The following is a 144,179-nucleotide window of genomic DNA, read 5'->3' as shown; positions in this document are numbered from 1 at the left end:
TGAGATGACTCATCAGCACTCATCAGGCTCGCAGATGACTCATTACTTACCTGCCTACCCCCCTTAAAAAAGTGCCTATTGAGTGTCTTCGGACCAGGTTTATTGAGATATAACAGATGGAATGTTCAAAGCAGGGCTGTTAAACCAGCAGCCAATCAGGACCTGTGGCCACTCTGTCAGTTCCAACGCAGTGCAGATGGGCTCATTGGTTGCCTATTAGCGAAGTTAGTCAGGGAGCAGATAAGTGGCTGGCCCTAGCTGGTTGTGTCCCTGACACAAAGTGGCCCCACTCCCCACAGTACCTGCAAAGACCATTCTGCTGCCAATACTCCTTCTGATCTGTGAGAAGTCTTCACATCACATTGGTCTGTGTAGGCTACAGCTCTGGGGATAGCTTGAGGGGATGGCTGGACTGAAACAGGACCAGGCTGGAGCTGAGAGTACAACTTCTTCTTTTCTTGTTGTTGTTTGAACAAACGACTGCCAATCTGGAGGCACAGTATGATTTTAAATTTAAATAAATTTAAATAATGGAGATATCCCATCTCCTAGAACTGGAAGGGACCTTGAAAGGTCATCGAGTCCAGCCCCCTGCCTTCACTAGCAGGACCAAGTACTGATTTTGCCCCAGATTCCCAAGTGGCCCCCTCAAGGATTGAACTCACAACCCTGGGTTTAGCAGGCCAGTGCTCAAACCACTGAGCTATCCCTCCCCCAAGGGGGATATACGAGTCCAAACTAGTGAGAGGTTCAACCTGTGCCAATTCATCTTTCATGTTTTTGATCAGACCCAGCTGAAATGGTAAAGCCCTGCTGCCTCGTTCCACACTGTGGGTGACCAGTCACTGAAAATGGGCAGCATGGGCTGAGACAGGCTGACAGCCTTGCTGGAGTAACTGCAGGGTGGCTTTGGCGGTACTAGGGTGACCAGATAGGAAGTGTGAAAAATCGGGACGGGGGTGAGGAATAAGAGCATATATAAGAAAAAGACCCAAAAATCGGGACTGTCCCTATGAAATCGGGACATCTGGTCACCCGAGGCAGTACAGGCATCATTTGGATCATCAGATATTACAGAGAAGGCCTGGATGAACTCGTCAAAGTTACTGAGAATTGGGTGACCCATTCCAGGAGCGGCGAGGCCCAGTTCAGGGCTTTACTGGTCAATTTACTGATAATAAGCCCCACTTTGGTCTGACCATTGGGATACATCGCAGGACTTATCAGGAGTGAAAGGTGACCCTGGTTAAGAAAACCAAAGAACTCCTGGTGATACCCATCAGATCTTTCCAGCAGTGGAGCCTTTGGGCCAGGTTCTAAAGATACCCTGGCTGGCTCTACTGGGATTACCAGGGTGAAGGGAGGGATTCTCCAGATGCAACTTGATCCCGAAGGCTATGGTCCAAATCTGTTATCTCAGTAATGGACATTCCAAGGGTCTCCATCTCAGCTCCTGGAGCAAGGCACAAAAGAAGGCAGTCTGCTCAAACTGTCAGAAACTGAGAAGTGGATTGTCAGGCCTAACGGTTGAAGCAGCTTTGGTCAGGCCAGGGACCACAGCCAAGGGTCAGAGCAGGAATCAGGAACCAAGAGCAGGGTTGGAACAGAGCAGAAGGAAGGAAGGCAGGCAAGCAGAGGCTGGGGCTGCGGCTGGAAAGAAGCAGGAGCAGTTGGGCAGAACCATCAAGTGGCTCCCAGTAAGGTAGCAACCTAGAGTGGACTTCAGTGGCTCTGCTCATTGGAAGTCTAATATCCCTGGCCCTGGGGTCACCTCGTTCACTTGTGGATTGGCTGAACCCTGGCTGATTGACATGAAGCCCTCAGGTAATCAGGCTCAGGGACGACTCATAGGCTCAGGCTGAAGGAATAACTCATTAGACTCAGCAACACTCATCAAGCTCATAAAGCATCTTTCAGGCTCATTGCAATAGGTGATTTAAAGTTTGCTACAGTCGTCAAATGATAATTATTATTAGCTATTAACCTGTGATGCATTTTGCTTAGATAATCATTGCTCAGAGCATAAAAGCAAAGAGGTCGTTTTATCCCTGAACTCAGGTATTCCCTAGCCCTTTTCATGTATGGTTTCTGGGATATTTGCTCGCTTATTTTAATTTCAGAAGAGGAAGCCAATCGACCAAACAGCTTCAAAATCAACGTTTTTTCTGTGTGATATTCTCCTAATTCATCTTGTGGGAAGCTGCTGCTATTGACAGCTTTTGTGCTTATCTCCATAGGATTCCCCCCCAGGTTGTATTTAATTAAACACAATCATGTAATTCAGTGCAGTGTTTTCAAGGTGCGTCAGATCATTTCATTTGGTGGCTAGATCTCAAGGTAGGTGTGCTCAGTTCCACCCATTCCTGGGAAATTAAAACCACCAGCTTCCAGTTTATTGGGAGTGATTAACTCCACTGGGTGAAGTTTTTTTGGTAGTGAAGGAAATAGGAAAATGAAAAAATGGCAAGAGCGAAAAAATGGGGAGGTTGTAATTCAAAATTTAGAGCATATAGGATCAGGTGAGGTCCTGCGTTCCAATGTAAAAAATCTTGTTGTAGTATGCAGTCCAAGGGGTGAAAATTGATACCCTCATGAAGTCCCATTGAAGTCAGTAGGATGCGGTGCTGGTGCTGGGCCCATCTGTTGGGATTTGCAGGATCTCTGCCTGATGTAAGAACAGTTGGAATGAAATGTTTACTAGGATGGAATGGGGAGTGTGATCAAGAAGTGAGAGGCTAGTCTTGGGAGATTTTATCTTTTAATAGCCCAATTTTTTTATGCTGAGCAATTTCCTGTGGTCTGTGATATATTTCCAGACAGCAAACACAAATTCTCTGCTGTACTACCCTCAGTAACTGCCACCAAAAAAGGGGAAAACATCAGCAACTTCTGCTCACTTCAACCTTCCAAAACAATCAAGCTCCATGCAAATCAAATATGCCTCTTAGTCAAAGCTCTCTGTGTGTCTACTGAGCTATAAAATCACTTTCTGTGGTTAGAATAAATACATCTTGTATATTGGTTTCAGTCCAGGATCTGTGGAGAGGTGCTCACATCAAAACAGTATTACCATTTCACACACATTTCATTTAACCCTCTTCTTGATACCTTACAAGCCATTCTCTAGCCAGGAGAAGGAAGGCGTTAGGAAGGCTCTGATTTTGGTATTCAGTGTTATGAAGGGCATAGTGAGAAATGACTAATGCCCTCCTCTTAGATCAAGTCTACACTACAAAATTTTGTCAGTATAGCTACATCGGTCAGGAGCAAGAAAAGATCCACATCTCTGACTGGCCTGGTTATGTTGGCAAAGCCCACTTGCCCCTTCCCACGTGCTTCCCATTTTAAAAGTAAAATGAAAAGACATTTTGAAACAAAAGTTGTTTTGAACTGAAAAATGCTAACCCTGATTAAATCCCTGACTGAAGAAGGCTCAAGGGCCGAGTTAAAACAGAGAAAAGAAAACCACAGAAATAAAGGCACATAAATCTAGGATAATATGGGGAACGCTGTGCACAGTAAGAAACTTGGCTTCACTTTCAGTTTGCATTAACTGTTATTAAATGTCAATGGAGCCATTATGGAAATATGTGTGAGCCACATGAAATACTTATAATGAAAGCTGGTGCAGTAGGTTCCAAATGGGCTCTTAATGAATGGACACCTGTGTGTTACTGAAAATGCTTCTACTGCTCTCCAGGCTCCGTCGGCTTTGTACCCTGTAACATACCAACTGGTTTGGAATGGATCAGATTGGAAAGTAATTTGGAAAACTCTCAGCACGCTAGGCATACAATTTCCATAGTGATTGTTCAGGCACTTTTTGAGGGCGAGGAATTTTGAAACACAAATCTGTAGTAATGTTTTATTTAAACACTTAAAAAAAAAAACAGATTGTTCACCAAGAAAGTTGGACTAAATTAAAAGTCCCAGTTTTAACCACATATGAGGCTAGGCAATTGAAGGCATTCATAGTGCAGCTGGTGCATGCAATAAATATGAAGCAAATATTAAACTGCTATAGGGGGAGGGATAGCTCAGTGGTTTGAGCATTGGCCTGCTAAACCCAGGGTTGTGAGTTCGATCCTTGAGAGAGCTACTTGGGGATCTGGGGCAAAATCAGTACTTGGTCCTGCTAGTGAAGGCAGGGGGCTGGACTTGATGACCTTTCAAGGTCCCTTCCAGTTCTAGGAGATAGGTATATCTCCATTTATTTCTACAAGTGGAGGCAGTTTAGCTTTAGCAGAGCCTTCTTTACAGCCTATGTTACCTTCATGTTATATAACAAACAAGAGGCTCCCCTCACATATGGTAGTGACAGGATCAGGACACCTTACCAGATATACACATTGCAGGCTGCTAGCAGACAGGAAGGGTGGCCAAGTGGTTAGAGCACTACAGTGAGACTCAGGGGAGCTTAGCTTGATTTCTTGTTCCACCACAGACTTTTCATGGGTAAGTCACTTAGCCCTTCTGTGCCTCAAGTCCCCATCTGTAAAATGGGGATAATAGCACTGCCCTGCCTCACTGAAGTGTTGTGAGGATAAATACATTGAAGACTGTGAAAGGCTCCGTTATTATGGCAATGAGGATCATAACAGTACAGCAGATAAAGTAACTGTCCCTTTAAGTCACGGGTAGGCCAATGTAACTGCAGAAAGTGGATTAAAATATAAAGCTGACTTTGGTTAACCTGTGAAATATTAGAAGAGGAAGAATTCAGGTGCATTAATTAATTCTTCCAGCTTAACATTTTGAAGTAGAGGATCTTAAACAAAGTAGCTTCATGAGGCCTAAAAGAATAGGACACAATCACTCCCTAATTCGTCTATCTCTAGATAGCAAACACTATCTGCTCTTCTTTGATGATGTAGGCAAGACAATTATTGCCCAGCTACTATTTGTGATAACAAAGAGTTTGTACTGGCTCTGCCTTCTGACCTGGCGTAGGGCTGGAGATCAGTAAGTACATGAACCTGCTAAAATCCCAAGGGCAATGTCACTGGGGGAAATATTGATAAGCATGTGGCCTTTATCTGGTGAAGGCAAACGTAGGCCACTGTGTTGAGTGCTGTTGTGTACTGTTCCCTTGTTTCCAGGTAACATGAGTTCAATTCTCTGTAAAGTGCCTTCTCTTGATTACCCCACTTGTTTGTCATGTGTTCAAAAAGAAAAATAGAACCAAGGTTCCTTTTTAACTCTCAGTAACACTGGGCCAAGTGAAAATGTTTCTCAAGGGTAAAATATGTGTGGGCAGATTCAAAGGGATTATGGTACAGAGTTTTGGAATCATTCTTTTATTCACATATGGGTATTTCAATATAATAAATACCCATTTTCTTGTATCCCCCACCCAAACAGTTTGTATCCAGGAATGAAAATTACAAAAGTCCTTCCAAGTAATGACCTTAAATAGCAATTAGGAGCATTAACCTGTTGGTGTGAGTGGTTCCACCTGTAAAGGACCCCAATATATAATAATAATATAATATATATTCTTGTACAGTGCTTTACATCAGCAGATCTCAAAGTGCTTTACAAAGGAGGTCAGCATCATTATGCCCATTTCACAAATGAGAAAACTGAGGCACAGAGGTAATATGACCTGTCTAAGCAGAGCAGTGGAAGAACCAGGAATGGAACCCAGCTCTTTTGAGTTCCACACCAGCGATCGCTCCACTAGGCACCACCTCCCCAATGCCATTAGGATGTAAAATTAATTAGACACAGGAAGATGAAAAAGTATAAACTAAGAAAACCTTGTGCCAGATCCTCAGCTGGTATAAATTGGTGTCATGCCATTGAAGTCCATGTATGCAGAGATGGTTCACCATGTGAAATTCAGCTGAGGACTTTCTTAAAGTCCCACGCTGTTTGGATCTGGGGTTTTTGCTTGGACCTCATTACACCTAGAAGCAAAAATGTTAAAATTAAATATAGTATTCAATATTATAACAATATTTTTCTTTACAGTAAGAGACACAGTAAATCATATTTCTGTGTAGTCAGGTCTGTTTTCACTGCCTGACTAATGGTGCAGTTTTATTTAAGCCCTGGGATTGGGAAGAGGGTGAAATTGTTTCTCTTTCCTCAGAGCAATGAAGGACAGAATTTCTCCCCTGAAATTTGGGCCCGGTTTGAGGCACAGCGATGAAGGGAGAGGAATCTTGTTTGTGCAGCCTACCTTATTTCTGTGGCTAGAGTATTCCAGGCTCCTGACTGAAGCTGACTGTCAAAAATTTTAACTGGAAAATGGTGTTTTGATTAAATGGAAATTTGTGGAACACAATTAATCTTTTGTTGTTGAAAATGGTCAGGGGGTTGAGATTTGATGAAAAACCAAACCATTTCAACACAAATTTTGAGAACAACAACAACAACAACAACATCATTTTCCAAATCACTCTAGTCCTGATTCCTTGCACCTGGTGTAGTTATTTACTGCTGTAAAACAAAAATCACCCCTGAGAGTCAGACCCTGGGGGTTTTAATCTGGTACCTTTCATGAGCACTAGATTTAAGGAATTTTAAAGAGAGAAAAATACACTCTCTCCCTGGGTCATAATTTACTGCCCTGGAATTTTATGGGTTGGCCCTTTGTGTCCATCTTATCCAACAGAGCTAGGAGGGGATCATCAGTTTTTACAATCAATGGCCAGCTCCACACTTACGCTTCTCCTTTCTAGAGAATGGCATGGAATATATTATTTAAAAGGAGAGTATTTGAAAGGATCATACAAAACCTTGCCAGTCAGATGCCACTGTGTATTAGAGAAGCAGCTGCAGAAGAGAAAAGCTGCAACAACGATTAGGTTTTGCCATTGACAACTGAACAGCTGATCACTGAAACTAAAACCAAATGAAGTGAATGAAGGTCTGTAGAGGAGTTTCAAATGTTCTTGGTAAGTACACCTTGTGGCATTGCAGTCTCTCTATACCCACAAGAAACAAAAACCCTAATCAAATGCCAAGCAGACTAAACATTCCGTTCCCACTCCCCCCTGCCACACCCTGACATTTTTCCTGCATGAGCACAGATCCTCTGGCCAGACTCCTGAAGTATCTGTTTTCCCACTGTCATGTATTTCTCTGCCCACTACAAAGCCAAATTGTGATCTCACTTACACTCCCTGCAATCCAACGGACTGCAGTGGGATGAGTGGGGTGTAAGTCATGTAGCATTTGGACATTCATATCCATCCTTCATTTCTTTTTGATTTTGAAGAAGTTGTAAATTGCCATTGTCTCAAACTTCTTCTCTTCTTGGCTTCCCTTGTGTTTCAAGATTTTTTTCTTCATCATAGTCTCATTTTCCTGAGAATAAATTTGATACCTTCTTCAAGCCCTGCTGGACACCTGACCCACAGTCAAAGGCAATCAGAAATAACACTGGCAAACAGTCAAACCAGTGGGCATTGTAACTGCTTTGATAATACTCAACCAAAGTTTGTAAAAGGGTTTAACCAAAAGGTCAATGAAAGAGTCTGTGCAGATTGCAAATCCAGTAATCAGGATAAACTTCGTTTGTTTAAACTTAGGCAAGAGCCAAAGTAAACTCTCTAAAGAAATTGGCCATATTTCTGAGGCGAGCAGCCTGGCAATAAAGAATATAAATATGTACATGGTACCTGTTGCGGTAAGAAAACGTAACCTCTGGGTATTGATCTGAGGTGATTCTTGCTTCTGCATGAATATATGCCTGCAAGTGAATTTATTTGTTTTAGAAAAGTTAACTAAATATATATAGGAACTGAGATGAAAGAGTCATCTGGACTACATTAGGGCAATCTGTGATACAAGCAGGGAGAGCATGCACCATTTGATCCAATCTCGCAGAATTGAAATAAAAGAAAATGAACAATTCCTACTAAATAATTGGAAAAAGTTTGTAATGTGTGTCACTAAGAATGATCCCAGAACACTGCGTATTGGGAGAGCTTCTCTACCATATAAACTAGGCATAACATTAATTGAATCTACTTTCTTTTTTAATCGGTCAGTGGGAATTATTGGTGCTCAGCACTTTTTATGATCATAACCAGGCCTGCTGATGGGGAGGGGAGGCCAAAGGGGTCAATTGCCCAGGGGCCCAGGCTATTTAAAAGGGCCTTGGAGCCCACGGTTGCTGCCGTGGTAGCAGGGGCAACAGTGGCTGGGAGCCCTGGACCCTTTTGATTCAGCCGGGCGGGCCGCAGGATTCCTAGGTGTGTGTGACTGCTCTGTGCCCTGCGTTTTGGGGGCCCCCGCGGGCTGGCATGACTAGCCAGCGCAGTCGGTCCCAGAAGTGATAGGTTGGTCCCAGAAATGACGGATTTGTCACTTCCGCCCTGGGTCCTGCACCCCCCGAGGGACAGCCCTGGTCCTGGGGCCTGGAATTGCTGTCAGCGGGCCTGATCACAACCTTAAGAAGAGGCATATAAGCAAATCTGTTCCCTTTTACATCATAATAAGAAGTTCAAAATACCACCATCTCTAGTATGAAACTTATGCTTCTAAGCCAATCCAGAATTTATCTAGGTTGATAATATATCTAGGGCCTTGTATATTTTGCAAATCCATGTTTGTAGAATATGTTTCCTATTGCAGAATTGTGCTCCACAATCTATGCTTTCGTTTCAAAGGAATCACATTTCTAGCCCCCATAGTTGCAAAGTAACCTTAAAAGGGTGAACTGTGGGCTTTCCGACCTGGGAAAATTGACCAGAATAGCTATTCTAGAATAGCTACACATCGGAGACTCTAGTCCAGAATAACAGTGATTTTTTCCCCAAATAATTACTCCACTATGGAGGTGTACTAATCATTCCGGAATAAAGTGATTTTATTTCAGAACAGAGTCCACACGGGGAGCAATTGTGCAATAGCTTATTTCACAATAACTGCTCTGGTCAGTTTCCTCATGTGGCTAAGTCCCAAGTGTAAATGGGTGCAGTGATTGCTGAGTCTGCAGCCACAGATTCAGAGGGGAGAATGGCCCCCTTTCATCCAATGGAATGTTAGCTCTGAAATCTAAAGGTGACAATTTAAATAGTAATAAACTCCTACACTGCCTCCCCAGGTGCCAAAGGCTCCAGCTTCCCTCAGCAGCACTAGGAGGCAGTCATGTGTTGTCAATACTGACACATCAGCTACTGAAAATGTGGGGACAAGGTAAAATAAACTGGAGTTAATAACCAAATAGCCAACAGAGGGGCTGCTGCACTCCATTTCCATTGTTAATTCAGATATCCATTCTTTGAGATTGAAAAGGAAGCTGCCAGAGAATTTCCAGAGCACTGTGGAAAAGGGGGAATCACCTTAGAGTATGCAGGGCCTTGACTAAAGCTAACCATAAAGGTGGCTAGACAGTCAGGTGAGAAAGAAAACAGAGACCATTTTAACTATTTTTAATCCTTAAAGGAAAAGGAAGAGATTTAATCTTATCACCCTGAATCATATAACTCATTAGAAAGAACAGGAGTACTTGTGGCACCTTAGAGACTAACAAATTTATTAGAGCATAAGCTTTCGTGGACTACAGCCCACTTCTTCGGATGCATATAGAGTGATATAGTGTTTCAATATATGTTTCACTCTATATGCATCCGAAGAAGTGGGCTGTAGTCCACGAAAGCTTATGCTCTAATAAATTTGTTAGTCTCTAAGGTGCCACAAGTACTCCTGTTCTTTTTGCGGATACAGACTAACACGGCTGCTACTCTGAAATAACTCATTAGGTTACAAGTAAGAACTTGTCATGGGCTTTTCAGAAGCACCTAAAAGAGTTAGGTGTCTAACTCCCTTTGGCTTTCCAGTTGGGTGTCTGGCTCCTTTAAGCACTTTTGAAAATGTCACCCTTGATTCTGAACACATGCCACTGTCATTGACTCCATGACCCCCACGATTAGGCCCTAAGGCTCTACAGCAGTAGATGAGAAAAATCCCTGTAATCACATTGCTCACCCTAGAGATATGGGTTTGAGCTTGTTTGAGCTTGGAGTGTGCAAAGCTGTCTGGGACAATTTAAGAACATACTCCTAGACTCAGGGCTGGTGTACACTACAGAATTAGGTCGGTTTAACTGCATCACTCAGGGCTGTGAAAAATTTCCCACCCTGTGCAATGTAATTAAGCCGACCTGAGCCCCAGTGTAGATACCATTAGCTCAGTGGACGAATTCTTCCATCTACCCAAATACTGCCTCTCAGAGAGGTGGATTTAATACAGCAACAGAAGAACTCCTTCCTTTGCTGTAGTACATGTCTACACTCCAGTGCTACCATGGCACAGCTGGAGTGCTTGGGCTGTGCTGCTGTAGCGTTTCTAGTGCAGACATACCCTAAGAAACAGCTTCATATGGAGGAAAGAAAGATCTCTGCTGTATCCAAGCAAATAATTTTTCCACATTCCAGTTGATCACTGACCACTTCTTGAATAGCTTTTCCATTGGTCTAGCTTGTTTCTCAGCTTAAACTCTATAGAGTCATTGTGGAGAGTTCTCTGAAAACATCTGCTCAGACTGCAGCAGTGGTCAAAAGGCTAACAGAATATTAGGAACCATTAGGAAAGGGATAGACAATAAGACAGGAAATATCATAATGCCACTATATAAATCTATGGTATGTCCACACCTTGAATACCGTGTGCAGTTCTGGTCACCCCATCTCAAAAAACAAAAACATTAGCAATGGAAAAAGTAGAGTAGGTCTACAAAAATGATTAGGGGCATGGAAAAGCTTCCATATGTGGAGCGATGAAAAAGACTGGGACTGTTCAGCTTGGAAAAGCGACGACTCATAGGGATATGATAGTAGGCTTTGTCTACACTACCACTTTTGTTGGTAAAACTTTTGTCGATCAGGGATGTGAAAAAACACCCCTTGACCGACATAAATGTCACTGGCAAAAGTGCTGGTGTGGACAGGGCTATCTCAGTAGAAAAGACTTTCCTGCTTACGTAACTAATGCCGCTCATTGGGGGGTTTAATTATGCCAGCAGGAGAGCTCAAGTTGCAGTGGGGGAGATCTAGGTTGGATATTAGGAAACACTATTTCACTAGGAGGGTGGTGAAACACTGGAATGTGTTACCTAGGGAGGTGGTGGAGTCTCCTTCCTTGGAGGTTTTTAAGGCCCGGCTTGACAAAGCCCTGGCTGGGATGACTTAGCTGAGAATTGGTCCTGCTTTGAGCAGGGGGTTGGACTAGATGACCTCTTGAGGTCCCTTCCAACTCTGATATTCTATGATTCTCTCTCCTGCCAGCAAAGAGCAGCTACATGGGAGACCATACAGAGGCACAACTGTAGTGGTACAGCTGTCCTGTTTTAAGGTCTGTAGTGTAGATATAGCCAAAGTCTTTAAAATCATGAATGGTGTGGAGAAAGTGAGTAAGGACGTTTTAGTTACTCTTCACATAACACTAGAACTGGGAGTCATCCAATTAAATTAATAGGAGGCAGGGTTAAAACAAAGAAAAGGAAGTACTTCTTCACACAACACACAATCAACTTGTGGAACTCATTGGCAGGGGATGTTGTAAAGGCCACTAATATAACTGGGATAAAAAAAGAATTAGATAAGTTCATGGAGGATAGGTCCATCAGTAGCTATTAGCCAAGATGGTCAGGGACACAAGTCCATGCTCTGGGTTTCCCTAAGCCTCTGACTACCAGAAGGTGGGACTGGATGACAGGGGATGGATCACTTGATAATTGCCCTGTTCTGTTCATTTCCTCTGAAGCAACTGGAACCAATCACTGTCAGAAGACAGGCTACTGGACTAGATGGGCCATTGGTCTGACTCAGTACAGCCATTCTTCTGTTCTTATGATTAAATCCCTGTATTTAACCCAATCAGATGTGGAATTGGTAGCTTGTAAAATCAGCTGTTTTCGCATGGGGAAGAGCAGGTTGAATAATATTCTTTGCAAAAATTATTCAACCTCCATCACAATATTTTTGAATAAATTATTTGCCAGTTTTTAATATTCGTGAATATCAACACATTTTATGACATTTCACCATAAAATAATCATCTACAATGTTTTTCCATTAGTTACCCAGCTCAGATAAAGAGGCTGAAATCAGTCTGTATGACCAGTGTTATTCAGGTCACTTGACTGTTCTTACACAATATGGAAGATGATTCCAGAAAATGGGGATGTAGTGTGGAGTCTCCATATTAAAAATAACTAGACCCCTATGAATTTTTAAAAAATAAATATTTGGGTTTTGTTTTTGTGAATTTCATTTTAGTTTGTTTGATCCCCTCTGGTGGGGGTTGAGTTCTGCCCCCAAGGGCTGGGCGGCCCTGTGCTGCAGGCAGGAGAATGAACCCACCTTGCCCAATCAGGAGGAGAAGCCCCACTGGTGCAAGGCCTGGACAGTGACTCTCCATCCCACACTCATCCTGCAGCGGGAGCTCTGTCCCATGGGGTTGAGCCCAGCTCCCAGCTCAGAATGTTGCAACTTAGTGCGTGGGGTCACAGATACTACTTAGGTTTGGTCCGGCCACCCTTCAGTCGTGAAAAAGAGGGGTATTGCTGGGCCCAACCTCAGCAATGCTGTGGTCCTGTGTGCCAGGGTGCAATGGCCACAGAAGGGAGCTGGCCCCAGCCCTGCAGGCAGGTGCTGTGGAGTGAGCACATTTTATTTTGTTTTGATCAATGGTTTTCATTTTGTTTTGAGTATTCTGGTATTTGTGAGTTTTCATAGATTTTTGGCAACAACTGCAGCAAATTCTAGGATGTTTATAACAATTTAGCTGTTCTATAGGAAACCCAAATGTGTCAGCAACACCACACAACAGAGCAGAGATGGGGTACCCCTTTGGAGTGGCTGCTGGGTGGGTAGAAGTGTTTCAAGCCAGTGATGAATAGCTCTAGACTGAGTAATCAAAACCATGTGTAAGCAGAGACTGAATGAGCTCTCCCCTGACATCTGGTGATGAGCTGTGGAAGAGGACCTCAGGAGCTGATCTCATTTGCATGGACACACCCACCCTGCCTAAGTGCTCAGCATGATGGGATTGCGTGCCCAATGGTCACTTTTGGCTGGTGTTGGATTCCCAGTCTCCTTGTTATTGGGGCAGGAGTAATAAAGTGTTGTTATCCTTGTTGTGTGAATCCAGGGCAGTAGTACTGTACTTGGCAGCTCCCGATTGAGGGACTCACCCTCAACTAAATGGCACTCGCTATGCAGGGGACATGGGTTCCAAAGGCCAATGAGTTGAGAGAGGGTGGGCATTTTGTAAGGGTTCTGGGCAACATTTGATCTGTTCTCTCTATAATGTGTAATAGAGCTAATTTAGACCCAATTGAGAATTTTTGTTATATGCTGCAGAGCTGAAATCACTGATAGTCAAGTTTAAGTATTAGACCTGCTTTGGGACAGTGTCTTTGATGCAAGAGACTGCCTGATGTGCACCAGTAGTGAGGCTCTCCCACTAACAGCTGAAATCACTGAGAGCTGTGTTAAAGGGGTGGCCCCTGAAAACATCTTGGAGCTGGTAGAGAAGTATGGCCAATAGCGTGGCTGGTAGAGAGTGCCAGAGCATAACCCCGCAGAGAGGGGTGGTGGTGAGTGAGTGCTTGAGCAGTGGAGCGAGTAAGGTGCCTCCTTACCCCCCTTCCACCCAGGGTAGGGTGACCAGATGTCCCAATTTTATAGGGACAGTCCCAATATTTGGGGCTTTTCCTTATATAGGCTCCTATTACCCCCACCCCCATCCTGATTTTTCACACTTGCTATTTGGTTACCCTAACGCAGGGTGGGAGGAGAACTCTGCAAATGCACCTCTGAACTCTGGAGTGGGGTGCAGAGAAGGACGGGCATGTTAAAGGAACTTTTGGGTTGCTGGACTTAAGAACCTGCGGGGAAAAGGACACTGCCCACCTTACTTGGTGGTGAGTCTTTTGCTCATGGTTTATGTTTATAAACCCTGTTTGCGGTGTTTCCCTGAATTAATGCCGCATTATTTCCCTCCTTTTATTAAAGATTTGCTACACTCAGACTCTGTGCGTGTGAGAGGGGAAGTATTGCCTCTTAGAGGTGACCGGGGGTGGTGTGTAATTGTCTCCGGTCACTGGGTGGGGGCTCAAGCCAGTTTTGTGTTGTATTATTGAAAAGGAACCCCTCTATCCTGAACCTGGCCCTTGTTGCTGCCAACTCTGACTGTCAGAAGGGTTACACATGTTAGTGGTATTCCAGTATATCGCTTACATTTGGCACCATAGATGATAATCTACTTTTTCTATGCCTACAGAATCTGATTGTTACGTATACATGAGGATTGTGTATTGAACGGAAGTGGAAAGATGAAGTTATGTTCAGAATGAATTACCACTCTACTGCTTTGGTATAATATATGACAAATCTGAGTTTATCGCTATATGTAGTACTATGGGAGGGTTCCGGGTTCTTTTGCAACTACCACATGATAACACAGTAAGTGGAGAAGAGGAAGAGATTTGGGATATAATTTTTTTTAACTGCATAGTGAAGCAATTTATGCAAGTCTTTTTTCAGGAATCTAACTATTGCTAGTGTGTGCTGCTTAGGCTAGAAAAGGGTTAAACCATCGCACTAGAAAGCGGAGGACTTTATCATAGCTAAGTAGGATTAATTCTGGCATAATCCCTGTACAAAAGCTACTTTTCTTCCAACTCCAGTGCACACAAATAAAAAAAGAATTGTCTCAACGATATTATTCTCACCTCTAATTCTAGAACAATAACCATTTTAACTAATTAAAATGTTCACCTTAAAGGTGTCTAAACAAAGACTGATAGAAGATGTCTGATTAGCTACAGTGAGGTGCTAAATTGTTTACTTTAGTTATTTTATTTGCACCCCAGGTGGGATCCTCTAGAATTTTTATATTTGAAAATATTTTGTTGCTGTGTCAGTCACTGCAGGGCACTGGGAGTGGGGCAAAGTGGGCAAGGAAGAAAAAATAGGATCCCTTTTTATTGAGTGAACATACAGTATAGTTTATAACAGGATTTCAGGCAAGAAAGGGGCTTTCTGAAAACACTGGCAGGTTTGTTTTTTTTTTATGAGGATTTTAATTTTCTCAAGAGGATGAGTGAACTTTGTAGACCCATTCTCTAAGAATAGCATTGCTTTATTGTGGTAGAGGCTAGAAGCCTATTGTACTAGGCACTGTAGGGCTATGTAACAAAGACAATCCCCGTTCTGGAGTGCTTACACGCAAAGTACAAAAGGAGAGGCAGCAGGTGGATAAAACAGTCAGGGGAGCATTAGGCCACATTGAGTTAATTTACAATCAATGTATCCCTCCCTATAAGCCTCTCTGGGACATACAGAGGTTTAGAGCATGGCAGCTGCAGGGGACTCTACCTCCTCAAAAATAAATTCTTCGTTGCTTCGGCTTTCCTGGGGGAACAGCGGTCAGGGCCACTGATGAGGCCTCCGCGCTATGGAAAGTATGTGCAGGAACTGATTTTTATTTGCCTTCCCCACTGCTGACTCTTTGCACACACACACACAAATTAGGGGCAGGGACAGAGTAAGAGCACCCTGGGTAATCCCTTTGGCAACCCCTACAAAGGGAATGCCACCTTCATTGGAAGACTTATATGTCATTTAATGAAGAATTGATGTCTTCATTGCTCTTAGACAAGAATCTACCGAAATCCAGTTCCACCTGATCACAAAATAATCAAACTTCTTTTTGACTGTCTCTTAGTTAGAAAAAAAATACACAGTCCTATTCAGCCCTGGTGTTAGGTCACTGCAGTTAATTGAATTAAACCAAGGATGATGTGACCCATTAACTTTAAACTTAATTTGCTCTAACACCAAGGCTTCTTAGGTTAATCATGATTCATTTATACGTTTTATTTTGATTTAAATAACTATCTAAAAAATGCCTACATGGGAGATCCAGGCACCCTGATGCTTACTTGATATTACAGCATAATACGCCCGGCAGCATTAAAACTAACATTCAAGAGGAATGTGGGGGCGGGGGGGAAATCATCTCAGCCAGGCATCCGCTGTAGAAAAACTCCAACCATCCCCACTTTTGCCCTGAGAACATGCCTTCACCCTACTACAAAAATCCAATCAATTAGATGGCCTTTAGTGTGTGCCCAGAAAGCCATTTCAGACCAAGGCAGAGCAAGTATCAGAGCCCAGGTGCACTCAGAGAATTTCTGCTATCAGCTCCCCTCTCTCGTAGAATGAGGTGCTTCAGCAGTATGTGGCGCAGTATATGGCACATTCAGTAGCATAGTCTTACATGTTTTCCTCTAAAGCAGGAGATCTCAAACTGTGTCTTAATGAAGACAGCTTGTCTTGTGGAACCCACACCTTCCCATTCACCTTCTTCAACCCAATCATAATTCATATTAAATAGCGCTTAGAGTTGAAGGCCAGAAGGGACCATTACATAATCTAGTCCGACGTCCTGTGTGTCACAGGCCATTACACTTCACTCAGATCAGATACCCCTATACGAAGTACAAAGACTTTAGTTAGACCAAAGCATTTCGACTTTAGTTAGACCAAAGCATTTCAGTTCTCAGGACACTAAACTGTGCCATAGGTAGAGAACAAGAGGGACCTAAGGTGCCACCAATACCTAAGGCCCCTGCAATGGCAGAGAATTGACAGATGAGATACACCCAAATGATCCCACCCAAATGATCCCAGCAGACAAACCACAGCAGTGCTTCAGAGAACATAAGAATGGCCACACTGGGTCAGACCACTGGTTCACCTAGCCCAGCATCCTGTCTTCTGACAGTGGCTGATGCCAGATGCTTCAGAGGGAATGAATAGAACAGGGCAATTTATCGAGTGATCCACCCCATCATCCAGTCCCAGCTTCTGACAGTGAAAGGGGAAAAAATTGAAAAATTTTTGAGGTCATGGAAGGAAAAAAAATACTCTCAAACTTTTTGACCTTGTAGAGAGTCATTTGTTTTTTCTTTCCCCTCAATTAACCTAGCTGTACTGTTAGGTAAATAGAAGACACCAGGAAAAATCATATGGTGCACATGAGGTCAGATCAACTGATTGTATTTTTTTAAAATCAAAGACAAGAAACATGAAGGGTCTTAAATTATTTGTATTTATGGTGGGGGCAGGACTGTGGCCAGACTGCAGACAGATGCATAGTTTCCTGTAAACAGATACTAGAAGAAAATGTGTGCCCATGCATACAAAGCCAAACATAATTCTGCAAACAAGAGGCATGCCTCTGCAACCCGATGAAGTTAGTTGTAAAAGGGGAATAATTCATGCCATTTTTAAAACGCAATGGCCAGAATCCAGCGTGTCCTCAGCTTTGAAGTCTCAGGTTACAATGGCTGCTGAGGAGTGGCAAAATCAGTTCCAGTGCTCCACATTATTTGTGGGGACTGTATTTACCAAGTTAATAGTTGCTTTGGAAGTGCTGTCGTAACATGGGCCAAGGAGTCATGGTACCACAGCCAAAAAACCCAACAACAAAAACAAACCACAAACCCCAAGAAACATGATGGCAGTGACTGTCTTTTTGTTCTGTTTGTACAGAGCCTAGCACAATGAGGTCCTGGTCTGTGCTTAAGGCTCCTAGGTGCTATGGTAATATGTACTGACTTTGCTAGTGCTTTTAATGTAGCCTGTTGTAACACTAGGCAACTATCTAGACAAGTTGATGTACCCCCTAGAAGACCTGTGTACCCCCAGGGGTATGCATCCCCGTGGTTGAGAACCACTGATTTGTGCAACTGCAAAGCTACCAGCATCATTTTTTGGTCATAACTGCAGTATTTCTATTGCTCCTCAGCTTTTTCCAATCCATTTCCCTGCTACTCTTTAAACTTATTCTAAATGCGGTCAAATGGAATGTGCTGATCCTAGCAAACTTGTGATTCAAATGTGGCAAAACAAGCTGACATGCAGAACTAAATATATATATATATATATAAAAAAAAACATGTAATGGCAACATTGTGTGCTTCGGGACACCTACTGTTCTTCCAGCACATGTAGAGAAAAGAAACCACATCATCTTGACTAATTTAATAAAAGGTATATCAAATTTTGGCAGAGTACGTTTTTGGTTAACAAAAATATACCTTAGTTATTTCCATTACTGTACTGTTTTTCCTCCAGGCAAGAATCAGTGAGAATAAATGCTAAAAGTCAGGTTAAAACAAAAAAGCAACATTGCACATTACCCTCTGTGATGTAGCAATATAGAACAGAGTTAGGGACAATGAGGTTCTGTGTTTCCTTTTCTCAGAACCGTGGGCTGTTGATTCTTCTTTCAACTTATGAAGCACCCGACCATCAATCAATCAGAACTGAAATGGATTTTTTTTTAACAGCTAGGATCTTTTAGACATTAATACGTGGACTTGCCTCAATACTAACTCCTACAAAGCAGCTGTCATTGATAATGACAACCCATGTTGAGGTCTCTATTATAAATAGCATTTTCAAAATCTTTAACACTTCTTGGCTTTTACCAGAAAAAAATAAAAATTATTTAGTAGCGTGAGAAGATCTAAAATTTGCCATGATGTAGTGACTTCTCACCAACCCCAGAGCACATAATAGAAGAAGAAATAATATTTTGTATTTAGTAGTCTCAGGTTCCTCAACAAGACCAGAGATGCGAGAATAAGAGAGTGGGTTTCAAGCAAGCAAGCTTGCAGCCTCTTTACCACAACCAGAGATGCTGGCTCTTGTGAAAGAGCACAAGGCATTGTGGGTCCTGGAATGGCCCACTACTGACAGTATAAGAGTTTTTCTCAGCAAAATTGAACAGCTTTTTCAAACAGCAGTCATCCTCCTAGCTCCACATCCCACCCAATGAGTGTTGGTAATGGGAGGAAAGCCAGAAGGGCCCTGCCCACAGATCCCCTCCCAAAGGACTGTTGGAGAGATCTGTACTCCCTTCCAACAGGAAAGCTATTTGGACAACAAACTGGTGGTTGTGGCTGTGTGCTGGAAACTCAGTAGAAGTCTCTCTCCAAAGACTATTTTTAAGCTGTCAAGGTGAAAGCTACCATTTAACGTTTTAATTAAAACGCTTCCAAAACCTATTCATTTGTGTGTGTTTTGCTTTGGTTATTTTTTTTATAAGTATAACATTCTTTGATAACAGTAATAGTTTGTAGGTTTGTGTGTACAGTACATGTAATTGAAGTCAATGGGTGCTGTAGATTCCTCTGGAACATCAGGCTGGGAGGAAAGAAGTTAGCCTCCCAAAATTACAAAGCAACTTTTGAAAATTCAGGCCTTATTTTGTATTTGTAATAAGGCATCACCTAGAGGCCACACCCAAGACTGGTGCCCACTTGTGCCAGGCACCATACATACCCACAGAAGGGAGACTGTTAATGCCCTGACAAGACAACAATTCAAGCTGCTTTCAAGCATTTTGGTGAAAATATAAACTTGGGATATTTAGATGAAATTATGCAGATTTTGTCAATGTGCATTTTAAAATCATGTCACCGAGCACTTAAAACTTCCCCCCCATCTGATGTAATATCTGTTTACCTAAAGCTCATACTGTAAAGTCCATAAAAGTACTGTGGGTTTGAAAACAAACAGAATACCCACACAAAATAAGTCATCAGGACTTTTCATTTCTATCTGCAACCTTAAAAGTATGAAAAAATACTAAAATTAAATCCATATGTACACTGCAGTATAGTCTGGTGCTTGCATTATTGCTGATTATAGGAACTCAGTGTTTATAATTTGCATTCTTTCCCAGGCTTTTCCTTTATTTTTTTGAAGTGAAAAGCTGAGGTTTATGCTCCTGCCAGGTCATAAATCAGACTCTAGAATAGAGTGGGAGCTTTAAAGACTGCCCCCTTGTGTGAAGTGTCATGTTCCCAAGCTTGAGACCAGGGCTGCAGATTGACAATGGAAACACTAGGATAAGATCCACAGTGGGGAGACAACAGGAGCCTATGACAAAGGGATCTTCAAACACTTTATAAGTCCATAAAACTAACGCAGAGTTCAACATGGAACCACATTGTACTTATTAAAGTATGAGGATATTCAGGATTTATTACACAAATTCTACTGAGGATGAATCCAGTTATCAGTAATGAACCAACATATGAAGAACAGTGAAAATACCAGTGCAATCATGTAAACAAAAAAGAGTTGAGCTCACTACAGCGCACTGCTTTCAAGAAGGGAATAGAATAGGGGTCGGCAACCTTTCAGAAGTGGTGTGCCGAGTCTTCATTTATTCACTCTGAGTTAAGGTTTCACGTGCCAGTAATACATTTTAATGTTTTTAGAAGGTCTCTTTCTATAAATCTATAATATACAACTAAACTATTGTTGTATGTAAAGCAAATAAGGTTTTTAAAATGTTTAAGAAGCTTCATTTAAAATTAAATTAAAATGCAGAGCCCCCCAGACCAGTGGCTAGGACCCAGGCAGTGTGAGTGCCACGGAAAATCAGCTCGCGTGCTGCCTTTGGCACCCTGGAATAGAAGAATCAACTTAAAAATAAAAGTTTCCCCTCCAGTTTCCACTGAATGTGCCTGTAAAATACAGAATCAGTCTTCAGTACAAGCTGTGAAAGTGGAGAGGATAAGCCAAATGTCCATTGCTCCAGAGGTTATTCAATAAGGACCAAATCTTCCCACTGAAGTCAATGGCATCCATTAACCATTTTGCTGTGAATTGAGAGGTTTTATGTTTTGAAATCTTTTGGGGGAGGCGCTCTGAGCCCTTCCTGGCCTGAGATTAACATATCATAAAAGCGTAAGACTATAAGAATGATCCACCTAGCCCAGTATCCTGTCTTCTGATAGTGGCCAATGCCAGGTGCTTCAGAGGGAATGAACAGAACAGGTAATCATCAAGTGATCCATCCTGGCACCCATATCCAGCTTCTGGCAAACAGAGGCTAGGGACACTATCCCTGCCCATCCTAGCTAACAGCCACTGATGGAGCGATCCTCCGTGAATTTATCTAGTTCTTTTTGAACCTTGTTAGTCTTGGCCTTCACAACATCCTCTGGCAAAGAGGATTTTATATATATTGTGACAAAGTTCTTCCTCTGTCTTGGTGGGTCCTGCGCTTATTGGCGGATTTTCTTGCCTCAGAGATTCATCATGTGGGTTGGGGAACAGCCCAGAGACCTTCTCCTCTGGAAGAAACGACAGTCCAGGTCAATTGGGAGGTTTGGGGGGAACCTGGGCCCACCCTCTACTCCGGGTTCCAGCCCAGGGCCCTGTGGACTGCAGCTGTCTGTAGTGCCTCCTGTAACAGCTGCATGACAGCTACAACTCCCTGGGTTACTTCCCCATGGCCTCCTCCAAACACCTTCCTTATTCTCACCACAGGACCTTCCTCCTGGTGTCTGATAATGCTTGTGCTCCTCAGTCCTCCAGCAGCACACCCTCGCCCTCTCAGCTCCTTGCACCTCTTGCTCCCAGCTCCTCACACTCACACCACAAACTGAAGTGAGCTCCTCTTAAAACCCACATGCCCTGATTAGCCTGCCTTAATTGATTCTAGCAGCTTCTTCTTAATTGGCTCCAGGTGTCCTAATTAGCCTGCCTGCCTTAACTGGTTCTAGCAGGTCCCTGATTACTTTAGTGCAGCCCCTGCTCTGGTCACTCAAGGAACAGAAAACTACTCATCCAGTGACCAGTTTGTGTGTGTATATATATACACACATATATATACACACACAAACACACACACCTCTTTTTTTTGCTTTTCTACTTTTCACATTTACTTCTTTTTAGCATTGAAAACCTCTCCTGTTCCTGAGAAAAGATACACACAGTGCTGCACATACTGTTTGCATTCACTATCCAGAGGCAGCAGTGCACATGGCTGGTTGTAAATTACAAGTTCTGTATCTCACATGTAAAACAGGCCATGCTTTTGCAGACAATGAGTATCAGCATTCTGAGTAGGTCTTTCAGAAGCTTCTCATGATAGAATATAGGCCTCAATTTGTGCCTGCAGTGTCTAGACACTGTGCTGCCTGGTGTTTTTAGCATATTTCAATAGCAAATAAAAATCATGTTTAACACTCCGTTTTTATACAGTATAAGAATAGTGCTGCTGCAGCAACTACATTGGCTGTGAAAACTAAGTCTAAGTATTCCTATTATCCAAATGTTGCTATTGTACTTCACTGATGGAGGCATGAGCGTAAACCCACCTGCAGTAACCCGTGTCTTCCTGTTCCTCCATGAGAAACCTTTCTGTTCACCTTAGAAGGTCTGCAATCAAAGCTACTTTGTGACAACTCACTTCTTCCATATCTATGTGGTCTGCAATAATAAAGTAACATATCCAAAATGCAAAATGAATAGCTAGGTTTACTAGAACAGAGGTATTCTGCCTGCTAGACACCTGAGAAGTAGTGTCAGAAACAAGAGAAAGCTGTGATATTACTGATGTATTTTAAAAGTCTGCTCTCCTCTCAAGTAGCAGATTGCAGTGAGACCTCAGAGTGTTATAGCCTCGGTTCTATGATGGAAGTGGATGAATGCGTCAGTCTGCAATTAGTAGTATAAAAATTAACAGCTTCTAACAAGTGATCACCTGCTGTACCCTGTTGTATATAGATGACAAACACATATTGTTGACATGGGTTGTTTTACTGAGTTACTGCAAAATACGATACTTCGCAATCAGTACAGAGCAATTTTATTGAAAACAATGTTAAACACATGGTAATTGGTGTGTCATCTTGTGATAATGTAGTAAATACCAAGGCTTTAATAGATGAAACAGCAAACTATTTTCTTCACAGCCGAGTAACAAAAGAACAACAGAAATCAAGCTCCTCCATGTATTTTATTAGATACTGTGTTTCATGTACACAGCTCTCCATCCAGCTTTAATACTGGCAGCTGATAGTGAGGTTCACTTTTGGTGGCTTCCGGTTCACTGTATACCCTCCCAGCATTCCCCATCCTGAAAACTGTCTATTGCTATTAAATCCACTCAGCGTTGTAAAGTGTTGCCACTATCCTCTGCTTATGCCATGCTGGACTGAATTAGCCCCCCTTCAATGACTAACATTAAGTAACGTCTCTGGAGGGCAAATTCAGTCCTTTCAATGGCAGGGAATAGCTTGTTTTAAAACTGGAGGACGGAATAATAGGAGAGAGAAGAGAATAAAAGGAAGGTAAGATGAGAAGACCTGGAAGGACAAAGAATGGGTAAAAAAGGGACAGTGCATTTGTAACAGTAACAATGACTATTCAAGCAGCAGAATTCTTGATACAAGGAAATTAGTTAATATAACAGCTCAAGTTATTCATCATTCTCACTGGCCATTGCACATGAATTGTATGTGGAGTACAGCGATAAGGGGGGAAATGATAATTACTTCAGATTTACAGCAGTGATCAAAAGCACCATCCTATTTATGCCAATGCAAGGCCCATTGCCATGGAAAATGGAGTGGAAATAGCACTTGTCAGGCAGTGGATGAATTGTCAGAACACTTGTCAATTGCAGCCAGGATTGCTGGTGGAGTGCAGAAAGTGCCATTTTTCAAACTGCCTAAAAGACTCTACTTAACTTCCCCCCTGATTCCCCCACTCTCCCTTTAATTTTCAAAAAAATAAAAACAAAAAAACACTAGGGGAAACACGTGAAAGATGTCTTTTCTGGACATTCCTTTTCCATAGGCATTATGAGTTGAAGGTCCTGACCTATGTTTTACTGGTCTGACCTGTGCTAGTGTAACAGAATTCAAAGAAGTCGGAACCTTCAACAGATGAACCTTCAACTTTCTTCATATTTCCTCTTTTAATTTTTTAGGGTCCAATTCACAAATGTGAGTACCAGTTCTGCACTTGCAAAACATTTGCATATACCCACTGTGTGTGGGAAATGGATAACTGTATACATAAGCCCCAGTTTTCACAAGCCAGGGTGTGTTTTATATGTACAATGCGAGTGTGCACATATTTTGCAAGTACAAAACAGGCTCTCACTTTTGAAAAACTGTGTCCTTTAAAATAAAAATTATACATCTGAAATACAAAATGTAAATATGATGTTAAACTTCAACTTCTTGCTTTGGTATTGAATCAATGGGAAAAACCATTCACAATGCCATCCTCAGTGTTGCAGTGACTGAATTATAAACAAGTGAAATATAAAAGTAACAAATTCGAGTAGCCAAAGAAACTTGCAAATACATTCAACAATAAGCAGCATACCAAGAACAAATGGAGATGCCACAGACTACAGCATTGGTAATATAAATGAAAACAGAATATTTGTAGAAAAATCCAAAAAAGTCTTCTAGACCTTTTTTCCTGTAAAATTCAACATAGTTGCAGAAAAATGATATAGCAGCTTTCAATACAATTTAGTTCTTAAGTTGTACATTTGTGTTGGACTGAAGAAAATTAAAAGGGCTTCCAATGAGTTAGGCAGGAGCATAATAAGTGCATTCAAATTTTTGATAATCCGTGGCACATAGGTCGTCATGGAATACACAGAATGGTTTTCCTATTTACAGTGTCATACACTTGTATGATAAAATCTTTACAGCATTTTATAGTACATAACCTGTGGCAAATCACAGTAACATTTCTCAGAAATTAAATCTTAATTATTACAAGGACTAGTGACTCATGGATGTTATTTATTTGTCTTAACCTGTCTGCTTTGCTGAGCTTTCTAGGGTTATAGGCCCCACAACCCAGTTGGCACCAAAAAAATAAAAATCTGCTAATTTAGTACGGGAACTGACTGATCTCACAGGTTTATTTAAAGAATAATCGTTATGCTAGCTGCAGTTTGAGGGAATCACCCACTTTCAGATCATAATTAGTATGGATGTTTCAAATATGTGGTTTGTTTGCTATTTGATAGCATGTTAGGAAATAGGAAAACACTGTATAAACACAATAATATTGTGTGAACCCTTCTACTCTCAGCAACACAGTGAGTCTTTACGAATGATTGTAAACTTACAAAAAAGTGAGCTACAGTACTTCGTGAAGAAGCTGCCTTATCACCAGATGGGGCAGTACCAAAAGCCTTCAAGCTGCCTTTAACGTGAATCTTATTTAAAACTTGAGGCAAAGCAAAGGGCAAGTATTTTACAAAGTATGACACAACTGAAAGAGTAATACCTACTAGTACTGAACACATAACACTACGTGCAGCTAATACACAGCAGTAAATGGGAATGGGGGGTGGGGGGAAGTAAACTGATCAATACATCATCTGCCCCTGGGGTCAACAGGTATAGCCCTCACTACTGTGTAACAAGTTTCATATATGCATTGGAATTAGGCTTTAACAAATGGGATAGGGAACAGAATCAGAAACGAGGAAACATTTGAAATTAACTCTGCAACCTTTATAAGAAACCTGGACACATTCCCCAGCTGGTAAAATCCTGCCACCGAGTGGAGAGAGTGTCATTAAATAAAAATGAGCAATTGGATAAAAATATGGAATTTTTAAAAAATACTTAAAATAAAAGGAACCATTAGTATGGAAAAGTTTAGTTATCTGATTGGGAATGAAGGGCAGAGCTGCTTTTAATCAAAGATTGCATATGTTTCAAAACAAAAAAACGAATAAAAACAAAGACACAAAAACAACCAACCAATCCCATGGTGTTTCCCTCCCCCAAATCAAACAAAAAACCCCAAAACATCTGGTCATTGTCCATTAGCATTTGGGTTAATGTTCTCAACTAACAAAGATATTAAAAATGCAAATTGGGATACCTGAACATACACCTTCACATACCTGCCAAGAGCAAACTATTTTTCCTTTCAACATACTACTACTTGTTTCTGAATGCCAAGTGCTGAAGAAACTAGATTTAAGTCAGTGAATGGCACATGGCAACAGACAATGATCTGCAATACACTGATGGCTACATTTTAAAAGGTATTAGATCCTTCGGATGCTGCAAACATTTTCCCTCATCTTCCACCTGTTTTCTTATTAACCTTCTAATAGGGAATTCAGAACGAGGTCCAGTTTTCCTTCTCATGTCTAGGCATACTCTGGAACATCTTTAGAGACTGATCTTATTTCTTGCCAATTCCATTGGTTACTTTTGTTTTGGAATGACGATTCCTTCTTCTAGATGAATGGCTCTCAATGGTGCCTGAATGTTTTGGTGGACTATCTTCAGTACCTACAAAGAAATCAAAATCCATTTAAGATTTGGAGCTGACTGTTGAAAACAATTCTTCACTGTTTTAGTTTTTAAGGTTTCCTAGATATGTAAAGTTTAAACTACTGTAATTATTGCAGGCTGAAACTATTTGTTTGATACTAGCACTCCATCTAGTGGCCAAATTAAAACATTTATTCTGTCAGCTTCTGCAAGAAAACCTCTCTCCAGACAACTTCAAAAATTTAACAAATTAAAATGTGATGCTGAAGTGTCCCTCATTTAAACTGATGGCAAATTTGAATGTGGATTAAAATGAGTGACATCTCCCTCATACTGTTGACAATTATTTACATTAGAAATTAAGAACCATGAAAGTGAGGTTGAAGAGAATTATGGAATGAATCCCATCACCAAGTTTCCTGCATGAATAATTGTTTAGTATCTCTCATTTTGCATCTTTGTCACACACATTGGGCCTTTGCAGGTGGAGAGGTCTGATGATGATGAAGAATATACACTGGCATTAACCTCTTGCACACTTTAGCAGAAAATTTGCCTTTGAGCAGATAACTCTGATGAAGTCAGGGGACATTGTTAACGTTTTTAGACCAACAATTAGAGTATTTTCTTTTTCTATGCTTGAAAAATCTATTTTAATGGATGTATTTTTTAAAGAAATCAATCTAATATGCTTCTTTAAATAACAAACCAAAAAGAAATCAATACAGGCAACCTAGGAAATCTGTGCATGCAACTGAAGAAAAACATCTGTAAGTGCTTCAAGTGTCAGGACTCTAGAAAGTTACACTGAAAAGAAAATATTGTTTTAATGATGTAAATACACCTGGAGTGTAACCTCTGAATGGTAGTTTCCAGATGCTAATCTTGTCCTTTTTCCACAGGAAGGTCCTCACTAAAGTGTGAGAAGGAGAAAACAGGCTGCCTACTTGATTTTCATTGCAATAAAAAGTGGCTGACTAACTGTCTGTGTGGACCCTGCTGAACTGCATTAAGCTCGTTAATCAACTAATATACTTTGATCTAGTTCTCTTTGAAACAAAACGCACATCAGTAGGGTCCACATGGACAGCTAGTCTGTGGCAGGCTAGTGCAGGGTAGATTAGCACCCCAACTTGCCATGAACTAAATGTTCGTGTAGTCAAGCCATTAGTAAGTGTCAGTAGGAACATAAGCTCCTGGGCACATTCCTGCCTGCTCACTAACAAGCAGGCATAAAAACACATCTCACATTGTTCACTTGAAGCCATACAGGGGATGTTCAGTGAGAAAACCTGCCCAACCAAGTTGTGAAATTCTCCAATCTCAAACATTGGAACAGAAAGGAATGGAACAGTAACAGGCGGAAGAGCCATTTGTTCCATTAAAAATTAAATCACATTCTAATGAATGGAAAGGAAATCAGTGGGGAAAAATAAAAGTGGCTTTGCAGCTTATTTCTAGATGCACTTGAATTGCGTGGGTCAGAAAGTAGATCAAATAACCTCTACTGTAGGTTTCTCAAAATACATTTGTTAGGACTGAGCTGTATTCCCACTGATACAACACTCAGAACGTGCATGCAAAGCAGCAGTACCTTTAGTGAATTTAGAATGAAGCCATGAGGCATCTGGGCTGTATGGGCTGTCCTCGCTTTCTGACAAGGTCTGTAAAGACAAGGAGGACACACGTCATTTGGAGGCTGAGTCAATCTCCACTTCTCCTTTCCACTACATTTTTGGTTAGGACTTGTAGCATTAAAGCTGCAGGAAGAATTCTGACAAAAATGCTAATGGAAGTAAAGGTCTTTCCCCATCTCATTATCAAGCACAAATAGCTGATACAACAACAGGACCGTAAAATGGCAATAAAGCAACAGCTCCGAGGTGGTCTGTCTTTTAACAAAGCTTTTCTCAATATTTTTCATATTCTTCTTGTCTTTTCATGTAGACAGTGGAGACATTAGTTATTTATTATTCCAGTCTTTGATAAAGTGTTAGCCCTATTTCGTACAGCTAGGATTACAGTGCTCCTTGAAGACAACACCACACTTTGGGCCCACTCCAAAGCCAACTGACTTCAATGGAAGCGTTTCCAACTCACTTCAAAGGACTCTGGATCACACCCTTGATTCCTATGTCAGAATTCTCTTTACAAGAATGTATAACAATGTGGCTGTGTTGCAGCTTAATTTTGGCTTAAAATAAAAATTGAGTCCCCACCAAAGTACCTTTTCTCGGTGGCCAGAGTACTCCGCATACCAAACCATTCCATATAAACACAGGAAAGTTGTAACAGCCTACAAAAGGGTGGAAAAAACAACATAAAAATGTTTACAGAACTTTGGGACAAGATTTCTACTGGTTTAATTGCACTGAGTCAATGCAGCTACTCCATTTGAGAGAGTTTGACCCTTTGTCTCTGAGAATATTAGTAAATCCAATTTGTTTATTAAAGAAAGAGTATTTACAAATTCATTGTACCATTAACAATTTTCAGAGTATTAGGGCTCACATCTGCAACTCTTACTGGGTTAAGAAGTCCTTACTTACTGAATTCAGCAGGAGTTCTTGTATATGTACACACTACTCAGGTACATAAGGTTTGCAGGATCGAGGCCTCAAGGCATTGCTGGGCACTGTGTTTCATGAGCGAGAAGTCTCACTTACCACACAAAGAAGCCAAAACACAACATACAATATTTGTGTTTTGGAGAAGAGCTCTTGACCAAACTTTATGCACACAAAAGCTTCAAGGAAACCAATGACTCTGTGGGTAGAGAAAGAAAAAAGGTGAGGTTATAAACACTGATGAGGTAAAGAGTCTGGACTCTGTCTGCTCTAAATAAGCAGTAGCTTTAACCAGATTTCTGATGAGTACGCCATTCTTTTGCAGCAGTGTTAGTGTAGAGAACATCAAGAATGCTAGGCTGACAGCCCTCAGGGTTGAAATTCTCTGCTTATCCATGATATGGGCACAAAGGGTTCAATGACAGTGAAAGCTTCCCCATACTGTCTGCTAATGTGCCTCCGTCTTCACCTGGAGGGATAAGATGATCATTCCATTTCTATGTCCACTCAACCCACAGGTTCTCTGTTGAGACAGTCAACAATGAGGCAACTGTACTGTGGACACCAGTCTACTTCACGCTGGACTGAACCACCAACTCATTTCATGCAGGCCAAACAGCCCTTAGATGATAGATGGTAGTTACTTTACCACCCTAGAATGGTTTCAGCGGGGGAGCCAGAGGTGAAAAACCATTCCCAATCCTCTGAGCCACCATTCACTCTGGGTGAATCCCCAGGCTGCTGCGCCAGTAGATAGGTTTGATAGACACGTGAAGGTTCTGGTGCCTCCCTCAAATTCTCCACCCAGCGGTAAGATGGGAAGAGTAGAAGGAGGGTAGCAAGAAGAAGGGGTAGACTTGCCTATTATCAGACAGCCAGTTCCCTCTCCTGCTAATATGCACTGAGACATGAGAAGTGGTCACACAAAGCTGAGATTATGCCTTCCTGGCAGAAGGAGAGATTCCAGAATTTTGGTCCCAAGTACACATGAAAGACATTAAAAATGAAGGTCCAGATTCTCAGTAAATCAGTGCAGTTCCACTGCCGTCAAGAGAGCTGCACTCATTTATACCACATGATCTGGTCCTGTAAGTTTGAAAACACAAAGAAACAACCTTCAAATTTATAAAATTAAGAGACTGGCTCCTACATTTATGGTACAACTGACATATCTGACAACATCCCAGGAAACAAAGCTTCCATACTTGCTAAGTAGCAGGTGACAATATCACTGACGTACATGACTAATTCATAGATCAGGCCATAGGTGAGAGAAGATAGGGCAGCTCAGACAGCAGCAAACAAAGTAAATTTGCAGACAGAAAACACGGCTTCAAAAAGGGTAGGTTTTTCTGGTTTGTTCTTTACTGGAAGATACCATGTAGGTGAATATGAAAATTGCAGGACAACAATGCAACATTTAATTTTGCATCTTGGAGTGCAATTATTCTTTTGATGACTCCTATAAAAATTTGTATATATAATTTGCAGCTGATTACACATGTAAAATATTGTTTGATCCAAGTGATACTGAACATTGTACATTCATAAACACAAATCCAATTTAGGCATAGCAATAAACCCAAATACTTTGCTATAAGACAAAGGGTCAAGTACTGATTGCATCAGACATTATTAAACATCCTTTTAAAAGGCTGCAGAAACAAGGGCTTTTTCAGATGCCAATCTTATACCAAAAAAAATATTCTTCACAAAGGCTGTCAATTTAAAATAGGTCACCAGTTATCAAAGACATCGATTTTAGTCAGTTTATAATTAAATCTTCAAAAGCTCATGGGAACTTGGTGAGAAACTACCATAAGGGGTATATACAATTTATAGCTCATGAGACAGCTGGATAGGCACTGGTACCTTAGAATTTCTTATTAACTTGTTGAAACTGAGGTTCTCTCAGAATAATAAAAATAAGTTTTCTCCTCAGAAGTGTGTCCAGAAAGAACTATGAAAAATTAAATGAGACTGATTGGCTTACAATAACAGTATGCTCACTAAGGACTGGAAAGATTACATAGAGATGTTATCAGAATATCGGTGAGGTGTTGGTTGGGGATGAGGGGAGATTTTGTATGATGTCACAACAGTACGAGTGTGTGCATGAAGGGAGGAGGGAGGGAGGAGAATTTATAAATGCCTAAGCAACTACTGGTTTACTGGTCTTCCTAAAGAAACCAACAGAGATGAGAAGGAGTCTAAAGGAGTCTCAGGTTCTCATACAGCGGAGATTCCTAAAGCAGAGGATATGAAAAAGGAAGGACTCTTAGTTCTGGTCATCTACCTCAATCTCCATTGGTTGCAGCTATTTGAGATTCTGTTTGCTCAGCAGAAAAAAAGCATATCTATCCCCTCTTCAAACCTCCCTGAGGAGGATATCAAACACCCTGCTTAATGCAAATCTTTCCGTAATCATGACCTTGAATCACCCTCCCTCATCTAAAACTGATGCTTTAGAAAAGAGGGTGGATAATGTTGAAGATTTCACAAGAGACTGGATGCATGATCAGAGCGAAGTATGAAGTCCGTTAGTGGAGTCCTTATCAATTCATTGTTAAATAGAACTCTATGAAGAATAATTGTGAGAACATCAGAGCTACCAGAAAAAGTTGAAGGACTTGGTGCACATGAAGCACTTGCCTATCGCTATGGAATGTATTTGCGGATACCTTTTTTGCATTAGAAAGAATTGGGTTAGAAGTTTGAAACGCTATTCTGTGTTCTGAAGTTTTTCAGAACGCATTTTAAATAACGCATGGGCCCCTCCATCTGACCCATCCCATCTTTCGAAAACCCGTATTAAGCACAAATTGGAAGGTAACCAATAAGAAAAGGAGCATTAAGGTAATCTGGAGTCATAAAGACACCTTAAAATTATGACAAAATATACAATATTGCAAAGTCTATTCAGATGCACAGTAAATCTTTGACTTGTCAATCAGGATATTTTCTCTTCAGGCAGAAAGGCAATAGTTCTTTTTCTTGTCAAAACTTTCTGTAGTTGATCAGGGAGAGAAACACACATTTTTCATTTTTATGACATACAGCCACTTTTAAGCAATTCAATTGAGAAAAATAATTTGATTGGGCTAAGTAGGGCGATGAACGTGATAAAAAACTATACAGTACGAAAACAGAACTTCTGAAGATTCTCTTTCAGATTCTGTTCTTCCTGAACTTCACTCAGGTTTTGTTTAAATGTTATCTGCATTATCCCCCTTATTTTAGTGAAATTTCTACATACTTTCAAATGATCATTTACATTTTTTTTCTATTTTAAGGATGATTTTTTTCTGACTGCCCAAGGTGATTGGAAGTTTTTTTTAAAAATTTGTTATGAAACTTATTCAAGGAGAGACGAGGCTGTTAAATTCAGTTAGTGGTAAAGAGACCGGTTCTGCTCCTCCTAATTCCGAATGTTCAGATTTATAAGCACAAAAGCACAAACTTCCTAAAATATGTCCCTTTTTGGCAATACATTTTTTTTTAATGATTTGTATTATCTAACTACAGTCTAAACACTTCCATAGTAATTTATTTATTTATTAGACAGCTCTCTTCTTACCTAGGAAACTTCAATTTAAATTTTCTTTAAAACACGTTTTCTTACTGATTGTCAGTCACCCTATTATCTTTTTACAAACCAGATATCAATGACTGAGACTATTAAATTCCCTTCCATGCACACAGCTTCTTTATATCTTTTGATTTATAAAACATACCTAACCTGACACTCCAGATGTACACAGAATGCAGTCTTTAAAAACCCCATACAAAACAAAAGTCAAGTTTCACCTAATCTGAATCTACTCATCCTTACTCAGCCCTGAAAAAAGCGTAGAATAAAGGAACAGGGTTTGCAACATGCTGTGAAGGTCAAAACCTGTATCAGACCAAAAGAGTCTGGGGAATTTCCACTGTGAACTTCATCTTCCCAGCCCCCAAATGATATTTCTAGAGCTTATCATCTTGAGCATGTCATCACAACCTCTGGGTTAAAAACCAAGAGAGGATCTTTCTGAGATACACAGAATACAAACAATAAAGAGAGCTTTATAGATCAATGCTAACACCCTGACTTGCATGAAATGGAAGCCAGTAGAATCTCTGCAGCGCAGGTGTAATGTGCTTCCTGCAGGAAGTACTGGTAAATAGGTGAGGAGCTGCATTCAATACCAGCTGAAATTACCCAACTTGTCTTCATAATTCTGTCAAGGCAACATTACCTTCTTGTAATTTCATAATCTGCCCTAAAATGGTAATGAAAGAACTAGACTTTCCATGCTGAGCTAGATAACCCAACTGTATTGAAGTGTGTTAACACAGGTTTTGAGGCAATAATGAACAGTCTAGCAAACTATGAACTGTAGGGTGCATTTTTGGATTCGTGTACAAAGACTATTCTGTCTATAACAGACACTGTGTTCACTCTTCTCCCAAGAAAGAACAATGAAAGGAATTCACCAATACCACTCCTCAGTTGGCGAGAAGGGCCGCTATTGAGCATGTTTGGTTTTCTCCCTCTGATAGGGGAATGTCTGCACTGGTTGCATAAAGCTTCAAATCTCCAAAAGGCCATGGAGATGGAGAGGTTTTACATCAAGAATGTAAACAGACATTTACTTAATTAAAAGATACAGTAAAACTACATAGAGAAAGGATAGCAAATAGGATACTGTACTTCTTACTTTTTCACAAGACATTTTCCTATAAGAAGCATGCAGAAGCTGTTCTAGCAGTGGTTGAAACTAAATTTTAAAGGCAACTCCCTTTCAAAATAATTAAAAAAAAATCAAATGACCAAAGAGAACAAAAACCAGACCCCCGTCTACATCAGGTAAATCAATTTTTTGGACAAAAGAAACTATTAGACATTTAAGAAGGACCAGAAGTTAAATTGTGGCTCTCTTGAAGTCACTGGTAAACTCTCCTCCACTTCAGTGGGACCAGAATTTCACCCCTGGTCTCTACCTAAAAGCAATTATTCAAGTCCTTACTGGTCCAAATACTTTGATTCCTTTAATAAAGTATTGCTCTAATGGACTATATCCTGCTAAATTCTTCCACTTCACTAAATGAAATAGTGATGCCAAGCAGACTACTGTTCACATTCAATCTCCAAGAGGCACAACATTACCAACTACTCCATAACAGTAAGGAGTTTCTTGGCACCTTTCCCTTTGGTCTGAAATGTACAATTACACTGATTAGTGTGTGCACATTCATGCCACTTCTTGATCCATTCTTTAAGAAGAGAAACCTAATCCATCTTGTGAAAGATTAAACAGCTTTCTCTGCACAGAAGAAAGTCAGTCTATCTTATAAGAATCAATGACATATAGCTAAAAGCTGCCTTTTATCTTCCTATCTTGTTTGGCCACATTTGTTCACATGTAGGACCCACTCAAGAAAAAGAAAACTTGAACTTGTACATTTAGCATCAAGAAGCTCTATCCCTCAAACCTGCAGCCAAAACCTCAGAACCTAAATTAAAGCCTGCACTGCTCTTAAGCACCCTTAAGAAGATATATGAATATAATAAAAAGATTCTTTCATTGAACACATAATAGCTCTTCAGTGAAGACTTTCGCTTAATGCTCTCACCAACTTTCAGGTGCTAGAAATTCATTGCTTAAAAAGGATGTTCATTTGTTCAGATTCTTGTTTAACTTCTTTATTTTACTAGCGCTCGTTATATAAAATATCCACATACAGTTGAAAGTCTGAACCACCCCCAAAGACCTAGCTATATTAGGATTTTATATAATTTACAGGATTGCCAACCACAAGCATACCAATTTTTTATATAAATAAGATTAAAAGAAACCAAACAGCTTTTAGGTTTTTTTTATTTACTTTCCTGTGATTGAGCCTTTAGGGTTCACATTTTCCAGCTTTGTTCTACATTCATGAGGGTTATAAATTTCCTTTTAAATGAAAATTAAGATTCTTACTTAGTCACATGATTCTAGGAGCTGAGGCCATCAGAGAAACACCAAATACCTTATGACTTCTGATAAAATCACAAGAGTTGGCTGCAGTATTAAATGTATATATTTGTGGTACCTAAGCACTGCACAAAATTAAGGAACATAAAAGCCTAGAACAAAATGGTGTTTTAGTAAGCAAAAGTACCCAAGTTCAAAGGGACTGACAGATGAGTGTGTGACTTATTCAGCTCTCTAGAACAGTGGCTCTTGACCAGGAGTCTGGAGCCCCCCTGCAGGGGCCACGAAAGATTTCAGGGGGTCCACCAAAGTAAACCAGAGAGGGACCAGCACTAGACTCGCTGGGGCCAAGGGCAGAAAGCCGAAGCCTGAGCCCCACCATCCTTGGCTGAAGCTGAAGCCTGAGGCACGGGAACCCGGGCAACTGCCCTGTGTGCTACCCCCAAACGTCGGCCCTGGCTTTTAATCTACTGGATATGCAGAAAAACAGTTGTGGCACAGGTGGGCCATGGATTTTTTAATAGCATGTTGGGAAGGCCTCAGAAAGAAAAAGGTTGAGGACCCCTGCTCTAGAATATCTTAAATTGCAGTGTGAAATATGCTGTATACTGTATTTTGATTTTCTTTGATCATTTCTTCCAAAGTTTTGTACTGTGCTAAACAATGTAGTGCTCAAATAAATAGGAAGTGACACTCATTTGGGGAATCTTCTGAAGTTTCAGAGTTTGATACAGGATTATAAATTACTGTCTGGAAATTCCATTCCAAACCAGTACTCTAGAAACTGTAACACTTTCTACTCTGCTGCTTACTATTATGTTGGATCTATACATCCTGGCACTCATTACCTTCCACAGTCAGATCTATATTTGGTCTTCTAGAGATTAAGCTGATGTCCTGCTACATAAAAATACTAGGGCTGTCGATTAATGGCCGTTAACTCACGCAATTAACTCAAAAAAATTAACTGCGATTAATCACACTTTTAATAGAATATCTATTGAAATTTATTAAATATTTTTGGATGTTTTTCTACATTTTCAAATATATTGATTTCTATTACAACACAGAATACAAAGTGTACAGTGCTCACTTTATATTATTATTTTTGGTTACAAATATTTGCACTGTAAAAATGATAAAAGAAATAGTATTTTTCAGTTCACCTCATACAAGTACTGTAGTGCAATCTCTTTATCGTGAAAGTGTAACTTACAAATGTAGATTTTTTTTGTTACATAATAGCATTCAAAAACAAAACAATGTAAAACTTTAAAGCCTACAAGTCTACTCAGTCCTACTTCTTGTTCAGACAATTGCTAAGACAAACAAGTTTGTTTACATTTACAGGAGATCCTCCTGACTGCTTCTTATTTACGTCACCTGAAAGTGAGAACAGGCGTTCGCATGGCACTTTTGAAGCCAGTATTGCAAGGTATTTACGTGCCAGACATGATAAACGTTCATATGCCCCTTCCAGAGGACATGCTTCCAGGCTGATGATGCTTGTTAAAAAAAAAATAATGCATTAATTAAATTTGTGAATGAACTCCTTGGGGGAGAATTGTATGTCTCCTGTTCTATTTTACTGGCATTCTGCCATATATTTCACGTTATAGCAGTCTCGGATGATGACCCAGCACAAATTCATTTTAAGAACACTTTCACAGCAGATTTGACAAAACGCAAAGAACGTACTAATGTGAGATTTCTAAGGATAGCTACAGCACTCGACTCACGGTTTAAGAATCTGAAGTGCCTTCCAAAATCTGAGAGGGACAAGGTGGGGAGAATGCTTTCAGATATCTTAAACGAGCAATACTCTAATGCGGAAACTACAGAACCCGAACCACCAAAAAAGAAAATCAACCTTCTGCTGGTGGCATCTGACTCAGATGATGAAAATGAACATGCGACAGTCCACTCTGTTTTAGATCGTTATCGAGCAGAACCTGTCAACAGCATGGACGCATGTCCTCTGGAATGGTAGTTGAAGCATGAAGGGACATAGGAACATTTAGCGCATCTGGCACGTAAATATCTTGTGATGCCGGCTACAGCCGTGCCATGCGAATGCCTGTTCTCACTTTCAGGTGACATTGTAAACAAGATGTGGGCAGCATTATCTCCTGCAAATTATAACCAAACTTGTTTGTCTGAGCAATTGGCTGAAGTTGGACTGAGTGAACTTGTAGGTTCTAAAGTTTTCCATTGTTTTATTTTTGAACGCAGGTTTTTTTGTACATAATTCTACATTTGTAAGTTCAACTTTCATTATAAAGTTCTTGTATTAGGTGAATTGAAATATACTATTTCTTTTGTTTTTTACAGTGCATATATTTGTAATCAAAAATAAATATAAAGTGAGCACTGTACACTGTATTCTGTGTTGTAATTGAAATCAATATATTTAAAAATGTAGAAAACATCCACAAATATTTAAATAAATTGTATTCTATTATTGTTTAACAGTGCGATCTATCTAATCGCTTGACAGCCCTAAAAAATACCATTAATCTTGCTAACTGCCAGCTCCATAAATGAATTGGCTACACAGCACATCAGCCTGTATGCCATTCCAAAAGCAGACAACTGAATCTGAATGTTCACTGGTTGTTATAATCTCTTGAGATTCAGCAAATGGGCGTGAAATGGATGTCCCCTAAAACCTCAGTGCCAACTGATTCACCTTGGTTGGCTATATTTGCCAAAAGCAAGAAGCAGGAGTAAAAGCATACCTCAGCATGTATCAGCCCTGATGGGACAATATCTACACGAGCAAGCCTTGCTTACATGAACAGCACTGATGTCTGCAACTTCAAGAGGACAGAATGTTCCTTTCAAAAAAAGGACAGATGTTTTAAGACAGATTTGTTCCCTTCACCTTCTATAATGTTTCTATGATCGAGTAGGAAAACAGCAAGTCCTTAAAGGCTTTCTGCAGACTGTAATCCTCTCCCAGCTTTAGAGGACAGGTTTCTATGATTTTTGCCAGCTGTGCTGCTATATTGTCAGAGGCCAGACTCCTACAATATGGATCTTACCCAGGCAGTGACAGACATTTTGCTTTCCAGAACTGTCCATTTTAAAACAATCCTTTCCATATCTCAAAAATGAAAATAAGAAAGAAAAAAGTAGGATAAGACTCTAAAGAGATATAACTTAAAAAAAAAATGTTTTTTCTACTTAATGTCTTTCATTGCAATCACTTGTATTACTTTTAACATGTTAAACTTCAACTATTGTAGAAAAGAACATTTGGGATAACTGGATTGTCTAAAGAAGCGGCGAAACAGTAAATCAAAAAATAAGGAAATTTTAGTACTAAAGGTGTTGCCCTACTACTCCAAGATCAATGGGAATAAAACAGTTACCTACCTACTGTCGTTCTGCAAAACGTGGGTACAGACATATATTCCACTTGGTGTGCATGTGCCCACTGCACTGAAATCAGAGAATTTTGCTTTACATTGCCCATTGGGGTGGTGTTTGTGCCCTCTGGTCCCATAGCCTCTCTCATAGCTATTTAAAGGCAGTGCTGCCTCGACCCCGCTCCATTGCACTGAACATCAATAGTTGAGACTTCAGTGCAGAGGGGACAGAAGCTGGGTTGTGGAATACACATCTGCACCCACATCTAGAAGAACAACAATTGAAGAACAGGTAGGTGACTTTTTTTCTTCTTCAACTGTTTGAAAAGGTGTATTCTACTCAGGTGACTCATAAGCAGTAAACGACGGAGGGGGGGGCTCAGAATCTGCTTAAATAATGACAGCAGAAATGCTCTTCCAAAGTTTGGTTCTGATCTAAATGCCCCACTTTAGACAAGAACTTAAGGTGTGGCCTCAAGGCCACCTTGTTTTTGAAAAACTGAATATAGGGAGAGTCCACCATTAAGGCCTACAAGCTCACTAAATCTCACAGAAGTTAGGACAATAAAAAAAGCTGTCTTTTGGCAAAGAAAAGACAGAGAGCAAGTGGCTAGGACCTCAAATAGAGGACCCTAAATGCAGTGTGCTGAGATCGCACCAGGTAGACCCTCAATGAGCTGAGAGAGACCTGAGGACTTAAGATGCAACAGGTAATCCAAAATGTCTTGAATACATGCTAGCATTGGCTGAATTCCCTGAGTCAAAGACCAAACCAAAAAATACTTCCACCTCGCCAAACAGATATACCTAGTAGAAAGTTTTCTACTATTAAATAGAACTCACTGCACTGCTTGCAAACATTATTCTTCTTTCTAGTCTAACCATGCAGCATCCACGCCATTAGATGCAGACTGCTGGATGCCATACCTGGCCGTGGCGTTGCACTGACAGGTCAGGAATGAGGGGAAGAGAGGTAGGAGGTCAAACAGATGGATTGTGAAGGTCGGAAAACTAACGTTGTCTTGGCCAAGCTGGTGCAATGAGTATCACTTTGGCATGATCCAACTTTAGTTTGAGAAGCACCTGAGGAATGAGTGGGATGGGGGGTGGGGGGCGGAAGCATACATCAGGGTCGATCTCCAATTCAAATAGGTGGTGTCAGTTAACGAGCCCAAACTGAGACCCATGTGCAAGCAAAATATCAACTACATTTTCTGTTGTCTTTCGTTGCAAACAAGTTGATCATCGGAATGCCCCAATCTTTGAAAATGGACCTCAGCATACTGTCCTTCAGAGCCACTCATGACTTTGGAAGAAACTCCAGCTGAGTTGATCAGCCAGCCAGTTCTGAGCACCTGGTAACTGTGCAGCTGTGGGTATGTCTTCCTTGATGCAAAAGTGCCAAAACTTTATTGCTTCCTGACAAAGTTGGTTGGAGGGGGCTCCTCCCTGCTTGTTACATTGTTGTAACTATATGAACCACTGCCCTGATCTGATACCAAAAGGATCGACACGCACCGTAAATGGCTCGAAACTCCAGGATGTTGATATGAAAGGATGCTTCCTGTTCCGACCACAAACCCTGAATTATCAATATTCCTAGATGTGCTCTCCAACCTATTATGGAGGCATCAGTGACTACAGTCCTGGTCAGTGGAGAACAAGCAAAGGGTATACCCTAGCATATTATTGATCTGTTCTGTCCAACACTGTAGAGAGTCCAGGCATTTGGACAAGCCTGTCCAATGATTAACAACTTGAACGATAGACCAACTTCAACCATGATTGAAGAGAACACGATGCAATCTTGCATTCTGGACTAGGTAAATGCATATGGCCTAGTAACTTCAGATATACATGGACCATGGTTGAAGACTGAGATTGGAAGTCCTGACACAGGCATCATATTGCCTAGAATCGCTCATGCGGGAGATAGGTCCTTGAACTCAGAGCCTAGGATGGCAATAATTAACTTGATTTTCTGTTTTGTTTTGACTTTTTTGTTGTTGTTGACAGTCTTCTGATTTTGTTTTGTTCAAAATCAATGCAAGTCAATCAAAGAGATAGAGTGTAATTGAGGACTGATTCTTCAGATCTGCCCCTCACTAACCAATCATCTAGGTATGGGAAGAGATGAGTTCCCCTCCTCTGTAGATAGACTGCTATCACCGACATGCATTTGGTAAATATGGATGGGGCTGATGTCAAGGCAAAGTGGAGAACTGTATACTATTAATGCTGACCTGCAACTAGGAATCTCAGAAACTTCCTGTGGCTTGGGAAAATCAGCAAATGGGAACAGGCATCTTGGAGACTAAGAGCAGCAAACCAGTCGTGATTCCAGCCACAGGAAGAAGGAACAGATAGAAAATGGATGGTATAACCCAATTGCACAGTGTTTAGGATCCACTTGTCTGAGGTTATTGAATCCCAAGCTCTACGGAAGTGGGACAACATGTCCCCAAATGGAGGGGAAATAGCCTTGACCGGTGACTGGTTTGTTGCCCTTGAAGGGAGAGTCAAATTGGCTGCTTGCCATTAGTTGATGGACTATGGGCTGGCTGGCTGAAGATGGAAAAAAGAGGGCCTTCTCCTGTGCAACATGTGTGTCTCCTCTTGGAGAAGTCCTGTTGTCTTGCAGAATAAGCAGGCTGCCTGAAATACTGTTGGGAGTACTATTGGAATTGTTGTTGTTGTAGATCCCCATAATGATGTCTTAACTGTTGAGGTATAAACCCCAAAGGATCATAAAGTGGCCCTGGAGTCCTTAAAAGAATGTAATGTCTCATCAGTCTTTTTAGAAAACAAAGACATAGCCAAGTCTGTAGCCAAGAAGCTCTCCTCACTGTTACAGTTGAAGCCATAATCCTATATGAGGTGTCCGCCATACCGAGTGCTGATTGCAGTGATGTCTTAGACACTAGTGGGCTCTCTGCCAGAAAAGCCTTAAACTCTTCCACAGCATCCTCAGGCAACTCGTCTATAAATCTGGACATTGTGTCCCAATTCACAAAGTCGTATTTAGATAAAAGCACCTGCTGATTAGCAATGTGCATATGTAAGGAAGACATAGAATAAATTTCTCCCCCATTTAATCCAATCTCTTGGCCTTTTTTAGACATTCACTTATATCTGCTCTGTCTCATTCTCTCATTAGTGGCAGCCACTGCAAGCGAATTAGGAAGTGGATGCAAGTAGAAACACTCAAATCCTTGCACAGGGCCTGGACCAATGTGGCCCTTGGTGTTGAAAACAGGATCAGTACTGTTATTTTTTAGCATCTGTTGAAGCACTTTACTAGAGAGTTCCCTTGTGATCCAAAAGAAGGCTTCCTGCAGTGTCAAAGAACGTTTTTAGTGGATAGCTCTATAATCCGGCGGGGGGAGTCCACTAGCCCAGATTGGAAGTTCTGGTTAGCAAAAAGGTCTGTACCATCTCTAACTTCTATGATATGAAGAGGATTTTGTAATTTAAAATTTTATTAAGCCACTGTTCCAGAAGCCAAGTAACTAATAAATGAAGACTAATACAAATGAGCGTGACTGGATTTTTATATTGATCTAAAAATAAAATCTGCTATATGCCATCTATCTGCGGACAATGGTGAAATAATTTACAAAGTGTGCTTAATAAAAATTTGTATAGTGCCCAGCACCATGGGATCCTGGTCCATGACCTGGGCTCCTAGGTGCTACTACAATGAAAAGTTATTATGTATTAAGAGCCTAAAATTCAACTCTCGTAAAGCCAATAATCACTGAAAACAGAAGGCGTTGCGCCCTCATACCTGAAGGCAGAATTTAGCCCTACTTAATTATGCTTCACAATATCCCGGCTAGGCAAGCAATCTGCACAGTTAAAATGGATGCATCAGAGATAAGCTATTTGCTAAGCCACCAAATGCACCACCAACTAAGTGGGGAACAGAATGCAGATGCCCTAACTAATATTTCTTTCTTTAACCAGCTGCACCTATAACTCTCCCTTCCCTTCTCCAGCCTTTCCACCCCACAAATCTAAGATTTTCTTCTCCCATAGGCTTCTCCCAGGGAACCTTTTCAATCTAAAAGACAGGCACAGAAAACAATTTGGGGCAAGGACTGGTTTCATATCAGACCTGGCACCACACTGAGCGCACTGCCAACACTTAAAACAACAAAAACAGAACACAGCCTCGTGTTTGTAAAAATTCCAACAGTCAAGAACACTTACCCGAACACCCAGCACTGAGTTCCTACCCTTTTGCACTGTGTGTCTGTGAGGTAGGCGTAATATTGCCTGGAAACAAAAACAACAAATGAAAATTCTTTAATGAAGCACAAAGCTTCTGAAATACATTTACATTTTTAAAAAATGATTAACATTAATATTCCCTATATCAAAAGTGGAGCACTTAGGGCTTATATCATGCGTTAAGTTAAATTATGATGAAAGCCTACTAGATGGCTTCAGTTTTAGTAGGACGAATCATCAGATGGGGAAAAAAAAAAATCAACCAGAGGCTAACAAGTCTTGGAAGAGCAAATTTGATTAAAAAAATTATCTATGCTCTAAACTTTGAAGTTACTTTTCATTTTAAGTTATTCTAGTTCCTGAGTGCACATGTACGGCTTGGGAGGTAAAGTGTGTCAGTAGAGGGTTAGTCCTGGGGAAAAAACAGTCTAAGGAAACCAAGGATCTGTTTAAAAATTAGATTCATCATTTTAAAAGATGCCTCTTTCCTGTTTTGACATTACTCTGAAAGGCTCCCATTCTGACACTGCGTCTAAGTGGGAATGGAACAGAATTTACATGATTATACTGACAGCTCTGGTGACTGTTATCCTCCATTCACAGAACACACACAGCACAGGCAGCAGCACAATGCAAGGTTTTTCATAATCTGCCAACCTGTATCAGCATTGACCTGGAGAGATCACTGCTAGGGGTGGGGGATAATTCAGTTTCCAAGCCGTTCAATTCATGGTTTTTCTACAGAGACTGCCAATAAAGAATACTACTTGTGACAGTGATTGTATTTTGAGGGTAACAGATTAACGGCTAATTAATGTGAATGGAAGGTAGAGCAATACTTGTGATATGATTATTAGGAAAAATGCCATTTGCCAGCATAGTGGGACACATGATAGCAGAATTGTCTTCTTTTTATCCTTTCACAAATACAGAGGAAATTAAATTCAAAAGTCTTACGTTGCTGTAACGTCAGGGTGAAGAATTTAAACAGAGGAAGCATAATGGGGAAGAATGGTCCAGTGGTTCGGGGTGCTAAGCTGCGACTCTGGAGACCTAGATTCAATTCCCTGCTTTGCTACAGGTTTCCTGTGTGACTTTGGGCAAGTCACTTATCGTATGCTCCAGCCCAAGCAGGAACGTCTACACTGCTATTTTTAACCCACTTGCAGGAGCCCCACAAGACCAAGTCAGTTGACCCGGGCTCTGAGACTCGATGCCATGGGCTTTTTTTTTTTTTTTTGGGCAGTGTAGACATACCCTTTGTTTCTCTGTGCTTCTGTTCCCCATCAGTAAAAGGAGGATAATAGCACTTCCCTACTCACAAGACTGTTATGAGGATAAATACACTAAAGACCGTTAGGCGCTCAGATACTATGGTAATGGGGTCCATATAAGTACCTAAGAGAGACAGAACACACAATATTGAAAAGTTCAGTTCCTATGCAAACAATTTGCACATACATATTAAAATATATATTTACCAGAACCCCACCCAAAAACAACCTCAAGTACAATATATGCTTCATTAGCTGGAATCTTGACTTTTCAATTTGGATGTAAACAGAAGCTGGTTGCTACACAAAATTACTTCATGAAATAATTTTGTGAGGTGACTACGGATTGATTAGTTCTCAAATCCCAATCATGGTTCATATTTTGTAGCTTCACTAAGTATTCAAAACAAGAAACTATCACCTTTCCTTATAAACACATTGTGGTATATTCTATACTCAAGCATAAATAAGTAGCTAGAGGCAGGTATCATGGAAAGACCCACAGGTGTAAATTCCCTAACCTGCATGCTGTCATGATCATATGGCTCTTGTCAACAAAAGAACCTTACATGAAATTATGGATGGCTGTATATGGAGTTAATCCACACAACACAGGCAACTGCTGTGCAATCAGAAGAGAGAATGATGGATTCTTATCAAATGCAGATTTTCACACAAGTCTCACCATTAGTATCATACACTCAGACTGCTGAATTTTATCCTTAGTCTTATACCTAGTACTGCAAAAATAATGATAATTTTTCCCTTTTTGGAGACTTAAATGCATTATTTCTTTTCACATACTGTACTTATTTATAAAGCCTGCACACCTTTTCTTGTGTTCCTAAGGATCAGAACTACTGTATAATTAGAAAAAAATAAAATAAGTTACCTTACAGTGGGTGCTGTGATAATTCCAATGAAGAGAATTCTACCCCAGCTTAAAGGGTGACTTGCTTGGAATACAAAGATATGTTTCAAAAAGAATGTGTTCAACTCAGTCAGCTGGAAATAAAAAAATCAGTTAATAAGGGTCTATTGAACAGACACATGCACATGTAACCCCTTCTCAGAGACTGATACAGAAAATGTTAGGATTAATATCATAATTAAAATACACAAGAGGGAATTATTTATGGTTTACTGCAGCTCAGTAACTAGCTCTGCTGGTTGGATTAAGAACTAAAAGCTCTTAAAATATCATCTTCAGAACAGGCAAAGTTGTATACCAAGTCAACAAACCAAAAAATAAAATTAATAAAAACAACCCCCCCCCCCAAAAAAAAAAAACAACAAAAAAAACCCAGTGCTGAACTACTTTGTATACTTCAGAACCCATCAAGGTTTCAGTTAGTAGTTTGTAGAGTTCCATTTTAGAATAACAGCGTAATTCTTGAACCAGTGCTAGGACACAAATTTAGAAAGAAGAGAAAGTGTTCAAGTCTGTAAAATTCAGAGCTCACTGGACTCTTTACAAACCAAATCCAGCTGAGTTTTTTCTTTTTAAAAGAGTTCCCCATTTATACCTGTTTAGTTTAAAAAGTTGTTTTTTTTTAAATTAAATCCCTTAAAAAGACCTAAAGTTAGTATAAATTATGGGCAAGTGGCTGAAATATGCACAAACATGTTCATAATTTAGTACCAGCATATTTATGCACTCACCCCAACAAAACCACAAATGATCAAACTAGTCCGTCACTTTTAAAAAAACAGCTAAAATTGAATAGGAAAATCTGGAATTGGAGGTGGCAGCTCCAAACAGCTGTAATAAACCACCTGCTCCCTTGAAACAGGTACTCAGGTTTAATTTTACTGAAATTTTTAACCCCTTAAGAATTCTCACAGTAGAAAATCAAGTGAGGATGTGACTGCCCAATGTGATCATTTTTTATTTTAGATAGTGTGTCCTACACTATATTGTACTGAAGTATTTTTGGAGTAAGAATTGTAGGACTGATGTCCCAGTGGGCCTCATCTCAAAACAAGACATCTCTCACAAAGGAAGTCTGTTCCAATTAGCAAAATTGTAAGTAAGTAAATTACATGCTATCTTAGGGGTGAATTTTCTACGATGCTAGAATGATAATATTCAAACATCTCTGTCGACATTTTAGAAATTAGCTTAATTTTTATGGGGAAAGAATTTCTTCTACCTCTCTCCCCCCCTTTACATTCACTGCATTAGTTCCCTTCTTTTTGCATTAACGTAAAAGCCTTTGGCGGCAGCAATATGACTGGGGCCAGACACCAATGACTGTTAATAGTTTGCAGTCGCTCAGTAATGCAGTGCTCTCTTGCTGTATCTCCTTCTGATCAAGAATGGTTTAAATTAAACCAGTGGTTCCTGAGCTTTTAGGGCAAATGTACCAGTTTAACAGAGTTGTATGAGGTAGTGCCTGCCAACTCAGGCAGATTACAGACCACACAACTGAATGAGAGGCAGATAGCAGTAGCACATAAGTGCCCAGAAAACAGGGTCATCACTAAAGGCTATGTTATTAAGGGCTATTATGGGCTTCACTTAAGCAAAACTGCCACTTGTATTAAATGTTGCCTGACTGAACAGAGATTAAGGGCAATGGGATTAGAGTCCTAAAAAAGAGAGCATATCCCTGGGTACCATCACAAATGCTGTAAAGTATTTCAGCAAGTGCCTAATTTTAGGCACATGAATATTCCCATTAAAGTCATATGCACTTAAAGTTAGGCATATGTTGAAGAACCTTGGTGAACTGGGGACTGAATTCAGAATATCATACTGGTGCATGCACCATCAGCTGGGAAAAACCTACCCATTTGTTTCTTCAATTCTTATAACTACCCTTTGCATACAGTAACCCCACAGCCAGTACATCAATCTGCAGCCATTTGTTTCTTTCACAGATACTGTAATTTCACTCCTAAACTGTAGTCCAGATGCATTGGATAGTGTCCAGAATAGTTTGTGGTATCAGTTCATTTAATTATACATTTCAATGATGGACTAAGATAAGAATATAATATCTTCTAACCAAACTCAGCTAGTAAGTAAACTGAGCTGATACTAGTTTTGATTTCACAAAAGTTATTTCTTACCTGCCAGATGATCATGAAAAGGTATATTCCAGCCACTCTTTGAAATGAAGACTTGGGGTCAAACCAGCGAACATAGGTCCAACTAGCTGGAGTGAACTGTAATACAGCTCTTTTGATTTTCCCTGTGGTGGTATGAATGTCCCTGAAAGAAAAGAATGGCTGCAGTAAAGATAAGGAAAAGATAAGGCGGGGGAGGGGGAGGGAGGAGAGGGTAGAGGGGGAGGGGAAGTGATACTGCATTTTAGTATTTCTTCTATAACAAATCATGATGCACTGCTCTTTCCCATAAATCTGTACTTAAGGGCAATGTGTTGTGTGTTACAGCAAGGGTCGCATTAAGAGGCAGAATTTATTGAGTGTTTCAGTGAAGAGGCAAACGGTTATTATGAGAAATAGCCTTCTTATAGCAGAGCTATATACAGACTTCAGTCAGTAGTAAAAAAGCAAAAACTAGAAAACAATGACGTCAAACTCCCAGTGCTATCTAAAGTACAGTTATTCAGTTTGGGTTTCAAAGCATTTTGTTCTTTCCCTGAAGGAAAAAGGACCAAGAGGAATGGTGTTCTGCAAATCTCCCACAGAATCCTGAAGAGAGGTTCCCTCGTTATCTCCCTATTTTACAGCTTCACTGTCCTTACCAACGAGGTGTAGATGGCGATTCCCTTCTATAGATCATCAACACCACTCCTTAAAGGATCAGTCAGATTTCATTATTTAGAAATATGGGATTCCTATTCCACTGGTCTGAGTGTGTTGCTATTGCAGGATTCCCAACCCATGCTAGCTTGATATTGGACCCAACTGGGGTGTCCCACATGGCCATGTACATACAGCACTGTATGTAAGCCATAAGCTTACCTCTGCTTCATAAATTTCACCCCCACGCCCACCCCCCCACCTTGGAAGGAAGGGGAGTCTCTGTCAGATGGGCTGCATTTTGTTTTTAACATCTTTGTTACCCGAACGGTTAACAAAACAAATGGAAGGAAAGCTGTTGGTGGAACCTTCCAACTCTCCTCTCCTCCAGCTGAGGGTTGGAAAAGCGACAAATTAGATTTCAGCCTGTTGTGATGTCACTATCCCACTCTAGGTCTGTGCTCCTCCAGGAGAAACAGGGAAATAGAGATTGACATTTCTGGTATTTGGTTTTTTAAGTGCAGGTTTGGTTTGTTTGTTTATTTTAATCTTCGAACCCACCTTTACATAACAGAAAAGAGCAGTAAAGGACACAAGCAAAACCATTTTTCTCCTTGCAGTTCACCTTTGTAAAATCACCAACCAAGAATTTAAAAATACTAGGAATTCACATGAGCCTCTTAACAGATAATGACAACCACCACCACACCATCCTAAAATAAAAAGCTAGTGGTGAAGACGGTTCCCTCAATGGATATACTATTTGTCTTACTCTTAATCTGCACTGCACTCTCCCACAGACGTGGGACACCAACTCTATGATGCTCCTTGTGTCCCTGCTGGATTGAGAGGCAGGAAATCCTGAATTTAGACCAAAACCCAGGTCTCCCTCATCTTAGCAAACAGCATGTCCAGTTAAGGAAGGTAGTGTGGTTTAGTGTATAGGATACAAGACTGGAAGGCAGGAGATCTGGGCTCTCTTCCTAGCTCTGTCCCTGACTTGTCCAAGGTCACTAACAAGAAGTTACTTATCCTCTTTCAGTTTCAGTTTCGCCATCTGTAAAAGATGGATAATACTGCTTTGCCATCTCAGTAAAACTGTGGATGAAACTAAATCTTTTAACACAAGATGGTGCCCCAACATTAATAATCTCATATATAGCATTGTAAATATACACTGATCACACTCCATTTCTATAGCACATGCATTTTACATACATAAAGACATTTCACGAAGAGCTAATAATTCAGAATTTTACACTGCAATATTTTAAACATGAAGCTTATTGGCTTTTACTTTAGACCTACTTGAAACTCGCCCAATGATAGGTCCTCATCTCCAAGAAACGACAAACTATCATGCCCAACCAGATGCCACCCCCGTTACATAGCAGGATGTCCAAAATGACTTGATCCCACCAGCATTCAGCAAAATTAGGCAGAAGATGCATGAAGAACAGCTAGAGAATACAGCAAAAAAATTCTGGATGAGGAACAACATAGAATTCTTACAAAGATTTTCAACTTTCTTTTCTTTTCTTTTTTAAAAAAGCAAGTGTTGAACAAAAAGTGTCATATTTTATGAGCCTGCTTAAAAGTTCGTTGAAGTCAATGGGCATCTTTCCACTGATTCTAGTAGACTTTGGATCAGGGTCCTAAAAAGGCTTCAGAGGTTTCCCTCCTCTCACCTTTTCCCTCTAGTGCTGTACTATCTATAGGAATCAAGTGCAGAGTTTTGACCCCCTCAGATATAATTCAATGTTATAACACAGAACCCTTGCAGAACAACTGCATTTCTTTCAGAGAAAGGAGTGTGGTTTTGTGCTTGTCTAAAATTAAAAGGCTACATTTTAAAGAGAATCTTCTTTGTTATTTAGTGTTAAACTCTGTTCTCTGAACAGTCAATAACAGAATCAGCAGAACGTGTTTACTTTTTAATCACCAGCATCAATATTGAAGCACGTTGGAATGCATGATTTTTAAGACTTCTAACTGAACACAATTCAGGAACTTAAGTCTTTTTTGTTAATGATTTTTTGGGGAATTTACTGCCTGTAAAAGGTTATAGGGCTGGCAACCCGTATGATGCAATTTTTCTATTCATAGACAGATACAGCAAAGACAGTGGCAGTGCAAGTTTTGCCATGCTGACCTACCAAACTGTCTCATCCTTGACCTGGAGGGGCCTAGGAGCAACAGGATATTTCATTCTCCATGTGCTTTCAATCCCTTGCCTTTCTGCTAACTGCCAATTGAGATAGTGCTGAGATGGTGCTATTAAAAAAAGAAGACTAAGGGTTGGTCTACCCTACCGCTTAAGTCGATGTAACATAAGTCACTCAGGGTGTGAAAATGACAACCCCCTGAGCGATGTAAGTTACACTGACTTAAGGCGCTGTCCACATCGTGCTATGTCGGCAGGACAGTGCCTCCTGCCGACATTACTTCTGCCTCTCACGGGGGTAGAGAAATTATGCCGATAGGAGAGCGCTCTCCTGTCGGCATAGTGTCTCTTCACGAGACACACTACAGCAGTGCAGCTGCATCAGTGCAGACAAGTCCCGGGACCAACTACTTATTTCACATAGGGCAGAACAGACAGTAATGACTTTCAGTCCTCAAGAGCTAGATTCAAACGAGCAATATAGGGGTAAAAGAGCTGTTACAATCTCCCAATATTTCCAGTTTCCTACGAACTTCCTTTGGAGAGAGTAACATCATTCATTTCTAAAGCTCACCGTCTTGTTCCTGTATGACTCATGTTCATATCATGAGCAGCGTATGGCATCGGTCCAGCAATAAGATATACCCTCTGCCCTTCAAGAAGAAGTAACTTTATAATCTTCATTCATAGAGTGAGTGAGGCAGAATGGTGGGACTGAGACATTTTAAGTAAAACACAAACCTGATTCATTCAGGGCTAGAAATGGACTGCTCAGCTTAAGTGAAAACAAGTTTTGATCTCCATTACAGATTATCTCCGCAAACCCCAAAGGCTCGAAACTGGATAACATTTAGTAATTCATCAGAAAATGGGATATGTGCATGTTGAGCAGTCCCTGTGATATGTTCAAGGAGGTGCCAAGCAAAACTGATATTTCCTCATAGTATTCTATATTTTCTTTCATTAAACGCTAACAAAAGTAAAAGGAATTGGCTTGTGTAGTCTCTTGCATGCTACCAGAATTTCACATTAAAACATCTTTCATTGCCAGAAGAATGGAGAAAAAATGTTATGTCAGATATGTGAGGGAGGGGCAAGGAGTGCCTCATGCACAGATCAAGAAATGATGCTGGTCATTATAAAATGAGATACAGTGATCTATCCTGACAGTGATACCTTTCCTCCAGGGTAACTGCAGAAACAGAACTGTTTAATCATCTTTATTTTCCCTGCACTAAAGCTGTGGGCCAGTTTTAACATGAAAAGGAAGAACTTTAAATTATTTTCCAGAATCAAAGATGTACGCGGACTTATACTCTAACAGTGGTTTCAAATCAATCATCTTACTTTGTAAAGTTTTTGGATAAATCTGGCGTGAAATGGGCATTATATCCATTTCTCATATTATGTTTTAACTCTCTTACAGTATTTAATGATCTTATATAATGCATTATTTTTTCCCCAAAGACACTGCAGATTATAGTTGAGGAGGCTGAGTGTAAACAAAGTAACGATATTTGCATAATACCAATATGTGTTGTTGGTGGTACTGAGCATGGAGCATCAAAGGTATGTTTGAATTCCAACTTTAAGAAGATAGTATTCAGCATGTGTGAGTGTCCAGTTTCAATATGGGGATTTAGCCAGCTGTCAGCTATCAATGTTAACAGGAGATGCCCAACAACTAAATCCCTATGCAACTCCCCTGATAACTACGGTAGGTTTCTAATGACTCTTCTGAAATAGTTAAAGCCCTAAAAATCCATTTGAGTGGCAGCATCCTACCTATATGGTAAACTTTTCCCTAAACACATTATCTATTCCAATATTCTGCCCTTCACTAGCAGGGAATACCAATCATATGGGGTCAAGTTGTGGGGGTGGCTTTGTGATGATCTATAGGGGATGATAAGAGTCACTTTAATTTGTGAGCTGAGTCAGGATTTCAACCTGTTCTCTGAAGGTGAAGGTTAGTGCATTAGCTCACTGTGCCACCTACTGCCTTCATGAATTGGAATTCACTTTTAATTTTAAACAATACAGTTCTAAGAGGGGCCTGGAAGAGATAGAACCCATGAATACCTAAGAATAACAGCACACATTAGTAGGAGGAGATGTTAGGGCCAATATTTTCAAACTGAGGGGGACTCACATTAGGTTCCTAAATCCATATTTAGTTTCTAAAACATAAGTCAGTTTATTTTCTGAAGGCTCAAGCACCAACAAACTCCAATGAAATCAATGAGATCTGATGCTTTAAAAATTAGGCCTACTAAGTTGGGTGCCCTAAAAATGGATTTAAGAACCTAAATTTAGACGTCAAAGTTTCAAAATTTTGTTCAAAGTCTTTTTGGCTTGTAAGAACTAGAACCTTCTCTGAAGTGCTTAATAACTGAAAGCAAGTTTCAGAGAGTCTGTCTCATTGCAGCTTCTAGAACATCAATAACTGGCATCCTCCACACCCTGATCATTCAGGTATTACAAAACTGAATTCAACTTTACAGAAATGTGGCCTCAGGAATTAGGTTGGTAACATTCTACTGATTAAATTGTAGGTTAGATAAGATAAAAGTTGGATAAAATTAAGTTATTTAGGATAACGAGTATTCAACTTAATTATCAGAACACATCTAAGAACAACAGGCTACTGCACAGACTGTTGTTTCTACTGGCCAATTCAACATAGATGTCAGCAATTATCAAGCACAAAGAGGGCTTGAGAATGAGAGTCAGCTGCAGAAGAGAGTAATGTGTGTGTGAGCCCACGTATAGAAAGAACTGCTTTCACGTCCTAGCACAGAAATCAGTCAGTAATCCTTACAGTTATACGACAGTGTTTTAAGATAACAGTTCAAAACACTACTGTAGGCTGGGGTCATGTTATGTAGGATACTGTTACATATGGGGGAAAAGTAGGGCTGAGCATTGCAGGGCTAGTCTAACCTAAGGCTTTGTCTGCACTAGGGAATAGCTCCCACTTGACAACTGGTGCCCTAACTCAGCAATTCGTGCTGATCCCTTAGTGTGGACAGGGGCAAGCTAGGGTTTGCACTGATTGAATTAGTCACTAACTATTCCCACTTTCTAATTTTATTTAGTGTAGCCTATTTGGTCTTCACATTTCTTCCTGAAATGATTATAGCATATGCTTTTTGTAATTTACTTTGTACGTATACTGGTATTTAGCTAGTGCTGAAGTAAAATTGCCAATCCTCTTTCCTGTATGATCTGAGTAATATATAGTACCATCAGCCTGCTCATGATTAACATGTTAACCTACCTCAGTGAGCTCCCAGGTGATGCTAATAGTCCAACATAGCCCATAGCTGCGGACCAACAAGGCCTTCATTGCCCAGCCCCAGAAATGCCCAAAAGCAAATATGTCAAAATGGCTGAGGATTCTCTCCCAGGTGATAACGTGGCAGTTCACAGCATATTCCTGTTAACAAAACAGCAACAGATCCTCAGTTAGGATTTACATCTGGAAGCACCAGAACGAAAGGACAATTTTAGCTCAGCATAAACTGAAAGGCTGAAACTAAAGATATTTTGGATTTTGAAATCCATGTTGCTATTCCCACCAACATTAGAAATGCCCTCTTCCACCTCCTCCTAGCCCTGGCAATTAGGTTAGAAAAAGGGTCACTGGGAAACTGAATGGTGAACACTTGAAAACAGAAGGAATTTTGCTCTTTCTGGTGTGCATCTCTATCATTTTTGACTTGTTTAAAGCAGGTGCTGATTGTTATCATTGCTGGTAATTATGTGGCAAATTCTGTCCTCAGTGCATAGCCTCAGGTACGTACACTGTAGGCTGGTTTTTGTGCATGGTGTGGATTGGGAGCAGAACGTCCCTCTTGGGCCTCAGAGCTATACAGAATGGAGTCTCTGTACCCTGCTCCCTGCCTGGATAGAACTGCACCAATGCTGCTGGGATCAGGACCTCACATACCAGTCTCACATGGAGACAAGACTTTACACTATGTACAAGTTTATATTTTGCCACCTCCCTTTTTTTTTAAATTAATCAAACAGCTGGTAAGCAAAGATCATGCTGCGCTCTTCCATAAGCCATAAATCTGAGATGAGGTAGAACAGGGACAGAGAGAAGAAATCCAAAGAAATAGCTATGTGGAATAATGTTGCTCTCCATCCCTCAGTGCTTTTCCTCAATTTGTAGCCAATAAAGCTGCAGTAATCAAGAATAGGATAATACTGATGTCATCATGGTGCAAATGAATCTGAAAGGGGTAGAGATAGTCTTTGGGGTGAATGCTGCACGTGTGACTGAAGGACAGAAATAACAGTAAGGAGAAAGAAATATGAAAAATACACATACAAAACCTCAAGCAATCTGGTCATGGAAAAAAAGGTTATATACAAGTGATCAAGGTTCTCTTGCTTTAATGCTGTCCTTGAAGGTCTGGTTTTCAAGCAACTCAACAGTGGTACATCCTCAGAACAACGCCTGAAGCAGTTCCACAGACAAGCTGCAGATCCAACTCCCACTGACTTCAGCGGAGCCAGGATTTCACCCAAGCTCTCCCCACACAAGGATGGTAAGCGCTGCTCACTGCAACTGCCCTCACATGGGCAGCAGGTATAATAAGCCAGGGCTGTTGCACGATGACACTCCACCCCATGGCCCCACACTCACTCCCCCTTTTCTCCGAAGCTAGGGGGGTTCAGCTCCAGCCAGCGGCCTGGGGGGTCAGGCTGGGGCTCAGGCTGGCCAGTGGCCCAGTGGTCAGGGTGGCCTGCAGCAGCCAGAGCAGCTGGGGTTGGGCCAGGCTCTTCCGGGCACGGGGGAGTGGTGGTGCGGTTCAGGTGCGGCCTTATGCGTAGGGCCCTACCAAATTCACAGTCCATTCTGGTTAATTTCACGGCCGGAGGATTTAAAAATTGGTCAATTTCACAATTTCAGGTGTTTACATCTGAAATTTCACCGTATTGTAAACACAGGGGTCTTGACCCAAAATGGGCTAATTGGCTGGAAGGGGGGATTGCAAAGTTGTTTTAGGGGGGTCTGCAGATTGCCACCTCACTTCTGTGCTCCGGGAGCGCCCCAGCTGGGGGCTCCTGGCTGCTAGTCCATGCCAGAGACAGATTAAGGCAGGGGCCCCCAGCAAAAATGGGTGCCCCACCCCCGGATGAAGCCCCAGGGCAGAAGACCCTATTGGGTCACCCTGAGCAATGGAAGAGCTGCGGGGGAAGAAGCCCTGAGCCCTGTCTGCAGCCGCAACCGAGTCCAGGCTGGAGGGCAGGGGGTGAAAGCCCTGAGCCAGAGCGGCTGAGGGGGAGGGCGGCCCCAAAAAAGCCTGAGCCCAGGCCGGAACAGCTGGGGGGGGGGGGGGGGGCCACAAAGCCCCAAGCCCAGGCCGGGAGGGGCTGGGGGGAGGTGCAGAAGCCCCGAGCCTGGGACAGAGCAGCTGGGGGGTGGGGGGGCACAGAAGCCCCAAGCCCGGGCCGGAGCGGCGTGGGGGCGTAGGGGGGGGAGAGCGTGGAAACCCCAAGCCCAGGCCGGAGCAGTTGTGGGGGCTGGGGAGGGTGCGGAAGCCCCAAGCCCAGGCTGGAGTGGCGGAGGAGACGCAGAAGCCCTGAGCCCAGGCTGGAGCGGCTGGGAAGGCGCGGGGGCAGAAGCAGGGGAGATCAAATTTCATGGACGGTGACATGTTTTTCACACCTATGAAATTGGTAGGGCCCTACTTATGCGGAAGGGACAGGGGCAGGGGGCTAGCCTCCCCAAAGCGGGGGGTTCATGCGCCAACCATGATCACAGGTAAAAGCCACTCTAACAGGGTTGCTGAAAGGGGGGTTATTGCCCTGTCTCCTCCTCTCGCAGGCTAGTGGAGTTGATCGGGCACAGAGAGAAGTGAAAGTATCATCCACTGTAAGGGTGGCAAAGCTGCAGTTGCAGTGCACGTGCCAGGGAGATCCCTCCAGAGGAGTTAGGGGCCCTGGAAGGAAGCCTATTGCAATGTAGTCCCCTCTGCACTCTGTCCAGTGCAAACTATGCATTAAAAGCCACAATCTGGCCCTACATTTTAAAAACCATTACACCATAATTAAAAAATATTTCTGTTCCTAGCAAGTCTCCTAGCTGTAAGGTTTACATTTACTACTACTGGAAAAACCAGTGTAATACCAAAGATAGGATAACATGAGAAAGCTCAGGTCAAGAGCCTATGAAATTACAGAATCTTAATCTAATTATTTAGGTTATTCAGTGCCACATTACAATAATGTAGGGTGCTTTTTTTTTTTTTGGTAAAATGTAAAAGTCCTCTTATTGACAGGCACAGCATTTTGAGCACCAGAGAGAGGGCTCTCATTTTGCCACCAATGCAAACAAAACCATCAGAATATCTACTTAGTTCTTTAATTTCTGACCACAGATGGGCATACATCCTACAGCATACTCTAGACTCTTCCCAGGTCTGGCCACAGAAGACCTGGCAGTATGAACTTCATGGGTTTTGGGGAGAAGGCCAAGGAGGGAGAACACAGTTGCTTTATGCTTTGTTACTTCTTTTCCTGCATACACATATGCAGAAAACAGGGTCCAAATTCAAGCCATAAAGCTATAAAGTTAAATTGAGTTCATCTCCCGGTTTCTATAATGACCCACATGCATATGCAATTTTTTAACTATGTACTCTGTTTTATTTCTTGAACAAAGTGTATTGTTTGCCTGAAGGAGATTGTAAGTTCCTAGATAGGGCAGGGTGCTGCACGTTTGAATATTGTAGACATAATGATAATACGCAAATAAAAAGCATAAGACTTGCAGCAAGATTCCCCAGAAAGAAGTCTAATTATACCTGGAGCTGCAAGTACAGCTCTGACACCCTAGCAGTGGGTGCCACTTGCACCTTCCTTTGTGTCAAGAGGAGACAGGGCCATAACTCTGGATTTAGTTTGTCCACAAATAAGTCATTTATTATAGCTATTTGTAAAGGATATGAGAGAAATTAAGTCTGTGCAAAAGCACAAAAGGAACAAAGTTCCATTGCTTAGTACTGTCAGGAAAAACCCCATATTCCCCATTAAATTTGGTCTGATAGCAATGGTAGACCACCTATTCTGACTTGACTCCAAGCTGCTCAGGTCTGATCCAGATACTACAATGATGGATATCCTTCACCTATCTAGCATCACTTTCATGATTAATATAACCCAGAACCTCAACACAAATATTTCTAACATGAACATGCCCAGTAGATCAGTTTTTACTAATTTGAATCAGAAAGAATAAAAAAAAAAAAATTTAACTGGTTCATTGAAATGTAGAGATCTGACAGTTAATACAAAATAGCTGTAATTTGCGCGAGGATGCTAAGTATACATACCATGATGTCTGCTTCCCTGGTGGCATAACGAAGATTAGGATCTAGCCAATACATCACTGCTTTGACCTGCTCCAAGTTAAGGAAGAGCACGAACACCAGAAACAGGAAATAGAGAACGCTGAGACCTGTCGGAGGTTGAATGTTTATTGAGGAAATTCCATGGGCCAAATAGTCAAAAATTGGTTCCAAAGTGGTGCCCCAAAGCCTGCTTACAGTGGTTAACTGCACACAGAAATGCCAATTTGCACAAATGCAGGTTTTGTTCAGACAATAGCTGCATACAAACATTTTGCAAACACACACCACGTGGCAATCTTTGGGGGGAAAAAACAAAACAAAAAAACCCAGCCTTTTATACCATTGCCTATCGGATATTCTATTACGTAGACTGAGCAAACAGAACCAAAACAAGTCACATCCGAAGAGCAATTTAAACAGAATTTAAGCAGGAGCACAGGGGAAGCTCTAAAAAAGAGACATTGGGACTCAGGGACTGGGCTTTTCCTGTCCCGATTTCATTCTCTCCTGGCCTCACTAACATAGCCTTCTAAACCAATAATTGCACATTAAGGGACAGAGACGCCTGCTTTGAGCTGCTCTGGAAATGCAAATTTAGCTGCAATTTTAGCTTTCCTGGTTAGTAGCTGCTTTGATGTGCTGGAGATTGTCATTAAAAGTTTAATTCCAAAAAAAGGCAAACTTAGAAAATTCAAAAATACAAAACTACATTAAGTTAAGACTGAGCGTACATATCAGTAATTTAAGGTTAAACACACATTACAGGGATGTTTTAATGCTTGATTTTGGGCATAATTACAATTCCAGGAAATTCAATTAAGGTTACACTTAAGAGAAATCTAAACATGTCAACGCAAGAAATGCACAGTTTAAACACTCAAACAACCTTAATTCTGTCCTCTAGCAATACCATGAGGGGGGAAAATATGGGAAAAAAACCATATTTGTCTTTAAAATCAGTTTAATTAAGACAAACACTAATAAGTCTTAATAATAATGAGGTTATTGCATGATGTCACTATCTATTAAGAGTTAAATCCTGTCCAGACGTATGCAGAGAGAATATGAGGGCTAGAGGACTGTGCAGAAAGCTTCCCTCCCCCAGAGGATCTGTACAACATAAAGGTAGGATGGATACCTATCTAGCTACTAGACGAGGTATGGCCTACTGATTAGGAGTTGTGGTGAAATATATGCTTCCCAACTGTGTGCGAGACCAGGGCCAGCGCAACCCATTAGGCGACCTAGGCAGTTGCCTAGGGTGCTACAATTTGGGGGGCGGCGACTGTGACGGTATTTCGGCGGCAGGACCTTCCACCTGCTCTGTGAGGGGCGGCATTTTAGGGCGGGACCTTCTGTCGCCTAGGGTGGCAGAAAAGCTGGCGGTGCTCCTGCATGAGACTTTATCTTGGAGTTGCAGTTAGATGCACCCCTCAGAACCATCCTGCTCTGCATTTACTGAATAGCTGTGACTGACTAGTCATGTCCAGGGAAACACTAGAGCAGGATTTTTCCCTAATTATGCAGGTATACTCTCTCTCTAATAGTACAATAGGCAATTTGGGTGTGTCAACCTTGAGACCATCCTTTTAATTTACAATTACTGTACCCCAAGACTGTACAGCAGAAGGTAGGTTATTAAAGCTTCTCAGTTAGCTGAATTCTCAAACTTGTTATAGCTAATCAGCAGTGACCCTTTAATGTCAACAGATGAGTCATCAGCTACTTTAAGAGGCTAGATATTTTTAGCTACATAAACAATCCCAACAGAGGCATCTTCGATATCTTTTTGAACAGATCTATTCTTCATATCAGACTCAATTCTATAAAAATATTTTCAAAATCTGCTTTATGCCCCATGAACCTCCAAATATTTTGAGGAGAATTTTGCATGTTTTTGCCACGTATTTCAGATAGTTTTAAGAAATAGAATTTCACTGAGTAATTCCTGCAGTGGAGGGAATTTTTCTGCCCTGCTATGTAAGTGAACACTGTGCTGATCAATTTATGTACTCTGGTTAAAAGTTTTGCAATTAGATACCACATTTAGATACCACACTGATGGTCAAAAATACCTACATAGATAAAATTATGCTGGCACACATGGCTCAATGGGACCCAAAAGGTGCTCCCCAATAATGTAAGTGTGAAACATGAGTGACTGTAGCATGGGTTCAACTGCACTCCCAGAAATGATAAAACCCGGGGTGCAAACCCAGGCAAACATACCCTACTCCTGGCCTAGTGCACTGGGGAGGACTGTTGGGTTTGAGAGCAAGACTGCCCTGCATCTATCCCACAGTGGCAGCTCCTGTCCCATGGGTTTGAGCCCAACTGCCTGCTATAGGCATTGCAGCTGGTGTATAGCGTCACAGCACCACTCAGTTCTGTCCTGGCTGCAGATGCTGCAACACCCATGCACCATGTCACAACGCCACTTGATCGAATTTGGTCCAGCAGCCTCTCTGTCACAATGGAGGGGCAGCCAGGGCAACCCCAAGTGATGCTGCGACCCCATGCGCAGGTTGCAATGACTGGAACAGAGAGCAGGGCCCAGCCCCATTGGACAGGAGCCACCCCTGTGGGTGAGCCCAGGGCAGGCCTGCTCTCTAGCCACTTCCCAGCACCCAGGAGTGGCACCAGGGTTCTTGCCACCCTAGGCGGCAGCGCTTCTCCTCTGAGCATTCAGGGGGCCTGGGGTCTTCGGCGGCGGGGGTCCTTCCGCTCCGCGTCTTTGGGGCACTTTGGCGGCGGGTCCCAGAGGGAGTGAAGGACCCGTCGCTGAATTTCCGCCGAAGATCCGGAGCGGAAAGACCCCCCGCTGCCGAATTTCCGCCAAGGGCGGCAAAATGTCGTCCCCCAAATCCTGCCACCCTAGGCAACCGCCTAGGGTCGCCTAGGGGAAGCACCGGCCCTGCCAGCACCCCCCAGGACGGGATTAGGGTTGTGGTGCCTGGGTGGTCAGTGCTCCCTTGGCAGGTCAGTGTAGTGCACCCATTGAATTGGGACGCTACAACCGCCCCGATGTGAAAACAGCAGGAAATTCGTAGTCCACCACAATGGATTGTGAACTTCACATTCTACATACATAAATGTGACATATTACTTAATTAATGGAAAACAGTTTTAAAGATTATGATGAGGCAGCATCCACAGGCAGATTCCAACATTGTAATCTTGTAACTAAATGGGCAACTTTCAAAAGACATGTAACACTTTTGCTACATGTATTACAAAGAGGATGCCCTGTTCTGATTTTTTGTGCTTATTTCTCAGCAAATTAAGATACTTTTAGGAGTAAGCTGTTTAATAAAAATCACAACATTTGAAAACTGCTTTTCTTGAAACACGAAAACATTTCTCTCTCTCTAAGCCCCCATGCTTCCAGAATGAATGTGCAGTGTCTGGGAGAGATCTTAAATGCATCAGCCCTCTCAACAAATGATTCATAAATCTGCAAAGATTTTAAATTCGAGGCTCCTTTCAATGTATATTTATAAAAACCTATTCTCATTTTTTCTGCTTCACTGGAGTGGATCATTTTAAGCAATACTTGAAGCTCTAATTGTAAGACATTTTGGAATACTACAGGTCATCCCTCTATCTGTAGAAACAAAGCAGCATCCCTCCACAGACAGGTTAGAGTACAGGAGCAGTGTCTAATTAAAATATTTGTCAATGAATTAATGAAAAAAAATATACAAAACAGTTTATACCGGGAATAAAACAATTACAGAGACGGCAATTTCCTTAGGGAGGTTATTTAATAGCTTGAAAACGTAATCTAACTCGATCTCCCAGGCTCCTGGCTGCACAGCAATCCCAGAGAGCCTGCATGGATTTCAAGCTCCCGGATCCCTGACAGGGAGATCTATGAAAAGAGGCAGGGAAGTTTTGGAGTGAGTTGAAAGAAGCAATGTAAGAGGCTTCTAGGTTCAGCACATGTGATATCAAGATGGCCATCAATGGAACAGTGGTGGTGACTTGCAATGGATGTACCATGTTTTTGTTCCTGCTTGAAATCCCTTCTGTCTTCATATGCACAAAGTGCGGGTTAGTGGCTGTGCTGGAGGAAAAGATTCTTGCATTGGAGGAGCAAGTAGAGACGTTACTGAGAATCAGAAAAGCTGAGAAGTTCCTAGAGAGCCAGGTTCAGGAAACAGCAGTACCCCAGATTCAAGGAAGAACGGAGCTGGCCACAAATGAATCAGAGAGAGAGGGAGTCAGAGAGGAGGCCTGGCAGTTTGTAACCACCACAGGCAAGAGGTCACAGTGGCATTCTACATGGCTGGAGACAGATGAGGACGGGCAGGCTGTGGCCACCAAAGAGAAGATGACTGTCAGGGATTCCATACATCTAGAAATTTCAAATCAGTACCAGATCCTCAATGTGGAAACTTTGGAAGACACCTTTCAAGATCCAGCAGGTCCAAGGGAAGGGAGACATGTAAGGGACACACATGTGGATAGCCTAACATGTAAGAAAATCAAGCTTGCCCGCAAAGAGTTCTCCAATCATCTAAGGAAGACAGACGATCCTTGTTGGAGATTTAATCCTCAGAAGAATTGAAAGAACATTCTGCAAGGGACAAGCAGACAACAGGATAGCGTGCTGCCTTCCCAGAGCCAAGACTGAATAGGTTTCTGAAGTCGACAGGTGAGGAGACGTTGGTGATGGTTCAGATCGGCACTAATGGAACTGCATTGCAGGATATTTCACAGATATTAGATGACTTCAGGGAACTCAGAAATGCGCTGAAGAAGAATGTCCAAGCAATCTTCTCTGAGATTCTTCTTGTTCCATGAGCTACATAATTCTGCAGCACTTCAATTTGAGTGATATATGTAGGAGATCTCATCCTGCCAATACTAAAACATTTTGGAATTTCTAAACATTATGGATGACAATTTTCTACACAAAAAGTGTTGCAGCCAACATGGGGGAATTCTTTATTAAACCTTGTCCTAACAGATAAAGGGAAACTGACTACAGAAGTAGAAATTAACAGTATCTTAGGTACAAGTGATCATGACTCGATCAAATCTATAGTGTTCAAGCTGAATAAAGTCCAGATCGGTAATATTGGTGTTTTAATAGGGCCAATTTCACAAAGCTAAAAACAATTATGAGCCAAATCAGCTGGGAGGAAGAATTTAATCAGAAAAGAGTGAATCATAATTGGGATTAATTTCAGAACATCTTACTAGATGCCCAAAAAGCTGTAGACCCACAGCTGAGGAAGAAGGCCGTACTGGTAAAAAAATGATCTGGTTTAGAGAGGAAGTGAAGGCAGCTATAAATATATAACAAATGGAAGAAGGGGAAGCTGATAGTAATAAATATAAATCAGAAGTTAGGAACTGTAGAAAATTGATAAGGGAAGCAAGGGAGCGCAGGGAGAAATATATGGTCAGTACACTTAAGGACAATAATGATTTTTTAAAATGTATCAGGAATAAAAAGAATCTTGACAATAATATTCATCCACTAATAGATAGAAATGGTAGACTTATCAATAGTAATGCAAAAAGGCAGAAGTGTTCAATAAATATTTCTGTTGTGTAATTGGGGAAAACAAATGATATAGTCTCATCATATGGTGGCTTTCCATTCTATTAGTACCTCTGGAGGATGTTAAACAGAAGCAATAAAAGTTAGATATTTTAAGATCAGCAGGTTCAAATAACTTGCATTCAAGAGTTTTAAAAGAGCTGCTGAGTTGTTCGCTGGACCATTAATGTTGATTTTCAATAAGTCTTGAAGCACTGGAAAAGTTACAAAAGACGGGAAGAAAGCTAAGGTTGTGCCAATTTTTTAAAAGGGTTAACGGGATGACTCACATAATTATAGGCCTGTCAGCCTGACTTCAATCCCTTTCAAGATAATGGAGCAGCTGATATGGGACTCAATTAATAAAGAATTAGGAGGGTAATGTAATTAATGTTTATGGAAAACAGATCGTATCAAACAAACTTGGTATCTTTTTTTTAATGAGATTACAAGTTAGGTTGATAAAGGTAATAGTGTTGACATAATATACTTAAGACTTCTCTAAGGCTTTTGATTTGGTACCATGCAACATTTTGATTAAGAAACTAGAAAGATATAAAATTAACATGGCACACGTTACATGGATTAAAAACTTGCTAATTGATAGATCTCAAAGCATAACTGTAAACGCGGAATTGTCATTGAGCAGGTCTGTTTCCATCATGGTGCCGCAGGGACTGGTTCTTTGCCCTAAGGTATTTATCATTTTATAAATCACCTGGAAGAAAACTTAAAATCATCACTGACAAAGGTGGCAGATGACACAAAAATAGGGGGAGTGGTAAACAATGAAGAGGACAGGTCATTGATTCAGAGTGATCTGGATTGCCTGATAAACTGGGCGCAAGCAAGCAATATGCATTTTAATACAGCTAAATGTAATTGTGTACATTTGGAACAAAGAATGTAGGCCAGACTTATAGGATGGGGGACTCTATCTAGGAAAGCAGTGACTAAAACAAGATTTGAGGGTCATGGTAGACAATGAACTGAACATGAGCTCCCAGTGTGATGCTGTGGCCAAGACAACTAATGTGATCCTGGGATGCATAAACAGAGTAATCTTGAATACTAGCAGAGAGGTAAAAATAATCTCTGTATTTGGCATCGGTGCAACTACTGCTGGAATACTGTGTCCAGGTCTGGTGCCCATAATTCCAGAAGGATGTTGATCAATTGGAGAGGGTTCAGAGAAGAGCCATGAGTCTGAGTAAAGAATTAGAAAACCTGCCTTATAATGACAGACTCAAGGAGCTCAATCTATTTAGCTTATGGTTAAGGGGCAACTTGATTACAGTGTGTACATACCTATGTGGGGAACAAATATTTAATAATGGGCCCTTTAATCTAGCAAAGAAAGTCATAACATGACCCAGCGGCTGGAAGTTGAAGTTAGACAAATTCAGACTGGAAACAAGGGGTAAATTTCTAAAAGTGAGGGTAATTAACCATTGCAACAATTTACCAAGGGTCATGGTGGATTGGCCATCACTGACAATTTGGATATTAGATGTTTTTCTAAAAGATATGCTCTAGGAATTATTTTGGGAAAGTTCTATATTTATACAGGAATCTCAGTCTAGATGATCACAATGTAAGGTCCTGGAATATACGAACCCTGGCATGGCAGAGCTCTCCGGGAGCTGCGGATCATACAAGCATTGGATCTATGGGCCCATGGCAGACAGCATGGAAGGGCCCATACATGCGATTTGGTGCAAGTTAATCGAACCCTATTCATTTTCTTGAAAAATCTCAGGTTCAACCAACCAGCATTTTCTGATGAAACTAGATAAGATAAAAATAAAGATTTAAAACTTACCAAAAACCATCCGCCATATCGCTGGATGTGGGCGAGTAAAAGGCCCTGTGGAGAGAAATGTTTGTTAGATGACAATGAATTGATTACAAAGAGTAAAACTACAGCATATTATTTTTAAGACTTGGTTCAGGGGGATAGCAGCAAAAGTTAACATGCAAAGATCAGTTTTCCTTCAAGCTTTACGATGTACTTGGTTTGGCTTAGAGCCTCTGCTGTATTTAAGTAAAACAAGTTCATTAGGAATTGATTCTAGGATTTGAAGGTTTTTTGATCATTACTGGGACATGGAAGAAATATGCAACTACTTTTCATTGGCATTCTTTCCCCAGCGGTAAGAAGATGGTATGTGTTTTAGATGCATGTATGCTGAGGTGCCAGCTGCTGGTATTTCTAACAGGTTGATCTCTTGAATTGTTTTCTAGATTACATCTGTTTTGTGGTTTTTTACAGTTGCAGGCATGTTTCATTTTGGGAATGAAAAAGTAATCAAGTACAAGTTTCTGCAGGTTAGCAATGAAATTGGGGACACTGACTCCCAAAAACATTATCAGGCAGGCCACCTAAAACTTCTAATGGATTTAATATCAGATATCGCAAAGAATATCAGGCATCTTACACACAGGGGTTGGATTTGTGTGAAAAAATCAGCTCTTCTGTCTACAAAATTGAAATTGATACCTTTAAAGACACCATTAAGATCAAACACAAATCCTGATTAAACACACAGCTCAAAAGGGTTTAACTTCAAGATATTTTCTCAAGAGCCTGGATTCCTGAGGATGAGTGTCCTCTTATTACAGCTTCTGTTTTAGCTGTATTTATTTTGCCAGAGATTAGATTGACTTCCTTTGTTAAATTAAAAAGGCCAAACTAGTGCAAAAAGAGAAGTGGAGATAAGGGCCACCTTTGTCTGGTAGAGCTGAAAAGTTTCTAAATATAATCCATTCTTCTAGACTGCAGGAAGAGGCTGAAAACATAGATCTTTAATACACATTATGAATTGCTCTTTGAATCCCATATGCAAATAGCTACACCTATTTCACCCTGCAAGGTTTTTTTTCCTAAATCCATAATTGAACGACAGTCACATGCAGATCTTGTGGTTTGGGTCATAACATTATGCAACCTCCTTCGCATATCCAAATTTGTTCTTCCCTATAGGAAATCGGTTTGGTCTGCGTGTGATACATAATTCATTTATGGGGGTAGGGAGATTAGTGATTACCTTGATGAGATTTTATAGAACGTAGCTATGGGACAGGCACACTGGGTTAAACCCTTGCCTTCTTTTGTCAACAGCATGATAGTGGTTGATGTTAATTTGGAAGAACTTATTTTGAAATTACGATTTGTGTGAGTAATCCCTGAATTTGTAAGGAGTTATTTATTTGATCCACAAAGATTTTGGAAAAAATCTACCCAAAACCAATTATGGGCCATGAATCCGAGTTTTCTAAGAGAGTTAATAAAGTTAACAGTCATTTAATCTCCACCTTCCTAGCACCCTAATCTTTCTGTTATCTAAGCATATTTAAAAATACTTAATGTATTTATTGAAAAATTATGGATGGAACTAAGACTATAACTCCCATCAGAAACTCACATCAACAACTTTAAAAAAAATGTGCTAGTTCAAAAAGAATTATTATGGGGAAATTCTATGGGATGTGTTATACAGGAGGTCAGACTAGATGCTCACAGTGGTCTCTTTTTGCCTTGGAATTTATGAAGCTGGATTTTGATAGGCTTTTACATCTGATGAGAGGAGACATGATCTCTAATTTATCCCCTCTGCCCCCTCAGATACTCTTGTGTGATCCTTCAAGATTGAAGTATCAGAGGGGTAGCCGTGTTAGTCTGAATCTGTAAAAAGCAACAGAGGGTCCTGTGGCACCTTAGAGACTAACAGAAGTACTGGGAGCATAAGCTTTCGTGGGTAAGAACCTCACTTCTTCAGATGCAAGTAATGGAAATCTCCAGAGGCAGGTATATATCAGTGTGGAGATAACGAGGTTAGTTCAATCAGGGAGGGTGAGGTGCTCTGCTAGCAGTTGAGGTGTGAACACCAAGGGAGGAGAAATGGTGTTCACACCTCAACTGCTAGCAGAGCACCTCACCCTCCCTGATTGAACTAACCTCGTTATCTCCACACTGATATATACCTGCCTCTGGAGATTTCCATTACTTGCATCTGAAGAAGTGAGGTTCTTACCCACGAAAGCTTATGCTCCCAGTACTTCTGTTAGTCTCTAAGGTGCCACAGGACCCTCTGTTGCTTTTTTCAAGATTGAAGAATCATTTGCTGTTGAAGACAGAGCTGATCACCAGGAGTTTACACAAGCTCTCTTTCGTGCCAGAACAGCCTCATCTAGAATGCACTAATTCATATTGTGCCAATGTGCACTCCAAAATAAAACTTTCATGGCATATATGGGTAATATAACCAGGAATTCAGTTTCTTGCACATAAAACTCTTAATCATAAGACAAAGCTCTAGTGAGTCCTTTTAAAATGTTCCCCTCTAAAGCTGCAAATCTGTCCCGATTGAAACTATTGCTGAACAGAGGCAGCATGGGAATATCTGAAATGGGGGGAAGCAAAACTGACCAACAAATGTATGGTCATAGCCAGTCTACAGCAGCAAACAAAGATCACAATATATGTAACTCAAAACAGGATAACACTTCTCCTGAAGGGTCTCCAGGGTAACTAAAGCGTTATTCTTTTCAACTCCCATCATTAGTAGAACACGGCAATACAAATATTTTGATTTACTTCACAACCACACTCACAATCACTGAAAAATTCTTTCAAGTTTCATTTTCTTAGAGGGTGGAGAGGAAGTAGAGCAACTCTACCGTTGTACATCCGTAACAATAAAGGTTAGATTTAGGTTCTAGTCCTGGCTCTGCAACTAGTCTTTTATATGACCTTCAGCAAGTCACTTTCCCTCCTGGAGCCTCAGTTTTCCCATCTATAAAGTGTGGATAATGATACTGACCTCCCCTTTGCAAAGCACTTTGAGATTTACTGATGTAAAGCACTGTAGAAGAGCCAGGTATTATTATTATTATTCAGAGATTAAATCCCCAAATATGCTGAAAAAGCTGACATTTCCATTTTCAAGGGACTATGGCTCTCTAGCAACACCATGCAAAAGATAAATAACCTGTATTTTGTTGGTATTTCAGCTCAATGCTATTACAACTAATTTATACAGTTGCTTAATTTAATTCAATGTAAAGACAGTGAATAAAATCTATCTAAAAAAAAAAAAACAGTTACTAACCTTTTGTAACTGTTGTGCTTTGAGATGTGTTGCTCATGTCCATTCCATGTTAGGTGAGTGTGCTCGCCACATGCATCGGTGCCAGAAGTTTTTCCTCAGTGGTATCCGTAGGGTACCAAGTCTGGTGCCCTCTGGAGTGACGCACATATGTGCCTCCACCATCCCTCAGGTCCTTCTTGCCGGAACTCCGAAAGTGGAGAAGGAGGGTGGGTCATGGAATGGACATGAGCAACACATCTTGAAGAACAACAATTACTAAAAGTTAGTAACCATTTTTTCTTCTTCAAGTGATTGCTCATGTCCATTCCATGTTAGGTGACTCCCAAGCAGTGCCATCGGAGGTAGGTAAGAGTTCATGGACGTGTTGATTGCAGCAAAGCTCTGCCAAATCCAGCATCATCTCTGGCTTCCTGGGTGATGGCTTAATGAGTGGTAAACATGTGTACTGAAGACCACTTCGCAGCGCTACAGCCCGCGCTAACTCGTAACAAGTGCGGATGCAGTGGTGATCCAGTTTGAAATCCTTTGAGAGGACACTGGAAGGCTCTTCATTCTGTCAGCAGTCGCAACAAAGAGTTGAGTTGATCTGCGGGAGGGATTGTTGCGCTCCAAATAGAAAGCTATGGTGTGCCTGACGTCTAGAGCATGCAGGCATCTCTCACTGGTCTTGTGAAGTTTCAGATAGAACACAGGAAGGACGATATCCTGGTTGATTAGAGGAGCGTGCAAAGTCTAATGTCTCTCCCTCTCTTGGTCCAGAGCTTGAATCCCTTACAAATGCGGCACTTTTTGTGGATATGGGACTCACCCAGACACTTCAAACAGCTTAGGTGTGGATCGCTAATTGGCATTGGCTCCTTAAAGCGATCACATGACTTAAAGCCCGGGGAACAAAGCATGCCCCATCCCTGGTCTAAGTCCCTCAGGGGACTATTCGTTAAGGTCTACTAGCTATTAAGCACTGTTAAGAACTGTAAACTAACTACTAACTAACAATTATTTATACAAAAGTTCAAAGAACCACTGAATAGAAACCGCTTGCTAGAACAAGGGGAGCGTTCCAGCACCGACATTGGCGATAAGAAGGAACTGGAGGGGGAGGCTTATACCAGAGCAAATGCATGCCGCTCCAGAGGGCACCAGAACCGGTCCCCAATGGATACCACTGAGGAAAAACTTCCGGCACTGGTGCATGTGGTGAGCACACTCACCTAACATGGAATGGACATGAGCAATCACTTGAAGAAGAAGCAAGCAATCCTTTCCAGCTCAGAAAGTAAATGGCAACAAGTGAAAAGAAATATGCATATGAAATAAAGATAAAGCATCAATATACTTACCATTTGGAAAAGCTAGAACACTAATGATTAGAAAGAAGAAAACCACAGAGAGGATACCCTTCCAAATATTATCTTCTGGGATAGAATCATTCCTGAAAAGACAGACATCATCAAGTTAGTAACATGACTTTTTTGAAGATAATGACAAAAGGCATTCTAGATACCAGGTTAATGAAATACATTTGGAAATAAGCTTTGAAAATCAATGGCGGTTCACAACCAATAAGAGATGCTAACTTAGTAATGGTTTCACTTGACACCCTTAGGCCTTGTCTACACTACGAGAGTAGTTCGATTTTACTTAAATCGAATATTTGGAATCGATATTGCAAAGTCGAACGTGTGTGTCCACACTAAGGACAGTAATTCGACTTTGTGAGTCCACACTAACGGGGAAAGCGTCGACATTGGAAGCGGTGCACTGTGGGTAGCTATCCCATAGTTCCCGGAGTCCCCGCCGCCCATTGGAATTCTGGGTGGAGCCGCAAATGCCTTCTGGGTAAAAAAAAAAGGGGCCAGGGTGCTTTTGGGTAACTGTCGTCATCCGTCCATCACTCCCGCCCTCCCTCCCTCCCTGAAAGCGCCGGCGGGAAATCATTTCGCGCACTTTTCCAGTCATTGACAGCGCGGACGCCACAGCACTGTGAGCATGGAGCCCGCTGCAACCATCGCTGCAGTTGTGGCCGCTCTCAACGCCTCGCAGCTTATCATACAGGTTGCCCTGAGGCAGATGCAGAAAGTCAGGCGAGGAGGCTACGTCAACGCGGTGATGGCCTGAAGTCTGAGAGTAGCACAGACCTCTCAGAAAGCAGGGGACCCAGCGCCGAGGACATCACGGTGGCAATGGGTCATGTTGATGCTGTGAAACGGCGATTCTGGGCACGGGAAACAAGCACTGAGTGGTGGGACCGCATAGTGCTGCAGGTCTGGGATGAATCACAGTGGCTGCGAAACTTCCGCATGCGGAAGGGAACTTTCCTTGAACTTTGTGAGTTGCTGTCCCCTGCCCTGAAGCGCAATGACACCCGGATGCGAGCAGCCCTGACTGTCCAGAAGCGAGTGGCCATAGCCCTCTGGAAGCTTGCAACGCCTGACAGCTACCGGTCAGTCGCGAGCCAGTTTGGGGTGGGCAAATCTACCGTGGGGGTTGTTGTGATGCAAGTAGCCAAGGCAATCGTTGATGTACTGCTGCCAAAGGTAGTGACCCTGGGAAACTTGGAGGCGATCATAGATGGCTTTGCAGCGATGGGATTCCCAAACTGCGGTGGGGCCATAGATGGAACTCACATCCCTATCCTGGCACCGGACCACCAGGCCAGCCAGTACATTAACAGAAAGGGCTACTTTTCCATGGTGCTGCAAGCACTGGTGGACCACAGGGGACATTTTACCAACATCAATGTCGGATGGCCGGGCAAGGTTCATGACGCTCGTGTTTTCAGGAACTCTGGTCTGTTTAGACGGCTGCAGCAAGGTATTTACTTCCCGGACCACAAAATAACTGTTGGGGATGTGGAGATGCCTATAGTGATCCTCGGGGACCCAGCCTACCCGCTAATGCCCTGGCTCATGAAGCCCTATACAGGTGCCCTGGACACTGAAAAAGAACTCTTCAACTACCGGCTGAGCAAGTGCAGAATGGTGGTGGAGTGTGCTTTTGGACGTCTCAAGGGGAGATGGAGAAGCTTGCTGACTCGCTGTGATCTCAGCGAAACCAATATCCCCATTGTTATAGCAGCTTGCTGTGTGCTCCACAATCTCTGTGAGAGCAAGGGGGAGACCTTTATGGCTGGGTGGGAGGTTGAGGAAATTAGCCTGGCTGCTGATTACTCACAGCCAGACAGCCGGGCGATTAGAAGAGACCAGCGGGAAGCGCTGTGCATCCGGGAGGCTTTGAAAGCAAAGTTCCTGAGTGAGCAGGGTAACCTGTGACTTTCTAATTTTGTGTACAGAGAAGCCTTCACCCCACTTCCAACACACGTTTCAAAATAAAAATAGTTCTACTTTGTTAAAGCACACCGTTTTCTTTAATACTGTTTTCGCGGGAATTTTTTAAAACTGGGACGCAGACTGTGGTGCGGAGCGGGTGTAGTGTAGTCGCGCGAATGCAGCTTCTAAACTCAAGGACTGACAGGCTCCGCTGCGGTGGGATGGTTCTTTCAACGGAGCCTGTCACCCCTCCTGATACGGACTGTGTGTATGGGGGGTCTATGTGAGTTTGTGGCAGGGGGGGGACGGTTACAGATCCCCTGCTGTGTGGCTCTGTGATCCTGCCTAAGGACCGCCGCTTAAGATCTCTAACTGCCCTCCCCTGACACAAAGTCACAGAGCAACCCACCCCCCACCACATAACATGAAAAGAACCTCCCAGACTAACCAGGGTAAGTAGTCACTGCATCACTGCACTATGTATGTGCCCTGCTGCTGTGCCTGCCCCCGACTATGTACCCTGCCAAAGGTGACTGTCCTGTCCAATTACCAACCCCCTTTCCCCCCCCCCCCTCCAAAAGAACATGATGGAAACAGTAGTTAACAGAAACATATTTTTTATTATCAACTACACATGGGACTGGGAAGTGAAACTTGGACGGGGGCTTGTGTCAGGCGGGAAGGAAAGAACTTGTCAAACTTTGGGGAATGAGAGCCTTCTGCTGCTCGAGCTCTCTGCAGGGGTGGAGTGAGAGTTAGCAGGGACTCTGCCGCCTCTCCTTCTGTGCACTTTGGGTGAAGGGAGTATGGGACTTGGTGGCGGGGGAGGGCGGTTAGAGATGGACTGCAGCGGGGCTCTGTCCTCCTGCCTCCGTTCCTGCAGAACATCCACAAGGCGCCGGAGCGTGTCCGTTTGCTCCCTCAGTAGTCCAAGCAGGGTTTGAGTCGCCTGCTGGTCTTCCTGACGCCACCTCTCCTCCCGATCCATGTTGGCTTGGTGCATTTGGGACAAGTTCTCCCGCCACTGGGTCTGCTGTGCTGCCTGGGCTCGGGAGCAGGCTATAAGCTCTGAGAACATGTCCTCCCGTGTCCTCTTCTTCTTATGCCTAATCCTCCCTAGCCTCTGGGAGTGTGATGACAGGCTAGGTTGTGAGACAGTCGCAGATGGGGCTGTGGGAATGGGAAAAAGGGAGTGAATTCCTCAGAAAGATAAATGTAGTTGTGAACAAAGAACATAGTCTTTCTCTGTGAACAGGATCATGCACAGCACCTATCACATGCGCACTCAGCACAAGGTCGAATTCTCGGCCTTCGCATTCAGTGTCTGGGGTTTTGCAGAGCACTTTTGAGAACCCTGTCAGGACAACGGAATTGCTCTTGCACGCAGACATGGTAAGCCGTAGATTCGTGGCAGCTTAAAACTTTAATATTAGCAATGGCCTCATTTCACATTGAAATCAATGTCGGTCCCTGCTGCCAGCAATCCGGCAAGCAGGAAGTCTGCTCCTGTCCCACACCCTCGCGGCTGTCCCCGGGAACGATCCCTTTCGGCTGACCCTCTCCCGCCTCCACCGCGTGGCTGCAAACCAGCGGTTACAGTTCTGTAAAGGAACGGTAAAGCAGTCCCAACACTAACATTCCCCTACCTCATTCAAAGCAGGTCATCATGAGCGACATCACCCTCATGAGGATCTCTGAGAGCGACAGACAGAGAATGCTCCGGGAAAGCCTTCAAAGACCAGGGCCGTATGCCGCCATGCTGTGCCAAGCAATGATTCCGGAGTACTTGCTAGTCTCGTGGCGCGGCAACGTGTCCTACTACGGAGGACCCAATAAGGCCGCTCTCCCCAAGAACCTAATGCAGCGGATTTCAAATTACCTGCAGGAGAGCTTCCTTGAGATGTCCCAGGAGGATTTCTGCTCCATCCCCGGACATATAGACCGCATCTTACTGTAGCTGCAGTAGCAGGGACTAAACAGTAGAGCGGCTTGGGCAGGACAATCATGCAAAACCGGACATTGCTAGATTTTTTTCAAATAGTTGCACTGCCCATGACTGAACCGTTAAGTTAATCAAACTAATCATGAGAAACCCATTTTTTAAATTGTTAATAATCATGTTCTGTTACAAATAAATGTTTAGATGTTTACAACACTTACTGGATGATCCTTCACCAGATTCTGTGTCCGGGGTAACGGCTGGGGAGGGTTGGTAGGGGATCTCTGTAAGGGTGATGAAGAGATCCTGGCTGTCGGGGAAATCAGCGTTGTGAGCGCTGTCGACTGCCTCGTCCTCCTCATCTCCTTCCTCATCTTCCCCGTCCGCTAACATGTCCGAGGATCCGGCCGTGGACACTATCCCATCCTCAGAGTCCACAGTCAGTGGTGGGGTAGTGGTGGTGGCCGCACCGAGGATGGAATGCAGTGCCTCGTAGAAACGGGATGTCTGGGGATGGGATCCGGAGCGTCCGTTTGCCTCTTTGGTCTTCTGGTAGCCTTGCCTCAGCTCCTTGATTTTCACGCGGCACTGCGTTACATCCCGGCTGTATCCTCTCTCTGCCATGTCTTTAGAGATCTTCTCATAGATCTTTGCATTCCGTCTTTTGGATCGCAGCTCGGAAAGCACGGACTCATCGCCCCACACAGCGATGAGATCCAAGACTTCCCGATCAGTCCATGCTGGGGCCCTCTTTCTATTCTGAGATTGCACTGCCATCAGTGCTGGAGAGCTCTGCATCGTTGCCAGTGCTGCTGAGCTCGCCACGATGTCCAGACAGGAAATGAGATTCAAACTGGCCAGACAGGAAAAGGAATTCAAATTCAAATTTTCCCGGGGCTTTTCCTGTGTGGCAGTTCAGAACATCCGAGCTCTTACTGCTGTCCAGAGCGTCAACAGAGTGGTGCACTGTGGGATAGCTCCTGGAGCTATTAGCGTCGATTTCCATCCACACCTAGCCTAATTCGACATGGCCATGTCGAATTTAGCGCTACTCCCCTCGTCGGGGAGGAGTACAGAAGTCGAATTAAAGAGACCTCTATGTCGAACTAAATACCTTCGCGGTGTGGACGGGTGCAGGGTTAATTCGATGTAACGGCGCTAACTTCGACATAAACGCCTAGTGTAGACCAGGCCTTACACATCCATTTATACAAGAACAAAGCTAAACGTAAAATCAATATACACAGACCAGGAGCACAGCTTCTAGCCATTGTCAGAACTGACTGCAAAGTTAAAATAATAAGATTTAAATTATTCCTCTTCTTTTGGAGAAAGGTTGTTGTTATATTATAGCCAAATGATAGACGTAAGCATCCAGTGTGAATATCTTGACAGGAAATCCTGGCAAGCCTGATTTAGCTGTTTTTCCTTCTCAGATAGCTAAGAGTACCATCTAGTTTACATGGGAGATCCACCCATTTCAGAATCGATCTGGCTTTTGCAAACAAATTCTCTCTTCTTCAGTCAGTTCTAGGACCCTTAAATAACAAAATCAGTGAGTGTAACCATTAATTATTAGTAACTCAAATACAAGCATAGTTGATATAGCATGTCTTAAATATTACTATTAAGATTAAAATCTTATTGCTTATAACTAAATATTTTAATGTACTCATCATGAACTTATCTAGATACCAACATACAATGCACAGAAATATATTCCATTATTTCTTCCTTTCCTTTTAGTGTCAAATTTTCTTTCTAGTTTTACAATGGACTAAGCTGTGCATAGTGAAGTAAGGGTATCTTATTTCAGGATGGTTCAAAAATGAATCTGCAGCAGCAGAATTTGCCCCACAATAATTGCCAGGATGGGATCAGTAAGGAAATAGTACTGTATGTTAGAGTTTGCACTAACATTTAGCTTCAGATGCAGGATTATAAATGTGGGCAGAGCTGCCCCGGGGGGGCGGGAGGGGGAGGAGATGGAGCCCGGGGTGGAAGTGACGGATTCGTCTCTTCTGGGACGGACTGTGCCAGCCAATTGCACCAGCTCACAGGGCCCCCCAAAGCGCGGGGCCTGGAGCGGTCGCCCCGATTCGCCCTACCCAAGGGGCGGCTCTGAATGTGTGACATATAATTTTCCCCTCTTCCAAAGTGCTGCATAATCTCCTATTTAGATTGTAAGCTCTTTGGGGCAGGAACAGCTTTGTTTGTTTTGTGTTTGTACAGCCCTTAGCATATTAGGGTCCTGGTCTATGACAACGGTTCCTAAGTATTATGGTAATACAAATAAAAAATAATAATACATTACACCACAACGGAGTGCCATGGCAGCCTTTCTGACCGTGAAACTTCTAAGCCCTGGATAGGTCAGGTCTGCCATGGGAAGGCTGCTGCCATGCGAAGCTCCCACACGGCACATGAACAGGGACCTACCAAATTCATGACTGTGAAAAACACGTCACGGACCGTGAAATCAGATCTCCCCCATGAAATCTAGCTATTGGAGGGCCAGGGCTGGGGACGCCCCAGCCGGGGGCTCCTACTGTTCACCAGGCTCCAGCTGCTGGGGTGGGGTGGGGTGGGACAGGACTTCCTCTTTCCCTGCACAGCTGCTCTCAGGGGGAGATCAGACCCATCTCTGGGTACCTCCCCTAGCTGCAGGAAGCTAATGGCTGCTACTAGCTCTGAAGACTCCCAGCAGCACAGGGGAGATCAGACCCACCTCAACCTCCGGGAATCTCCCCCAGCTGCAGGAAGCTCCACAGCTGCTGCCTTCAGAGCCCAAAACTGAGGGTGGCAATCCCACGACCCCCTACATCAGCTTTGCAACCCCACTACCACTCCCTTTCGGGTCAGGAACCATGTGGTAACACCACCCTGAAATTTCAGATGTAAACATCTGAAAATGTGAAATTGACCAATTTAAAAACCCTCTGGCCCTGAAATTGATCAAACTGGACCATGAATTTGGCAGGGTCCTACATATGACTAAAGCTCTCACCAACAGTTGAGAGCTTTACTCATATTTAATAAAAGGTATTTCCTCACAAACCTCTAAAGCACCTCATGGCAGTGACCTTTTTCTAATCTTCCCCCTGTTCCATCCAGATTTACTAGTGTCCGTTTCCTGCTTGTAGTGCCACCCATGCATGTCTTAGAGTCATTCCATGACTAGCTTAAAAACAGGAATTCTGTCCTAGCACTGGGCTCCCTGTGCTCCTCCAGGAGTTCTGCCTTGATCAGAGCTGCTGCCCTGTCTTCTCCCGCCGACCCACAGATTCACAATGGCTCAGCATACAGAGGTAGTATTCCTCTGCTACAAATTCACGTAGCAGTGTACATTCATTATTTTCACTTAGTAATGCCTGGTAGAATGTTTTCCATAAAAATGAAAGCTACTGAATGATTTAATAATCAAGTAAAATCACTGCATAATTCAGTGCAACCTAGCCACATATGTTAGAGAAGGATGGACTAAGTCACTTAAGTTAAACCTAATGTGGCAGCAAATATATTTGGCTTTGTACAGATCAAGATTTCTGAGCCTTGTAGAGCTTTTTTTTTTTTTTTTGGTCACTACATGAACAGATCAGATCCCCCGCCCCGCCCCCCAAGACCCTGACTATTGTGTTAATCTAACATCTTTCTCTCTGTACATCCTCTTTACTTACTGCTTACTAGATATTCAAAGCCTTAATTAAGAAAGCCAAAAGTTACTGCTTTAGTTAGTTCATTTTGGGATTAATACAGTGACACTTTTTAAAAGGATGTTTATCCTGTCTTCTTGCCAGAGGTAGGTAAGAAAAAATGTGAGTCACGGCTTAGTTACTGCTTCTAAGCTAGAAGATAGACTACAGTGTTTGTTTGGAAGAGGTGTTGCTGGGAATCCCGAGAGGAAGGTGCAGACACAGGGAAACAAAATGACTGTCACAACAAACCATAATTAAGAAAATGTACTCTTGAGGGGCTGTGCCAAAAAAATAAAAATTCTGCACACAATATTTTAAAATTCTGAAAATTTTATTTTTGATAAATAAACGTGGAGGCTCCAGCATGGTAGTGAGGAGCACAGGCCACTGGCTGCATGGAGGTGGGAGATCACCCTAAAGCCCCCACATCCGAGCACACGGACTCGGTGGTTGCACTGTGTCAGGAGCAAGGGCCGGGCCTGCCCAGAAACACCCTGTGGCCCTGCCCCTCCGTGCCAGGCATACCAGGTGGGGGCAAGCACGCTCAGCCCAGCAGGATCCAAGTGTGAAGGGCCTTTGTGTGGGGGGACAGGGTTCTGTGTGGGGCAATCTGGGTGTGGGGGATCTGGATGAACAGGGGCTCACTGGGGGGGTTATGGGTACAGGGGCAATGGGACTCTGCAGGGGGGTCCAGGTGAAGGTGGTTGGGGCTCAGCGGGGAGTGGGGGGCTGGATGCAGGTGGCTTGGTGGGGGGGAGGGGTGTCTAGGTGTTGAGGGAGTGGGGCTTGGTCGGTGAGGGTTCAGGTCCAGCTGGCTGGGGCTCAGTGGGGTGGGGGTCTGGGTGCAACTTAACCCTATACAAAACCAAATCAGAAACCAAGAGGTAGGATAGCCCAGACATGTTGGTTTAATCAGCACTGTTCCAGTGTTTTGAAGGGATGGGAATGCACAGTCCTGCATTCTATTCCTGCTTTAATAAAACACAGCCTGTCACCTCCATTAAAATGCTGCTGTGTGGGCTTCACAAAGGAGTGCCCACCACAGCCATCCCTCAGTTGCCATTTCCCCCTTGTTGATTGCCTCTCAGCTAAATGAAAGCCATATCCTCCTCCCCAGAGGAGGAAAGGGAAACAGTGGGGCACAGTCAATAGGAATCCCAGCTATAGCAACAGATTTGGAGCTGGGAAGCCAGAGACCAGCTTATCCAATAGGAAAAACAAGGCAGGTGCAGCAGTTGCCCTGAATATTTAGGTGACAGATACATTAGACAAGCCTAAGATAGGCAAATTAGGCAATTGAACACACATTCAAATTTACTTTGTTGGCTTTTCCACATGGAAGCAACCCCTCTTTGAAGTCTAGCTCCACACCAGTCTGCCAACTTCAGGACTGTGACCTCTGTCTCCTGAGGTCCTAATGAAGAACCACTACCAGGTTCCCAAAACTAAGGATGGATCTAGCTGCTGCATCCAACAGAAGAGCTTTTCCCAGGTTCATCTGAGATCCTTACATTTCTGGCATAGAAGGAACTGAGGACGAGACAAGAAAGAGGCTTTCCAGGGCTGAGTTAGCCCATCCTTGTCTGATGTTCCTTAAAAATAAACTTGTACTAATAATTATACCACTAAGTGTATAAGACAACATGCCTGAATTTTGGGTTACCTGCCTGCATTGCACATGTGAATTTCTCATGGGTGGGTAATAACTGACTGCAGAAGGAAAGCAGCGGTGAGTCATTTATGTTTAGGTCTAAGAAAACTGGGACACTCTGAAGGGATATTCCAAAGGGGCAGAGGAGTGATTGGGACTGGATGGCCCAAGCATGGGAAATGAGAACATGGTGGGTAGAGGCTCAAACATCATGATGAGGAAAACAGGAAAGACAGACAGTGGGGAATGTAACTGGAAACACATGATGATATACTCTTTTCTTCTCTATGCCTATTCAAACAGCTAGGTACATGTGTTGGGTATTGCCCCAGCAATGGAAGAAGAGGTGGTATGTTCGTATTACTCAGATTGAGGAAGTTTTCATGGCAGTTGGTAGTGACAAGTAAGGAGAAAATGAAGGAAAACATGAGAGCTGTCATCCCCCATCCTTTGAGAAAAAAGAGAGAGAGAAACAAGGACAGATGAAGAGATGTCAACAGGTAGTTGAAATGAACTGGAAATTAAAGGGAGCAGAAGAAAAAAAAAGACAAAAAAAGAAAAAGAAAACCGACAAATCTATCCAAAAGCAAGTATCTGAGCATCTAGTTAATGCTCTGTGTCTTGAGGACAGTAGACCTGAACTGCAGCCCAACCCACCCTTTATTTGGTAAAACATAAGGACTAAGCATTTCTTTTTTCCTCCTGGGTGAATCATCAGTCCCAAGGACCCAGTCTTTCAAGATACGCTCAGCATCTCACGGCATTGTGCCCTAAAAGAATAACCAGTTGGTTTTGTCCAAGGATAGATTTAGGCAATGATAGCAGATATGGAACTATTTATGCAAGAGAATATGGAGATACAGGGTCATAGCCAAGATTTAAAAAAGGGGTCTCTGGGCCATCCTACCCAAGTTACAAATGACAGTAAATGTTGATACTTGATGAGAACAAGGGACGCACTTTATCAAATGTATCTTATTGAGTGCCACACGGGTAGTAATAGGAAAGGGATGCATTTTGTTAGGAGTTTCTAATTAGATTTTTGATTTTCCTCTCTCACACACACCCTTCCCAGTTTTACAAGATTTATTTTGTTACCTTTGTAATTTAACGATTAGCTATATATTTATATTCTCAAAATCAAAGCTATCAAATTACATGTTTTTTTTTTTTAATTTTATCCGCCCTGAGAAAAGTAGTGGTTCTCTCCTCTGTAAATCTCTGTTGGTGTTCAATCAGTAATAAAAAAAGTCTAGTTGTAATCTGTGACCATATACATACAATGTCACCATGATCAACAAGTAAACAGTAAACATGAGTTCAAATCCTGCAAGGCTTTCTTTGGCAAACCCCCCACTGAAATTAGTGTGCTTTGACTAAGGACTGCAGGGTTGCGTCTATAGTGAAGAGAATTCACAAACTCCTGCTCAGGAAATAAAGGTTTCTAGCAATCACCAAGCCAAAGGAGAATCACAAATACATGAGCAAGAATGTGACCCTATTCAGAAGGAGACATTGGCGCATAGACATATGCACATATATACTGGCCCCATTTCTGCAAGGACCTCTGCATGAGTGGACCTCTATAGATTACAAATAAGACCCCAATCCTGCAAACACTTATGCATATGCTTAGCTTTACTTCTGTGAACAGCCCCAGTGACTTCAGTGGGACTACTCACAGAAGTAATGTTAGCACCTGAATAAGTGTTTTCAGGATCAGGGCTTAAGCCTTCACATTACCAGTGGTGTCTCTATAGAAGAAAAAAATTTACAAAAATGATTGCATAAAACAATAGTGTTCAATAAGCAAAAGATGTGATGCTATACAAGAAATGGTGTAGTTGATAAATTTTTTATTTAATAAAATAAGTCCCAGATAACTGCTTGAGAACTATGTTCACTTCAAGGAAGATTTCAACTGATGGTTTACAAAAACATGGTAGGAAACTAAATAACACTGAAAAAATCACACAGAGTTAGACTTTATGGTACTGAGAGCAAGCTTTGTTGTTTGTTAAAAAAAAATTTAAAAAAAGGATATGAATAATTTCTAGTACCTGATACGCTATATCTTGCTAGAGATATAATACTTTTTAAGACACATTGTAATTTGGATTAAGCTCATTGAAAAAGGCCAAAACAAAGTCTTATTTTGATGCCACAGCTATGGTTTGATAAGATCTGTTACAGCTCACTCTCACTAATCCTGAAGAAATTTACCAGTGAGTATGGTAACGAAACAAACAAACCCACCCTCCCCTCCACTGTACACTACCTTCTCCATCAAGAAATAGGAAAAAGAAACGTACAACAGACTTAACAGCATTGTCTTCTGTCATGATAAAAGGGACTAGTATCACTATCACAAGAGATGCCTTGTCTTTATCTACAGTATCAGCACTTAAAATAATCTGAATTTGAGAGGTTCACTCAAAATATGCATTCAGTAATGAAGATCTCAGGTACATAACCAAACATACAGCAAACCCAAATGATTGTACTTCAGATTTACCCTGTGCATAAAAAACACCAGGCAAAGTAAATTAATGCCAGTTTGAATAAAGCCCTAGTACGACAGTCTAGGATGCATCCTCCTGCTGCACTCAGGTGCTTTCCAAAGACAAAAAAAATATCTTCTCTTTGTGGGTATTTTTAGGAGTCCAGGACAGAAGTAATACTTGGCAGGGATGCCTTGACAGCATCCAGAGAGGGCGGGGGGCAAACTCCAGCAGAGGTGCAGAACCCCAGTCGCTCTGTGGCCATGTTCAAAATAACAGCTTGTATTTTTTTTACAAAAAAGAAAATCTGGCGCATGGTAGAGACCAACCCATCCCGGTGTGACTGTCCCCCAGCTAGGCTGCGCCTCCACAAGTCACTGAGCTACTGGCCTGTCGCCTAGCCTGGCAACCTTCATGCCTAGCTAAGTAACCTTCCCCGGCTCGCTCCTCCCATCCAGTCCCTCCCGCATTCATCCTCCCTTCCCCCCTTCACTCTGGGCCGCCCCGCGCCCCGCCCCGCGCACCGGGTGAAGGCGAAGGCCATGAGGCTGAGGATGGTGAAGCTCAGCAGGGTGATGGTGTGGGGCCGGTAGAAGAACTCCAGGGTGATGTCCTCCACCTGCTGCTCGTTGATCATGCGGAAGTGCAGTCGGTAGTTCACATCGTCCTTGCTCAGGGTCCGGCTCCCCACGCAGGACGCCATCTCCCCGCGCGGCGCCGCCCGGCCCGGCCCGGCCGCCTGCTCTGCTCAGCGGCTGCTGCTGCTGGGGAGGCCGCCCGCGGGAGGGAGAAGCGCTCTCCCCGCCCGGGGGCCTGGGCGCGCGGGACCAAACGGGCGCTGGGACCAAGCCCGCCGAGGCGGGGGGGTTGGGGCGGAGAATTACTGCGCGGGGGGAGGGAGCGGCCGGGCCGCGCGGGGAGAGGGAAGACGGTATCAACCCGCACCCGCCGGCAGATGGTCTCGCCCGGGCAGGAAGCGCCTCTGCAGGATGTGAGGGAAGGGGGCGGGCGAGGCAGGGTAGCTGCGCGCAGACCTGCCGGGAGGGGGCGGGGCGAGGCGACAGGAGGAGGAGCCAGTGGCGCGGCTCAAGGCCTCGCCGCCGCCTCAGGTGAGACCCTCCCCGCCGTGGTCACGCGGCNGAGCTGGGCCGGGGGCGCTGGGGATGGGGCGGGCTGCGGGCCCGCGGCCGGAGCTGGGCCGGGGGCGCTGGGGATGGGGCGGGCTGCGGGCCCGCGGCCGGAGCTGGGCCGGGGGCGCTGGGGATGGGGCGGGCTGCGGGCCCGCGGCCGGAGCTGGGCCGGGGGCGCTGGGGATGGGGCGGGCTGCGGGCCCGCGGCCGGAGCTGGGCCGGGGGCGCTGGGGATGGGGCGGGCTGCGGGCCCGCGGCCGGAGCTGGGCCGGGGGCGCTGGGGATGGGGCGGGCTGCGGGCCCGTGGCTGGAGTCAGGGCCGGCGCTGTTCTGCGTCGGTTCCCTCAGCCTGGCACTTCAGGCCGCAGGGCTTCTACCAGCGGGGCCGCCTCACAGCCCCGCTTCCGTCCCTCCGCCGCCCAGCGCCGCAGGGCCTGTGTCTGGGGGGGAGGCTAGCCGCGCTGGGGCACGGACCGGGCCTCCTGCCAGCCCAGCACCTCGGGGGGACAGGCTCAGAGCCGGGCTCCGGGCACGGACGCCCCAGGGAGGGCAGAGGCAGCGGCAGCAACCCAGGCACGGTCTGAGCGTCCCTGCGCCCCCCAGTCCTAGGATGTCTTGGGTTTTAATGACTTGTCTGAGGTCTGTCGTCTCACTTAAAAACAGTGACAATAGATATTTGTAAGGGGCTTTATCAGCTAACGGTTCATGTGATTCTGTAATACAAGAAATGGTGAATTGTTTGATTCCTGGGCATGACACTACTTTGACTGGGGTTATGTTAGAGTCAGACCCTCCTGCTTTTTTTCAGACCACTTTAAGCGCTGCATTATCTATAGGTCTGCTGGGTGCTCCTGCTTCATGTGTCCCGGGGAGCTGAGTGTCCTTGGCACGGTCCTAGCTCTGGGATCTGTCTGAGAGCAGGAGCACATAGTATAACTTTATGTTGGTATAACTTATGTCACTCAGGCATATGAATAAGCCACCCCTCTGAGTGACATGAGTCACACCGACTTAAGCATTGGTGTGGACTGCGCTACCTTGGCCGGAGAGCTTCTCCCCTTGACATAGCTGCATTGGGGGTGCACTGCTGTAAGCTCTCTACTGTAGCCATAGCCTCAGAGAGCAATGTACCTGTTGGGCTAGGGGGAGCTGCCTTGTCTTTCAAGATACAGTATTCATTGCATGCTCATAACCAGACTAAATGTGTTACTGTTTTAATTAATTTATGTGTTTTGGCATAACACCTAGGAGCTTTAGTCGTGGACCAGGACATCCCTGTGCTATGTGCTTGTACAAACACGGAACCAAAGGGCAGTCTGGCAGTGCCCCATCAAGAGACTTGACGTTGTGCCCTGATTCTCTCTCTTTTTCATAAAGAGATTATTGAGAATTAACAAACTTAAGGGAAACAATTTCAGTTTGAGATTTTTAAATAATTTTTATTGTGTTCAATTATGTATTTTCTAGGACATCACATTTGTAAATTTACAAGGCAGTAGAATGACATTATATAGCACAGACCTACTTCTGCTTTAATTTTGACAAAGCTACTTCCTAAACTTTCATCCTAGTTTGTGTGAACAGTGAGATGTATTGCTTTATTTCTGACAATTTTCTCCCTATAATTAAGTGCTCCTTTTCCTTAGCAGGGAACTGTATTTATGTAGAAGATGGCTTTCTGGGCTCGGCAGATAAGCATATGGTGCTCATCAGTGAAAACAAGTAATGTTGCTAATTCTATTCAGCGGCTGAGAAAAACTCACAGAACATGGATGCAGTTGGATGAGTTTTCAGTTCTATCTTTGCTGTGCACTGATAATCGCTTTCTTCAGCGTGGATTGAAGACCTACCGACCTGTATCTTTGGGGAGCCGTTTACAGTCCACCAACTCAAGTAATGGACAAATTGTTTCTTCAGAAAGTAACTTACTTTCTCCAGTAAACCACTACCAGCAGCAAGCAGAAGTAATACCCAGCTCAGATACAAAAACATTATATGAAGGTAAGAAACTTTAAGAATTTTAATTTAACTTAAACTTGAAGTCCACCATGTCCCATCAGTTTGGTGTCGGCTCTTAGTCTCCAAGCGTTCTTGTCCAGTGCATCTAACAAGCTGACACGAACTTTCATGTCCTCCTTCAGCATCTCAAACCACCTTTTTCTAGGTATTCCTCATGTCCCACAGCTACTAGTTCATATATTCTCTAGCCAGCATATCCCACGTCTCGTCTCACATGACTCATTCATCTCAGTTGATACTTTCTCTGCTTTTCTGTGATGAGGGCTCATGCCATTTTATTGCGTAGCCTATCTTACTTAGCGTCTACCTAAGACAGTGGTTCCCAAACTGGAGCTGGCACAATGTTACAGGAGGTTTGCCAGAAAAATTTCCTTAATGGCAGCCAGAGGATCTGGGGCATGGGAGGCAGCAGGTGGGACCCCGTTGTGGAGCAAACAACCCGAGCCCCGTGGAGCACTGAGCGGGCAGCGGAGGGGCCGGCAGCCCGAGCCCCGCGGAGCGGGCAGCGGAGGGGCCGGCAGCCAGCAGCCCAGACCCCAGTGCAGGGCCAGCAGCCTGAGCCATGTGGTGGGCAGGGCAGCAGCTGGGCCTGAGGCACTCAGGTGGCAGCTCGGACCCCTGTCCTTGGCAGACAGGGGAAGTTGGGCATCATGAAGGGCAGAATGAGCAGGGGCCATGCTGTACATGGAGGGTGGTCCCTCACGGGGCACCCCTTTAGGGATGGCCCTGGTGGCGGAAGAAAAGATGTTTGCGCACCAAACAGCCAGAACTATGTTGTAGTCAATGTAGCAGTGTTAAGGTGCCTCAGTAATTCGATACTAAGTCATTTTCTCTGGAGTGCTGTTTTGCTTCAGTGAGATGTGAGTGAATCTTCTCATTTTCTAGTTTGTTGGTTGTTAGCATCACACTGAGGAGATTTAAACTTAAATCCCTGGAAATATTCATTTTTAGGAGGGGGTTCACAAGATTTCACATTTTAGTGAAAGGGGTTCACGGGTTGTTAAAGTTTGGGAACCACTGACCTAAGCATTCTCATTTTGGCAGCATGATGTAGGAACTTCTATTGTTCTGTACTGAAAATCCTGCTTTAAATTTTACTTTTGGCTGTTAACTCATTCAGTCCTGCTCATGCTGGCATATTTGGACAGTCTTTACAAGTTTCACTCAGTTTGAACCCCAGTATTAATACAGGTTTCTGTAATATGAGACAAGTACTTGATCCAGAAACCATGTTGATTGCTTTTAAATCTAGTCAGAAGTTTAGTCTGCTTATCAAAATATCGGACTGGTGGTAAGGAGACATGAATTCTCTTTTCCATTGTGCTACAAACTCGTTGTGTGACCTTGGGCAAGCCACTGAACCACTCTGTGCCGTCACCCCTAAATAAGGATACTAACCTCTGAAAAGGGCTTTTAATGTGTATGGAGAAAAATTGCTATGGAAGTACTAAGTATGAGAATTATACTTCATTCTTATAATAGCATTTACCTGCAACTGTGAAATAAGGTATTAGAGATTGTTTTAACCCTTTATATCACTCATAACAATGTATGTTAAACGATTAGTGTGTTAAAACAGTAGTTTAAACACACTAATCGTTTAAACTGTTTTAGATACTGCTTACAGGCCTTTCTTCCCCACAGCAGAGAGGTGGGCTATGAGCATAGTACCAGGAGCCAGGAAACTGAGTTTTAGTTTGGTTCTGGCAAAGACTCCTTTTTGTGTCCTTTGGCAAACCATTTTCTCCTTCTGCAAATGGGGAATGCTAGAAAGTGATTTTCCTAAACTGTGTTGACTTGTCTGGCCTACACTTGCAGCTAACCCCATGTACAACTGAGAAGGATTGGATCCTCCGTAACTGTAGTGCAAAGTGGGTGTAAATCTGGTTTAGATGAGTTGGCTTTCATCCAGAGTGTATCAAAGTAGAGATTCTGCAGTCAGAGGTGTAAATAGGTGGAAGTGTAGCAAGCTGTTTAGTGACCCATACGATGTGCAACTCACATATGTATTCTCGAGCAACATGTACCTTTTCTAGCATAGACCAGGACTTTGTGGTTTTAGACATTAATTAAGCCCTACAACCCCTCTGTGAGGTACTCCAACTTCCATGGAGTTTTGTCTGTTTATGCCAGGGCTGAATTGGTCCCAGAAGTGCAGATAGGTATATTAGGATGAAATGGAGAAAAGAGAAACTTCTGCTGGAAAATCATCTAAAACTCTATCACAGTGAGAGTTCTGTATAGACTGTGGAATAGAGGTGCTAGAGGCCATGTCTCAACTTTTAGGGCATTTAAAACTAGACTCTACAAAGTATGGGAAAATCTGAGGAACAATTCTGCAGTTACAGTGGCAGATGGACGATATAACTTATAACTCTACCTTTTATTCTGTCTAGCCACACTGGCTATGCACACTAGCTGGATGTTTATGCTAAAACTATCACTACTGAAGAATTGAAGTGTTGACACATAGAACCTTGTTAGAGGGACACACCATCTACTTCATAGCTCCTAAATAGATACAGTTTCAGGGACTCCACTAGTCCCGAATGTCCATGCCAGTTTTGTAGTTTTTCAGTTTTATTTTCTTTAAAAACTAACAAAAAAGAAGTTTCTCCCTTATTGTTGTGTGAAAGACCCACACAACTGGAGAAACTTTGAAACAGAGTATGTGAGAAATGCTGACAAGTGTACAAAATGGAAAAAAGTGTTTTTCTAACTCGTTTCAAGACAGACAACAAATTACTGTAACAAGAGTAGGTTTAAAAAAAAATCAGAAGTAAGAAGAAGGATTGTCTTGTGGTTAAGGCACTAGACTGGGAATCAGGATGTATAGGTTCAGTTCCCAACTCTGCTATAGACTTTGTGTGCAGTCTTGGGTAAGTCACTATTTCTGTATCTGAATTCCTGATCTGTTTAACAGAGATAACAGTAATTCTGTACCTTACAGGGCTGTTGCAAAGAGGTGTGCTAATATTCTCCAGGCCCTTATAAATTTAAATGTCTCAATTGATGTGGCTTTTACAACTTCCCTTGTGTGACTTCTATATAATTCAATAGATCTCACTATTAGGAAGCTTTTTGGTGATATTACTACAGCAGCATCAATCCAAGGACCTTAAGATACATTCCAACTATTAATTGTGCTTCACCGGCTAGAGATCTGATATTATCCATATTTGATGGGGGAACTGAAGCAAAGATTGAGTGACTTGCCCATGTTGCACTGTAAAGTTCTGCTAATACTTACACACATGCTTAGTTTTAAGCACATGATATTACCACTTGGATGCTTAAAGTTAAGCATGCAAAAAAGCTTTTGCGGGATTAGCAGGAAGTCCTGGCTGAGCTAGGGAAAGAATTGGTCCTTTGAGTTCATCACATTACAGCTAATTATGTTTCCTGTTGCCTGGTAATCAGAGTTGCCTCACAGAAGAAATACCCTAAACAAGTAAAAGCAACAACATTAGTAAAATCATATTTTGAAAATACTTTAACTTCTAGTTCTTGAGACAGACTGGGAAGGTACTGGAAATTCTGATAGTTTGTCAAGAAAATCTATTAACATTTCTCTTCTTAATGGATTCTAGTTTGGGAAGATACACCACCTTCATCTGCTTTGGAAGAGATCTCTGAAGAAGAAGCTGTGCAGATTGTCGCTGAGCCACCCCTTCCCCTTGGTTCTTTCACACTTAGAGATTATGTTGATCGTTCCGAAACTCTGAGCAAATTAGTGCTTTTGGGTAAGTGTAATGATGTTTAGGCAGATTATTTGTGCTTGGTGTGTTGAATAGTCCTTAGTTTATATATTGATCTTACTGACTTAGCAGTAAACTTGCAAATCATAATTTTGTAGGTGTAGCAACGCACAATCCAAGGTAGAGGGGAGAGATGTAGGACAAATGAACACAAGTAGAGGCTGTTCATGTGGGTTACCAGCAATGTATGTTAGTTTGGGACAGAATCTGTATTCCTCAGCTGTTGATCTAGCACAAGCTAGGGGCACTGAGAGGGCGTCACCTGCAGCTCCTGAGGGTAGGGAACACCTTGCTGTACTCTAGCAGCCTCCATCCCTCTGGGCTCACTGAAGAAACTGGCTGTGGAGAAGCTGCAACTTTTTCCTTCTTGGTAGGAAGGAAAGTTACCATCATGCAGGGCCCTAAAAGTGAGAAAAATTAAGAGAGGCAGGGCGGGAGAAATGGGGAAAATCGTGACTCTCTCAAAAAAGACCTCAAATTGAAAAAGAAAGATGCCTGAAGTCAAGGTGATCTCATCCTCCCTTCCCCTCCAACCTTCTTTAAGTGCAAGAAATGCATGGAATACAAAAATGACGTGTGGGAGGGGAGATCCAAAAAGATTTGGGACTTGTCTACACTATACCAGACAGTTGTAGATTTTAGTCCTCACTAATGTGCCGTGTGCTAATGGTCTGTGTAGGCCCTGCGGCCTTGCACTAAAATTTCTCTAGTGTGTATTAACGTAGTACTGTTTGAAATGGGAGTCTGGTGGCACCTTAAAGACTAACAGATTTATTTGGGCATGAGCTTTCTGGGTTCTCTTCTGAATATACAAGCTATTGTGACCATAATATCTTGAGCAATCAAAATATTTTGTCTGTATGCACAAAAGTTGTATTCAAGACTTCATACAAGCAGTGTAGCATGTACTTACGTTTCTTATCTCTTCCTCATAATTCATTTAACTAAGCATTCAACTAAAGTAGTGTCTGTGATTTATTTGCTGTAGGAGTTGATTTGTCCAAAGTAGAAAAACGTCCAAACGCAGGCCAACTCCTACTGAGACTGGATTTTGAAAAAGATATAAGAAAAATACTTCTGTTTCTTAAGGATGTGGGTGTAGAAGATAATCAGCTGGGGCCATTCCTGACCCAAAATCCATACATTCTTGCTGTAGACATGGACGCGCTAGAGACAAGGTAGGTCTTTCATGAAACAAGCCCAAGATCCATTAGTCCTATACCTGCTAACTATAATCACATAAACCCAATCCCTTCTACTTTGATTTACCCATCTATAAAATAGGTAAAATATTACAGTGGGATTTTGTTGGGTCTAACATGTAAATGCTTTAAAATCTCAAATGGGCTGGTGCTTGGAGTGCAGGACCCTAAGTAAAAATCCACACACAATGCCTCCCTCCTCATCTAAAGCCACCCAATTTCTATGCACCTGTGCTACAAACCTGTTGGTTGTCCCATCTTTTCTGTGCCCCCACCATTCCCATCTCAAATTTCCTTCTGCCTGCCCACCTGTTCAGGGATCTACACCTACTGATGTCTGCCACTTCTACATGAACCAGGAAATAAGGCAGGAAGGAAGTTCAGCTTTCTAAACAGGGAGCAGAGAGATGCAGTTATAACTAAGGTTGTGCAGAAGGCTGCTGGTGCCAGAGTCAGTCCAGACTATGGAGGGTAATCGGGACTATGGGAGCTAGGTGCGGGGCCCTTGGGAGTTGGAATCCTACAGTCTCATAGATCTAAGTCTGCCACTACTCAGAAAGGTAGAACAAAATTTCAAAAAAATGTATTAGACTGGGAACCCTACAACTGTGACATTTAGGTAGGTGGGAACATGTTTGAAATTACTCTGAGAATGAGAAACTGTAGTTAAGTCACAACAAAATTCTTCTACCTGGCTATTTTGCGGGAGTGAGTCTGACTAGCAGAGGACAGAAAACAAATGAAGAAGCTGGAAAGATTTGGGCTACTCGCATCCTTTTCCAGGAGCCTGATTTCTATGTCATGCCCACCTGCTAAGATGGCTTACTCAATTCTCTAGGCTGATATAGCTAAACCTAGCAGAATTGCAGTTTACGAGCTGCCCCTGGCCAGAGCCGGGTTGGGGAGAGCCATGTTGGCAGCCCCGGGGAGCCTGGGTCCCTCCACCTGCCCTGGGCGGAGAGCTCAAGCAGCCCCCGGCCCGTGTCTGTGTCCCCCAGGTGCCCTGCCCAGGGCAGGTGGAGGGACCCAGGCTCCCCACAGTGCAACTTGGAGCCGCAGCCCGGCCACAGTAAGAGCTGGGCTGGCTGCTGTGGGGAGCCGCAGTGGACCCTCCACCTGCCCGGGGTTGGGGGAGGGCTGAGAGCAGGCCCTGGCTGTGTTCCCGCCCGGCTGAGGGCAGGTGGAGGGTCCGTGACTCCGATGCGCCTCTTCCCGACCGGGCTCTAGCATGGGGGTGCCTTGGAGCCTCAGCCCAGCCACGGTAAGTAGAGCCCTGCAAATCTGTGGATGTCCGCAGATAATTTTTGCAGCTCGCGGATCGACTGCGGATACACATTTTTTGTATCCACGCAGGGCTCTCTATTAATAGCCCTGCACATTTGCATGACAATGGCCCTGATGGTGGATTTCTCAACTCCAAACTGATTCCCGACTGACCGGTAGCAATCTGATGTTGCTAGTTTCCACAGTGCGATCGTCACTCACTTCTCCACTGTCAATGCAGCTCTCATTTTGGTTTTGCTGTACTGGAGGACTGGGGCAAGGTCAGCATACAGATCCAGGAATGTAGCCTTGCACATCTCAAAATTCTGCAGCCACTGCTTATCATCCCATGCCTTAATTACAATGTGATTCAACCAGACAGTGCTTGTTTCTCAGGTCCAGAAGCTGTGCGCCACCATCTGCAGCTGCTCAGTGAACACCATCAACAACCTTGAATTGGTTCTCACTATGTCCCACAGCAATCTGTCCTCCAAGAAATCATCATGTTCCCTGCTGATTCAGCTCTTCTTGTAGCTCTGCAAATACTGGAGGATTGTGTGTCCTGTGCTTGCAGTGCTCATGTCAAGAGTGCAGAACTGTGTAGGCTCCATGCTTCTGTTAGTGATGGTGGACAGTGAGGAGGGCCTCACATGTCTGTGGAATATTGAAAAAAGGCATGAAAATTATGATCAATGGTTCTCAACCAGGGGTCCAGGGCCCGCTCGGGGGCCGTGAGCACATTTCAGGGGGACCGCCAAGCAGGGCCATTGTTAGACTTGCTGGGGCCCAGGGCAGAAAGCCAAAGCCCCATCACTTGGGACTGAAGCCCACATGGGCTCTGAGTCCCACCACCCGGGGCTGAAGCTAAAGCCTGAGCAATGTAGCTTTGTCGGGGCCCCTGTGGTGTGGTGCCCCAGGCAATTGCCCTGCTTGCTACCCCCTAATGCTGGCCCTGACTTTTATATGCAGAAAAAGAGTTGTTGTGGCACAGGTGGGTTTTTTTATAGCATGTTGGTGGGGGCCTCAGAAAGAAAAAGGTTGAGAACCCCTGATATAGCTGACATTGTGGGATGGAGACAGTTGCCCACTGGGAAGTTGACCCCTTGCTCCCAGTCATCCTTGCACAGCTCATTTCTGCCCCACTATGTGTTGCCAAACTTTCCCAGAATACAGTGCGCTGGACAGTGGTGGGTTGCACACTGGGATTCCCACCAATGGTGCACCGCACTGCATCAATACAAGTACTCCCGGTGAGTACGCATAGCGCCGATGCAAGGAGCGAAGTATGCACAAGCGACATACTAAGTGCTTTGGTTTTATGCTGATGTAACTTGCCATAACCGAAGTTCATAGTGTAGACGTGGCCTTAATTTTCTTTACCCAATTTATGCAGTTTGTTTACTGTGGTGAGGCAGTTACTGAATGCTGAAATAACTAGTCCGTTTCACTTTCTGGCCAAGTTCACTACCCCAGTGCTAAGTTTGTGCTAGTACTGCAATAGAATGGGCTTTTTTTTTTATTTATTTAGAAAGTTTCCCATTTTTTTTAATTGGTATAGGAATCAAAACTTGGTTTTGCCTATGCCTGCCTGTATTCTGCACATAACAGATCTGTCTATCCAATAGAGAAATTCCTGAAAGCTAGCATTTAGACTAGAAATGCTAACAAACCTGTAATTGCTGCACTCTTGCTAGCTGTCACAAGATCAATACCTTTTTTCCCATGGAGCAGCAATATGTCTGTACAGAAAAGACATCTATATCACATTCAATATGAAACCAGTATTTACAGGTAGAGCTGTGCTGCAGTATGCTTACTTTGGAGGGTCTGCAGCTGCTTCTAATTTTCTCAAGATACTCTCTTTAGGATGATAAAGTCAACCTAGCTCAGGTGTGAAGTCAGACTTTCATTTTGGTGAATGTCCTGTAATGCCATCTGGCTTGCAAAGTTTAAAGTACACTCCAATTCATTTTGAATATACTAAACATTTGATTTGAGTGAGTTTATCTTTTATTTAGCATTCATAAATGCTTTCATGGCACTTTAAAAATAAGTTTGTAGTGCAGAGGATATAGCAAGCTGTATGTTGAATTAATATGTAATGTATCCTTTGAATTAAAGAAGCAACATCACCTGTGCCTAAACACTTAAATACAGATGGACACAATATTGGTTACATCACTCTCTGGAATGTTTTATTGTTATGGATCCCATGCTGCCAGGAAACAAAACAAAAGTTTCAACAGATTTGGCATTTATGACTTGAGATAAACACTGTAAAAGTAAAAACATTCCATAATTCATAACAATTCTGACAGTTGCAAATCAGTGTCTGTAGTGCAGCTGCACCAGATATGTTTATTTTGAAATACTGTTAATGGTGACTTGAATCTTTAATATGCTTTATACAACTGCTGATCTGACAGGGTTGCCAACTCTCACAGGATTATCATGAGTCTTGTTCGTGTCTGTCTTAAAAGTCTCAGCTCTTAGTGTCAGGTGACCACATGAAAATGTCAGCTGTACTTTTAAAATTTGTTTTTAAAGTAAGTTTCTGGCTCTCATGGTTTTGCAGAAAAGCTTGAAACCATAAAACCTAATGACTCGCCAAAGAGAAAGCAAAGAAAAAGAACTCCACAATCCTTTGACTTCCATTGTGAAATTTTAAAAACCATTGTGTGTTTTTTAGAATGTTTGGGATTGGCAATTTTGAGCATATGATGTATTTAAACTGGTCTTGAACAATCCATTCATTGGGGTAAAGAGGAGACTTCCTCTGAAAATGGGAGACCTCTGCCATTAGTTTAGGCAGAAGTCTGGGTTTCATTGCAAGGAATAGAGTATCTAGCAAATTTTAAGTGGAAGAAGTGCAGCAGAGTAAAATTGTGATAGGAAAATTTTCTTTTTAGAACCCTATTGGCAACAAACTGACAAGAATTAGGTCAATTTCACTTTGTTGCTTGGGTTGGGGACCCCCCAGGTTACAACACTGTGAAATTTCAGATGTAAATATCTGAAACTGTGAAATTGACTAATTTTAAAATTGACCGAAATGGACTGCATTTTGTAGGGCCCTACATGTAGTATTTAAATAGAATTCCATTTTCACTGACTTCAGCAGATGGAGAGTAAATAAACCTGTCTTAAACATAAAAATGTTACTCATAGACTTTAAGGTCAGAAGGTACCATCATGATAATCTAGTCTGACCTCCTGCACATTGCAGACCACAGAACGTCACCCGCCCACTCCTATAATAGACCCCCTAATCTCTGACTGAGTTACTGAAGTTTTCAAATAATGATGTAAAGACTTCAAGTTTCAGAGAATCCACCATTTACATTAGTTTAAACCTGCAAGTGACCTGTGTCCCATGCTGCAGAGGAAGGTGACACCTCTCCCCTTCCCAGTCAGATTGGCAATGCTGCAGAAGAAGGCGAAAGCCCCCTCCCCAACGGTCTTTGCCAATCTGACCCGAGGGAAAATTCTTTCCCAACCCCAAATATGGTGATCAATTAGACCTTTTAGAGCATGTGGGCAAGACCCTTCCCCCCCCCCCCCCCCAGCAAGACAGTTGGCAAAGAATTATCTATAGTAACTCAGAGCCCTCCCCATCTAGTGTCCCATCACCAGATGATGGAGATATTTACTGCTAGCAGTTGCAGGTCAGCTACGTGCCATTGTATGTAGGCAGTCTCATCATACCATCCCCTCCATAAATGTATCAAGCTCAGTCTTGAAGTGAGTTAGGTTTTTTGTCCCCACTGCTCCCCTTGAAAGGCTGTTGATCAACTGTTTCTGTGTCCTGGCAACCAGATATTTTATAACTTAATCTTGGGGCCAATGACCAAAAGTAGAGATCTATTATAACAAAAATAACTTCTAAATCTAAAAATGTTTGTTTTACTTTTTTGTGGAAGGTTTCTCCATACATGGCATTGTATGGTATTTCTACTTCTGTGATATTGGCATAATAGGACTGTGCAAGGGAGGATGGTATTGAGGTCCTTAAGTTTGACTAAAGCAATGAAAATGTATTTCATTAAAATAAGCAGAAGGCAATGTATATTGTCATAGCCCCATGCCCTGATGTGTATAAATGCGTTCTTAATCTGTGAGTCAGGCTGGTACTTAAGCAGATAACTATTTTAACCTGTATTTTAAGTACAGCTGGAAAGAATTAAAATCTGTCTTCAGTATTGACATTTTGCTCTCATATTTTGCTTGTAGTTAATTGGAAGGGATGGTATTTTGCTTTTATGATAACTGCAGACTTCCCCCCCTAATTATTTCTGGCAGGGTTGTATGTTAATATTAAAACGTGTGTTTGCAAGGTATCACTGAGGAATTTGAGCAACTAGTTGAATATATGGAGGCAATAAATGTTCACTAATTGTTTGCTCTTTCCTAGAGTGGCTTACCTAAAATCAAAAAAATTTGGTAAGGAAGCAGTTGCACGGATGGTCTCGAGAGCTCCGTTTTTGCTGTCTTTTTCGGTGGAAAGATTGGATAATAGGTTGGGTTTCTTCCAAAAAGAACTTGGACTAAGTGTGCAAAAAGTAAGTAATATACCCCTACATACTTATGTATTTTGTTAGTGAAAGTAGGCTAGACTTGAAATATAGGTGCCCATAGATAACCTCAAAATACTTCTATAGTGTACGTGCAAGGTTGTTGATTGTCATTCTCATGCTGTTGCTGAAGTCATGACTTTAACTCCCCCAGGCAGGTAGCTTGAATCTTTATCACTAAGGATCCCAAAATACTGCCTCTGAAGGCAGTATATCTGTGAACAGTGTCAAATGCGTATACAGCTTTATCATCTGATGCAGCATCAGAGGATTGATCCTACTGTTAATAAATAAAACAACTGACTTCATCTTTTTTTAAAATGCTGCAATATAATGAGGGCCTTAAGTACATCATATAGTATACAAATACCATACCAGCATAACCTCCTAACACTGTGCTTAGCCCAGAAACCTATTGGATGTACTCTGCATGGTTGCACAGGAGACCAGATTAGATGCATGGTCCCTTTCTTTATGGTCTTCAAGGCATTATCAGTCCATTCAGTCTTCTGAAGCATGTAGGAGTTGAGTTAATTACTTCATTCAACGGCTGCTCCTTAATTATCAGCCTCCAAAGGGTGTCCTCTGCTCTTTGGCTAGAAAGATAACTGGAATAGAGCCTTGAGAGTGGTGGGAAGGGGAAGAAAATCCAAATAGTACAAAACCACGATGATATGTGTCACACATGTCTCTGATTGGTGGTTAAATTCTTATTTGTCTCATGATGATAACATAGAAAAAGGATATGCTGCTAAAAGTCTTTAGGAGACTATGGTGGAGAAATAAAGTGTACCAGGTGATAAAGTCCATACAGCGACCAGCACCTTAATGTTTCAAAACTGACTGGCTATCTTAACAAAAGAACAACTCTTAAGAACTATCAAAGAATATGGAGTTCAATATGCCTTTGTCCGTAGGCCTATTTTAATCCCATCCTCCTGCTGTTTCGCCATACCTTTCAATCCCATCCTTTTTTGAATGGTGAAATTTGACTCCAGCTATTTATTAGTACCTTTCCTCTTATTTTTTCCTTTCTCTTCTCTCTAATCCTGGTGCTGGAGATACAATGAATTTTCAAATGAAAGAATTAATTTCCTCAGACTAGAGTTGAAATTCAGGAGCATATGAGTGTAAAAATCCAAAAAAACGTTTGTGAATTTAAAATATGTATCTGATTTACATGGATGGATTTCTAACAGTTGTGGTTTCAATAACAATAATCTTTCCCATTTTTAAATTATAGACCCAGGATTTAGTAGTTCGTCTTCCAAGGCTACTGACTGGCAGTCTTGAGCCCATAAAAGAAAATTGGCAGGTAAACTTAAAAACCATCTCATAAGTCAATATATCGTATAGCTATGCTAATTAAAATACAGATTTAAAATTCCTTAGATGTAAATTCCACACAGGAGGTAATGTATTTATATGTACGTCTAAAACCACTTTAAGGATCTTTCTAGTAAAACTGTTTTGATCTTTAACATTCAGGTTTCAGAGCACACGTGCAATAGCACTTTGTTTTGGTTTTTTAAAATTTTGGACTTAAAGGATTCTCTGGACGTAATTTACTCAGTTAAAAGTCCTGTTGACATGAACAGGTATCATTTTCTGAGTAAACAGTGAAAGATTGGGCCACTATCTTTTCTTAACCCAAGCTGGCAAAAAATATAGTAATTATCCCTGAGGATTTAGGAGCAAGAAATATGCAGCTGATTATCTTCTCTTGGTAGGAAGCTGAGCTGCCAAAAAGTGGATTTGACACCTATTATCTGATAGCAGATGGTCATTATTAACAATTGTTGGATAAATAACTTGCAATTCCATAAGGACTTCTTTCCCCTTTGAAAATGTAAGTTGTGTATTGCTTTAATTATTGTGCTGTCACACCAGCCAGGCCAACAGCATGATGTGCAGTAACTCAATTTGAGAAATCCTATTACCATATAATCCATAAATGAATAAAAATCTATTGTTTTGAGTTGGAATAGCTGCTCTGAAACTCCTGATCATTGGAAATCTGCCAATCTGGAAGGGGTGTGGTGAGGGAGGAGGTTTGGAAAGGAGCAGATTGTTTCAATTAATAGCACTTTCTTTTTAATGAACTTTGAATCCCCAATCCGTGCAAGTAATGTGTCGCAATGAATGTTTTTGAAAAGCCCAAGTTTGTGTCTGTCTGTCTAATGAAGTACATAGTGTTGCTGTCCTTAGCTTTGTGGATGGGAAAAAACAGTTCTGATTAGTCACTAATTAAATCTAGTAATACTGTGGAAATAAATCCCCTGAAGGCTAGATAATTCAGGGACTGCAAGTGAGATAGTCTTTAATCTTGCAGACTTGATTACAGTCTATAAGTACCTATATATGCAGCAAATATTTAATAATGGGCTCTTCAGTCTAACAGAAAGAGGTATAACACAATCCAGTGGCTGGAAGATGAAGCTAGACAAATTCAGACTGGAAATAAGGTGTACATTTTTAATGGTGATAGTAATTAAATATTGGAACAATTTAGCAAGAGTTGTGGTGGATTTTCCATCACTGACCATTTTTAAATCAAGATGGGATATTTTTCTGAGAGAAGTATCTGGTTAATCTGTATCCACAAAAACAAAAAGGAGTCCGGTGGCACCTTAAAGACTAACAGATTTATTTGGACATAAGCTTTCATGGGTAAAAAAACCCTCACTTCTTCAGATGCATGGAGAGTCACTTCATCTGAAGAAGTGAGGTTTTTTACCCATGAAAGCTTATGCCCAAATAAATCTGTTAGTCTTTAAGGTGCCACCGGACTCCTTGTTCGTTTTTCTGAGAGAGAGATTCTGGGAATTATTTTGGGGAAGTTCTGTGGTCTGTGTTATACAGAAGTTCAAACTGGCTGGCCAGAGGTCCCTTCTGGCTTTAGAATCTATGAAACTTTAGATCAGTAGTTCAAATCCAGCCTAGGTTGGTAGTGGACAAGAGTTGTTTCCGTCGGACAATTGTTAGATGGTCTGATGGTTCTCAGGGCACCTGGGACTGAGAGTCCTCCTGCCTCTGCCATGAGGGTGTCTTGTCTGTGCCTAGCTGGGTATTAGCTCCTTAACACTACCAGCCTTTCAGCCACCCAAGTACTCTTCTCTGGGCTATACTAGCCCTGTTTTTTGCCTTGCAGATTTGGTGCATCTGAGTTGCACAGTCTGAAGCATTCCCCTGTGGTATCCAGCCCATGACACTAGTTAATCACAGAAATGCCAGGTCCTCTGCCCCAAAAGGAGCAGTGTATCCCAATTTACTAGTTTTACCTTAAATCACCACTCCTGTATAAACACAACTTTAGTAAAACAACAGAAGGTTTATTTAAGAAAGGAGAAAGTCTACTAAAAACAAGATGAAGTGATGGAAACAAAAGGTTACAATACAAAACAAAATCAAAGAAACCCTTGGTCTGCACTTAATAGAAGTTACTTTTCCTGTCTAATAAAGTAGTTTTTCTCCCAAAAAAAGTTCAGTCTGTTGCAGAGCTGGCTGGCTTCACAGGATTGAGGAGCATCCAGTTTTTCATGAGAACACCCCCACTTCTTAAGTTGTCTCCTCAGTAAGGGCTTGTCTACAGTGCTACAGCGGTAGTGAAGATGCTACTCAGCTGACAGGAGAGTTTCTCCCATCGGCATAATTAATCCACCTCCCTGAGAGACAGTAGCTTCTCCCGTCGACATAGCACTGTCCACATGGTCGGGGGGTGGGGGATAATCCTAGACTTTAAGATCAGAAGGGACCATCATGATAATCTAGTCTGACCTCCTTCACATTGCAGGCCACAGAACCTCACCCACCCATTTCTGTAATAGACCCCTAACCTCTATCTGAATTACTGAAGTCCCCAAATCATTATTTAAAGGCTTAAAGTTACAGAGAATCCACCATTTACACTAGTTTAAACCTGCAAGTGACCTGTGTCCCATGCTGCGGAGGAAGGTGACACCACTCCATTCCCCCCAGTCAGATTGGCAGGATTTTAGGTGGGAAGGCTGTGACAGATACAGAGGCAGCAGTGGTAATCACCCAAGCAATGGAAGAGACAATGAAGATGACTGGATGTGGAAGCTCCAGGATGAACACGATCCTGGAGCGGATACCTGAAAAGACCTTTGTTTGTATGAAGTGCCACCTGATAGAGCTGATGGAAAAGAAGATCTGAAGTTTGGAGATGCAGGTGGAAACTATGGTTGAGTTTCGAAGAGGATTCGAGCAGATGATGGAGGGAAGGCAAGAGCAGGCTGAAGGGAAAAGTCAAGACTTGCAGATGAAGCTGGACTGAAGTACTGTAAGGGGAGATTACTGGGTGAGAAAAGTGGCCAGAGGAAGCATGTGACTACAAGAACCAGGCAAAGGAAAAGACCAGCTAGTGAAGGAGAAATAGAGCTCAGGAACAGGTTTGCGGAGTTGGTGAATGAAGAAGGGGCATGGCAGGCAGTAACTGAAAGTGGGAGGGCAAGGAAGAAGAGAAGAGTGGCTAGTCCTATAAGAAGAGGGGAAGAGTCAATGGAGATACCCAGAGTTCAGAGCCCCAGGAAGGATACAGGATGACTTGCAGAAGATTGTAAGAGAGAATAAAAGACAAGAGGACTTGCATCCAAAAAGAACAGGAGGAAGGCTGGAGAATCACTCTATCACCAGGAAATGGAGGTCTATGTGATTGTTCTTCTTAGTAGGGAGTCCCCAGACCCAGGCCTGTCACCAGAGCTGATCCAGAGAACAGAAGGGTGTGCTGTCTGCCAGGAGCTAAGATATGGGATGTAGAGGATCCTAATGGGAGCAGGAAAGGATCCACTGACTGTCCTTCATGTGGGAATAAATGATGCAGTTAAATGCTTGCTGGAACGTATCAAGGGAGACTGTGCCAGGCTGGGGAAGACGCTTAAGAAATGGAGGCTCAGGTGATCTTCAGTGAGATTCTACCTGTCCCTAGAGGAGAATGAAGATGAGACAAGATTATAATGATCAACTGATGGCTCAGGTAGTGGTAATAGAAGGAGGGCTTTGGGATGTTTGACTGTTGGGAGGCATTCATGGACAGAGGACAGTTCTCATGGGGGTGGACTCCACCTGAGTAGTGAGGGAAATAAACTTCTGGGATGGATGTTGGCAAAACTGATTACAAGAGCTTTAAACTAGAAACTCGGGAGATAGTTGGGGTATGCTCATGTAATCTCCACAGCTGATTTTAACATTGAGAAGGAGGAAAATCAAGAAAGGATACAACAATGGATAAAGGAACAGCAGTGGGTAGGAGAATGGACATTAAAAGAAAAAATAGTGCCAATACCAATGAAGGTACCAGTCAGGTAGGCAATACTGGCAATAGATTTGTGTACCCAGTTGGGTGAGGAATGTCGGTGAAGCTAAGCAGCGACAATAAAAAGATGTTCCTACAGTAATGCCAGGAGCCTGGGTAACAAAATGGAGGAACTAGAACTATTAGTGCAGGAAGTGAAACCACATATATAGGGATAACAAACATGGTGGAATAGTAGTCATGAGTGGAGTACTGGTATTGAAGGGTATGTGCTGTTTAGGAAAGAGAAATAAAGACACAGGTGGTGGAGTAGCATTGTATATTAATGATGAGATTTACTGTAAAAAAAATTAGAAGCGAGGGAATGGATAAGACAGACAGAGGGCATGTCTACACTTGCCATTTAAAGCGGAAAAAGTTCCTTTTTTGCACAAAACCCATGGGAGCGTCTACACTTGCCAATGACTTTTTGCAGTAAAACTCAGACTTTTCATCGCAAAAAGAAAACCACCTCGATGAGAGGTGTACAGCTCTTACCAGTGATGCTTTTGTGGTGATGTGCAAGTGAAGACACGTTCTTCCTGTTTACACAGCTTTTAGCCTCCAGAGGATATCCCACAGTGCCTAGATGACCACTCTGGCCAGCAGCTCTGCTGCCAGATAAACAGACATCCATCCCTCCAACCTGCATGAGCAAGCATCTCAAACAGGTGATTAAAAGAAAGCAGAAAGCCTACAAGGAATGGAAGATGGGATGGATCAGCAAGGAAAGCTACCTCTTGGAGGTCAGAAAGTGTAGGGATAAAGTGAGAACTGACAAAAACCAAGCAGAGTTGGACCTTCCAAAGGGAATTATAACCAATAATAAAAGGTTTTATAGCCATATAAATGAAAAGGAAAGAAGTGGGACTGCTAAACACTGAGGATGGTGTGTGTGTGTGTGAGATTAAAAATAATCTAGGCATGGCCGAACACCAAATCAAATACTTTGCCTTTGTTTTTAATAAGGCTAATGAAGATCTTAGCGGCAGCGGCAGGGTGGCTAATGGAAACGAGGATATGAATGTAGAAATTACTACGTCTGAGGTGGAAGTCAAACAGTTTATTGGGACTAAATCAGGGAGCCCAGAAAATCTCCATCCAAGAATATTAAAGGGAGTTAGGCTGATATAACTACATTGCTCAGAGTGTGGATAAACAAAAAAATCCACACACCTGAGCAATGTAGTTATACCAATATAAGTCTGTAGGGTAGACCCAGCCTTGGAATTCTGCTTCTGGGCAAGTGGAGGTGGTTATATTGTGCAGGGATAGTATTTCTGGAGGTAAGTCTGACTATTTCCCTCTTTTTTTCGTTCACCCCTTATCACCCAACCAATAACCTTCTCAGGCTATCAGAAGAAATATTGTTTCTTGTGTTTCCTTTGGTTTGTTGTCCCTTGTGTCATCAACCACTAATCAGGATGGAGGTGGAGGCATAAAAGGATGACTGTTAATGAAATTGTGGGTCATAGGCCTGGGATGGCAGACATAGTTAATTAATACAAGTATCAGAGGGGTAGCCATGTTAGTCTGAATCTGTAAAAAGCAACAGAGGGTCCACCTAACTGTTAGTCATAAAGGTGCCACAGGACCCTCTGTTGCTTTTTATAGTTAATACAATAACTCCTTGATTAACGTTGTAGTTATGTTCCTGAAAAATGCGACTTTAAGCGAAACGATGTTAAGTGAATCCAATTTCCCCATATGAATTAATGTAAATAGGTTAGGTTCCAGGGAAATTTTTTCCACCAGACAAAAGACTACACACACTTTAAGTTTTAAACAAACAATTTAATACTGTATGCAACAATGATGATTGTGAAGCTTGGTTGAGGTGGAAGTCAGAGGGTGGGATATTTCCCATGGAATGCCTTACTGCTAAATGATGAATTAGCACTAAGCTGAGCCCTCAAGGGTTAACACATTGTTCATGTAGCCTCACACTCTACAAGACTGCACAAATGGGGGGAGGGGAGACAGCATGACAGACAGACACACCCTGTGTGTGTGTGAGAGAGAGAGAGAGATGCACATTGCCCCTTTAAGTACGCTGACCCCACTCTAAGTACATTGCCTTTTTAAGTAGATCAGCAAGTTGAGACAGCAGCTGCTGCCAGCAAGCTCCCTCCCATCCTGAGCCCTGTTGTGTCCCCTCCCCTGCTCTGTGGAGATGGGGTAAGTGGTGGCCAGAAGCAGGGGGGAAGGGGACACCCTGACGATTAGCACCCCTCTTCTCCCCTCTCCCTCCTTGCACAGCAAGCAGGAGGCTCCTGGAAACAGCTCCAAGGCAGAGGGCAGGAGCAGCATATGGCAGTGGGGGGGAGGGACAGCTAAACTGCCTGGCGATTGATAGCCTGCTGGGCAGCTGCCGCACAGGGAACTTAAGGGAGCAGGAAGCTGATGGGGGTGGGGGGAGGACTGCCAGTCCACCCCGGTTCCAAGCCCCCACCAGTCGGCTGCAATGGGCTGCGCTTTCTGCAAGCAGTGAACAAAGCAGGCGGCTGCCAAACAATGTTATAAGGGAGCATTGCGCAACTTTAAACGAGCATGTTCTCTAATTGATCAGCAACGAAACAGTGTTAACTGGGACGACTTTAAGTGAGGAGGTACTGTACAATTAAAAAAAACCTGAGAATGTAAGTATGAATACAGTTAATCTGTGAAATGGGGATAACAACTCTCCTACCTGACATGAGATAAGATTAAATTTATTTTTTTGTAAAGTGCTTTGAGATCCTCAGTTTGATTGTGCTGTAGTATGAAAGTGCAAAAGTTTTATTATTCAGCAACCTACCAGATCACGTGTGTTTATATCCTTTTTGTTGAACACCATCAGTGTTCATGGTGGTCTATAACATAAATCAACTCAGTTTCTGTCCCTAAGCAGTTTACAGTCTAAACATGGTGGTCGCGATAGTTTAGATACCCACAGCAAGATGACCAGTGATTGCAATATCTTAGTAGTACAGATAACTTTTTTTTTTTAAATATAACAAGTTTCAGTGATGTGTTAAGAAAAATCTAATTATCGTAGCTGATTTATTATTTCTTTTTTCAGGTGTGCCAGGTTGAACTTGGTTTTCGACGTAATGAAATTCAGCATATTATATCGCAAATCCCCAAGATTTTAACTGCAAACAAAAGGAAGCTAACAGAGACTTTTGACTACCTGCACAATGTAATGGGCATTCCCCACCACATCCTTACTAAATTCCCTCAAGTAAGAGATTTAAGAATTGTAGGTTAAAGTGTAATTGCCGTCAAAACAAGCAGGTTGATTTCCTTCACTGAGCTAGCACTGAGGGCAAAATTATACAACCGCCAGAATCCACATGGATTCTTCAAGTGATCTCTGGCAGCAAAAAGTAGTTTGGGGCTTTGCTTAAATTTGAACAATTTTTATCAGTAATAATTCACTCATGATTAGTTCAGTGGAGCAACAGGAAGTTGTGCTAAAGATTTCAATTTGGGAGCTCATTTAGTACTTTTTTCTTCCTTGGTCCAGTGAACATAATAATCTTGTTTTCTATGGTTATGACAGTGGTGACCTCTACTGGGTGATTTACAATATAGATAAGTGCCTGCTATACTGAACACTGTTGTTGGAGCCTTCATCATCTGCACCTCCGATACTCAGACTGAGGCTAGGTCTACACTATGGGGGGGGTGTTGACCTAACATACGCAACTTCAGCTACGTGAATAGCGTAGCTGAAGTTGTGTATTTTAGGTCGACTTACCTGGCTGTGAGGACGGCGGCGAGTTGACCGCTGCCACGCTGCTGTCGACTCTGCTTCCACCTCTTGCCACAGTGGATTTCCGGAGTCAACAGCGGAGCCATCGGGGATCGATTTTTATCGCATCTTCACTAGACGCGATAAGTCGATCCCCAATAGATCGATTGCTACCCGCCAATCCGGCGGGTACTGAAGACGTGCCCTGAGGCTCGGGAACGGCAAGTGGTTCTTTAATGTCTCCCCTTTGCAGCACATGATACTAAAACACTGTGATTTAATTATTAACCAATCAGGATGCTTTCACTATATTATTATTGTGGAATATTTAGTCATTTTGTTGTGAGAATAATATATACATATAAAAATAGTAAATGAAACAATGAGTTCACACTACTGTGGTTCTTTTGGGTAATGTTAATCGCTAATTTGGCTCCTGAACCACTGAGTTCTGAGTACTACTGGACCTATGGTTTTCATGGGAAATAGGAAGGACACTGGAGAAAATTCAATCTAAATTATTGGAAAATCCAATCCAAAAAATCCAAACCCTCTTCATTAGGTATTTAACTAGTTCTGAAAATGCAGTTCTCGCAAAGACTTCTTTCAGATTTGCTCTGTTTCTAAGTTAAGTATTTTAGCTGGCAGAAGTTTAATATAATTAAATAGCTTGAATGTAATTTCTTGTATTGCCTTTAGAATGTATGTGGCAAGCAACAAAATGTCTTCACACATCAGTGTACTTCTTTGACTTCTTAAAATCTTTACTGAGGTGTATTGCACAAATAATTGAGTTCCTGATTAACTTTTTTTCTACTGCCTTACATTTTCTTTCATCCTAAAAATAAACAGTATATTTCGGGTTTACTTTACCCACTGCTGAAATGCAGTCATCTCTGAGTGGAACGTGGCAACTTTTTACAAGAAAAACGTGCAATTTAAACCTGCAAAGGGCAGTTTAAGAAGGAATTAAATGATTGTAGCCATGACACTGAGTCTAACATTCTAAATCTTGAAGTAAAAGCCATGGGATGGCTAATCTTAAGAAGTCAAGACCAATCAAAAAGGTAAACTAACAGACTGTTGGGGAGGATTCTTCTCTGTGTCTCTCCCTCCATCCAGGATCTTGATGACCATTTTTTACCCCCCAAGATAAAATGACAAAATCTCCCATTACTGCCCGTATCTCCACTCTTCCCTCTCAACATTCTCTAACACGGGGTTCTCAAACTGGGGGTCGTGACCCATCGGGGGTCGTGAGATTATTACATGGCGAGAGGGGTCGCGAGCTGTCAGCCTCAACCGCACTTCACTTCCAGCATTTATAATAGTGTTAAATGTAAAAAAGTGTTTTTAATTTATAAGGGGGGGGTCACACTTGGCTTGCTGTGTGAAAGGGGTCACCAATATAAAAGTTTGAGACCCACTGCTCTAACATTAAGTCCAATGGCCTCAGTGTTTATCTCCATATTCAACTTCCTGCCTTTGGTACTATTCACATCATCCCTTAGGTTCATGACTCCATCTCTCTTAGTTCTTCTCCTAACTACATGTTTAGCCATTCTTTCTGCGTACATTTTGAAGGCTTCTTGTCTGTTGTGAATCCCTGAAAGCTCAGTTCTTTGACACATCAACTTTTCCGCCTGTGCTCTATCCTTGGTGGGGCCCATGCACTCACTGTTAACTATTGCCTTTATGCTGATGATTCACAAATATAAACTGTCTCCAGCAGCTGAGTCTCATCTTTGTCTCTCTAACATCTCATTTTAGATAATGGATCATCACCATTTCAAGCCTCATGCAAAACCGAACACACAAACTTTCTTACCAAGCCCTCTCAGCTACCTCTTTTCCACAACAATTGATGCCACCATCCTCCCTGCCACCTAGGATTATAACTAAGGCTAAGATTTTGTCACCGATATTTTTAGTAAAAGTCACGGACAGCTCATGGGCAATAATGAAAAATTCACAGAAGCCTGTGACCTGTCCTTGACTTTTACTAAAAATACCCATGACAAAATGGGTAGCCTAGGGGGGAGGGCCTGGCCTCTCTTCCTCCCCCCCCCCCCCCCCCCCCCCCGCAGCAGCCGGGAGCTCTGGGGTTCCCTCTTGCCGCCTGTGGTGGCCGAGAGCTCGGTGGATCACCCCTGCCACCCATTGTGCATGGGAGCAGTGTGGATCCCCCCTGCCACCCGGGGTGGCTGTGAGCAGCAGGGATTCCTCCTGTTGCTGGGTCCCCCTTGCCGCCCGCAGCGGCTAGTAGTGGTGTATCCCTCCTGCCACCCTGGTGGCCAGGAGCTGCAGTGCTCCCCCCGTCACCTGCGGTAGCTGCGGGGCTCGCCCACAGCTCCCTGCCTCCGCAGGCGGCAGGGGACCCTGCAGCTCCCAGCTGGCGCTAGCTGAAGTCACGGAGGTCTTTGTAAGTCACAGATTCTGTGACCGCTGAGACTAAATCACAGCCTTAATTATAATTGGGTTTATCTTTGACGCTTCCCTTCCCCCCCCCCCCCCCCCCCCCCCCCCCAACATATAGGCCATGTGCAAAAATCTGCTCCTTCTGTCCTGATGACCAGATTATTTGTCCACACCCTAATTAGCTCCTGGTTGGACTACTACAGTCTCCTTCTCTCAGATCTATTTAGCACGCACTTTTAGTCCATCCAAAATCCCTTTTTTCACTCATTGCTTCCACTACTTCATCCCCCTCTTAAGACACTTCACAGCCTCACCATTGTGCTGCACATAATATTTAAGTGTCATGTCTTTACTTTTAAGGCCTTTCATCATTCATCCATGATGCTCTCTGGGGAGGAAGATGGCAACCTTCATGTGGTCCTACCCATGCTTCAGCATGATTAGAGCCATCAACATGGCGACCGAACACCATTGACAGCCTTGTGGTCCGAAAAGCAACTCAAGTGACAATCTTCAGTGAAATATGGCCCTTTTCAGGGCAAACATTGAAACATTGGCTTATATCTCTGTTTTCCAACTCAGTGTAGAAGGGGCCTCTCTCCACTGCAACATCTGATTACCTGACCAAGCTACTATGCAAACAGAAGACTGATGTCTTCACTTATCCATTGACAAAAAAGCATTGCAATGCCATATGAAAGAAGATAGAACGATCTCTAACCTGGTTTCTCTTTGTGTCTTCTCTGCCCTCCCCATTCTACCAATATCATCAGATTTCATGCCTCTTGTTCTCCTCTCACCTCTCCTTTCCTTCTTTCATGCTACCCCTTATGCTGGGAACGGCCTCCCCAAATCTTTCACCAAGCCCGTCCTTTGCCTCATTCAGATTTCTCCTAAAAATTCTCTATTTGTCATCTTGTTTATGAGAAGTGAGGGGAGAAAAAATGACATTTTTATTAACCATTAAAATAGTCTTAATTGTCACACTCTCTTCCTTCTTATTCCCTTATTGTCTGTTTCTGATCCCCACTTAGTGCCATGTCCTATTTAGATGGTAAGTTTTTGGGGGGCAGGAACATAGGCACTGCCATACCAGAACAGTCTAGTGACCATCTAGTCCAGTATCATAGAATATCAGGGTTGGAAGGGACCTCAGGAGGTCATTTAGTCCAACCGCCTGCTCAAAGCAGGACCAATCCCCAGACAGATTTTTGCCCCAGATCCCTAAATGGCCCCCTCAAGGATTGAACTCACAATCCTGGGTTTAGCAGGCCAATGCTTAAACCACTGAGCTATCCCTCCCCACTCCTGTCTCCAAGAGTGGCCAGAGTAAGAATACCATACCAATACCAGCCTCTTCAGAGGAAAGTGGAAGAAGCCCTGCAGTCAGCAGTTCTAGATAATCTGCCCCCAGGTAGTTTCTTTACTCCCCTTAAAGAAGTTGAGTGATGCTCTGAAGCATGAGGAATTATATTCCTCCCAAAACTCTTGAATTTGTTTTTTAATCCGTACTGCTATAACTCTGGATACCTTATCCATATAAATGCCCAATCCCTATTTGAATCCTATCGACCGCTTGGCTTCAGTGTTATTTTGTGAAAATGAGTTCCACAAGCTAATTGTGTACTGTATGAAATAAACTACCTTTTATCAGTTTCGTATAGCCGATTGGTTCTGCATTATAAAAGGTGAATAGCTGTACCTAATCTACCACCACTCTACCATTCATTATTTTGTACTGTATCATGTCCTCGTCCCCTCTTATTTGTCTCTTTTCTAAGATACAATTCTAGTCTGAATCTCTTTTCACATGGAAGCTTCTGTTTGCCTGCAATCATTCTTGTTGCTTATCTCTGAACCCCCATTTGTGCTATCACCTTTTTTTAAATAAGGTGACTGACTAGAACTGAACACAGTATTCCAGGTTAGAAAGTACCATCGATTTATGGATTAGCATATACAGGGGATGCTGCTTAATAGCAAACCCGATGTTAATAATTTTCAGTTAATGGGAGCTGATTCCATCCCATTACCTTTAATATTAATGGGATTTGGATATTGGTAATAGGCATGTTGCTTACTATTTTTTTTATTTAATTGATTGATTGGAATAAGGGCCCCATCCATAGGCAAGTTTGCAGGGCTGCAGCCAGGGAAGGAAATCCTAGGGCTGTGCGGTACCTCTTCCTGCGCTCTCCAGGGTGCATCCTGACCTGGCACTAGAGTCCCAGGCTTAGCCCATCAAAGAGCTTCCTTCTCTGGTGGCAGCCCCCTGCCTTCACAGGAGTTAACAGTCTGGGGCGCTTGCATCCCTGCCCACTGGGGAAGCCCCTGCAGGAGTCCTGGCGTTGCAGACTGGGAAGGGAGGTTGTGGGTAGGGCAAGGGAGGTTACAGTCCAAATGTTGGGGTTTTCCATGGGGAGTGAAGGCACTGGGAGTCCATGGGGAGGCATGGTACCTCTCCATGTGCTCTCTGGGCTTCATCCTGCATGCACCAGCTGCAGACAGGCTTGCAGTGCTGCAGGCAGGGAAGGCATGTCCCAATGCTTTCTTCCCTGGCTGCAGCTCTGCAAACCTACCTTATTGGCAACTTCCAGATAATGACAACATTTTGCTGGGAACCAAGCAGTTGCTAATAAATGGAATCCACTGTGTGAAGTTACTTTCTAGAGATTCATCATCACTTATTGATTCTTTGTTTAATTCCAACAGTGCTAATTTAAAAATAAAATCGAGTGTAATGTAGGATCTGGCTCATATACTTAATGAGGAATGGTTTCGAAAAATGAAGGGGGAAGATGCAAAACTTTCATTTTTATTCAGAACTTTTATTTTAGTTGCAAAACTTTTAGTTTTAGATGTACTTATAGAGCCTGAAGCTTATAAAACTCAACCTTTTCTTTTGTTTCCTAGGTTTTCAATTCAAAGCTATTACGAGTCAAAGAAAGACATATGTTTCTTACATTCTTGGGAAGAGCACAGTATGACCCAGCACAGCCCAGCTACATCTCTCTGGACAAACTAGTATCCATGCCCGATGAGGTGTTTTGTACAGAGGTTGCCAAGGCCTCAGTAAAGGACTTTGAAAAATTCTTAAAAACACTTTAATTAGTAACACATGTAAAAAGAGAGAGAATGTTATGAAATAAATGTGTTTTACAAAAACTGTTCTCTTCTGTCTCTTAACTGCTTATTTACTGGTTTAAAAAGTTATTGCTTATGAAATTACTGCAATGTGTAAGGATAAAGACTAATACATATTTTAAATTTATTTTAAATATGGATTTCTTAATAGAAAAGGGTTAAGCAAATGTATGTATAATTATTGACATAACTCTTGAAATAAAATCCTAATATTCATTCATGATTGGCAATGCAGCCAACTAAGCACACAAACTTATAAAACATGTTAAAATTGATTTTTTGCTACTTTTTCACCCACATTTTGCTTGTGTATTGTAAGATGAAAAACTGATCCTATTTTTAGTTTGCTTGGATGGACACCGTTTCACTTTTTGAATGAGACAGATAATGCTGGAGCAGGAAGATTATTATTCTATTCAATTCTATTGCACCGCTTATACATGCTCTGACATGGTGGCTCTCACACCAAAGGGACTTCTTAACACCTTCCAGTGAGTATACATCTTTCTTAGAGTAACCTTAGTGTTTACCTTAACAGTAGCTAGACAGCTAAGCAAATCTGTTCTTTGATATTTTTAAAGTACCAAAGGATAGCAAGTTGAAATTTAGTCCATTTACAAAATAATTAGAAATACTTTGATACTTCACTTGCCAATTTGTGTAGTTTTACAATCCATTTTCCTGTCTTTTTTTGTCTCTTCCCTTTTGCTGTGTGAAAGACACACAATGCTGTTGTGTGTACAAAGTTAATTGAAAAACAAATATTTTCCCCACAACTTTCAGGTATAGTAATGTTGAAAAATGTAATAATAGATATATTCAGATGGAAGTGATCTAAACTGACTGCATTCATTAATACAGAATTATAAAAAACAAACACCTTCATTGTCCATGCTACTTGCCAAGCTGAATAAAATGCATAAAGTAAATTAAACTAGACAGGACACTTTCTGATCTTGTCTACAGTCAGTATGATTCTTCATGCTAGCACAGTGATGTAGTGTTTGGCTTATAAATATTTTAAGAAAAGTTTAAAAACTAGATATTTTAATTCAAATTTATTAAAATGCAATTTTAAAAGCTAAAATTTGGAGCCTATGTTCCCTAATAGTTCTCTCCCTTTAAAGCAGCGATACTTAGACTGAAGGTCAGGAGTTTCAAGTGGCTCTTCACAGCACATGATAGTATTTCTAATAATTAGATTCACCAATCCAGCAACAAAGCAGCCTCTACAACACCTCACTGGTTACCCAGAAACCAAAAACACAGTTCCCTTAAAACAATCCAGCCTTAAGCTCCCACCCAGGCAGCCAAGTCAAATATGATGAGGATTACTAAAAATCTTCATCATATAAAAAATTCTATCAATCCCAAAGGATCAAACACATTACCCACCAGGTCAATGAATATTTCAGTTCTTACCTAAATACACGCTTACAGCCAATTCTTAACTAAACGAAAATGTATTAAAGAAAAGAGAGAGTATAGGTTAAAAGATCATTATATAGACAGATATGAATAAAGTTCTTAGTTTAGTTTCATAGAAGAGATGGTAAGCTTTAGAGTTGCAAAAAGTTATTTCAAAATAAGTTCCATAGGTTATAGTCCAATATCAAGATGACCCAGACTGTAGCTGGGGACCAAAGTCTTGGACTCAAACTTTCCCTGATGAAGCCTAAGCAGATCGGAGATAACAGGATCAGGGCCCCAGAGTTCTTTTTATAGTTCTCTGGCAGCTTCTTGACAGCAGGCAAATAATAGGTGAAGCATTGTGGCTTTGAAGTAGGCCTATTTCCTAAGCATCACCAGTTTAAAAAAAAAAAAAAAGCTCCATCTTCTGCCATTTACAGATAGTTTATTACATAATTCAAAGACAACGATATTACCACATTCACAGTTCATTTAAAAGTTAATATTCCCCTTTGATCTTTGCCTCATTAGAACATAGTGACGGACAGGAACCATCTGGTGACACTGTTAATATCTAACGATATAGGTAAACTAGACTACTACAATCACTATCTTCTTCCAATTCTTTAACAATACAAGTCTACATTTCAAAGCACCAGTCTATTTAACATTACTTTGCTAGCTATTTATAAGGAATAGACCGAATTATCATTTACATTTTTAAAAAGTAGAATTTCAGTAATTTTGTCTGCAAGTTGCTTAACCCTTTCTGGCTCAGTGTCACAATCATGAGAGCAATCACCACTGATTTAAAATAAATCAAAATGGATTCTGGAGCACATTTCTGCAGGGTGGAGTGGATTCTGCTGTGGCATTGCAGAATAGACTGAGCCTGGGGTCTAGCAAGTACCTACCCTTTTTAAATGGAGCATGCATAAGAGGGTGGGTTCGAATAAAATGATGGTTATAGTTGCTGGGGTTGCCTTAAGTCTACTTTTCTATACCTTCCAGGGTGCCAATGTGAGGAGGAAGGCCCACAGCCCTGGAACCCTCGCTGCAGTGCCTGAGACCTTGTTGGGACAGGGAAGACCCCAATTCTGATTACTTGTGGGAGATGGGGAGGGAGGAATTAGGGAAGGGAGCTGGAGTCCTGAGCTGGGTGGGCTTCTTCAGACTCCTAGGGCTCTGGAAACAATGTGGTGTCAGTATCCTTGGTAAGGAGGGGAAAGGATAAATCTTTTGCTGTGCTGGTAAAGCTAATATGTATTCCCTAGGGCGACTCTACACTTAAAATGCTACAGGGGCAGAGTTGTGCCACTGCAGCACTTCAGTGTAGACACTACCTATGCCAACAGGAGGGATTCTCCTACCAGTGTAGGTAATCTACCTCCCCCAAGAGGCAATAGCTAGGTTGACAGAATTCTTCCACTGACCTATTGCTGTCTTCTTGGGGACTTAGGTTTGGTCTACACTACAAACTTAGGTCGACATAAGCTGCATTAAGTAGATCTAATAATGTATGTGTCTACACTACCGAGTTCTTTCCACCAACCTAAGTGGCCTGTAAAGTCGACTTCTGCAAGAGGTGTAGCACTTGATTTGACAACCATGGGTCGACATGGGGATAGTGTAGACACCGCACTGTGTAATTCAAATGAATTGGCCTTCAGGTCTCACAGGCCTCTGCTGTGACCACGCTGGAGAGCACTTTCAACTCCATTGCACATCAGCCAGGTATGCAGGAAACAGCCACTCCCCTGTTAAAGCCCCGGGAACTTTTGAATTTTCATTTCCTGTTTGATCTGTGTGGAGAGCTTGCCAGCACAGCTGATCATGGAGACTCAAGGCCACAAACACACTACAGCATGGAGTACGCAGGAAGTGGTGGATCTTATTGCTATGTGGAGAGAAGACTCTGTGCAGGCAGAGCTCCGATCCAGCAGAAGAAATGCTGACATCTATGCCAAGTTTGCGTGGGATATTGGGGAGAAGGGCTACACCAGGGACACGCAGTAGTGCCCCATGAAAATAAAGGAGCTTCGGCAAGCATACCACAAGACAAGGGAGGTGAACAGTTGTTCTGGTTTCACCCCACAGACATGCCGCTTTTATGAGAAGCTGCATGTAATTCTCTGCGGCAACCCCACCACTACCCCTAAATGCTCCGTGGATACCTCCCAGGAGCCCCAGGCAACCTCGAGCAACAACGAGGAGGAGGAGGAATAGAAGAGAACATGAGGCAGGCAAGCGGAGGATCCGTTCTCCCTTACAGCCAAAAACTGTGTTTAACCCTGGAGCCCATCCCTTCACAGGACCTGTTGACAGCGGAACATGAGGCCAAGGAAGACACCCCTGGTGAATGCACATTTCCAGTCAAACTGTAGGGATTACATGCTATTATTTTTTTGTTTGTTTAATCTGAACAAAAAAGGAGGTGTAGTGGGTATCGGTGGCCACTCCAGCTACACCGAGGGTGCTCTCCAAAGAAGACTGTTTATGTGCACGGGGATGGCCCAGGAATCCTCCATGGAGATCTCTAGAAAGCTTTCATGGAGGTACTCTGCAATCCTTTGCAGAAGGTTTCTGGGAAGGGCTGACTTATTTCATTCACCATGGTAGAACACTTTCCTGTGTCACTCCAGTATTAAGAACATAAGAACATCAGCACGGCGATACTGGGTCAGACCAAACGTCCATCTAGCCCAGTATCCTGTCTTCCAACAATGGTCAATGCCAGGTCCCCCAGAGGGAATGAAAAGAACAGGTAATCATCAAGTGATCCATCCCCTGTCGCCCATTCCCAGCTTCTGGCAAACAGAGGCTAGGGACACCATCCCTGCCCATCCTGGCTAATAGCAGTGCCACTGACTTGAAGGTATAAGTTATGGGACAAGTGATGTTGTTTGTCCACAATTTCAGCCTGTGCACGTCTGCGGAAGCATTCTATGTAGAGGTCCAGTCTGTCATTTTGACCGTCAGGAGGAGTCCACGCAGAGTTCTTCTTCTTGTAGTGTTGGTAAGAGGGTTCCTGTGGGTCAGTGCACTGTTCAGTGGTGTGTTGAAAATATTCCTTGAGTCGGAGATGACGAAAGTAGGCTTGCAGATCACCGCAGAACTGTAGCGTGTTCGTGGGGATGGTGGGACAGAAAGAGAGTCCCCGAGATAGGACAGACTCTTCTGCTGGGCTAAGTGTGTGGTTGGAAAGATTGATAATGTTGTTAGATGAGTTGAGGGTACCACTGTTGTAGCCCCCTGTGGCAGGTAGGAGTTTAGATAGCTTACTGTCCTTTTTCCTCTGTAGAGAAGTGAATTGTGCATTGTAAATGGCTTGTCTCATTTTTGTAAAGTCCAGCCTCGTGGAAGTTTGTGTGGAAGGTTGGTATTGTATGAGAGTCTCCAGTTCTGAGAGCTCATTCTTGATCTTCTCCTGTCTGCTGTACAGGATGCTGATCAGGTGGTTCCTCAGTTTCTTTGAGAGTGTGTAGCACAGTTTCTCACCATAGTCAGTGTAGTATGTTGATTACAATGGATTTTTTACCTTCAGTCCATTTGGTATGATGTCCATCTGTTTGCATTTGGAGAGGAAGATGATGTCTGTCTGTATCTGTGCAAGTTTTTTGTTGAGGTTGATGGATTTCCACTCCATACGGCTAAATTTAGTGCCTTGCATAGTGTCAAGTATCAGGGGGTAGTCGTGTTAGTCTGTATCTACAAAAACAACGAGGAGTCTGGTGGCACCTTAAAGACTAACAGATTTATTTGGGCATAAGCTTTCATGAGTAAAAACCTCACTTCTTTGGATGCATAGAGTGAAAGTTACAGATGCAGGTAATGATTCCCAACATTCTGTTCGTTTTTTTGACTGCTGCTGCATGTTGAGTGGATGTTTTCAGAGAACTATCCACAATGACTCCAAGATTTCTTTCTTAAGTGGGAACAGCTAATTTAGACCCCATCATTTTATATGTATAGTTGGGATTATGTTTTCCAATGTGCATTACTTTGCATTTATCAACATTAAATTTCATCTGCCATTTTGTTGCCGAGTCACCCAGTTTTGAGAGATCCTTTTGTAGCTCTTTGCAGTCTGCCTGGGACTTAAGTATCATGAGTAATTTTGTATCATCTGCAAATTTTGCCACCTCACTGTTTACCCCTTTTTCCAGATCATTTATGAATATGATAAATAGGACCGGGCCCATTACAGATCCCCGCGGACACCACTATTAATCTCTCTCCATTCTGAAAACTGACCATTTATTCCTACCCTTTTTTTCCTATCTTTTTCACCAGTTACCAATCCATGAGAGAACCTTCCCTCTTATACCATGACTGCTTACTTTGCTTAAGAGCTTTGGTGAGGGACCTTGCCAAAGGCTTTCTGAAAATCTAAATACACTATACCCACTGGATCCCCCTTGTCCGCATGCTTGTTAACTCTGCTGGCATAATTGCAGCACACAGCATTGCAGCATAAGGACCAGGTCTGCACCCAGATGCATGCAGCATTTGCTCCCTTGCTGCCTCTGTTACCCTCAGGGGAGTGATATCGCATAGGGTCACCCAGGGGAAATGGGGGAAGTTTTGAATGCTAGCCCTTAAACCACAAACAATTCAACAAGTAACACTGCTCTATAGCCAAAATGCTTCTGAAATAAATGTAGTCAAACTTTACTAATTCTGGGTCACTGAGAACGAAAACGATGCTTAAAATTGTTGATTGGCTCTAGTTTTCAAGATATGCTGTTGGGTCAGTATATAATGTTTTGCCATCAATTCCAGTTGGTCATGCAGTCCATATGAAGGAAACCTATGACAACATGAAACAACTTTTGAGGTGCATAAACTATGACCAACATCAGTGGCAGCTTTGTGGCGATCTGAAGGTTGTTGCTCTCTTGCTTGATCTGCAGACTGGATACACAAAGTACTGCTGTTTTCTCTGTGAATGGGATAGTCGTGCAAGAGATTCCCACTACATCAAGAAAGATTGGCCACTCCGACAGTCATTGGAGCCTGGGAGGAAAAGTGTTCAGCATCCACCACTTGTTGAATCAAGGGAGATTTTGTTACCACCCTTCCACATCAAGCTGGGGCTGATGAAGAACTCTGTCAAGGTCATTGACAAAACACAAGCAGCTTTCAAGTACCTCCGTGGAAAATTTCCAAGGTTAAGTGAAGCTAAGATAAAGGAAGGTGTCTTTGTTGGTCCTCAGATTCGTGAACTTCTTCGAGATGATGCATTTGACCATGCACTGCGTGGCAAGGAAAAGACGCATGGAAAGCCTTCCAGTTAGTGGCAATAAATTTTCTCGGAAACAACAAGGCAGACAACTACAGGTTGTTGGTGGAAAACCTCCTCAAGGCATACAAAAGCCTTGGTTGCAACATGTCACTAAAGATACATTTTTTGCACTCACATCTAGATTTTTTTCCACCGAACTGCAGAGCAGTGAGTGACAAGCACGGCGAGCGATTTCACCAGGACATTGCAACAATGGAGAAACGCTATCAGGGCAAATGGAGCCCATCAATGCTTGCAGACTATTGCTGGACAGTGACAAGAGATGCTCCATTTAATGAATACAAGAGACAAGCCAAGAAGCGCCGAGTAGACACTGAATAGGACTAAACTATGTACATAAGTTTTTTGCCTTTTGTTTCATAATAAATTTTATTTATATAACCCTTTTGCTGATTTTTAAAGTGTTACATAAATAGGACAGGTGAAATATTATCATGTAAAGCAACCATAAACACATGAAAAGACCTAGGTTTACAATTTATGATTAAAACTCTATCTACACAATATACATAGACCTAAAATGTAAAAACTTAAATAGCTTAGAAACAGTAGCCAATCATTTGTTTTAATTGTCATATTTGAATTCAGCACATCAAAATACATAATAAATAGCACATTTTATCTCTGAAGCAGACGACTTCTCAAAAATTGTAGACCAGTGTTATCTGCCCCGTTTGGTGAAATCTGGGTCACACAACCATGCTTTCCTAAACATGCCATGGTTGTTGGAAGGGATCACCATGTATTGTGAACTGTACTAGGGGAAAAAAAGGCAGGGTGTGTGGCTTCCTGTTTGTCTCCCTTCCTCCCCGACCCGGTGCCACTTTTTAAAAAAACAAACTATTTGGGGGGCTTTACACTGGTGTCTGTCCTCAAGCACCACCCAGGTTGCTAGGGGAAAGGGGATTTTTCTCAAGTTCCAACCTGTGATCCCAAGGATGTGTTCATAAAAGCACCAGCGCAAGACCTCTTGCCCATGTCTTTTGGCCTTACTCACCATGGCTGGAGCAGCACACTGACTCTTACAATAGCCAGTAGTTGTGATTACGTTGTGGCTTGCAGTGAAGTGTATTGAGGGGTGGATTTTTTTTATTAAAAAAATTAACCTTGCACCAGAAACAATGTATCCACTGTCAATGCTACCCTTGTGCTTTGTATTCCTTGCAGCTGAAACCTTGTCCATCGGGACATCCTCCACACTGGGACAGACTTTCCCAGATTAGAAGGCGGAAAAAGAAGACTCGGGAGGACATGTTCAATGAGTTAATGTGCGCCTGCGAGAGTGACAAGATGGAGCTCAGAGCATGGAGGATTACACTGTCCATGAACCTGGACATGGACAGGAGAGCATGCAGGGAACAATGTTTTGGTCCCATAAGGCATTGCAAGCCCAACCCAAAATTCTACTTGGCTGCATGCACTGTGGAATAGCTACCCACAGTGTAAGTGCTCCGTGTGCCAATGCAAACCCTGCTAGTGAGGATGCACTCCACCCGTACGATGAGTGTAGTGTGGACAAGCAAGATTGACTTGCTTAAATCAGAGGCTTGATGTCAACTTACATGAAGTCGACTTAACTTTGTAGTGTAGACGTGACCTTAGTTCTGCTTAATTATGCCACTAACCAATGTCATTAAACTGAGTTAATTTTCTGCTGTAGACCAGACTTTAGGATCAGTACTGAAGTAGGGAGTCTCCATAGAAATAGGAAAAGATGTTTGTTTTAATTTAGTGTGCTTTTCTTTTAAAACTTGTTCCATCGTGGCTTTCTCAAGTTCTTCCTATTCCTAGCCAGTGAATTAAACTGCTTAAGTAAATTGGTCAGCCATTAATAATGCTCGTGACCTTTTCCAGTTCAGAAGAAATTCTCAATACCTCTGATATGTGCAATGTTTCAAAATAAAGTTGTAATTTAAAATAATAGCTAATAATTCATAGTAGTTGTATCCTAATACTTTTGTGTGTCAATGTGTATCGTGTTGGGGGCTAGTATAAGAAGAACCAATGGTGGAATTATCTACACTTTGAGTAGTCCTTGAGTTGTATAATTTAGAAAGATATATTAGGTTTTTCATATACAGACGCTCCCTGGATTACGCAAGACCCGATTTACGTAAATCTGCATTTATGGAAAAAGTTCCGTAAGCTAGAAATAAAAGTTTTTTTTTTTTTTTTTTTTGCGTAATGGTTGGAGATACATTTCCGACTTACACAAAATTCGAGTTACGCAAGGCATAATGCTTGCATAAGTCGGGGAATGTCTGTATTTTTAAGGGCAGAAGAGACCATTATGATAATCTCTACTATCCACATAACACCAGCCCTAGAATTTCACCAGTTCTTGCATAGGGGATAAATCTATCACAGGATTATGAACCTAGAACGTCTGCCATTGAATTCCAGGGGCTATACCTTAGGCCTTCAGCCTGGCTTCCTACATTGTTTCAGTTGTTTGAACCGTCATGTATTTGTTAAGCAAGTGAAATATTCAAATGAGTCCAAAATACAGGCGCACCACTTTTGTGTAGCCAGCATGCAGCCATCACCTGACTCTATTAAATATTTGATCACTCTCTATTTTTGGAGAGACTTTAATCCCTCAATTATACTGACAACATGGGGGGAGGGGCATTTTAAGCCCAGTAAAAGGTCAGCTGGCCATGTCCCCCCCCGGCCTCCGCATGTCTTGGCATGAGAGGGGCAAGACACAAAGCTAACAAGGTCTCCCTGCTGTGCAGTGTGTCCATACTGCACCGTTCTTCACTCTGTGGGTTTTTGGCAGTAGACAGTATCAGGTTTACCATGGCACCAGTGGCGCCATGGCACTGGGCCCAGAGTCAGAAGGGGCCCCAGCCAACTGAGCCGGCCAGGAAAGCTGCCTCTGCCCCACCTCTTCCCAGCCCTGCCCCCACTGGTGAGTGCTAGGGGGCAGTTCCCCCCACCCCCAAAGTCCTGGAGCCAAGGGAGCAGATCAGAGTGGGCTGGGGCCAGGTCGCTCCACTTCCTGCCGCCCAGCTCATGCTGGGGGGGGTGGTTCCCCGATGCCCCCAAAGCATGGGGAGGAGATGGAGCGATGAATAACAGGCATGGGATTGGGAAGAAAAGGGGATGGGGAAATCGGGGGCAGGGGGGAAGCTGGAGCTGAGCATGCGGCATCCCCTTGGCAGAAGCTGGGGCTCCCCTGTTAAGCAGGCCCATCGAACCCTCACCCTGACTAGCCCCACCTCCCCTGCATCTGTACCACACCAATGAGCCCCCCCCCGACACCCTCCCCATTGAGCTCCAACCACCTGCACTCCTACCCAAATGAACCCCACCTCCTCTGCACCTAGACCCCCTCTGCTGAGCCCCAAACACCTTCAGCTGGATCCCCTGCAGAGTCCCATTACCCCTGCACCTGGAATCCCCCAATGAGCTTCTGTGCACCCAAATTGCCCCACAGAGAACTCTCTTACCCCCATCTGGATCCTCCACACTAAGTCCCTCTGCACTTGGATCCTGCTGCCGGGCTGAGCCTGCTCACCCACACCTGGTGCGCCTGGCACAGGGGGGCAGGGCTCTACAGTATTTCTTGGGCAGGCCCTTGCACTGTATCAGGGTCGGGTGCAGCCCCACGGCCGAGTCCCTGTCCTGGGGTGGGGAGAGGCTGCAGGGTAAGCTCCCACCTCCATGCAACTAGTGGCCTGTGCTCCCCACTGCCATGTTGGAGCCTCCACATTTAATTATTGACAAATAAAATTAGCAGAATTTTAAAATATTATGCACAGAATTTTTAATTTTTTGGTGCAGAATCCCCTCAGGAATATGAGGTGTTGGGCAGCTGTGATGGTGGGACCGTGAGGAAGGTGGTGGGCAGTGGAGAGGTCTATGGGTGGCGGGCACTGGGCGAGCAGTGTCGTGTGCAGGGTGCTGTGCAGCTGTGGGGGGAGGCCAGCAAGGGAGGTGGGGGCTGGGCATAGAGCTCTGTGGTGGAGGTTTCTGGGGGAGGGGGCCCTGGGCATAAGGGTGGGGCACTGGGTAGGGGAGTAGTGTGGTGGGGGCCTGCCCTCAAGGGGAAGGGGTGTGCTGGCAGCACAGGGCTGGGCAGGCTACTGTGCGTCTGGCAGCTGCAGGTTTGTAAACAGAGCCCGCCTCCTGGGCTGCGCAGAGCGGAGCTGCTCCCGCTGCGCTGTCCCTCATTGCCCCAGCCCCCCTTCCCTCTGGAGACTGACCCCCCTGCACCTTACCCCATCGGGGCCCATAAATATGTTTGGCGCCAGGCCCACAAAGTTAAAAGTTAATCCGGCCCTGACAGTAGATCAATCAAATTCAGTCTGTTTGGCCTACTTAAATTGTAAGCTCTTTGGGGCAGGGACCGGCTCTCGCTCTGTTGGGGTGGTGCCTAGTCCTGACCGCGGCTGGTCGCCTAAGTGCTGCTGCAGTACAGCACCCGGTGAGAATATGTACAGCGCCTTGCGCTGGCGCGCGCTTGGCTACAGCCTGCCCCGCTTGCGGGAGCGCGGAACCGGGCCGAAGGAACGAGCCACCGAAGCGGCTCCTGCGCGCGGATGAGTGACGCGCCCCGGGTCACCCTCCCCAGCGCTGCCTCCTCGCGCGCCTCTGCTGTGCCCAGGGCGGCGCCTCCCAGGCCCGCTAGCGGGGAGCGGGAGCAGATGGCGGGGGGGGGGAAGTTTGGTGCTGCAGTTCGTTGGGGCAGCGCTGGGCACTGCCGAGCCGCCGGGCACCCCCGGGGCCGCGCCCACAGCCGGGGGTAGCAGCGCCGCCGGGCAGGGGCCGCGGTGCGTAGCGGGGAGCCAGTGGGATCGCAGTAGCCCTGGGGAACCCCCCGCCTGCCTCCTCGGGGGCGAGGCCCAGCCGGGAGCTCTGCACTCTGCCACAGGACGCAGCCCCAGCTCCTCTACCCGCCTCGCCCCCCCCCCCCTCGGCGCAGCGGGCACGAGTTACGTTACGTGCCGCACGGAGCGCATGCGCATTGCGCAAACGGAAAAGAACCCGTACGGGTCACGTGACGCGGGGAATCGGTAGTTTACCCAGAAGCCTGCGCTTCTTTTTGAGGTCAAGATGGCGGCGAGGGCACCAGGTGAGGAGTCGGTGGCCTCCGCGAGTTGTGTGTCCTTTCCGGCCTTTGGGTCTCCTGGGCTCGGGTGAGCCTGGGGACATGGCAATGCCGGGCTCCGTACGCCGTTGTGCCAGAGGGTGGGGGGAGAGGCCCCTTTCTCTCTGCGCCTGGCCCCATCAGCCCGAAGCAAACGGCTCAGCGGGGGCAGTTCAGTGCGGGCAGGCGGAGCCAGACGGGGGTACAAGGGGCTCCAGCTGGGAATTCAGTGTGCGCGGGAGTTAGACTGGGGAATTGGGACTCAAAGTAAATTCAGTTCTGTAATGTTTTGTTTCTTTGTGAAGTTTGGGTAACTTGCTTTTTCAGAGGTATTTGTGAGGTGGCTTAATAGTCTTGTTGGGTGGCTGACCTAATGCACTTAGTTCATCCCCTCCTCATATAAGTTTCTGTTTTGTACAGTGTTTTCATATACAGTCAGAAATGTAGGGCTGGAAGGGACCTGGAAAGCTCATCTAGTCCATCCCCTGCACTGAGGCTGGACCAAGTATACCTAGAGTCCTAGACCATCCTAGAGAGGTATTTGTCAACTCTAATCTATCCTTAAAAACTTCCAGAGACAGTGGTTTCTCAACTTGTTTTGGAAGCTATCCAGAATTTAATTATCCTTATAGTTAGAAAGATTTTCCTAATGTCTAACCTAAATCTCCCTTGCTGTGGATTAAGCCCATTACTACGGTTCCTGTCTTCAGTGGACATGAAAAACAATTGATCACTGTCTCTTTATAACAGCCTTTAATATATTTGAAGACTATCAGGTCCCCTTTTTCCCCTCTCCTGTTGGGGTTCTCTCAAGACTAACCCTGCTCAGCCATTTAAATCTTTCCTTATACTGTAGATCACATTTTCTAGATCTTTTATCATTTTTGGTGCCATCTTCTGGACTGTCTCCAGTTTGTCTACATCATCTTCTTTGATGCATGGTGCCCAGAACTGGATGCAGTACTCCTGCTGGGGCCTCATTAGTGTCAAGTAGAGCAAGACAATTGCCTCCCTTTTCTTACGTATGACACTCCTGTTAATACACCCCAGAATGTTAGCTTTTTTGCAGCTGAATCACACTGTTGACTTGTATTCAATATGTGATCCATTATAATCCCCAGTCTTTTTCAGCAGTACTACTGCCAAGCCAGATATTCCCCCTTTTATAGTTGTGTATTTGATTCTTCCCTGAGTGTAGAATTTTGTGCTTGTCTGGAATTTCATTTGGTTGATTTCAGACCAATTCTCCTATTTGTCAAAGTCACTTTGAATTCTAATCCTGTCCTCTAGAGAGCTACCAACCCCTCCGAGCTTGCTATTATCTAAATACTTTATAAGCATACTGTCCACTCCATTAGCCGAGACATTAATGAAAATGTTTAATAGTATCAGACCCTGGAGTGACCCCTGAAAAGGACCACTAGATATGTTCTCCCAGTTCGACAGCAAACCATTTTGAGTACAATCTTTGAATCAGTTGTGTACCCACCTTACAGTAGTATCATCTAATCACATTTCCCTAGTTTGCTAATAAAAAATCATGTGGCAATATGTCAAAAAAGCCTTACTAAAATCAACATGTATCACAACTATAGCTTCTCCCTCATCATCTAGGCCAGTAATCCTATCAAAGGAGGAAATGACCATATATACTCGTTCATAAGCTGAATATTTTTGGGAAAAAAGTGATGCATCAAAGAGCAGGGGTTGGCTTATAAATGGGTCTACACGAAAATTTGATGATTTTAAACTCTGGAATCATTTAATTGAATATCTAATACATTGTTGTTTTGTTTAGTTGAAGCGTCTGCAGGCATGGAGCCCCTCAGCTCCCCGTGGCTGTGGAAGTGGCACCACTTCCTGCAGCTCCCGTTGGCTGAGAACGGCAAACCGCGGCCACAGGGAGCTGAGGGGCTCCATGCCTGCAGACGCTCCAAGTAAACAAAACATCCCGACCCTCCAGTGGCTTACCCTGACGGCCAGGAGCCAAAGTTTGCCAACCCTTGAAATACAGGGTCGGCTTATGAAAGGGTCATACAGCTTTTGCTATTTTTACCTTACCGTCTTCGGGGGTCAACTTATAAAGGAATGAGCTAATGAACGAGTATATACGGCAGTTTGGTTTGGCATGATTTGATCACGATTATTACTAATAACCCTATTATCCTGATGCTTACAAATGGATTGTTATCTTTTCAGGCACTGTATCAAATTTAAGCTGACTGGTCTAGAATTCCTTGGGTCCTCTTTGTTCCCCTTCTAAAGATAGGTAATGTGTTTGCCCTTCTCCAGTCCTCTGGAACCTCATCTGTTCTCCAGGGTTCTCGAATCTTCTTAGGTTGTTTCAGCTAGTTCCTGAAGTACTTTAGGGTGAATTTTGTCAGGTGCTGCTGACTTAATTATATCTAACTTATTTAAATATTCTTTAACTTGTTCTGGGTTTTTTTTTTTTTTTTTTTAAATCTGGTTTGTGTTCCTTCCTCCTTGTTAATACTAATTGTGTTAAGCATCTGGTCATGATTTCCTAGTGAGGAGTGAAGCAAAATAGGCATTCAACACGTCAGCCTTCCGGATGTCATCTGTTACTAGCCCTCCTTCCCTACTAAGTAATGGACCCACACTTTCCTGACTTTCTCTTGTTCTGTAAATATATTAACAGCCTCTTCTTATTGCCTTTTATGTCCCTTGCTAGCTGTAACTCATTTTGTGCCTTAGCCTTTCTCATTTTGTTGTGCTATTCTTTTGTACGCATTTTTAGAAATTTGTCTGTTTCCACTTCTGGTAGGATTCATTTTTGTACCTACCGGTGGGCTTCTGTCATGGGTCCCCTTTGAACCTAGTTTAAACCCCTCCTCATTAGGTTGGCAAGTCAGTGCACACAAATGCTCTTCCCCTTCTTGGTCAGGTGAACCTTATCTCTTCCTACCAGTCCTCCTTTCCTGAACAACATCCCAGGGTCGAGGAAGCCAAAGCCCTCCTTTCAACATTGCACAGCCATGCATTCATCTCCAACATACACATGTCCCTGACTGTGCCCTTTACCCTCAATCTACAACTGACTCCTTCACCTTTGCTCCCAGAGCCCAGTAGTCAGTGCTGATCTTTTCAGGGTCATACCTGTGGTATCAGTACCCATGTGAATGAGAAGCATGAGGTAGTGATCAGAAGGACTGATGAACCTTGGCAACCTTTCCATAGCATCTGAGATGTGGGCTACAGACAGTCAGTGCTCCTTCTGGGATGTTGAGTCGTGTCAGTAGATGGATGCCTCCATCCCCTTCCGAAATGAGTCCCCAATCACCACCACCTTTTGTCTCCTTCTTTTGGGTGTGGTGGCTGTGAGCCTTCCAGCCTTGGGAGCAGGTGGCTCCTTTCCGTCAGTCATTGGTATCTGCTCCTCTTGTCATGTTGCCAGTACAGCATACTGGTTCTTGACCTTGATTGACAGGGGACGCAAGTGGGGAGTTGAGCACTGTCTACTGCATGATGTGGCCAGCAGCCAGCTCCCCTTCCTCCTTTGGTAGGGCTGGAATCTTCTCCAGTCAGCTAGCATCCTCCATTCTTGATGTTTTCATGAGCATCCTGTTGATGTCCTTGTGCTCCTAGATGCTACACAGACAAATCACCTCCTCCTGGGTGTGTCATGCTTTGTGAGAAAGTCCACCAACAGACATACCTCACGCTGGATTTCCCTGCCTGGCTTTTGTTAGCAGGGATATGCAGGCTGCATTCTCAGCAAATCAAGAGCAGGACCTGAGTAGAAGCCTCCAGGGTCCGTATGCATGTCTGGCCAGGACTTACGAGTACAGGAAGAGAAACAGTTAGCAGTGGAGTTGATGACACATTGTTTTCCTTCCATTGTGGGTTCTTCCTTGTAGAGTACCTGAAGTTAAACTTGGGAGAGTGTGTGTGAATGGGGGGAAATCACCTTATTGCTCTGTCTTCCTTTGCTGGTGAACTCATCTGGTTAACTGCCATAGTACACCTGCTACTTTCTGTTATTCATGGTTTCTTCAAAACTGCTCATTCATACTCTCTGCAACATATGTTTCATGTATTTTAAGGCACTCATCAGCATTTTTTCTCTCCTTTTTTGCCTATCCCACACAAAATTAACTTCCTTGGAAACCTCTCTATTGCCATGCTATATTTAGGATTCTTCTAGGAATAATGTGCAAGTGTGATTGTAAAATCACAAAAATTTGCAGTGTCAGGGGTGATGTAGTACCTGAACCTCTTTTTAATTCCTTTTGTATAACTGACTAAATTTCAAGTTGATAGTGTCTATTTAAGCATTAAAATCTTTTCACTGAGCAAGGCCAGAGAGATGGAGTAATGTATGTAAATGAGATACAGGTATAGTATGTAAAACTATCCTATAATATCACTTATTGTGATCCCTGTTAGTGTTCTTTTTGATTACTAGCTCAGGAACAAAAAGGAAAAAAAACCAAGCCTACCAAAATAAGACGCTCCACTGTAGGAGCCTCTCAGAGGAGGATGAGAACAAACATGACAGATGTTAGTAAATGCTTAATGCACTACTGGAAGGTGCTCAGTGATGAGGGTAGTATAAAAAGCTGTAACAGACAGTGTAGAAATAGAGTTCTAAAGAAGCTTGCTGTTGGATCAGTACAAGTATTTTTCCACCTGTGCCTCACTTAATCATTTTCTTCTTGTATTGTGCAATGTTAACTTTGTGCAAAAATCCTCCCCTCCCCCAAACTCTGTTAAGCAAAACTTAAGTTAATATTTATCTGTTGTTCCCTTTCCCAGTGAAATCTGAGGCTGTCAATTTCCATTCTGCAGCTTGATATACTTTTGGGCTCATGGGGAGCAATGGGTGCCCAATTTTATTAAACACTGAAAATAATTTCTTTTGTTCTCTACTAAACATCACTTAAACTGGTCTAGGTTCTCTTTAACATAGAAATCTTAGTTTGTGATCTTAAAGTGGCTTGTAAAAACTCAACTAAATTTCTTTATCAATGCTCTAAAATGATGTCTAATTGTCAGTTTTAGTTATGCTATAATGTTCACGAGCTTGTGTGTCTCAGTAGTAGCTAGACAAATGGTGTACGTTGAAAGCTGGCATATAAGTCTTCAGAGATATTTTAACTAGTGCTGCTTGTGTTAAGTTTTGTCTTACTCCTGAACTAATAGAGATCGCTTTCAGTTTCAGCAAGTGGTCGACTGTTAGAAGGCTTTCGCAAATGGTATTACAACGCAGCTGGATTCAACAAACTTGGTAGGTGTCTTAATTTTTTAAGAGTTGAAAACAGCGAACATTTGTGTGCATCCATTGCCTGTATAAAGAACCGTTCTAGATTTTTAAAGTTAATTTCAAAACTAATGTATTTGTATTCAATTTAAAGCCCATCTTGTGTATCAATGTTAGCCACACCCTTCTATTGCAGTTGTGAAAATGTTTGTTTGTAATAGCTTGAGTACTGATACTTGCTAACTAATGATGAACAATCTGCCTCTTCTGCAATGTATTATGGTAGCTGCTATAACTTGCTTCTCTACAACTAAGACCCCAAGTATAAACTGAAGGGTGCTGGAGCAAGAAGTTTCACGAAAATAGCCCCAATGATCTGGAACCCTGTCCCAAAGGATATCAAGAGTCCAATCGTCATTTTCAGATCTTACTGTAAAGTTCACCTCTTGAAGGCTCTGATCTGAGTCCCGTTGATGATTGAGATCACAAAGAGTTTATCCATGAGACCTAGATCTGACCACAACAAGATTCCCCAAAAAACAAAGCAACAGAAGCTGGAAACATGCTCTTAAGAATTAACTACAACTCACTTGGAGTACGTAGTTATGGTGTTATGAACTGTAGAAATAGGAAAGGAAGTTGAAAGAAAATGTTATGCAGATGATGTGCTTCTCCAGTGCTTATGAGGAAACAGCTTTACAACATTTCTTTCATCCATAAAATCAGGACCTTGCCTTGATAGCATTTCCTTACATTTGTTCAGCATTAGTCCATATGAACTGTGTACCAACTAATCTAGTTTCTGAATGGCTGGTTATGTTTATTCACTGATAAAAGGGAATCTGCATAGTCACAAGTTAATTGCCGCCTTTTTAACATTGAGTCAGTTTAATTGTGAAAGTTACAGCAAGTTGTCCATTTATCCACAGAAAATGGAGAGTGGCTGTACCAGCTCTCTCATGTACCGTTGCTGTTTTCCCTCTAGGAGTGAGATGTTTGTTCAGAGTTTTTAGGCCTGTTCATCACTTCTGCTGAAACTATTAACAGATATTCCTCCTAGTTTTGCTGGTATTTTTTAATGGTGGACGTATGTCCAGTAGGAACTGGAGTGGGATATCTCATTTCATATTGGTCACCAAACACCCATCAGATGGCAATGATACTTGGGCTCATTTTGAACTGATCATCTATAGAAGAGACCCTATATCTCATTAGCAATCCATTAAACTATGTAGACCCTGTTTAGTAGTTTAATAAACTGTACTGATTTATACACTGCTGTAACATTACTGAAGCAGACAAGAAATACCCAGTCTTCTTGGATGCAGTAGCTAAATATTACCTTGAACTATCTCAATTAGGATTAAAACTGTAGTCATTTATAGAGTATAGATACAGTACTTTCTGCCTTGAAAGTGACCAACTTTCTTGCCTCATTTATTTTCTACCCTGTTTCCCCGAAAATAAGACATCCTCCGAAAATAAGGCCTACTTACAGTTTTGCCTCTCGTTGTAATATAAGGCATCCCCCCGATAATAAGACCTCCCCGATAATAAGGCATCCACCGATAATAAGGCATTTTTCATTTCTGAAAAATAAGACATCCCCTGAAAATAAGACCTAGCGCATCTTTGGGAGCAAAAATTAATATAAGACACTGTCTTATTTTCGGGGAAACAGGGTATGTAGCAGCAAGGGATCATTGCTGCTCACAGTATTGAGACTGTCAAGGATTGATGGTTTTTGGAGGAGGGGATATTTCTGCTTGATTCTTTTGGTCAGTCTTCTCCTTATTAAAACTGATCGGCTTGCCATGCTGCTTGCTGAAGCATCCTCTGCTCTGTCTTTCATAATGCATCAACCTAGAAATATTGGGTACTATGACCCCTTATGGGATGAGATCTTACAAACTCCAAGTTTGCACTCTGAAGGGAATAATTGAATCAACATGAAATGCTGCTTTTTTGTTATGATCTGTGTGTGTAGTGTCTTTCCTTCTACAGTGACCTTGTGGCTTCCTGTTTAGTAAATGAAGTCCAGAAAAATCTTTAATACAACATAGTTCAGGAACAGCAGGTCTTTAAAAGATAAGTTAAATTACTAAGTAGGAAGACACAAGGTCACTGTAGAGGGAAAGACACTACATACTAATGGACTTCAGTGATTTTCTTCATTGGGCTAATTTTTTTCTTCTTTCTGTTCATTCTTATGAAAAGAAAACACAATTACAATTTGTGTGTGTATATAATATATATATATATATATATGTGTGTGTCAGTGTTTAATAACCTGCTTTGTAGAAAAATGATTTCCATTAAATATTAACTAAAACTAAGATTTTGATAGCTATTAACACTAGGACTGGCAACTCAATGATATTGAAAAATGTTACTGTTACAGGATTAATGCGAGATGATACCCTATATGAAAATGATGATGTAAAAGCAGCACTGAAGAGGCTTCCAGAAAATGTTTATAATGAACGACTATTTCGCATCAAGAGAGCCCTTGATTTGAGTATGAAACAACAAATTCTTCCTGAAAATCAATGGGTGAAATATGAAGAGGTATATATACATTCATTTTTTTTAAAATATGGGCAGCTTATCTGTTTTCATCTTTAAATGTTTTTCTTACATTATGTGAATACAGTCCTTGTAGACAAGTTTGGCTATGTCCTATTAAATGAAAACAATGAATTCTTATTGGACAGAAGACAGCCTACTAAGCCTTGATCCTGAAAAGACTTCCATGTGTTTAATTTCATACGTGTGCACAGTCCCAGTGAAATGTATAGAATACTCACATGCGTAAAGTTGAGCAAGTATATAAGTCTTTGAGATGCTTAAAATTTTCACTTGTATCTTACAGGATGCATTTAATGAACAGTATTTTTGGTCAGTGTAATACAAAATTGTATCTTTTATAAATGGAAGTTCCATTTACAACACTCTACTTAGAAGCTTGAGTATCCTTAACGGCAATTATAAACATGGAATATTTACTGCTGTGCAGTTAGAAAATGCCATCTTCCAAACCAGGCCTAATATTGTATTTTGTAAAAATCTCCAGATAACATGAGCAAACCTTGATTTTTTTTTTTTTTTTTTTTTTTTGATAAGCCCCTTTAATTTTGCAGAATGCTATTCTGAACCAAAGATTTTATTCTTAAAATGGGCTGGGGACATTGGGAGTGGGGGGGGAATTGTTTAAAGGAGAACTCCAATGTAATGTGAGAGATTCCAGTTGTAAAGTAAATAACTCTTTAAAAACTTCATACCTAGGTATGACTAAAATATCTGATTACCATAGAACTTTCTTTCCTTTTAAGTGTCTTAAATGTGTCACACTTAGTCTAGCAGTGCTGTGCCACTTTGCTGTATGCAGTTGACTCTCATTCATGTAACTGGAAGGTTATACTAAGTTACTCTTGGGGGAATTTTGCGCCACTGTGCATGCACAGAATTCATGTCCCCTGCAGATTTCTTTGCTTCCCTGCAGAAAAATGACTTTCTGACAAGGAAGCCAAAGGGAAGCTGCAAGAGCAGTCGCACACCATTCCCTAGCTGCACAGGTGCATCGTTTCAGGCACCTGGAGCAGCTTGTGGAGAGGTAAATTACTGCAGGGCTGAGGACACTCCAGCCAGCAGATCCTACCCTGAGCCAGGATCAGCAGCTAGTTCCCGCTAGGCTGGAGGCAGGAGAGGATGGGACTGCCTCTTCCCCTGCAAGAAGTGTCTGGGGCTGTGTCAGACCCACCCCCAGAAACCTCACCCAGCTGCAGGAAGCTCAGCATCCTCCCCTGCTTCTTGCCCCCATTGCTCCTCAGCTGCTGGGGGAGGGGTCACTGGATGGGGAGCTGCTCCCCCATCTGTCCAACCCCCCATGCATCTGGATCTCCTCTATCTAGACTCTCCCACCAAGCCACACCCTGTACATCCAGAACCCCCCTAACCCTCCATATCCAAACCTCAACCCCTGCCTCTGGACCCCAACCCCTGCACCCAGACCACCTCCCACGGAGCTTCTGGCACTCAAACCCCTACCCTGACGAGCCCCACCACGCTGAGCCACCACATCCAGACCCCCAAGCCACTGACCCCCAATTAGCTGTACCCAGACCTCTCGTTGAGCCCCAACCACTTTCACCTGGAAGTTCCTGCAGAGTCCCATTGCCCCTGGAGCCCCCCCCCCACAAGCCTCTGTGCATCCAGATCCCCCCCACACCTAGTCTCCGCCCCGGGCCCCCCCCGACCTGCTTAGACCAGGGGTGGGCAAACTTTTTGGGGCCAGGGCTACATCGGGGTTGCAAAACTGTATGGCGGGCCAGGTAGGGAAGGCTGTGCCTCCCCCAAACAGCCTGGCCCCCGCCCCCTGACTGCCTCCCTCAGAACCCCTGACCCATCTAACCCCCACTGCTCCTTGCCCCCTGACCACCCCCTCCCGGGACCCCTATCCAACCCTCCTTGCTCCCTGTCCCCTGACTGCCCTGGCCCCTATCCACACTCCTGCCCCCTGACAGCCACCCCCCCCCCCCAAATCCCACGCCTATCCAACCGCCCACTGTTTTCCCCCCATCCCCTGACCACCACCCCATCCAACTGCTCCCTGTCCCCTGACTGCCACCCCCACCCAGAGTGCTGGCGGCACAGCGCGCTGAGACTGCGGGGGAGAGGAGATAGAAGGGGAGGGGCCAGGGACTAGCCTCCCCGGCCAGGAGCTCAGGGGCTGGGCAGGATGGTCCCGTGGGCTGGATGTGGCCAGCGGGCCGTAGTTTGCCCACCTCTGGCCTAGACCCAGATTGTCCCACACAGAATCCTCTCACCCTTCACTTGGATCCCCTGACTCTGATCCCCCTCCACACTTGGGCCCTGCCTGGTTGAGCCTGCTTGCCCCACACTTAGTGCACGGGGCAGGCCTAGGCCTTGTGCTGTGTTGGGCTCAGGTGCAGCATCACCACTAAGTCTGTATCCCCAGGGTGGATGGTGGGAGGCTGCAGGGGGATCTCCCATCTCCGTGTAGCCAGTGGCCTGTGCTCCCCACTGCCATGCTGGAGCCTCCGCGTTTATTGACAAAGCTTGCACAATTTTAAAATATCGTTGTAGTAGTTCCGGGGTGGGGCTTGTCCCTTCCTGGGGCGCCTGGAAGCCAGGCCGCCCCGCTACAAAGCGAATAACAGTTAGGGCCCCGACCTTTGGGTAGGGGCTAAGCACACAATTGATAGTTCAGAGCTCAGCCTTTGTGCAGGGACTGAGCACACAATTAACAGCTCCGGCCCTGGGTCAGGGCGGGGCAGCACACCAGTAGTCAGTCAGGGGCCCAGGCCCCTTGGACAAGGAGGAGGAGAGACTGCCACCCGGCGCGGGGTGGCAGGGGGAACACAGGCCCACCCACTCCACTGTGTTCCAGCCCGGGGCCCTATCCGCAGCAGTCCGCCTGCCACGCGGTCAGTGGGGATCCTGACCGCAACACACTGACATGGGTTCGGGGTCTGCTATCCCCGGGCCACTTCCCATCTCCTCCTCCATGGGTACCTGCTCCTCTTGAGTTCCGTCTGCTGGGTCGCAGATCATGGGCTCCTCCGGGCCCCGAGCACCAGGTAGGTCTGTCGCTCCCTCTGGGCCCTCAGCGGGGGGAAGCTCAGACCGCTCCTCAGGGTACCGGGCTCTCGGCAGGCTCGGCCAGTCCTCCTCAGGGTACCGGGCTCTCGGCAGGCTCAGGTCCGCGGGAACTCGGGCACCAGCGTCTGTCCTCTCCCGCTGCCGGCCAGCTACTGAGCGCTGTGGCCTGGCCTTTATACTTCCTGTCCCGCCCCTTGACTTCCGGGGGGCGGGGACAGGCCGCGGTGGCTCCGCCCACTCTGGCGGCTTTTCTGGCTCATTGCTTCCTGGGGCGCCTGGAAGCCAGGCCGCCCCGCTACAATCGTGCACAGATTTTTTTGTTTGTTTGGTTGGTTTTTTTTGGTGCAGTCCTCCTTAGGGCATTCCGAGTGTGAATTCAGTGATCTGTCATGTAGTGAACTTCCTTGTTACATGATTAATAGTGATTATAGATATCAAAACTTAACTACAGTGTAACTGCTCGAAAATTGCAATCCAGCTACTCTAATTATTATATATATTAATATCGGTAATCCATCGCTGACAATGACGATATTGTCGCGGTGCTCATATATGGCTATGCATATGACACTGCAGTCTGAATCCTGATGCAGAGTTGGCCTATGTAATTAATGGTCATCACATACATTAAACAGAAATCATTTGAGTTACAAAGTCGAGCACTTGAAATTTGAAAATGCCATATTTACATTTGCTGTACAACCTTAATTCTGCTCTCCTGTGTGCACATGCATTCTGATAGTATGTGATCTAATGATTGAGTGATTGTTCTTTAATGTATTTTTGGTATAATTTTTTAGCCTTTTCTAAAAGGAAAGGTTAAACCCAAATTCTGGTTGAAACTGTAACATCAGTCACAATCGTGTATCAGGCTTTGAATCCTGAGCTTTCAGCAGTGCTGCATGCTTGACCTCTAGGACCATCTACATTAGCAGACAGACAGCAGGAGAAGGCTGTTCTCATAGACTCTAATATCATAGGTCTGGGGCTTACCCTGCTCCAGCTGGGGAGCAGGGTTGGCACCGCTCCACGCGGCTCCCAGAAGCAGCCGCATGGCTCCCCTCCGGCTCTCCAGTTGGGGAGCAGGGTCGGGGGCTACTCCACCTGGCTCCCAGAAGCTATGGCATGGCCCCCTCCAGTACTCCAATGGGAGCTGCAGGGATGGTGCCTGCGGGCGGGGCAGCATGCAGAGCTGCCTGGCCGCGCCTCTGTGTAAGAGCTGGAGAAGGGACGTGCCACTGCTTCCGGGAGCTGCTTGAGGTAAACGCCACCCAGAGCCTGCACCCCCGCCCCTTTCCCACTCCCTGCCCCAACCCTGATTTCCCCCCCCCGCCCTCCAAACCCCTTGATCCCAGCCCAAAGCGCCCTCCCGCACCCTGAACTCCTAATTTCTGGCCCCAACCCAGAGCCTGCACTCCAACCCCAATTTTCTGAGCATTCATGGTCCGCCATACAATTTCTATTCCCAGATGTGGCCCTTGGGCCACAGTTTGCCCACCCCGATCTAGTCTGACCTCCTGCACATTTCAGGCCACAGAACCTCACCCACCTGTAATAGATCCCCAACCTCTGACTGAGTTACTGAAGTCTTAGTCCTTATTCAAGCCTAATTTAATCGCTTGCAAATTAATTCCAGTTCTGCAGTTTCTCATTGGAGTCTATTTTTGAAGGTTTTTTTGTTGTTGAAGAATGGTGACTTTTAGGTCTGTAATTGAGTGACCAGGGAGGTTGAAGTGTTCTCCGACTGGTTTTTAAATGTTATAATTCTTGATGTCTGATTTGTGTCCATTTATTCTTTTGCATAGAGACTGTCCGGTTTGGCCAATGTACATGGCAAAGGGGCATTGCTGGCACATGATGGCATATATCAAATTGGTAGATGTGCAGGTGAATGAGCCCCTGAAGGTGTGGTGGCTGTGATTAGGTCCTATGATGGTGTCCCTTGAATAGATATGTGGACAGAGTTGGCAATGGGCTTTGTTGCAAGGATAGGTTCCTGGGTTAGTGATTTTGTTGTGTGGTTGCTGGTGAGTATTTGCTTCAGGTTGGGGGGCTGTCTGTAAGCAAGGACTGGCCTGTCTCCCAAGATCTCTGAGAGTGAGGGATCGTCCTTCAGGATAGGATGTAGATCCTTGATGATACACTGGAGAGGTTTTAGTTGGGGGCTGAATGTGACGGCTAGTGACGTTCTGTTACTTTCTTTGTTGAGCCTGTCCTCTAGTAGGTGACTTCTGGGTATTCTTCTGGCTCTGTCAGTCTGTTTGCTTCTTCACTTCAGCAGGTGGGTATTGTAGTTTTAAGAACGCTAGATAGAGATCTTGTAGGTGTTTGTCTCTGTCTGAGGGATTGGAGCAAATGCAGTTGTATCTTAGAGCTTGGCTGTAGACAATGGATCATGTGATATGGTCTGGATGAAAGCTGTAACCATGTAAGTAAGTATAGCGGTCAGTAGGTTTCTGTATAGGATGGTGGTTATGTGACCTTCGCTTATTTGCACTGTAGTGTCCAGGAAGTGGATCTCTTGTGTGGACTGGTCCAGGCTGAGGTTGATGGTGGGATGGAAATTGTTGAAATCGTGGTGGAATTCCTCAAGGGCTTCTTTTCCATGGGTCCAGATGATGAAGATGTTGTCAATGTAGCGCAAGTAGAGTAGGGGCGTTAGGGGACGAGAGCTGAGGAAACGTTGTTGCAAACTGGACACCATTCAATTAGGCTTAAATAAGGACTGGGAGTGGATGGGTCATTATACAAAGTAAAAACTATTTCCCCATACTAATTTTCCCTTCACTGTTACTCACACCTTGTCAGCTGTTTGAAATGGGCCATCCTGATTATCACTACAAAAGTTGTTTTTTCTCCTGCTGATAATAGCCCACCTTAATTGATTAGTCTTGTTAGGGTTGGTATGGCAACACCCATTTTTTCATGGTGTGTGTGTGTGTACATCTCTTACTGTATTTTCCACTTCATGCATCTGATGAAGTGGGCTTTAGCCTACGAAAGCTTATGCCCAAACAAGTGTGTTAGTCTCTAAGGTGCCACAAGTACTCCTCGTACTTTTTGAAGAAATTAATGTGCGCACAGAATTTCCTTTCCCCCACAGAAATGGGCTGCAGTGCTGCTGGCCTCCACTAGGGGCCGCTGGACCCTGCAGAGCCTAGCTCGCACATAGAAGAGATGCTGCCTGGGGGAGGGAGCTAGAGGGTTCCTGGCAGCTGCAATTTCCAGCATGCCCTGAGGGAAGGAGGCAGCAGTGCACAGGAAACTCCATGCAAGCCTGGGACCAAGCATCAGGCTGTTTCTCCCTCTGGATCCCTGGTCGGGGGGGGGGAGAGAGAAAAAGGGCAAGTGTCTGGGCCGGGGGAGGCGCCATGGCTGGGCTCTGGGGGGGAGGAGTTGTGGGTGCCCAGCCCCCCGGCTGGGCTCTGGGCGAGAAGGGGGCAGAGAAACAGGAACTGGGTTGTCATAGGGGTTTCTTTAATTCTCTACTCCTGGGGGAATTTTTGTGTGCATCTGTATTGTTACAGGCATATTTGCTGATATTTTGAAATAAATTACCAAAATAATTGAAATGGTGTGATTTATGTAGTGTTATTTTGCAGAATTTTAAAATATTGTGTGCAGAATTTTTATTTTTTGGCACAGAATGCCCCCAGGAGTTATAGTTATGTATTATTGTTGTGTTTTAACAGAAGTCTGCACTCCTCTTTAGTGGAGAACAGTGACTTGTCTAATAATTCTTAGCACTTAAATACTTCTGCAACTGCAAATTAAAATGTTTTATAAAGTATCTTGTATGAATTTGGGATGCAAGATGTTATGTTTTGCATGGTTTTTCTTTTATGTATAAAAGAAAGTACCACATTTCATGAGACAGTTTCTCCTAAACTGTACTATATGAGAGATATGGTGGCTAAAAGAGTAAAAACCTTGATTGTTGAAGCCAAATCACCTGGCATACTTACAAAATACAGAAAGGAGTTGTTCATTGTACAACATTGTGTTGCATGGTTTAGTTGTTTCAAAACAAGAAATTGGCCAGGAAACCGGAGTTAGTTATCCTAAAGCTGGTGTGACTTTAAAAGGTTTTAAAAAATGCCCCCAAATGTCTGCAGCAGGATATTGATCACAATGGTCCCTTCTGGCTTTGGAATCTAACATTAAGATCCAGCATCTTCAACTCTTATCTGCTTTTAAATAAATAAAAGATAAATAGATAAAAGATGACCTGCTTTTAAGTGTTTGGGAGCTTCTTTCAGGAACAGAAGGGATTCAAGCAAACTGTCAGTATTGGAAAGGTGGTGTGCAAGACTGACCATTGTTGCACTGACTGGAGAAGTAGCTATCCAAAGGAAAAATAACTTGAGGTATAGGAGAAAGGAAGACTAGAATCGCTTATGGACAAGACTAATATATTTTTAAATCCATAGGATCCTACAGATAATGGATTGCTCAAGTGACTAAACATAGCTGGACAGATTCACAACAGTTGCATGTAGTTGTGAAACTATTTCTTGGACATTACCGCTGCAGCTCAAGGAATGGATTGGAAGAAACTGAACGGCATTTAATGCTTAAAATACAAAGAAATTTTATTCTACAGATAAAATAGCAAGAGCTTAGTTCAACCATTTTAATTGGCCTTTGAATTGTTGATCATGTGGAACTCAAGTTCACCCATAAAATAGCTAAAACCATGTGAAGAAGAAGGTCTCTAAAATGCAGGATGATGATCAAAGCTTGGCTATGTCACTAGAGCACTTTGGGTATTGAGCAATGAGTTGGAAAAATTCCTGAACTTTTGCTATGGAAGACCTGCAAGAGGGCCTAACTTGGAGATGGTGGGGCTGCACATGAAAGCATGATTTGGCCTGTCAATGGTGATGAGGCATGAGAAGATAGAACACAGCTTGGCAATCAGATGACAGGCTGAATTCCCAGAAATTGGGAGCTAGAAAATTCATCCTTTGCCCCTTAAAGTAGGCAAGGTTTGATATGAATTTGAGAAACACAGAACCCGTGTGCCATTTTCAGTCACACTTGCAGAGTTAGAGCTGCACTTAATGGGAAATTTCTTGCATGTTTTAAAAATAAAAAAAATCTGTTCTGTTTCAGGATAAAAAGTATCTCGAACCATATCTGAAAGAGGTAATCCGTGAACGACTTGAAAGAGAAGAGTGGGACAAGAAGTAACTGCTGGGGAGATGCTTCATGTAAACTGCTGCATTTCTTTCTAACAAATATTTTAGTGTTATGATAAAAATCTGTTGGGAAGAAAATCTGAGGCTGAAGAAACATTTTGTTCACTGAATTTGTCAGTCCAACTAAAATAAACATGTCAAAGTACAAAATCTAGTTGGAAACTTTTTTGTAAATTATAACAAACCAGTGTTCAGACCTTTCCTACAATCAGATACATTGCATATCCTCACATGAATATGTAGTCTTCATTCCAGCCTCTTGATTCATACTCGTCATAGTACAGCTGCTTCCTGCAGCTGGGAGGGTAGGTAAGCAAAAGTCTTTGGGTGTTTATGCCAACTCCTCTATTTAATTTATAAAAGGGATACTTATACATGGAGTGATAGGCTTATACCCTTCATCGCCTCTCTTCCCTGGAGACAGGAATACTATGATGCATGCTTGAGTGCTTATTCAACAGCATTATGTAACTGTGTGTATGTACCCAAGCACATGGAATACTACAGGAATGGAATTTGAGTGATTTGTTAATCACAGAATAAAGATGATTGCCTCAGTTTTATTAATGTCCTCGTCACTTCCTTCATGTACTAAATGCTGAACAACGCTTTAGAATAGTCGTCGTCTTTGGTAACAATGCGTGGTTCTTATTCTAAATTCTTGAAATTTTACCATGTGTTACTGGGTTACAGTGACTTACTCTAATACCCTTTCTAGAAACTAATTTTAAAAATGGCATCTGTCCTCCTTCCTCCCTCTGCCCAAAGTAAGTCTTTGTGCAAGCTGCTGATCTCAAGTACAAATGTCTACGTGTTTAATACGTGAACAGTTTAGGCACAGAGAAAGTATCTTCAGACAGGAGGTGGAACTCAAATGTGGGTGTGTTAAAATTAAAACCTGACAGTGGACCATATGCTTTCCTGCATGTTTTCTCCCCCCCCCCCCCCCAAAGGCTGTCTCAAAATTCCATGCACACGCAACCTTGTTGACATGCACAAGTCTTGCCCAGATAGTAGCAAGATATGCAGACACTAAGAAATAGCACATGTTTGATCTGCAGAAAGATAAAAGGAGGCAGGGCAAAGCTAAGAGGATTACGTATTATGCTGTAAAAACAAATTAACTATGAAAACTTGGAGCAAGCCAAGTCTTGTGGTGGTAGGATTAGTTTGGCCTACTGACTAGAGCACTGGGCTGGGACATGGGAGGCCTAGGTTCTTTTCCAAGCTCTGCTGCTGGCCTGTTGTGTGACCTCCAGCAAGTCACGTTACCTCCGTGCCTTGGTTTCCCCATCTGTAAAATAGGGATCATGCTCTTTTTGTAAAGTGCTTTGAGCTCCATAGATGAAAAGCACTATGTAAGAGCTAGATATTTCAAAAATGGATGTATAAGTGGTCCACATAATTTGCTGATGGGTGGTGGCCATCATCTCAGACTAGGAGTTTGGAAAAAGTTGCTTTCACAATTCCATCTGCCACAGCACCTTACAAATTCTTTCAACAAAGGATCCAGTTCTTTTCTTGCTTCCCTGAAGTTATAGTAAAATGTATGACTAAAAACATTCCTGTTGTTACAGACCTGAAAATGAAAGATGGACATGCCTTTTTATAAACATCTAAAAAGACCTGAAAGCTTATCAATGGTTTAAAAAAAAAAAAAAAAAAGTCTGAAGTATCAGCAATGTCTAGTCTGCTTTTCCTGGGAGTTTCAGAAGTGGGATTGGTGCTCTGACGGTCTAATGTGGTTTTTTTTTTTTTTTTTTTTTTTTTTAATTTAAGTGTTTGTAGGTGGATGTTAAATAGGTGTCTAAACAAGTCTAAATAGTCTCAATTTAATTGAAAAGTTTTATTAGACTTTGGTAGTGCAATATCTTAATCCTACCACTGGTCCATAAAGTATTGGAGGCTAAGGTTTTCATAAGTGAGTGGTGACTTTGAGTGCTCAAAGGGAGATACCTTCAAGTGGCCTGACTCTTTTTAGAAAGTGCTGAGTCACCCACGCTCTGAAAACTGGATCCTAAAAATGGACACTTGAAATCACTGACTCTTTAAATAAATAAATGTCTGCAGCATTCACAAAATCTACACTTATGTTGTAAAAAACTGAGGAGGCCTTTTGAGCATTAAAACAATGAAGCAAAGTATAAATTCAGTTTTCCCTGCCAAATAGCATTTAAAGTTCTATGCTGGGGGAGTGGCTGGGAGGAAACCATATTAAGCAGAGGTGATTGTACTGTCTGTTGCTAAGGTTGACTTTCCATTATAAACCTGTTTTCAGTTGCTTATTACTTTGTTAAACTAATCCATTGGGCTGAAATTTTCCATTGTGTATGTCTGCCTCAGGCTGAAGTATTTTGGAAAGTTTCAGCTAAAATGGTTCAGCTGTCTGATGTTAGAGGGAAAAAACACATTCTGCCCTTGTTTAAAAATTCTTCTAGTCATTTAGTTGAGAACCTCTACTACCTTCATTACTGTGGAGTAATGATTTGAAATTTGGCAAATGTGTTGCATTGCTGTGAGGGTTGTGCCTTTGTGCTGTCTCCATAAAAATGTGTGTAAATTTGGCCAAGTTATGGGCTGTTGGGAGTGGAAGATAGGATACAAAACAAGTGCCAAAGAGGGGTGGGGAACCGACAGTCTGGGAGCCTAGAAGCAGAAGGGTCTTTAGCCACTTAAAGACACTCTTCTCCAAAACCTGGAATTGAATCCAGGATTCTTGAGTGTTTATGTTCCTCTGCAGTTAGCAAATAACTGAGAAAACCAGTGGTAATGTGTAGTCCACACAGAGAACAGCCTACTACTGCTACCAGTTACTCAGCTAACTCAAATGTAGAGGTCTTTGTTGCTGATGACCCAAGATGGGGATCAGTATGGCTCTACATGAGGCCATTTGGGTTTTTTCAGTTTTTGTTTTAAAATTAGGAAATTACATTTTAAAAAAATTAAAGAATACTAAGGTTGCAAAGTCAAGCATTCAAAAGTTAGAAAATTAGTTTTATGGTTGCCCCTGGAACCTTAGTCCAGCCCCCTTGTGTGTATTATGCATCTTCAATTGCATGATCAAATGCAATTTTTCCACAAGATCCCTCATTCAATGCCCAGGCTCGGTGCTCTGGAGACGAATCATGGTCGTGTAATGATGAGGCTGCTGTCTGCAGGACCCTTGCCTCATTCGTTGTAGAAGTTTGAAGGTGTGTAGTGAATGAGGCAGGGGATTACAGGAAGAGAGGTGCTGATCATGTGGTTAAGTCAGTTGAATGTTGTCCTGGCAAATTGGATTCTATCCCTGCCTGTGCTACAGAGTTGCTATGAAATCCTGGGCAAGTTACTTTAAACCAAAGTGTTCACAGGTGGTTGGTTTGTTTCTCATTTTCTTGCAATTAAATTGTGTTGATTTAAGACAATCTAAATTAATGCTGTTCTGCCGTTTAATGGTATTTAACTTGAATTCAATTTTCACACTCTTAAATCATCTTGCCCTTCACTTGAAATCCTGTATTAATTTCTTTAACTAAATTTTGAAACAGCAAAGCCAGAAACAATGGATTATTTTAAACTGCTTTAACAGGAAACAAATGTTTGTTTTAAATCCCACTTCCACCCTAACGAAAACTAAAACAGATATAAACTCCTGAGGAATTTTGATAAAATATCCATGGTTGTCATAATGGAGCTGCTGAATGTTGGGATTCCCTTTGAGACCTTTTCTGTTTATGCAGAATCCATTGTCAAGTTCTGGAAAAGCACTTTTGTCTAGTTCTGAGATCCAAAAACTGAATTTGATGCCCACTACTCATTCATGTTACTTTATGTATGTAACAGTTCTATGCCCACAGGGCCCAGGCCCAGACATGGGGCAGTAGGTACAGGGTATTACCACCACAATTCCAAATCATGTCTCTCACTGCACAGTTTATATACATCTTTCCTATCTAATTGGTTTGGACATCATATGGCTGGGGTAAGGACCAATCACTTGCATCCTTACTGTGTCTGTACTTCAAGCTTATCAGTTCAGAGTGTTTACTTTTCTCAACTAGCCCAAAAACACCATCTCCAGCACATAGCCTATCACACCCTTGTTTACAGTTTAACCTTGTGCTCAAATCAAGCTACGTGCAAGTTTACTTATGCCCAGCAAGATCTAAGCCTGCACTAAATTTATTTATATTCTTAAAGTATTTTCTTTCTAGGGGTGCATTGATTTTTGCTGTCCTACAGGTTCCACCACTTAAGCTTCAGGCACTCTAGAGAGAGACTGTGGGCTGAATCCTTTGTCTTGCAATGGCAGCCAAGGATTCCCCTAGGCAATCCTTGGGTAATGCAAAGCCAGAGCAAACTCTGCATAGCTGAGCCTTGGGCCAAGTATCATAATGTTAGACCGAAACCTTCATCTCCTTTCCTCTCCCCATCCCAAATAGCACACAGCGCTCCAAAGGGCTTCATGTGAGAGGCTTCAATTAACATTTTTTTTTCACCAAGCGTGGGCCCAGTCCTGGGAGGTACCCTGTTTCCCCGAAAATAAGACATCCTCCGAAAATAAGGCCTACTTACAGTTTTGCCTCTCGTTGTAATATAAGGCATCCCCCCGATAATAAGACCTCCCCGATAATAAGGCATCCACCGATAATAAGGCATTTTTCATTTCTGAAAAATAAGACATCCCCTGAAAATAAGACCTAGCCCATCTTTGGGAGCAAAAATTAATATAAGACACTGTCTTATTTTCGGGGAAACAGGGTAGTAAAAGCCCTCCACTCCTGTTGCAAAGGACCAGCTCACTGCTTGCAGTCCAAAAACAAGGCAAAAGTCCGTTGCTGTTCAGCATCCCAAACTCAGCTCTCTTCAGGGCACTTTTGAGTTCTTCTGTTGGCAGAACCTCCAGTTTTGGTGGCAGCTTTTTTTTAAAAAAAATTCCATAATGGAACTCAATCCTCAGCCAGACGTGAAGCTGCTATGCTGAATGTGGGCAGGTGGCTGGTTTTCTTCAGTTAATGAAAAGCCTGAATATCCTGGAAAGTTACTGAACTTGGCCTGGAGTTAGCAGCAAGCATCACTCTTGGGAGCCAGATGTAGGGGGGAAATTCCTTAGATTTCATTGGTAAAGGACCAGGCCCTATTTTTGTGACTATTACTCTGGCAAGGCCAGGTTCCGAAGCCAGCCTACCTGTGTAGGGTGCAGTGTGCTTGCCTCAAAACGTGTCATATTCATCATGGCTAGATAGTCTGATGGCTGGTGCAAAACTGGTCTGGACCCTGGAAAAGCTGAGTAGCTACAGGGGCAGAGGCAGGGAATAGATTTTAGAGATTTACTGAGACTGTCATCTCTAGCCAAGGATGCTGATTTGTAACAACAGACAAATCAGAGCACAAGGCTGCATCCAGCACCAGAACCATAGATGCTTGTGGGGTTCCCCCTCCTCACATGCATCTCACTTGCTTTTGTGATTTCAGAATAAAATATTGTTTAATTCAGAAGACCAATGACCTTGTGCAGCAGCTGCTGTCCCCTTCGTTGTCATTGTTTGTGTCTATAATTAAGGTAAATGTTTAGCACGTAGTTTGGTATTTATACACACAATGGCCCAGATTCACCTCAACTAGCACAAGGTGGCGTCTATTTCCCCCACATACACCCTTTTCCCTGCATTCTGTGGGGTTCTGCCCAACAGGGGTCAGGTGCTGCCATCCTTCCTTTGGAGTTTTAAGAGTGGAAAGCAGTGTTGGATTAGTCAGGCCTCCCCGGAGCCCTGCTGTCAGTGGTTGCACAGTCCTTACATAGCCCCACCCCCCTGCACAGACAAATTTTGTAGAGGTTCTAGACTCCAGCGTGTTTCCCAGAAGGAGGGGAGGTTGTGTCCATTTTCTGCCTACAGGAGTTTGGGATCAGCGTGTCTTATGGGTTTTTACATTGTTTAATTGGCTGCTTCCCCCCCACGGACCTTCTGCTGCTGGACCCCTCCAACAGACTCCGCAACTATGGCCTTGTTCTATTTTAAAATGTCCCGTTATGTCACTGAATCTGTCTCCCAAGAGTCTAGTTGGATAGAGGACGTTGTAACACGCTTTTCCTTTTCAACAGCTTAAAAGCTTTCAGGGTAGTAACAAAGCCCGTCTCAGGGTGCTGGCCCCTAATAAATGAAACAGGCCCAGTGCCCCTCTGTCAGAGCAGGTGCTCCCACTTTGGCCAATTAAGAGGGTTGGGCAGCACCTGGGGGCTCTAAAAAGTCAGGGAGAGACCCAGGCAGGGAGGGGTTCTGGTGAAAATTGGTTAGGAAAAGTGAGGCGAACTCTGGGGAATGTGTCAGAGGACAGAAAATTTCTCTTGTGGTCCAGGGAGGACTACAGAGAGTTATCAGGAAGCCAGCAGAGGGGTTGGTTGGCCTGCTGACCTTCCTGAGTCAAAGCCAGAACTGGGAGACTGAAGGGCTGAGAGCTAGGGAGCCGAGGGAGGGGCTAGCCTGCTGATCTTCCTGAGCTAGAGAGCCAAGACTTGGAGTAGGCTGAAGACTGAGAGCAGCAGAGGGAGATGCCTGCTGGCTCTCACTGCTGGGGAGCTAGAGAACTGTCCTTGTACGAGGACAGTGCTGGAGCTATATGTTGCATGCACTGTTTGGATTATGCTGATAGAATTCTGGACTGTGGCTGTGGGACTTTTGTTATGACTTATGTGCACAGGACTCTTGTAATAAATGAACCCCACAGAGCTATAATTATACTTGGGAAGATACTTTGGACTATTTCTGGGGAGTTTCAAGGAAGGCAAGTGAGGGCGCTCCAGGTGGATTGGTCCTATCACATTGCCATCAATAAATTATCCAATGGGTTTTTGTTGAACATTTCATCTAAAGCACTACAAATGTGTATAAGAAATATGATGCATAATCCCCCAAACAACAAAAGAAACAAAATTACACACACCTAATTGAGATCAGAATCTGCCAGAGTCTCCATACTATTAGACGTATAACAGCTGTCACTTGGTACTGCAATGTAATGATATGCTGTTAAATGGGAGAAGAGAATCACACTTTCAGGGAAATGAATCTATAAAGTCTTTGGGAAAATCATAAGATTCACCTGTTAAACCTACAAAACAATTAATTCCCTGGTGTATAGATCCAGTCAGAGGACTAAATAGGCTAACTGATTAGTCTACTCTTGCCATGGGGATACCAGAATCTCACTGGATTTACTGTAATGACTCAGCAGCAATCAATACCTCAGCACTGATTCTCTGATGGAGATTGTTCTTACCCAGTTCCCCATCCCCGAAATGGTGTCCCTGTTTCTGTTCAGTCCTGT

General features: G+C 43.0%; 3 protein-coding genes across 11 annotated transcripts; 2 read left to right on the top strand and 1 right to left on the bottom strand.

Moving 5' to 3' along the window:
* Positions 1-22,576: 22,576 nt before the first annotated feature.
* On the bottom strand, positions 22,577-81,306 carry PTDSS1 (phosphatidylserine synthase 1). 2 transcript variants are annotated; one of them, XM_034763331.1, is made up of 13 exons: positions 80,990-81,306; positions 68,751-68,842; positions 64,122-64,166; positions 56,731-56,855; positions 52,662-52,820; positions 48,526-48,677; positions 46,582-46,723; positions 44,399-44,511; positions 42,212-42,277; positions 28,768-28,867; positions 28,329-28,397; positions 27,696-27,765; positions 22,577-26,119 (listed from the first exon to the last, which is right to left on the bottom strand). In XM_034763331.1, the coding sequence occupies exons 1-13, from the start codon at positions 81,166-81,168 to the stop codon at positions 26,010-26,012; spliced, it is 1,422 nt and encodes a 473-aa protein (XP_034619222.1). In that variant the 5' UTR covers positions 81,169-81,306; the 3' UTR covers positions 22,577-26,009. The 2 variants fall into 2 exon arrangements, with proteins under 2 accessions (XP_034619222.1, XP_034619223.1); XM_034763332.1 differs by having other exon boundaries at positions 81,085-81,306.
* MTERF3 (mitochondrial transcription termination factor 3) lies at positions 80,981-109,041 on the top strand. 7 transcript variants are annotated; one of them, XM_034763336.1, is made up of 8 exons: positions 80,981-81,117; positions 83,242-83,596; positions 87,205-87,357; positions 88,361-88,550; positions 94,249-94,396; positions 95,652-95,723; positions 102,784-102,945; positions 108,790-109,041. In XM_034763336.1, exons 2-8 carry the CDS (start codon positions 83,266-83,268, stop codon positions 108,982-108,984), a joined length of 1,251 nt encoding a protein of 416 aa, XP_034619227.1. In that variant the 5' UTR covers positions 80,981-81,117; positions 83,242-83,265; the 3' UTR covers positions 108,985-109,041. The 7 variants fall into 7 exon arrangements, with proteins under 7 accessions (XP_034619227.1, XP_034619231.1, XP_034619228.1 ...); XM_034763340.1 differs by having other exon boundaries at positions 80,983-81,070; positions 83,245-83,596; XM_034763337.1 differs by having other exon boundaries at positions 81,023-81,117; positions 83,245-83,596.
* Positions 109,042-120,672: 11,631 nt separating this feature from the next.
* Positions 120,673-137,441, top strand: LOC117873682 (cytochrome b-c1 complex subunit 7). 2 transcript variants are annotated; one of them, XM_034763330.1, is made up of 5 exons: positions 120,737-120,815; positions 121,251-121,367; positions 126,007-126,078; positions 128,453-128,619; positions 136,789-137,441. In XM_034763330.1, the coding sequence occupies exons 4-5, from the start codon at positions 128,458-128,460 to the stop codon at positions 136,864-136,866; spliced, it is 240 nt and encodes a 79-aa protein (XP_034619221.1). In that variant the 5' UTR covers positions 120,737-120,815; positions 121,251-121,367; positions 126,007-126,078; positions 128,453-128,457; the 3' UTR covers positions 136,867-137,441. The 2 variants fall into 2 exon arrangements, with proteins under 2 accessions (XP_034619220.1, XP_034619221.1); XM_034763329.1 differs by lacking the exon at positions 121,251-121,367 and having other exon boundaries at positions 120,673-120,815.
* Positions 137,442-144,179: the final 6,738 nt, after the last annotated feature.

The sequence above is a fragment of the Trachemys scripta genome, chromosome 2 (assembly GCF_013100865.1).
Source record: "Trachemys scripta elegans isolate TJP31775 chromosome 2, CAS_Tse_1.0, whole genome shotgun sequence".
Classification (NCBI taxonomy): domain Eukaryota; kingdom Metazoa; phylum Chordata; order Testudines; family Emydidae; genus Trachemys; species Trachemys scripta.
Note: the sequence above shows the minus strand (reverse complement) of the source record. Positions and strands in the feature narration are given on the sequence as shown.

Bases quoted from the DNA above. Each gene is read 5' to 3' on its own strand.
- PTDSS1 (XM_034763331.1), bottom strand. From the start codon at position 81,168: ATGGCGTCCTGCGTGGGGAGCCGGACCCTGAGCAAGGACGATGTGAAC. The intron at 68,843-80,989 runs GTGCGCGGGGCG...CTGTCTTTTCAG, and splicing joins ATGGCCTTCGCCTTCACCCG to GAATGATTCTATCCCAGAAG. The intron at 42,278-44,398 runs GTAACTTATTTT...TTTTGTTTCCAG, and splicing joins ATCACAGCACCCACTGTAAG to GCAATATTACGCCTACCTCA.
- MTERF3 (XM_034763336.1), top strand. From the start codon at position 83,266: ATGGCTTTCTGGGCTCGGCAGATAAGCATATGGTGCTCATCAGTGAAA. The intron at 83,597-87,204 runs GTAAGAAACTTT...AATGGATTCTAG, and splicing joins TACAAAAACATTATATGAAG to TTTGGGAAGATACACCACCT. The intron at 102,946-108,789 runs GTAAGAGATTTA...TTTGTTTCCTAG, and splicing joins TCCTTACTAAATTCCCTCAA to GTTTTCAATTCAAAGCTATT.
- LOC117873682 (XM_034763329.1), top strand. The intron at 126,079-128,452 runs GTAGGTGTCTTA...TTACTGTTACAG, and splicing joins AGCTGGATTCAACAAACTTG to GATTAATGCGAGATGATACC. The intron at 128,620-136,788 runs GTATATATACAT...GTTCTGTTTCAG, and splicing joins AATGGGTGAAATATGAAGAG to GATAAAAAGTATCTCGAACC.